At 37.9% G+C, this 144,179-nt stretch overlaps 2 protein-coding genes, 1 non-coding gene and 2 pseudogenes across 4 annotated transcripts; 3 read left to right on the top strand and 2 right to left on the bottom strand.

Annotated features, from left to right (window-relative positions):
- Positions 1-42,974: 42,974 nt before the first annotated feature.
- Positions 42,975-49,867, bottom strand: LOC107778473 (uncharacterized). The gene is made up of 11 exons (XM_016598732.2): positions 49,545-49,867; positions 49,120-49,195; positions 48,951-49,036; positions 47,992-48,085; positions 47,816-47,892; positions 46,906-47,033; positions 45,818-45,889; positions 44,908-44,978; positions 44,125-44,200; positions 43,388-43,531; positions 42,975-43,297 (listed from the first exon to the last, which is right to left on the bottom strand). The coding sequence occupies exons 1-11, from the start codon at positions 49,824-49,826 to the stop codon at positions 43,255-43,257; spliced, it is 1,149 nt and encodes a 382-aa protein (XP_016454218.2). The 5' UTR covers positions 49,827-49,867; the 3' UTR covers positions 42,975-43,254.
- An 8,209-nt stretch (positions 49,868-58,076) lies between these two features.
- On the top strand, positions 58,077-61,790 carry LOC107778471 (protein FAR1-RELATED SEQUENCE 8). 2 transcript variants are annotated; one of them, XM_016598730.2, is made up of 4 exons: positions 58,077-58,212; positions 59,095-59,232; positions 59,427-60,937; positions 61,187-61,790. In XM_016598730.2, coding segments are annotated over exons 2-4 (1,965 nt in total). In that variant the 5' UTR covers positions 58,077-58,212; positions 59,095-59,230; the 3' UTR covers positions 61,639-61,790. The 2 variants fall into 2 exon arrangements, with proteins under 2 accessions (XP_016454216.1, XP_016454215.1); XM_016598729.2 differs by having other exon boundaries at positions 59,427-61,790.
- A 14,310-nt stretch (positions 61,791-76,100) lies between these two features.
- LOC107773056 (protein FAR1-RELATED SEQUENCE 6-like) lies at positions 76,101-80,184 on the top strand (annotated as a pseudogene).
- Positions 80,185-80,822: 638 nt separating this feature from the next.
- On the top strand, positions 80,823-81,018 carry LOC142163718 (U2 spliceosomal RNA). The gene has a single exon (XR_012694655.1). It is a non-coding gene; the product is annotated as a U2 spliceosomal RNA (small nuclear RNA).
- Positions 81,019-81,954: 936 nt separating this feature from the next.
- LOC107762945 (signal recognition particle subunit SRP54 2-like) lies at positions 81,955-113,933 on the bottom strand (annotated as a pseudogene).
- Positions 113,934-144,179: the final 30,246 nt, after the last annotated feature.

Genomic DNA, 144,179 nt, shown 5'->3' with positions numbered 1-144,179 from the left:
GCCCGCTACAAGTCTTATATAATAATTAAGTTGAATTTGTGAAGTTTGGTAAGAATCGGAGTTCGTTTAGTATAAATCGAACCTTTATTTGAGAAATTGAAATTTTGGATGTTCTTGAGCGATTTTATGAATTTGAGGCTTAATTCATAGTTGTTGATGTTAATTTGATGAATTGATCGCACGAGCAAGTCTGTATGATATTTTTGGACTTGTGTACATGTTTGGTTTGGAGCCGCGAGGGCTCGGGTGAGTTTTGGATAGGCCATAGAGTGAAATTGGACTTAGGAAAACTGTTGTTGTGTTGCAGGTCTGCAGGCTTCACAATTTCGAAGCCTGGTTCGCAAATGCGAGCTCGCATTTGCGAAGAAACATCGCAATTGCGATGATGGGCTGGGGCAGGGAACCTTCGCATTTGCGAAGCTTATGTCGCGAATGCGACCTTAGCAGGCACCGCAATTGCGAACAATTGTTCGCATTTGCGTAGAAAGTAGAGGCAGGCCAAAGCTTCGCAATTGCGAGTTCGCGTTTGTGAACATGTCATCGCAAATGCAATATCTGCTCCTGTGTAAATCATAACTTAGCCCAAAATTCTTCATTTTTCAAACTCCCTCAAACCCTAAGCTCTCTTAGGCTATTTTCTAAAGAAAAGTTCTTCTCCAAATCGATTGTAAGTCATTTCTAACTCATTTTCTTTAATCTATAACATCTTTTTACATGATTTCAATTCAAAATCAAGGGTTTTCATGGGGAAAATTGGGTGTTTTGGGTAGAACTTAGGATTTCCAAATTTTGGGGATTTGGACCTCGATTTGAGGTCTGATTTAAAAACAAATTATATATTTGAGTTCGTGGGTGAATGGGTAATCAGGTTTTGGTTCGAACCTCGGGTTTTGACCATGTGGGCCCAAGGTCGATTTTTGACTTTTTGGGGAAATCTTTAGAAAATATATTTTCATGCATTATAATTAATTCATTTAGCATTTATTCATATCCTTAAGTAAATTGTGGCTAGATACAAACGAATTGGTGGTGGAAACAAGAGGTAAAGCGATAGTTGAGGCTTGAATTGTGTTCGTGGCATTGGGGTAAGTGTTTGGTCTAACCTTAGCTTGAGGGATTAAGAGTTGTGTCTTATTTTCTATATGTTAACTATTGAGTATCACGTATAGGTGTGGTGACGAGTATCTATACGTCGGTATCAAGCATGCCTGTGAGTCTTATACTATGATTGATGTGACTCCGTTTCATATTGTTTGTGCTTTATATGATGATTTCTATTATTGAACAAGGCTTGTGGGAGTATTATTGGTAATTGAACATTGTAGAGTGTTGTCTCAAGTTGAGAATTGAGTTGTGAAGTAATTGTGGAAAAGAGAAGAGGTTTATGATATTGTCTCCCTTGCTGGGATATTATTGCTTTTGATATTATCTCCCTTGTCGGGATGTTATTGTTGTTGATATTATCTCCCTTGCCGGGAAGTTATTACTCATGATATTGTTTCCCTTGCCGGCATATTGTGATTATGCTATTGTTCCCTTGCTGGAATTTTATTGTGATATTATTAATTCCCTTGCCCAAATTGCTTTGTGATTGTTGCTTGGGTGAGGAAGAGCGTAAAGCACGAAGGGTGATGTCGTGCATGATTTTAAGAGTGTTAATGCACGAAGGGTGATGCCGTGCTAATATTGTAAGGTAAAAGCACGAAGGGTGATGCTGTGTCGCACCATGTACAATGTCGTGCCATGATATGAGTGATAATGCACGAAGGATGATTTTTTACCATAATTATGTGAGGTAAAAGCACAAAGGGTGATGCCGTGCCGATTATATCGATTCTTATGGTGAGGACAAGAGTAAAAACACGAAGGGTGATGTTGTGCACTTGTCTTTGATTTCCTTATTCTTGCTTACAGTTGAATTTTCGTGCTCCTTACTGAGATTTTGTTTGTACATGATATTCCTTGCAGCATGTTTCCCCATCCCATCTTTAACTGCTAGTTTCTGTCATTATTACTTGATGTATATGATATAACTGCACAAGTTTATTTGGTAGTCTTGTTCTAGCCTCGTCACTACATCGCCGAGGTTAGGCTAGGCACTTACCAGCACATGGGGTCAGTTGTGCTGATACTACACTCTGCACTGTGTACAGATCTCTGTGCTGCAGCTTTTGGACCACAGTGAGGTTGCTGCCTTCAATCCATCAGGCGACCCGAGGTAGTCCAACAGGCGTCAGCAGGCCTTGACGTCTCCTTCTATCCTTCCATTCTATTTATTTTATGTATTTCAGAGACAACTTTATATTTATTTTTCAGACCATTGTTTGTAGTATTCGTAGATAGTCCGTGACATTGTGACACCAAATTTTGGGTAGAGTTGTATGTTGGATTCTACACTAGTATATGGTTAAACTATTAGTTTTCGTCTTCCGCATTTCTGTTTGTTATAATTATTCCGTTGTTGATCACCTATTATATTGAACTGTTAAAAAGGCTAAGTAAAAAGGTTAATGAATATATAATACCCGAATTGCCTAGCTTTCACGAGTAGCTACGTCGTGCAGTATTATATTACGATGATGTTATGCCCTGCAGTATTATATTACGATGATGTTACGCCTTTCAGTATTACATTACGATGATGTTATACTTCGCAGTATTAAGTTACAACAATGTTGCACCCTGTAGTATTACATTACGATGATGTTACGCTTCGCAATATTAAGTTACAACGATGTTGCACCCTATAGTATTGTACGTTGAATTTGTCATAAGGTAATTGGCATCAGTCCAAGTAAAATATTATTTGGAGATTATGAGGATTATGCTATTTTATAAGTTATGAGTAAATTCGTGAAGGTGAAAGAGGAAGCAAGTCAAAGAAAATGAATTTTCATCAAAGTTTGGCATTTTGGGGTAAAATATGGCCCGAGCTAAAATACTCGATATTTATGGGCTAGTGCCATATAAGGTACTACATGACAATAAAGTGTACAAGGTATATTAAAAGAGAGTAGTATTTTAAGTAAATTGAGATAATGTTTAATTATGCGGGTAATTGATTAATTACCGGGTAACGGGACATTACCTAATTAATTAATAAAAATCATAAGATAAGATTAACCCCCAACCAAAAACGTGGCAGAAAGCCTTATGTTAAGAGAATGACTCTTGGTCTTTGTCTATTAGGTGGCAACCTAAGGATAAAACACATCAATTCCAACCTTCGCAAGGCAATCAAAATAATGAAGCTTTGGAAAAGACTTAGTAACATTTCCAACCATCTTGCTGCCAATTATATTTTGTTAACAAATAGAATTATATCCTATGGAGAAGTTCATTTAAGACTTTGTTCATGATCATAAAAGCAAGAAGAAGAGACTACAACACATAAACCTTTAGAATGAACATGCCAAAGAGATTTGATCTATATGGAGTTGTCATGGATTTTCCTTTGTCAAGGTTGCTAATGAAGAGTTCATACAGCTCCATCCCAAACACTAACGTCATTGTCCCTATTAAATATATATTGACGACAAGGTATGTTAAGGCTATCCCTTCTTTCTTATGGCATGATCTATACGACACAAACGAAACGAGCAAATGCACAAATTCCATACATGACTCTATTCATAGAAGTATTAGAGATATCTATGTTCTTGAATTTTCATGTGTCATAATATTCTATCATCTTTTCATGGGTCTCAGAACAATACGAAAGTTGAAAAGAGTTTACTTTATGATATTACTCAAAGGAAAAATGGTCTTATGACATTCCGAAATATTTTATTAACGTATTTTTCATGCATTGCATTCATGTACATTGACTCATGACCAGATGGCGTTATATATGCGTATATATGTATGCATATATATGTATATGGGATATGGGAAAGGTTATGGCATTATATACGCACCACCACCTGATCAGCTGGTATACGTTGATGATTTTTCCCATAGTGGATAAGATGATATGATGGGACGCCCTTAGAGGTTGATGATGTTATGGAAACATGTACCTATACTCATATGCATGACACTACAATTATTTCATGATTTACAAAGTTATCCAGACTTATAGGTGGAGTCATTTACTCTATATTTCCTCCATGTTTGTTATGTACTTATTTATGTGCCTCACATACTCAGTACGCTATTCGTACTGATGTCTCGTTTTGCCTAGGGACGCTGCGTTTCATGCATGCAGGTCCCGATAGACAAGTCGAGAGCCCTCCAAGTAGGCTATCAGCTCAGCGAAAGATGTTGGTGCGCTCTATTTGCTTCAGAGTTACTTATTTGGTTAGTGTGAGTTAGATGTGTATTGTTTGGTATGGCGGGACTCTATCTCGTCCTTTATGAAAATTATATATTTTTAGAGGTTTGTAGATAGATGTCATATATGTAAAATATTGTATGGCCTTGTCGTCCTATGTTCAGTATACGAGTAGTTATTTTGGTCTTATAGGCCCATATGTTTTATTTATAAATTGGTATCACATGTTGTATTCTACTTATCTCACGACAGTCTTCCGGCTCAATTATCTATGATAATATGACATGAAAAGATATGTTATGTTGGTACTCGCTTGAGTAAGGTACCGGGTGCCCGTCACGGCCCATCGATTTGGGTCGTGACAAAAGTGGTATCAGAGCATTTCTGTCCTAGGGAGTCTACAAGCCGTGTCTAGTAGAGTCTTGTTTATGGGTGTGTCGTGCACCACACTTATAATCAGGAGGCTTCAAGGCATTTAGGACCGTCACTCTTTCTTCTTACTCTAGATCGTGTGGTGGAGCTCACTTATAAGAATTCAAATTCTGAACTTCTATTTTTATTCGTAATAAGACGATGCCTACATTCAAAAAGATGATCAATAAGAGATATAGCTGTGGAAGTGTTGAATTTGAGGAACTCGACTTTGTGTCATGCTTATGATAAGTAAATATGAGGTCTTTAGCGGATCATGTACATACTGAAAGGTGTAAGCATCTTGATAAGAAGTCTTGAGGCAAGAATACATATCCACCTTAATGGTGAAAAACAATGAGAGATTCAGAAGATAAATACAAGTTTCAACAAGCAAAAGAAGCAAGATGAAGAAGAGTACGAGGCGTCTAGCTTATGAAGATTAACAGTATTTACAATTCAAGCAGAGGAATATAAGCCTTTTGAGTTGCCTTCGATATTAACAGAGATGTGTACAATTGGCCACACCGATCTCAGCTATGCCCTATGGGGGCTAGCAGATATGGTTTAAGACATGACAGGATATCAGGATCCAGCTGAGGTTAGAATAACCCAAAATGATAAATGGATTGTTTATGTTAGTTTACATTTCAGAATAATATTATAAAGGTGCTTATAGATCTCTGATATCTTGGGATTATGTTGTATTTTACACTCATTCTTGCTGAAGTTTTGATTAGAAATATGTACAAAATAGTTCCAAAGGCTCACAAGTTGTGCTTGATTGCAGGTTTGGTCAACAAGTTGACAAGGTGTCACAAACCAGCTTATAAAGGAGTAAAACTTGCACAAGTACCAAGACAAGATCAAGCTTAGTCAAACAGGGCCAGTGCGACCGTACACCATTCTGTGCAGTCCGCAAAGATGAAGTTTAGAGACTATGCTTCTCAGTCAGCCAGGCAATGCGGCCGCAAAGGACTTTGTGCGGTCCACACTAATTCCACTGCGGCCGCACTCAATTTCGTACAGTCCGCATAGCCAAGGTTCAGAGAGGTGACATTTTGGAGGATGAAGCCCAATGCGGTCCGCGGTCCATTTTATGCAGACCGCAATAGAATCAACTGCGGCCGCACTCGATTTTGTGCGGTCCGCAAAGCCCAACTTTAGAGAGCAGAAAAGTCAAGCCAAGAGCCTTAGTGCGGCCGCACTGCATTTTGTGCGGTCCGCACTAGTCCCGCAGGGGTTTTTTTGTCCAGAATTTTCAGCCTAGTATAAATATATTCTTTTCCCATTTTTAGGTCATCAGATAATTTTGGACGTAGAGTTGCGCTTGTGACTTCATTTCTTTTGTCATTTTGAGTAATTTTAGCTTAATTTCAACATTGAATCTTCAATTTTTGTTTAGCAATTAATTATTATGAGCTTTTCTTCATCTATTGCTTTGTTTTATTCTCTAATTATGAGTATCTAGACCCATCAGCTAGGGTTGTGGCTCAACCCTAGTGTGGGTAATTGATGGGTCTTATGTTTTGATGCTTGATTGTCTATGGGTGTTTGATATTTGGTTTAAGTTAGGGTTTTAATGTTGAATTAGTGGTTGCAACACTAGTTTATGCCTAGTAGACTTTGGTTCTTCTTGAGAAAGAGAGCCTAAGTCCATGAAATTAGTCCAACAAGGAATTGGGGTGTATTTAAACCTAGAGATAGTAATACCTAACTTGAACCTCGATTGCTTGCACAAATTTTCATATCCAGTTGGTCTTGAGAAAGTCAATTTGGGGAAAATCACTCGAACTACCAAGAGGTATAGAGTGAGTAGAATTGTGCAATGGTTATATCATACTCCTCAAATGTGACAATCTAGCTTTAGACTCAAAAATCCGCCAATTGACCGCCTAGGAGAAAGTCACTACCCTAGTGTCTTTTATCTATTTGAACAACTTGCAACAGTTTAATCTTAGTTTTACTTGGTCTAATTTAGCATTGTAGTATTATAAAATTAGAATTAAATTCAAAACCAAAAATGTTTAGAAGTGCAATTAGGAACAAATACACAACTCCATTTTAGATAGAAACTCAACTCCAATATCTAGCTCCATGTGGAAATTGATCCCGACCTTAATCGGGTAAAATCTGCTTCGACCTATCTCGCTACTCTATAGTAGTGCAGGGTTGGCCTCGATCACTTTTTGGCACCGTTGTCGGGGACCTAATGGTTTTGGCTATCTATCTAAATAATTTTGTGTATTGTTCTTCTTTCCTTCTTTGTTACTAATATGTGTGTGTCACAACTTCAGGTACTAAATGGCAACAAACTTAAACAACGCACCTCTTGGAGATCTTCCACCGGCGGAGGAAGTGGATGACAATGTTGAAGATGAGGTCCCTATTGTGCCTCAAGGACAAAGAAGAGGCCGTCAGGCCAATAAAAATATTCCAGACCCTCCCCCGCCACCTCCAAGAGTGGCTCCTCGAGCGCTTCCAAACCAAGGCCACGCAAGTGCAATTGTCCTTCCCCGGATCTGGGCGGGCAATTTTCAAATTACCAATGTGATGCTGACATTGCTGGAGCAGCGTGGGTATTTCACGGGCGCTACCAATCAAAATGCTTACAAACATCTCAAGGGGTTCATGGATACCTGTTGGGGGAGCAAGCAAACTAATGTGTCTGAGGATGCACTTCGGTTGAGACTCTTCCCTTCTCACTTAGAGGAAAGGCATCTGAGCGACTTCCCAACTATTCCATCACTACTTGAGATGAGTTGGCGGACAAGTTCATTGCAAAATTTTTCTCACCGGGGCATATGGCAGCATTGAGAGATGAGATCTTGGCTTTCAAGCAGGAACCCATCGAACCTTTGCATGAGATTTGGGAGCGTTATAGAACAATGGTGAAAGAATTCCCCAACAATGATATGACTGAGGCGATTATCCAACAGACCTTCTACCGGAGCATTAATACAACAAACCAGTGCATAGTGAACCAACTTGCTGGGGCCAACTTTATGAAGCTGTCTTATGATGAGGCTTGTGAAATTCTTGACGAGATGGTTGACACTTCTTCTGCTTGGCAAAGTAGAGCCAATGTGCCCTAGGGTGACCCTACAGTCACTCATTTGCACAAGGAGTTACATGATCATGGGCAGGCTATAGTTGAGCTGACAACTACTATGAACCAACTAGCAAAGGCACAGTTGCAACAAGTTCAAAATCCTCGCCAAGTGAATTCCATGGAGGGTGTTAACATGCTTGTTAACAAAAGAAGACAAAGAGGTCAACAGAATCAAGGGAATTCGGAGCAATTTGACAATGATTGTGGTGGATTCCAAGATGATGGTTATGATGGACAGAATGAAGAGGTGCAATACGTGAATAATTATCAAGTCCAAAGGGGCAATTTTTCCAACCAACAACAATAGAGACCCCAAGGCAATTGGGGCAATCAACAACAAGGCAATGGTAATTGGGGTAACAACAACCAAAACTCTAACTGGGGCAATCAGAACAACAATCATAACAATCAAGGAAATTAGAATGGTAACAATAACAATTGGGGTGGTAACAATAATCAAGGTGGATGGAACAATGAAAATCAAGGAAACCAGGGGCAAGGCTTTCAAAGACCCCCAATGTACCAACAACCGAACAATCCACCCCCATTTACATCCCAAGGTCCTAGTTCTTCCAACAATGACATGGGGAGAATTGAAATGATGTTTGAACCGATGTTGAAAAAGAGTGCGGATTTCAATGCTCGGTTGTCTTCCCACAACACTTCCATTAGAAATTTGGAGGTTCAGTTAGTCCAAATCTCTCAGTCCTTGAATACTCACCCTAAGTGTGCTCTACCAAGTGATACGGTAGTAAACCTGAAGGGTGCGAACAATCATATTATGACGGTAACTACAAGGACTGGACGAGGCGGTAAAGTGAATGCCTCCAAACAAAAGCAAATTTTGAGTGATGATGTTGAGTTGCAAGAAGATGAAGTTCCTTTGGTAGTTGAAAATGTGATTGATGATAATGTGAATGAAGAAGTGAGGATTGATATTCAAGATACCGAGGTGGAAACTCAAAATGATGTGAAACCGTCTAGGGAACACATAATATACATGCAGGAGTCGGTTGTGCCTAAAGCCAAGGCTCCTTTACCAAGGCCACCTCCACCTTGTCCTCAAAGGCTCGCGAAGCAGAAAAATGAGAATCAGTTTAAAAAGTTCATTGTCATGATGAAGAGATTATCCATTAATGTGCCTTTGGTGGAAGCTCTTGAACAAATGTCGGGCTATGCTAAATTCATGAAGGACTTGGTGACAAAGAAACGATCTATGGATTGTGAAACTATAAAGATGACCCACCAAGTTAGTGCAATAGTTCATTCAATGGCCCCAAAGCTTGAAGATCCCGGTGCTTTCACCATTTCTTGCACCATTGGGAGTGCAGACTTTGCTAAGGCTCTATGTGATTTGGGGGCTAGTATCAATTTGATGCCCTACTCAGTTTCAAGACTTTGAGTATTGGGCAGCCGAGGCCGACTTCCATGAGATTACAAATGGCAGATAGAATGATGAAGAGACCATTAGGTATTATTGATGATGTGCTTGTCCGGGTGGACAAATTTATCTTGCCAGATAACTTTGTGATCTTGGATTATGAGGTGGATTGTGAAGTTCCTATCATATTGGGGAGACTTTTCCTTGCTACTGGGAAGGCCTTAGTTGATGTGGAAGCAGGGGAACTCACTTTCTAGGTGGGTGATGAAAAGGTGGTTTTTTATGTGTGCAAGTCAATGAAACAGCCCAACAGTACCGATGTGTGCTCTTTTGTGGACCTTGTCACAACAATGATAGTTGATGATACCAGTGCAATGATCAATGTGGAGGACCCTCTGGAGGCCGTATTGTTAAATCTTGATGTCAATGATGATGAGGGCCGAGTGGAGTGTGTGAATGATGTACATGGGATGCGCTCTTACTCTTATGAGCCTAGAAAACTATCTTTGGACCTTGAGAATAGGAAGACTCCACTAACAAAACCTTCAATTAAGGAGCCTCCGGTGTTGGAGTTGAAACCGTTGCCTCCACACCTCAGATATGAGTTCTTAGGCCCTAGTTCTACTTTGTCAGTTATTCTTTCCTCTTGTCTTACTATCATGCAGGTTGATGTTATTGTTAGTGCTTCAAAAGCGGAAAAAGGCAATTGGATGGACTTTAGATGTTATTTGGGGGATTATCCTCGCATTATATATGTACAAGATTATTCTGGAAGATGATGCAAAGCCCTCCTTGGAACATCAAATGAGGTTGAACGAAGCAATGCAAGAAGTTGTGAAAAAGGAGGTGATCAAGTGGTTGGATGCCGAGGTTGTGTACCCCATCTCTGATAGCTCTTGGACTTCGTCAGTACAAGGTGTACCGAAGAAGGGTGGCATGACCGTGGTTGTAAATTCACAAAATGAGTTGATTTCTACAAGAACCGTCACCGGTTGGAGGGTATGTGTTGCGACCAAAGCACTCACGCAAGTGTACGCGATCGACAAGTAATATAGTAGTAAGTAAAGTATCGTTCCCACGAGGAATTATAATCAACTTCTTGACTGATATTAACTCAAATAATTATCAATTTATGCTTTATTATTACAAAATATTTAAAGAACCAATTTACAACTTACTTAATAATTGCACAATAATTCAACACAAAATTACTACACCAATTTCACAATATGTTTATAACAATTTGGATAAATATATTCTCGGGTCATGGACGTGCTAGAAATTATGCTACTATTTTAGCTTAAAATGGATTTATTGAATTATCCGGGTTATTGATTATAGGGTTAATCATATTCATAAGAATCTTTCGAGTTCTTATGCATCTATTCAAGTTAAACTAATACCTATATGTCTATGGTATTAATATTAACAAGAATGCATTTACAACTCCTATTTTTCAACCAAACAAGGCAATTAAGTATATGTCTATCTTAATTGTGAATTCTTCACCCGATGCCCGAGATTCAAAACTTGTTCTATTTGATTCTATATGCAACCAATAATTTTCTTTGTCAAGTTTAATTCAAGATTTGTAAATAATATTTCACTGTTAGCTATGCAGTAAAATAATTAGAAGCAGAATCAAATAAACAACCCATAACAATAAATTCAATATAATCAATCTAAGCTTCAAAATAACATAATTATCTAACATCCATGACCCAAGAATACTAGAGTTTTTAGATACTCATAATCATACAAAAATCAACAATAAAAGTCTTAAACATAATATAAACAAACAAATAGAAGAAAGTTTAGAAGAACTCTTTGAATCCTTGCTCCAAGATGTTGTTCTTCTTCTCCTTTCTTAGCTCCAAGATGAAGCTCCTCCTTCTTCTATGGCTTTTTCTCCCTCAAAATCTGATCTCATATCTCAATAATGGAGCTTTACTTTATGTAAATTGAGTGGATCCTCTCAGATTTCCCATTTTACCCCCAAATAATTGATTTCCCGGACAGGACTAGCGCGGGAGCGCATGACCAGTGCACATCCCGCGCATATCGAGTTTCTTTCTATCCAAATCACTGAACTAGCGCGGGAGCGCATGAACTAGCGCGGGAGCGCATGAACAGTGCATGACCAGTGCATGACCCGCGCTAGTGGGGTTTTCTCTTGTTAAGATGTTGCTGCTCAACTTTTCGTCATTTGACTCCATTTTTCACTTGATTACCATCATAAATCCTCATTTGTTTATTGAACTCCTGTGAGACATTAAAGTCGTGATTAGAGCCAATTTTTGCATTATTTGAACATTTACAATAGTAAACCATCCTTAAGTTGAGCTAAAACATAGGCTATATTAAACAATTTAGCCTATTATCAACACCCCACACTTAGCTTATTGCTAGTCCTCGAGCAATCCACTATATTCTTTTTAGAGAATTCTTCACTCAACCATTTCCCTTCACGCATTACACCTAGAACATTGTACATACTTAACACCTAGCAGTGAATAATCCTAGCCTTAAAGTTGTTTCTCAAGTGCTATGCAATATTCAAACTTCCTCAACTTACTCTTCACAGAAGTCAAGATTTGCTTTTCTATCATAAGTGATATGCCCTCACCATCATGCCAACAAGAAATATTTGGTAATTACTCTGCACATTCAAGTCATATACTTATAATAATCAAGGAAATCACCCACTCTCACAAAAGAGGTCACATGCATGCAATTGGTACCATAAGCTTGCCCTTAATGTAAATCTCTACTAAGGTAGGTTAGCTTGATCCAAAATTAATTAGGACTTTTTCGTGGTTGTAATGTGGGCTAATGGACGGGTAGGATGTATTTAGGAATAGTGACTCAACCCCTAAGCACTTTAACACATCACACGAGCAATTTTCAGCATAAATTCTTCAACCCACTTCTCATTTATACACAATATCATCCCACAAATACGCCCTTCTTCTTTAAGCACTCTATTAATTCATTCCCACTAGCTAGAGCAAAACACAATGTAATTATCTCTTTTTTTTTCTTGTCACTCAATTTCTGCTAGTGGTGTATTCGTTTACAACATAAGTGCACCTTTCATCCTTTTATTGGTTCCACTCAAAAGCCACCACACACTTATTTCCTTCTTACTTCTTTTAGCGCTCTTCTCATAATTAAAGTGCTTTAATAGGTAAAAGGATCAAAACAATGTCAATTAAGAATAAAAGGGTATAGGCTTGTAATGCGGATGCCAAACAAAAAGTCCGAAGGCTCAAAAGGGTTAACTAGGGACAAATTTTATTTGTAATAAGCAATTAAGCTCAAAAAGGTCAAAGAAAGCCTAACATCATTTTTTAAACCGAGCATCACCTCAAATTCCACTTCAACTTACATACCGGGCAAGTTCTAGACACAAGTACAATACATGGACTACACAAATACTCACCACACATGGCATATGACTCATTCCAGATAAGCTCATCAAGACACTCCATTACGAGCAGTCAATTCAGTAACAAACATACAATTTAAGGCACTTTCCATGAGATTCAACAATTAGGACTAAGCGTTACACTCTAGGGTCTATTGTGTTCAGGTGTGTCAACGCTATGCGTTCACTTTTCTATAGCTTATAACTCTTTATTTTAGTCTACAAATAAAAAAAATATAAAAACAAAAATTAAAAACTACCTATGCCCGGTTCAAGATAAACCCTTGGAAAAGAACCGCGGCTTAAAGAAAAACCAAGGAGGAATTTCTACACTACCTAAGAAAAAATATACATATATATAAAATCTTTTTGTTGTTTTCTCTAGACTCACTTCCCTCAAAAAAATTCGTCTAAAAGATCCATCGTAGGGAAAAGTCTAATTTTTCTACCATTATTTTTTCACATAAAAAAAATTAATCTTCTAAAATACTACACAACTACGAAGAAAAGAAATAAGAAGCTAAAATACTAAAAAGCTAATTATCCAAAGGAATTCTCCCACCCCACACTTAAAAGAGTGCAATGTCCCCAATGCACAAATAAAGCAAAAATAACAAGGGTGGACAAGAAACCCCCTGAAAGGCCAAAGATCGAAGCACTGGCAGCTCACGGGGTACTCAGACTTCTCCCAAGGATGGTCCTTTGTGCGGGTACCTCACACTAGCTCCAACCAGCTGGCTCGCATTTGCACACTTTCAGTGGAATTTCTTCTATGCTCATACTCCTACAAAAAATACTACAAAGATAGAAAACTAAAATAAATAAAAATAAATAAAAATAAAAGAAAGCAGTAAAGCTGGGTTGACTCCCAACAAGCGCCTAATTTAACATCGCGGCACGACGTGAACCACTTTTTGCCTCCACCTCGAACTTATGAATTGAGCCCCTAATTTGGCTTCAAGTCTGCGGCTATGCTCAAGTGGTGGGGCTACAATGATAACCAGGCCAAGTAATAATTTTTTCATTCTGCACTTCTTGGCCTTTAAATGGGGAATGTAATTTTTGCTTTTCGACACAACAAATTCAAGAATATAGGCACTTTCATCCTCACTCTTTGACTCCCCCATAGGCTCAGATGGCTCGATTACTATCTTACTATCTAAGCACAACATGGAAAAATGATTGGAATGAGGTCTAATGCGCCCTAACTCATGAAGTTTACTACTATTTGCATCCCCATATTTACACACACTCATGTCTCCCAAAGTAATGTTATCTACTCCCTCACATGACTCTAGAGCACTCTTCTCAATATTGGCATCCTCAAGAAAAACAGGGTCTTGTGATTGGTATTCTCGTTTTAGCTCCTCAATTTGGTCTAGAAGATTTTTTTCAGCTTTACATAACTCATTATTAAATTGTTGGGCGTTACACGCATCAACCTTTGCACTCAAATCTGCATCTAAGCTATATACAGCCAAGCCAAAATTATCAATTTTATGTGCAAGTTCATCCCTCTCCTTAGACCAATCATTCACCAACGTTGTTAGAAGACAACGTCGTTCCGCATATTTGCCTAATCGAGAATATTCATCCCAATACCAACCCTTACTCCCATATTCAAATTGAGATCTCCAAGAAGTCACGCCATGACAAGACCAAAAATACGAGCCATAAAAGTCTTTTGTCAACCAAGTGTCTTCATCAATAGCCTTACCTCCGTATATTTCATCCCCAGATGTCATGATGAGAGAACTAGGAACATACTAAGAGAAAAATCAAATAGTTATAAAAATAACATATTTACAAAAAGAAAAGAAAATAAACTTGTAAAGATAATAATAAAAGTCTAACCCAGAAGAATAGTTAATATATAATTCACCGGCAACGGCGCCAAAAACTTGTTGCGACCAAAACACTCACGCAAGTGTACGCGATCGACAAGTAATATAGTAGTAAGTAAAGTATCGTTCCCACGAGGAATTATAATCAACTTCTTGACTGATATTAACTCAAATAATTATCAATTCATGCTATATTATTACAAAATATTTAAAGAACCAATTTACAACTTATTTAATAATTGCACAATAATTCAACACAAAATTACTACACCAATTTCACAATATTTTTATAACAATTTGGATAAATATATTTCCGGGTCATGGACTTGCTAGAAATTATGCTACTATTTTAGCTTAAAATGGATTTATTGAACTATCCGGGTTATTGATTATAGGGTTAATAATATTCATAAGAATCTTTCGAGTTCTTATGCATCTATTTAAGTTAAACTAATACCTATATGTCTATGGTATTAATATTAGCAAGAATGCATTTACAACTCCTATTTTTCAACCAAACAAGGCAATTAAGTATATGTCTATCTTAATTGCAAATTCTTCACCCGATGCCCGAGATTCAAAACTTGTTCTATTTGATTCTATATGCAACCAAGAATTTTCTTTGTCAAGTTTAATTCAAGATTCGTAAATAATATTTCATTGTTAGCTACGCAGTAAAATAATTAGAAGCAGAATCAAATAAACAACTCATAACAATAAATTCAATATAATCAATCTAAGCTTCAAATAACATAATTATCTAACATCCATGACCCAAGAATACTAGAGTTTTTAGCTACTCATAATCATACAAAAATCAACAATAAAAGTCTTAAACATAATATAAACAAACAAATAGAAGAAAGTTTAGAAGAACTCTTTGAATCCTTGCTCCAAGATGTTCTTCTTCTTCTCCTTTCTTAGCTCCAAGATGAAGCTCCTCCTTCTTCTATGGCTTTTTCTCCCTCAAAATCTGATCTCCTATCTTAATAATGGAGCTTTACTTTATGTAAGTTGAGTGGATCCTCTCAGATTTCCCATTTTTCCCCCAAATGATTGATTTCCCGGACAGGACTAGCGCGAGAGCGCATGACCAGCGCACATCCCGCGCATATCGAGTTTCTTTCTATCCAAATCACTGAACTAGCGCGGGAGCGCATGACCAGCGCATGACCCGCGCTAGTGGGGTTTTCTCTTGTTAAGATGTTGCTGCTCAACTTTTCGTCATTTGACTCCATTTTTCACTTGATTACCATCATAAATCCTCATTTGTTTATTGAACTCCTGTGAGACATTAAAGTCATGATTAGAGCCAATTTTTGCATTATTTGAACATTTACAATAGTAAACCATCCTTAAGTTGAGCTAAAACATAGGCTATATTAAACAATTTAGCCTATTATCAGTATGCATGGACTATCGCAAGTTGAATAAAGTGACCCGTAAGGATCACTTTCCATTGCCTTTTCTTGATGAGATGTTAGATCGACTTGCTGGGCGTGCCTTCTACTATTTCTTGGATGGGTATTCTGGGTACAACCAAATCTTGATTGCTCCAGATGATCAGGAGAAGACCACATTTACTTTCCCATATGGCACCTTTGCCTTTTCTCGAATGCCTTTTGGGTTGTGTAATGCACCGGCTACATATCAGCGGTGTATGATGGCCATTTTCACCGATATGGTGGAAGACATTTTGGAGGTGTTCATGGACGACTTTAGTGTTGTGGGTGATTCATTTGATGAGTGCTTGAAGAATCTTGATAGAGTTTTGGCCCGTTGTGAAGAAACCAATCTTGTTCTTAATTGGGAGAAATGTCACTTCATGGTGGAAGAGGGCATAGTTCTTGGGCATAAAATTTCAAAGCATGGTATTGAGGTGGACAAAGCAAAAATTGATGTGATTTCAAGGCTCCCTCCCCTACCTCTGTTAAGGGAGTTAGAAGTTTTCTTGGGCATGCGGGGTTCTACTGGAGATTTATCAAAGACTTTTCGAAGGTAGTGACCCCTTATGCAAGTTATTGGAAAAAGATCCCAAGTTCGTGTTTGATGAAAAATGTATGCAAGCATTTGAACTTCTTAAGCATAAGTTGACCACCACTCCTATCATTACCGCACCAAATTGGAGCTTGCCCTTTGAGCTCATGTGTGATGCGAGCGATGTTGCAGTTGAGGCAGTTTTGGGTCAAAGAATGAACAAAATGTTTTATCCGGTGTACTATGTGAGCAAGGCAATGAATGATGCTCAAGTGAACTACACAGTGACCTAGAAAGAACTTTTGGCTATTGTGTTAGCAATGGAGAAATTTCGGTCGTATCTCATGGGTGCCAAGGTCATAATTCATACCGACCATGCCGCACTCCGATACTTGATGACAAAGAAAGATTCCAAAGCTAGACTGTTGTGATGGGTCTTGTTACTTCAAGAGTTTGATTTGGAGATTGTGAAAACCAAGTGGCGGACCACTTGTCCCGCTTGGAGGAGGAGGGGAGGCCTTGTGATGGACTAGAGATTAATGATTCATTTAATGACGAATAACTCCTTTTGGGGACGGTGAATGGGATGCTATGATTTGCGGACATTGCTAATTTCCTTGTGACTGGTATAATCCCGTGTGAGCCATCTTCTAACCAAAGGAAGAAGCTCAAACGGGATAGTTTGGATTTCTATTGGGATGAGTTGTACTTGTTCAAGATTTTCACGGATGGTGTGATCCAAAGGTATGTCCCGGAAGAAGAGCAATTGAGTATCTTGTAGGCTTGTCATTTCTCTCCCTATGGTGGCCATCATGGCGGGGCGAGGACGGCTTCCAAAGTTCTTAGTTGTGGGTTTTATTGGCCAACTTTGTACAAGGAGCAAGTGAACTTGTGAAGAGGTGTGACGAATGTCAAAGAGCATGTGGAATTTTGAAGAAAGTTGAGATGTCTCTCAATACCATTCTTGAGGTTGATATTTTTGATGTATGAGGCATTGATTTTATGGGCCCGTTTGTTAGCTCGTGTGGGAACACATGCATTCTTGTGGCAGTTGACTATGTTTCAAAGTGGGTTGAAGTCGTGGCTTTGCCTAATAGTGAGGCCCGAAGTGTTGTTGCATTTCTCAAGAAGAGCAGTTTTACAAGGTATGGCACTCTTCGTGCAATCATAAGCAATAGGGGGGTCTCATTTTTGTAATAGAGTTTTTGACACTTTTCTTGTAAAGTATGGTGTCAACCACAAGGTTTCTACTCCCTATCATCTCCAAGCAAGTGGCCAAGTTGAAGTCTCAAACAGGGAAATCGAGAGTATATTGTCAAAGACAGTCAATGCAAATAGGACTGGAAGTTGGATGCTGCTGCATGGGCTTATAGAACTACTTACAAGACTCCGATTGATATGTCTCCATATCGGTTGGTGATAGGAAAAGATTGCCATCTACCAGTTGAGATAGATCACAAGGTCATGTGGGCTTTGAGAAAGCTAAATCTTGAATGGGATGTGGCAGCAAATCTTCGTGTGGAGCAGCTTAATGAACTTGATGAATTCCGATTTTATACCTACTCCAGTTCTTCCTTGTACAAGGACAAAATGAACTACCTTCATGATAAATATGCTCGTGGCAAGGAGTTCAAAGTGGGTGATTGGTTCTCTTGTTCAACTCTAGGTTACGTCTGTTTTTGGGAAAGCTAAAGTCAAAATGGAGTGGACCTTTTGAAGTGGTGTTTGTGACCCCGTTTGGTGCACTTGATTTGAAGAACAAAAATGGGATGTTTTCAGAGTAAATAGGCATAGGGTCAAGCACTACTTGGGAAAAATTGATGACAGCCACGTGGTGGCACTTCTTCATCTCAAATGATTTGATGGTAACCTGCATCGTGCCGCGATGTTAAATCGGGCACTTCTTGGGAGGCAACCCATATGTTTTTCTTCTTATTTTTCTTTGATTTTTATTGTAGTGTAGGATTTGTTTTTGGACTGACTAGTTGTGAGATGTTGTAGGAGTGTGTTGATGCAGTGCAGGAAAAAGTTGGAAAATGACTACTCTCTGAAGATTGTCAATGCGGACCGCACTGCCATTTTGTGCGGCCGCAAAGACCTCAGTGCAGGGGCAGGAAATCAATGCGGACCACACTGATGAATTGACAAAGTGGAGGTCTGAAGTTTACCACCGCGGCCGCATTGCATTTTGTGCAATCTGTGGTGGTCCACTGCGGCCGCATTGCATTTTGTGCATACCGCAATGGTTGTCTTGTCTGAGCCCTATGGTTTTGAGCACCGCGGACCGAGATGCCATTTTGTGCGGTCCGCGGTGAGTAGGTAAGCTGGGCCACAGGACCTTTTTCTTTAAATAGGACCTGAGGCCCTCATTTTGAACTTTTCAAACCCTTTACTCTCAGAGCTTAAAAAAATCACGGTTCATCCCTCTATTACACGCAATCAACCACTAAGGCTTAATCATCATCTCAACATCTTACTTCTGGTACTTTAATCTCTTTTCAATTGTTTAATTTTATTATTTTCATTAAATTTTTGTTTTCTTAGTTCTCCTTCATCCCTTCCCATTTTTTCCTTAGATTCTATAGCTTAGAGTAGTTAAAATACGGTGTTAATTAGGAGTAGGTAGTTAAATGATTGAACGAACATTTAGGGACTCATTAATAGGTGTAAAATTGGACTAAAATTGATCAACACTTGAACCCTAGGTTGGTGCTGCTATTTGGTACTCAATGCGGACCACGGTAGAATTTGTGTGGTCCGCGGTACCCATGTGCGGTCCACAATGGTATTTTGTGCGGACCGTAGTGTCAAAGTCCTGCAATCTAAACAATGGAGGACCGAGTCCTCATTGCATTTTGTGCGGTCCGTGGTGCCTCAATGCAGACCGCAATAGCATTTTGTACGGTCCGCGGTGCATAGTTTTAGAGAGTGGGTAGTCTGAACCCCACCTCTGTGTGGACCCCAATGGATTTCATGCGGTCCGCAATGGCCTCTTTGCGGCCGCACTACATTTTGTGCGGGCCGCACTTTGCAATAACTAAACTATCTGCAACATATTTCTTTTACTGCAACTTCGAATTTCATTGTGTATATTGAGACTAACAAAGCATGACTGAATTTGTTTGAAGACAATGGTAAAATTAAGAGGAAGGGTGCTAAACAACCAGGAAGAGGAGAGTCATCCCGGGGTGGAAAACAAAAGATGATAAAGTTGATCCCACAAGTCCGTCAAAACATAAAGAACACAAGGAAACTCATTACAGCTGCAGACAGAGCAATTAATCAGTTGGGGAGTGAGTACGAGCCCTCCCGAGAGGCATCATCAGACTCCGTACCAGAGTACATTGCTGACTAGCCGAAGAGAAACAAATTGAGAGATACACCTCCACCTTCCCCCACTGTCCAAGCTTCAGTGCATGTATCTTCTGGGTCGTCTGAGGGCTCAACTGCAACTAGTGGGGATGAATACTCCACCTTTCCTACAACTTCATTATCCAAAGAGGGTGCAGTACCAGAAGAATGGGAAGAAGTAGAAAGGGTGAGCCCCAAGTTGGTGGGGTAGAGCGGTCTAGGAACCCGGAGGCATGGGAGGACCGGTTCGTCAGTGAGATTGCCTACCACAAATTCAAAGAGTGATGGCCAGAAAAGAGGTTGATATTGGAGAGAAAAATCATTACCCTGGATCTTTTGCCTCACAATTCAAATGTGTTGAGGCAATTCAGAGACAGGGCAGGTTGGGACTACTTTATCCGGGCAGGTGGATAACGCCAATGAGCACTTGGTGAAAGAATTCTACACCAACGTGGCCCACATCAAAAAGGGTACCACGATCACCAAAGTGCGAAACTTGAAAGTGAAGTTTGATGGCAAGACCATCAATGACTATTTGGGATTCATAAAGGAGGATGAGTCTTTGTACCTAGACAAGATTTAATTGGGTGAAGAAGCCCGTCCATGGTTGGCGGAGTACTTGGCAATCCCAGGTACCACCCCCGAATGGCTGACTGCGGGGGTGAAGATATTGAGGAGGACATTGAATTTTGAGGCCAAGGGGTGGGAGACATTCGTGTACAGCAGACTAGACCCTACCACCCATGACAACTCACTCCCACTTCACCGGGCGATCTTAGTAGCATCCATCATGGCAGGGTACCCAATCAATGTCGGGAATGTGATGTCCCGGGTCATTTCACGGGTGGTGAGTGAGGGTGACAGGCCCTACCCATTCCCCAACTTTTTGACAATTTACTTTGAGGATCTCGATTTGGAAAAGTGCAGATACGATGTAAAGGTGAAGGCGAAGGCACCCTTCTTATGGTATAGCATACATGGTGATGACAACCCTAATGGCAAGCACTCCAAAGGGAAATCCACTACTTCAACTAGCCAGTCTGAAGAGCCAGTAGTAGTAGTGACTACTCCATAGCCTCCTCCCACTACAGTAGATATGGCCCCAGGTCTATCCACCTCCACAGATCATGAGATACCATCCACCACTGCCTATCCATTGACTGCCCATCGTCTGAGCCAGACCCTCACCAACATCAACAACTGGATGCAGACAACTACTTCTAAGCTATTTGTATTATCTACTACCATGGCAGCTCAATCAGCTCCTCCTCCTCCACAAGTCCCACAGTCTATTAAGGACACTCTCAAGGATCTTATGGACAACCAGAAGAAGATCCTAGAGAACCAAAAAGTGCTTACGGATGTTGTAGATTCTCATGGAAAGGCTCTCAAGGAGCTTGCTAGGGAGGCTAAGAAGATGAGGAAGACTCGGGATTCCAAAGAGTCCGTGAAAGAGTTATGGGTTGAGGTTGACAGGTTGAAGGCAGATCACCTGCCTTTGGATTTGTTACTACATGACCCCGTGCCAGCAGCCCATCTCCAGTCAGATGCTGTAGTTATCCAGTTGGCTGACCCACCGGAGACTTCCTCCAGTCAACCTCAGGATGTAGCCCAGAAGCCAATCCAGGTCCAGGCCCAGGTCCCAGCAACAGAGCCACAGATCACAGGGAGTCAGTCTTAGGTTCTCGAGTATACAAAGGACCCAGGGACCACTCAAGATCCCATGCTGACGGACGACCCATAGGGAGTTTCTGTATCCTCTTTCCTATATTTTTGGTGCTTATTTTGCTTAGTTGGCATTGAGGACAATGCCAGCTTTCATTTGAGGGGGTAGGCCCTACTTTGATTTGGATGACTATATATATATGACGGATTTTATTATTTCTTTCTTTCTTTTTCATCTTTGGTATGTATATAATTTCAGCATTTCATTACATTTTTCGCACTTTTTACCTTGGGTCTATATATAAAAGTATGTTCCATTGTATATATTCATCTCCCCTATTGTATATTTGATTAAATCCCCTCTTGTACATATTCATTTTACTTTCTGCATGTTTTCTTTCTTATCTTTTTTTATTTATGTTTGTAACTTCTTGTTTTGGATCTTTGCAATAAGCCTTTGGTTTTCTTAATGCCACGATTCTTTCTAAAGGTGATATTTGTGTGAATCGGGTGGCTCTTCACGATGATAGATGTCATGACTACCTTCTTAAGGGTTTGAGTCTGTTTTTCTTTTTAGTCGTTAGTGGTAAGGGTTCCTCAAGCAATGCTTCACTTGTGCCTAACACATTTGCCTTCGATCCTATGGTCAAAAACAAATCGTTGTGTATAGGATGGCGAAAGTTGTGACCTTGAGACTCTTGTGTTGTCCGATAATCATCAAGTGGTTTTTCGGGACCATTGTGTGCTTAAATCTTATCTAAGGTTGTTGTGGTCCCCCGACTTTATGTCTTTAGCGATCCCATAGTTTGTGTGGTATGAAATTGTATTGCAAGTCCAAGTCCCGAGCCATTGGTCTAGAACATGCCCTGAATGTTTGTCGAGGCAAAATCCTAAGTGTAATTTGACTTGACACATGATTATAGGCTCTCTTTGATCCAAATGATAGCTTGAACACTTCCATAGCCTAACAATGATAAAATCCCTAGTCAGCCCTTTTGAGCCTTAAACCTTTGCCCGTTCTAAAAGATACCCTCTCTTGGCACCCGAACATTTTTTAGCACATGGCAAAAGTATAAGTTTGGGGGGAGAGACGAGGATTGCAACAAAGTGGTAAAAAAGCACAAAATGAAGAAAAGGAAAGGCAATGAAAAAGAAAGAAAAGCAAAAAAGACAAAAAGAATGTTCAATGTAGAAATGAATAAAGGGATTCAAGAAAAGCAAAGAATGAAACGTGTGGAAAGTTGAGAAAGGAGAAAAGATTTGAAATGAACAAGAAAGAGTGACAGTGTGTCTCTCTAACCCCTTAGAAACAAGTGAAATGACTCAAAAAGTCAAGTGAATGCGTGTCAAAATGAAACAAAAGAAGTGATTAAAGGAAGATGGAACCTACTTAGACCAAACATTTCCTACCCTGACCAATAACCTTCATAATGTCTCCACAAAAGCCCTATATGATTTCTAGTTGAATGAAACTTACATTAGTGGTGACTCACATAAGGGACAAGCATATGGTACTTAGAGCCGGACTTGTGACTTTTCCTTGAGAGAGATGAGTGTATTTCCATTAACCTCATTCTGAGTGCCACTATCTTAAAGGTGAGATTTTCTTTGGAAGAGTTGAGGATGTGTGAGTTTGGATTCCACAATGACCAAAGTAATAGAAAGAGTTTCGTTGATGTGTTGAGTCAAATCTTGATGCTCTTGTGTCGCACTAAATCCATGATGTTTAAAAGAGTGAAAGTTGTTAATGATTCATTTGTATTGAGGGTAATTGTTAGTCCCAATTGATGCTAGATAAGGTCACTTTAGGATAACTAAATTTTCTTGGATTTTCTCTTAAGGGGTGGGCCTTATTTTGTTTGTTTGAGGACAAGCAAAAGCTTAAGTTTGGGGGAGTTGATATCTAGGGATTATGTTGTATTTTACACTCTTTCTTGCTGAAGTTTTGATTAGAAATATGTACAAAATAGTCCCAAAGGCTCACAAGTTGTGTTTGATTGCAGGTTGATCAACAAGGTGACAAGATGTCAAAAAGTAGCTCAAAAAGGAGTGAAACTTGCACAAGTACCAAGACAAGATAAAGCTCAGTCAAACAGGGCCAGTGCGGCCACATAACATTCTGTGCGGTCCGCACAAGTGAAGTTCAGAGAGGTTGTCATTCAGGACAAAAGGCAATGCGGCCGTAAAGGGTTTTGTATGGTCTGCATTGGGATCATTGTGGCCGTACTCGATTTAGTGCAGTCCACGGAGCCAAGGTTCAGAGAGGTGGTGTTTTAGAGGATGAAGGTTAATGCGGTCCGCGGTCCATTTTATGCGGACCGCAATAGAAGCCACCACGGCCGCGCTCGTGACTTCATTTCTTTTTCCATTTTGAATAATTTTAGCTTAATTTCATTATTGAATCTTCAAGTTTTGTTCAGCAATTAATTATTATGAGCTTTTCTTCATCTATTGCTTTGTTTTCTTCTCTAATTATGAGTAGCTATACCCATCATCTAGAGTTGTGGCTCAACCCTAGTGTGGGTAATTGATGAGTCATGTGTTTTGATGTTTGATTGTCTATGGGTGTTTGATATTTGGGCTAATTTAGGGTTTTAATATTGAATTAGTGGTTGCAAACACTAGTTTATGCCTAGTAGACTTTGGCTCTTCTTGAGAAAGAGAGCCTAAGTCCATGAAATTAGTCCAACAAGGAATTGGGGCGTATTCAAGAGATTTATAGACTCAATTAAAGGGTTAAACCTAGAGATAGTAATACCCGACATGAACCTTGATTGCTTGCTCAAATTTGCATATCCAGTTGGTCTTGAGAAAGTCAATTCGGGCAAAATCACTCGAACTACCAAGAGGTATAGAGTGAGTAGAATCGTGTAATTGTTATATCATACTCCCCAAATGTGACAATCTATCTTTAGACTCAAGAATCCGTCAACTGACCGCCTAGGAGAAAGTCACTACCCTAGTGCCTTTTATCTATTTGAACAACTTGAAATAGTTTAATCTTAGCTTTACTTGGTCTAATTTAGCATTGTAGTATTATAAAATTAGAATTAAATTCAAAACCAAAAATGTTTAGAAGTGCAATTAGGAACAAATACACAACTCCATTTTAGATAGAAACTCAACTCCAATATTTAGCTCCCTGTGAAAATCGATCCCGACCTTAATCAGGTAAAAGCTACTTCGACCTCTCTCGCTACTCTACAGTAGTGCAGGGTTGGCCTCGATCAATCTCCTTGTGAGACACCTAGATGGTACACTCTAAAATAGTACAACTAGATATGAGTGCTACAAAGATAGGCACTGGTAGCCTCGAAAGGATAAATATTATCTTAGTATGACTCCCGTTCCTAGTAGAGAGATAATGCTAGGCAACCCGAATAGCCAGTGGGTGGAGCAAAGGGGAGCTAAAAGCAAAAGAATATCTTGTTGAAGCTTTCAGAATAAAGTGATAGACAGAAATGTTAACAGGAAATAAGAAGAGAGCTAATGAAGCATTAAGAGTAAGGGGAGCTAATGATGACAGTATTACAAAATCTATAGTCAAATGAAGAAAGAGACGAGGGGTGATGAGGTGATAGGCCTTGAGACAATAAAAAGAGTATAGGCCATGAAGTCATATCCTCACCTCGAGAAATAAGTCCGTGATTCCAACACAACTACCGGAAGGAAAAGTTAGACCCCAAAATAATAGAAATCAGTATGGGCTGGTGAACAAGATAAATTAAACGTGAATTAGGGACTGAGTGATTGGATAATACTCGACATCATGAGAGTTTCATGTTTTGTTCCGGTAATAATAGAATGGAAAACAGAAAAAGATTCATGAGAAATTCAGAGAATGGTCATTCAGGAAGACGCTTCCCTAAAGCAAGAAATGTGAGCAAAGTTAAACTTAAGGGACTATGTGTGCCAGTTACACCAAGTGTCACTCTCGCGAGTAAGGAATTTCGTTATCCTTGGTATAGAAGGATTACCGCAAGGTGAGTAAGGGTCATCGATAATGTGAGAAGACGCTAATGATGAAGAGGTAATACATCTATAGGTAGATCGTTGTAGCGCTAAATATTAGTAATTCCCTAAAGGGGGCAATGCGGAGTGTGGTGGCATTAAGTCAGAATTAACTGGTTCTAGTAATTATGTAATGGTAAAGGAAGAATGCGATAAAATGAAAAAGGGATGAGATTACACTTATTCAAAGCCTACAGTTATGCTACGATACCAGAAAGATTACGTGGAATATTGATACGGGAATGGGCCAACAAATAGTTAGTAGTTGATTCAGGAAGAGCCTAACTATGGCTAGACAAGAGGATATAAACAAATCAACAGATCATGCAAGATAAACATAGGGAACCCCAATATGAGGAATTCATCCCCACAATTATGGCATCGTGATCCTTGAAAAACATCCATATATGAGTTGGGGAAGTTAAAAAGGTATCGTATGAGTGTTACGGAAGTAAAAGAAAGTGCCACCATGAAGACAATCAAAATATTAGTTCAGGAGTAACCCTACAAGCACAAGGACATGGAGATAAGTAACTACAGGTAATTATAGGCAAGGAAGAACATCGAAAATTCCGTCAAGCATACGATGTGATAAGCTCGCAGCCTTACAAGAGTCAGAGGGTCCTCCCTAAATACTATAATGAAAGACTATCTGAGAAAGTAAGGAAGAAGGCTTCAACCTAAGCTTAGTGACCTAAGGAGAAAATGGTCGTGTAACAACAGTCTCATAACAAAATTGGAAGCACTCCAAGGAAAGTGGCACCTACCGTGGCTAATGAAGGGGAAGTAAAGTTAAAAGTAATATTCTAGATCATATGAGTTGCACGGAAACTCTGGCATGTGTGGGCACTATGATAGGCTAAGTATCGACGTAGTAAGGGGCATAAAAACCAAAAAAAGTAATAGCTTACATTAAAAGAAAGCTAAGATGGAACGAAAGAAATTATTCGATCAATGATCCAGAGTTGGTTACGTTATGAACGCACTTAAGGGTTCAAAGTTTTATACATGCAGCATATATAGCCGTAGAAGATTCTGGTATACGTTAAAAGAAAAAATTGAGCCCAGGTAATAAACAAAGGATTAAATTATTAAAGGGTTGTATCATACATATTCCTCAACGCCCATGAAAGGCTAAACAGAATAACTAATACCGAGAACCACAGATCAGAAGATAGCTTAAGATGACGTAAAGGCTGATCAGAAGAAGGAGGAAATTAAAGAGTTACATCACCCATGTAAATCAGGAGTTTGATTATTGGACCCAGAAAAATAGAAACATCGTGATCGAGCACATTGCAGATCTCCCTTAAAATCAGAGGTATGAGAGAGATAGTACAACAACCATAGTCTATAACGACTCTATGATAAAGCCAGTTAAAAAAAGTAACAGCTTCATAAAAAGTCAGTATGAAGCTCTCACCGGATTGTAGTATTATAATAGAGCTTCAAGTTGCGGTGTGAATCATACCTATGTAAAAGGGAGGTTATGAAGGAGATAGAAGATGTGGTGCGAGATTTTAAGTAAGTAAGGTAAAGGTGAACAACGTACGAGATACTCAAATGCAGAAAGTTGTGAATAGTCCATACTTCGGATAGAAGGCTAGAAGCGCGGGGATTCAATATCCAGGAATGATAGTTGCATCGTTAGTGGCATATATCATAGCCTATTGTTTCTAGGTATCGAGGAGGCTAATTAAGACAGTAAAGAAGAGTTAGAGATGATGTGATGTCTCGCTTAATGTTCCAGAGTGACATAAGAAAACCTATGATACAAGCAAGTTGAAGGAAATTTTCGAGTAATATAAATAAATATGGAAAAGATCGCCAGTTTAAGTATGGCAAAGTGACAAGGTTTTAGGAAGGCAAGAGTAAGGATACGAAAGGGCGAGTGAGAAGGTGACGAGGATGGATAAGTCCTCAGGATTAAACCCATGAAAACAAGCGAGCTAATGGTATCTCTAAGTCATAGAAAGCTCAGTATAGCTTGAATGAACTCAAAGAAGTCTAAGACTAGTATGATTTGACAGAGATGAGGGTGTAATTGTGGTAGATAAAGAGTGACATTTGGACCTTCGTTTGAATAATGATTTTGAAAAAGAAAAAAAAGAGAAGGAGAAAAGATTTCATTGACGGCACGAGATTAGGATAACCCCATAAGGTGAATTACATTGAGACACTATGAAATACGATTATGGAAATCACTTCAAATATTCCTCAATGCAACGTAAGCCATAGCGGTAATGTATTGTGTAAGAAGTTTCAAATCTTCAAGTGGAGGATTGTAGATAAACATTAAGGTGAATCAACAATGGACAGATACAAGTTACAAATTATGACATGAGATTACGCCATCCTTCTTAAGACGAACAGTAATGAAGGAGCATCAAAGGACTGAAATTTATACCTAAAGGATAGGCAACAAAAGTAATTGGGAGTTTGGTAAGCATACCTTAATAACGATAAATTGAAGTAAAAAAGTTATGGTATAGTATGACCCATGTAGATGCAGTAAAGTCATACGAATGGATGACCAGATCTATGAAATAAGATATGGCTATATTCGCAAGTTCTACAAAGTATCGAGCGAAGAACTTCAGTACACCTATAGATGCCCAAAGAGGCATCCTATTAAGCCTTGTATATGTTTACAAAGTAAGGCCTAGAGATTGACTAAAAGCTAAAAGGAAAAGGGAAAATAAATCACATAAGCGCACTTACAAAGCCAGGGTCATACATGTTGCATGACAGGAGGTAGCAGCAGTTGCCAGATTAGAAAGATTTCGACCACAAGTCATGATATGAGCAAAAAGATTAAAGGGGGGAATACCCTACACTTTGGATTTATTCACAAAGCAACTACTTAAATGGCAAGGAGAGTATTAAGGTATTCATAAGAGCTATAAGTTATGAAAATGATAAGAACATCAGACAACATTCGAGGATGAATGTTCCAAAGAGAGGAATGATGTTACACCCCGCAATATTGCGATGATGTTATGCCTTGCAGTATTACATTACGATGATGTTACGCTTCGCAGCATTAAGTTACAACAATGTTGCACCATGCAGTATTACATTACGGTGATGTTACGCTTCGCAGTATTAAGTTACGACGATGTTGCACCCTGTAGTATTGTACATTGAATTTGTCGTAAGGTAATTGACATCAGTCCAAGTAAAAGATTATTTGGAGATACGAGGATTATGTTATTTTACAAGTGATGAGTAAATTCGTGAAGGAGAAAGGGGAAGCAAGTCAAAGAAAATGAATTTTCGTCAAAGTTTGGCATTTTGGGGTAAAATACGGTCCGAGCTAAAATACTCGATATTTATGGGTTAGTGTCATAAAAGGTACTACATGACCATAAGGTGTACAAGGTATGTTAAAAGAGAGAAGTATTTTAAGTAAGTTGAGATAATATTTAATTATGCGGGTAATTGATTAATTATCGGTTAACGGGACATTACCTAATTAATTAATAAAAACCATAAGATAATATTAACCCCCAACCAAAAACGTGGAAGCCAGCCTTATGTTAAGAGAATGACTCTTAGTTTTTGTCTACTAGGTGGCAACCTAAGATGCTAAGGATAAAACACATCAATTCCAACCTTCTCAAAACAATCAAAATAATGAAGCTTTGGCAAAGACTTAGTAACGTTTTCAACCATCTTGCTGCCAATTATATTTTGTTAACAAATAGAATTATATCCTAAGGAGAAGTTCATTTAAGACTTTGTTCATAATCAAAAAAGCAAGAAGAAGAAACTACAACACATAAACCTTTAGAATGAACATGCCAAAGAGATTTGATCTATATGGAGTTGTCATGGATTTTCCTTTGTCAAGGTTGCTAATGAAGAGCTCATACAATCCCATCCCAAACACTAACGTCACTGTCCCTAATAAATATATTTTGATGACAAGGTATGTTAAGGCTATCCCTTCTTTCTTATGGTATGATCTATATGACACAAACGAAATGAGCAAATGCACAAATTCCATACATGACTCTATTCATAGAAGTATTAGAGATATCTATGTTCTTGAATTTTCATGTGTCATAATATTCTATCATCTGTTCATGGGTCTCAGAAAAATACGAAAGTTGAAAAGAGTTTACTTTATGATATTACTCAAAGGCAAAATGGTCTTATGACATTCCGAAAGATTTTATTAACGTACTTTTCACGCATTGCATTCATATATATTGACCCATGACCAGATGGCATTATATACTTGTATATATGTATGTATATATATATATATATGTATATGGTATATGGGAAAAGTTATGGCATTATATACGCACCACCACCTGATCAGCTGATATACGTTGATGATTTTGCCCCTAGTGGCCGAGATGATGTGATGGGACGCCCTCAGAGTTTGATGACGTTATGAAACATGTATCTATGCACGACATAACATTCATACTCATATGCATGACACTATAATTATTTTATGATTTACAAAGTTATCTAGACTTACAGGTGGAGTCATTTACTCTATATTTCCTTCATGTCTGTTATGTACTTATTTATGTGCCTTACATACTCAGTACATTATTCGTACTGACGTCCCTTTTTGCCTGGGGACACTGCGTTTCATGTCCGTAGGTCCCGATAGACAGGTCGAGAGCCCTCCAAGTAGGCTATCAGCTTAGCGGAAGATGTTGGTGCGCTCCATTTGCTTCGGAGTTGCTTGTTTGGTTAGTATGAGTTAGATGTGTATAGTTTGGTATGGTGGGACTCTCTCCTGGCCTTTATGAAAATTATGTATTCTTAAAGGCTTGTAGACAAATGTCATGTACATAAAATAATGTATGGCCTTGTCGACCTATGTTCAGTATACGAATGGTTATTTTGGTCTTATAGGCCCGTATGTTTTATGTATAAGTTGGTATCACATATTGTACTCTACTTATCTCATGGTAGTCTTACGGCTCAGTTATCTATGATAGTATGACATAAAAAGATATGTTATGTTAGTACTCGGTTGAGTAAGGTATCGAGTTCCTGTCGCGGCCCATCGGTTTGGGTCGTGACAGTTGCATTCGATTTTATCCCTATGGCCATTCATGAAGTGGGGGATGGACATCATCAGCCCTCTTCCATCATCTCCAGGTAAGGCTTAATTTGTTTTATTCACGACTGACTATTTTTATAAGTGGGTTGAAGCACAGCCCTAGCAGAAGGTCAGGGAAAAAGAAGTCATCGACTTCATTTGGGACCATATCATATGTCGATTCGAGGTACCTTCCGAAATTGCCTGCGACAACGGAAAACAGTTTGTCTGCAGCAGGTGACCAAATTTCTCGAAGACCTCAAGATCAAAAGGATCTTATCAACATCTTATCACCCTAGTAACAATGGGCAAGCCGCATCGACCAACAAAACCATAATACAAAACCTTCAAAAAAGGTTGACGGACGCCAAAGGAAAATGGAGAGAAGTCCTGCCCGAAGTCCTTTGGGCATATCCTACAACTTCGAAGTCCAGTACCGGGGCTACCCCGTTCTCTTTGGTTTATGGCATCGAAGCTTTAATAATTGTCGAATTTGGGGAGCCAAGCATCAGATTTCGATACACGATAAAGGAATCGAATAACGAGGCCATGAATACGAGCCTAGAACTATTAGATGAACGACGTGAATCTACTTTGTTCGATTGGCCTCCCATAAACAATGAATCGAGAGGTATTACAATCGAATGGCCAAACTTTGATACTTTAATGTCGGAGACTTGGTACTAAGAAAGGTAACTCTAAACACCTAAAATCCAAATGAAGGAAAATTGGGTCCAAACTGGGAAGGTCCGTACCTGGTTCTCAAAATCACAGGAAAAGGATCCTACAAGCTCGGCACGATGAACGACGTACAATTACCAAACAGTTGGAACGTATCGCACTTAAAACGATACTGCTGTTAAGGTACGACCCCTTACATTTTCATTTATATTTTAAACTAAATCTTATAGGTGTTCTATCAGAAACAACAATGGACTCCTTGACAAAGTCATTAGGTCTGAAAGCACGCGTTGCACTCTTTTTTTCTTAGACCGATTTTGTCCTAAATGGGTTTTTCAGCGAGGTTTTTAATGAGGCAACCATTGATCGGGTTAACTTAGAACAATTCAACAATATCCGAGGCTTCTTTACAATCAACCTCGAATACTAGGAGACATTACCCTCGAATGTTTACTTTGTTGAGAGGAAATTACTTCATGGCATCAGGGTCTCGATAGGAAAATTGTAAGGGCCTAACGGTCAAATGAACTATGCCCACGTAGTTTGCTCGAGCCCTGACATAGAACATGTACGCATGTATAATCAATTATAAAGAGAAGTATTTTTCCTTGCCAATATCTCATGCCTTAGAAAAGTTCTTCTAGTTTACAATTTCATACTCTTGATCTATTATGTAAACAGGCTTAAGGGCCGATCATAACCAGAGTTCGGATAATTACCCCACGATCGAGGACTGCCGTCCGAAAAATAAACAAGATCAAATTGGTAAAACATTGAGATCATAAGACATTTTAAGCAACTCTCAATTTTTATAGGTCACAGCTACCCCACTCGGGATTGACACTTCGGGCAAGCTCGAAATGAAACGGGAAAATAAGCCCAAGGGGCAAATTCCAAACTAAAGAGGCTACGGCCAAATTAACACGGCTCAAAGATGTCCGAATTCCATAACAAAACATGCCTTCGAGTTCTTTCATAAACCAGTTAAAATGGATACCCCCGGCGAAGTCATAAAAGGCTTCGATAATATCAAACCTCGAAAACTCTAAAAAGTACAAAATTGTTCGAACTCTCGAATAGTTCCTTATTTCATGCTAAGGAATTACAACCTTTGTAAACACGAATGATAAACAAAGGGAAAACTTTAGAACCCGAAAAGGGGAGAAAAACCTTATGTACATGATTAAATGATCGTTTTACAAAGGCCAGATCGGCCAAATACAAAATTTACAAAGGCCTAAGGGCTACTTTAACATCGAGTTCAAGAGATCCTTCTCACTCGACTAGAAATCCTAAGGTCTACCTAATTCCGAGCTCGAGCGTTTCCTCACTCGATCATTAAGCTTAAAGGCTATATAAACTCAAGTTCGAGTTATCATTCGGGGTCCATTGATTAGAAAAGGTCGAAGGTGAGGTTTATTATCGGCCCTTACCTTCTCCAAACCTTGGACCCTCGAACGCAACTTCATGATCTTATGATAAGGCATTTTGATCCTTAAATGAAATAACAAAAAAAGACAATAGATTCACAAGCTATGAAAAGGAAGAAGTTTTATATTCTTTAAAAACTCTTTACAAAGGCAACACATCCCACTGGAAATTCTTTACAAAGGTCGGAATGACCTCAAAAAAAATTCAAAAAATTATCTAAAAGCTTAAGTAGCACAATCCTTATCGGTAGGAGTATCTCCGCCCTCAGAATCTCTCCACTGCTAGATTCACTCGAGTTTTTGGAGTCTTTCTCGGGAAAAGCCAGCTTCCAAGCCTTTGTCTCCTCTGCCTTGGCAACTTCGATTTCAGTAGATATATCGAGGCTTTGATCACGGGCCCACTCAAGGGCCTCCCTTCGAGCTTTCCACTTCGCATGATCCACCATGCTCTTGTCTTGCGCTAGGGTGGCTTCGGCACCAGCCCTATATTGGTTCGCACTAGCTTGAGCCTTAATATTGGCCACGGCCGCCTCAGATCTGGCTACTATGAGCTCTTTGGCCAAAATTGGCTAAGTTGGACTCAAGCTCCTCGATTTTCTTTGCTTGAGCCAAGGCATCCTCTCTTGAAGACCGAAGCTGAGACTTGGCCGAATTCAGCTCTGCTTGCGACCTCCTTTTGTGCAGCCATAATATCCATACACCCCTTGAACTCTTCAGCCTCTGCTCATACTTTATCTATTTGCCTTTGGAGGCCCTTAATCCATTCGAGCCTTTGTCGAACTTATAGAATTGGATCGTTAATTGTTATATACGACTAGTCCTCACTATCATGAAGGACTCAGAATGCCTGCTCGGTCATCTCAGCATGCTCATCTCGAGCCTCTACCAAGTCTACTTGAAGCTTCTTACTACGAAGCTTGTATGTGTTGCATTTCCCAGTGAGGCCCTGGACCTCGGCCTTGTGTTCCTCTCGGATTCGAAGAAAGGCCTCATGATGCAACACCGAAGCCTACGAGAAAGGAATAAAATTTCAGAAATATCTACAATTCAAAATAATAAAGAGATAGTGCAATGGCTCTTGAACTTACCCGATTAAGAGCATGCTGGGCCTCATTGAACAAGCAAGCAACTTCCACTTCATCCATCTTGGCTTGGTCCTCTTCAGTGACCAAGTATCGGAGATAGCTAGCCACCCCTACGGGGGCAAAATAACTTAAGTATCCTTCAGGACCAAGATGATAAGTGGCCGTTTACGCCCGGGATCGACGTTGGAGGCCGGGAATTGGTTAGTCAGTTTAAAGCTCGAGGAAGCCTCATTAGAGCTCTTCCTCGGTACATCCAAGTCACCCAGACCGGTGACATCTTCTACCTTAGCAAAATAACCATGGAAAAAATCTTCCTCTCGATGGGATCCTTCCTGTGACGAGCCTCCACAGCCTGAGCGTCATGTATCATCGAATAAGAAACTGGAAGGAATGAGGGAGAATCCCCAATCTCTATTTCCCCAAGAGGGTTTTTCGAGGCATCTCCGTTCTGGGGAACCTCGAGCCCGGTTTCTGCACTGGCTTCGACCGTCTCCTCAGTAGCCTCCCTACCTCGAGGTAAAACATCTTTAGCTTTTTCTGGCTCGAGCTCATCAGGTCGTGGTAAAGCAGTTTCGGCTCCCGCCGGCCCAGTGGTTCCTTGAATCTCGGTGCCAGTTCGCACAGGGGTCACCAGCCTGGAGTCTTCTTCTTCGTCGTCCTCTTCAGCCTCATCCCTCAACTGTTCGACTGACTCAATAGTTAGGCGGATGACCCCTTTGGGTTTACAAGGTCTCCTTTTTAGTTTCTTCTTTTTCGGGCTCAGAGAGCTCGGAGCCCCTTTTCTTTTCTTCTCCTTGGTCTACTTCGGAGCAGGTGGAGGGGAAAGCGCCTCTTCTTCAGTAGAGGGGGGTCTCATTGGTACATCCTTCCTTAGGCCTACAAAGGGGGAAAAGATGAGTAAATACAGTGCAAAGTCCAAATGGAAACCGTTCTAAGAAGAGAAGATTACCATGGTTACGGGCCTCCCATTGGCCCTTCGATATTTCCATCCAAGCACGCTCGGAGTATGACCTCTGCGGTACCAGGACCCTAACCCATTGCTCAAGATCAGGGATCACCTCCGGAATGACGGCCACAACTACAACATAAAGGCTTAGATGAGGAAGGAAGATAAGAAGCAAAACGACAAAGTTAGATATTCAAGGCAAAGCAATACTTACGATTCATGTTCCATTTTTCAGGGAACGGCATGTCTTCGGCATGGATTAGGTCCGAAGTCTTTATTTGGACAAATCTGCCCATCCAATCTTTGTTTTGGGTCTCGTCTATGCTCGAGAATAGGGGTTTTGTAGCTCGGCGGTAAAGCTTGATCATGCCTCCACGATAAAGTCGGGGGCTATAGAGACGCATAAGGTGATCGAGAGTAAAAGGATGCCCCTCGATCTTGCTTGCAAAGAATCAGAGGAGGATCACGATCCTCCAGAACGATGGATGGATTTGGCCATTAGTGATATCGTACATCTTGCAAATGGAGATGATGATTGGGTCTATGGGACCTATCGTGAAGGGGTTAGTATAGACACTTAGATACCCCTTCACATGAGTTGTGTCAGATTCCTAGGGGGTAGGAACTACTACATCTTTGCCTACCCAATTGCACTCCTCTTTCACCTTCTTGAGGAGATCTTCTGTAATCATACATATGTACCTCGACATCGGTTCACATTGACCCGGTATTGAGGGTGTATTCTCCACCTTAAAATCAGTAGCAGTGGCGCAATTTGTCGGAATGAAGTCCTCAAGGGGATGTTCTGCCGCAGCTACGGTGCCGGCGGGCTTTGATGAGGAAGCGTTTCCCTTATGTGGGATAGTTTTTGAGGTCTTAGCGATTTTGTAGATGGGGAAGAATAAAACGGAGAAGTAACGCTTCGATGTTTTGCAAAGAAACAAGTAAAGAAACCCAGGAAATTGAAAACTCAAAGATCTGGAGAAGGCAAAAAACTATGGAGATTAGGGTGAAGGAAATTATATTGAAAGTAAAGTTTGAAAGAATAAATAGGGTGGCTATTTATTGGTTTTGAACGAAGGTTCAATATTGGTAATGGCCGACTGCCGACTAACGCACATTAAATGCCTAGAAAACTGAATCGACGGGACGTTTCGGTCACTTTGGCCGCTTGCGTCACGATGCTTGTGTCATGGTGAATCGAGGGGAAGTTCGAAGACTCAATTCGTTTCTTGTCATTATACTCCAAAAAGTGAGGGGACTATCTGCATACGGTCAAAATCGGGTCTCTCTAACTTTATATGACTAATCGAAACCGGGGTGCAGACTAAGTCCCGGCATCGCATTGCATCGGACCATGGCACGAACATGGATCGCTAAGCTCGTGAGTCGATGATCCATCAAGATCGAGACCGTTCGTGATCGAGACCGAAGCGAGATAGGGACCGAGCATGATCGAAGAAAGCCTGCTAAACCGAATAACAGAAAGTTGAGATATCCGTGACCGGGCAAGGATTGTGGCGGAAATCTCGGCACGTATCAAGTCAAGATCGGACATTTAGCCAATCATGAGATTTTCTTCTGTATTTAGAATTGTACCATAAGTAGAATTCTTCTACTATATAAAGAGGGCTCCAATCATTTAGTAAATACCATATTCAGGCATAATCAAGCAATACACTATATTTTTCTCTCCTAAGCTCTCTTAAGCTATGTTGTTCAGTTCATACCTTTTTAGCATACTCTGTTGTTCGAGGGCGATCTAACTCGAAGGCCATAATCGCTCATCATATTGGTTTGCTTTATTTTTCAGTTAATTTCTAGCATTAATTCTCATATTTTTCAGTTGTGCCAAGTGAAATCACGTATCCTTAAAACCACTTATAAATTTAATTATTATCCAATTTTAAGGGTATATATATAGTTATTCGGTTTTATTCGGCTTCTTCTTGAAAAATAAACACCTATCATATTTAGACGGTTTGGTGAAAGATTTATTTACATAACATGACTGCAATGGAGTGTTTCACTTTAGATGTAGGCATATCATCGCGCAATTGCAAATTCAGTTAAGCATTGATATTTTAATTTTTAACGTGATTAAGAAGGGCGGTTAAAATTGATTAGATATTGTTATCCTTTAACAGGATAATGTATTTGATTAGCAGAAACACACTATCTGAGGCTAGTGGTGTTCAAATCGAACCGGAAAACCGCACCAAACCGAAAAATCAAACCAAATCGATTAAAAACCCCGATTAGGTTTGGTTTGACTTAGTTTGGTATTGAGTAAAAAAATCCGAACCAAACCAACATATAAATATATAAATTTTATTTATATTTTTAAGACTTTATAGTGAATTTTCTTTAGAAAATATAGAAATATTTGGGATCCTCTCATGTATTAACCTTGAAAACGTAAATTAATGAAAAATTATTGTTAGACGACCACGAAAATAATTATCATGTGTTACTAAAAAAATTCTCCCATTAAAATATTTTAATAGATTATATGTTTGCCAATTTTTTCCATATTTACTAAACATATATTCACTTATCAAAATTTTATCTATAATTTTAACAAAGTAAGATTGAAATAATATTCATGTAACAAAAAAACCTGAAAACCCGAAAAATCCGACAAAACCGAACCAATCCAAACCGATATAGTTGGTTTGATTTGGTTTTGATAAAAACCAAACCAACCCGGTCCATGCACACCCCTAGAGGTTGTCACAAAAATTATACATTGCACTTAATTAAGAGGCGACAATTATTTATTTTTTAAAAAAAAAAAAGTTTTTCTCTCTCTTTAAATAAATCATACAACGGTGTTGAGCAGATTAATTAATTGTATAGCTAGCTATGAATTTTAAAACATTTAGGAAGCCAATAAATTTTTCTCTTCAAATGGTCCCTTAAACGTGCATATGGAAGTGGGCAGATATGATTTGCCATTTGAATTAAGTTTTAAGTGCTGTCGTACCTTATTACGAGCTAGTTATTACTCAGGGACAGCGCCCCTCTCCTCTCGAATTATTTTGTGAATAATAAGTACTAGTAGTAGTAAATATCTCAAGAGTTGGCATTGGATTTATACCTCCAGCCTACAAGTAACACAATGAAGTAAGAATATTCAGTGATTTTGTTTGGCTATCTACTGAACATGTACATTTTTTGTTACGCCTAATAGATTATGTATAAGTTTAAAAAAAGGTTCTGTGAAATGAAAAAGTTTGATTTTTTTCTATAACAAGTATAGAGAAGAAGGATTTGTAACTGCTATGATTTCTGCCAAGAAAATTGCACTTAAAATAAATATCGAACCCGAATTTCGTAAAAAATGTGTGTTATATAGGAAGTAACAATTTGATGAGAATGTTGATAATAAAATCTCAAAATCTTTCAAAGAGTCCTTTGGAGTTGATTACTTTATACATAGTAGACAAAGCTATTTTTTTCACTTCAAAATAGATTTGAACAATTCGAAGCATATGAATATATTTTTGGTTTTCTATTTAGCGGTAAAAATTAAGATCACTACATAATTGTAATTTGAAAAAATATTGCGTTAATCTTGAATGTTCCTTAAAGCATAATAATCAATTCGATATTTGATGGTTTAGATTTATTTTCGAAACTAAAAGTATTAAGAAAAATTGTGCAATTAGAAGATAGCAGTTTAATTGATACATTCGGTCAAATAAAAAGATTTGTGTCTTTTTCCAATGTCTATATTGCTTATGAAAAAATGTTAATAACTCTTGTTACCGTCACTTCAGCGGAAAGAAGCTTTCAAAATTAAAAGTGATAAAATCTTACCTAAGATCATCAATGTCTCAAGAAAAGTTAAATAAATTAGCTATATACAATTAAGAAAGACTTATTACGAGTTATTGATAATAAGAAGATTATTAAAAACTTCGTATCTAAGAAACGCTAGAAAAATAGACTTCAAATAAATAAATAAATAATTTAAAAAAAATTAAGGCCCCTCATAAAGTTTGGTTTTAGGCTACAAAACTTATTGGGCTGCCCTATATTTACATGCATAAAAACCTTTATTCTTGAATAAACACAATTATTTGATGAAATTATATACAGAGGCGGAGCCAGTATTTTATGCTTATGGGTTCAGGATTCTAATCGTTTTAAATTACTGGGTTCTAAAATAATAATAATTTATATATATATTCAATGAATATTTTAAGATAGATACAAGGTTTGACTCAAAACTACTGTGTTGACCTAACCCGCTCCCAACACTCTAGCTCCGCCCTGATTATATACTATATATGCTTCCTCCATTGAAAGATCTAAAAAACTGTTCGATTTTTCATATAATAATATGTTGGTTACTTGTTGAACGGAAATAGAGATGGCAATGGGGCAGTGTGGGTGCGGGGCGGTGCGAGTTTTAACATATGCGGGGCGGGGCGGGTTTAGACATATGCGGGTGCGGGACGGAGCGGGACGGGTCAAAATAATTTTTTCAAAATTCTTTGTGGGTGCGGTGCAGGTGCGGGTTTTAACTTTTTGCAAAATTATAATGTTTCAGCTATTGTTAATATTATTACAACCTAAAAATATTTATTTTTCCAGTTTTGAACTTGTGGTTCCTTTCACCTATGCATTGATTGTTTTAGTCTCAAACTAATTTGATTTTTTACGAGGAATATATTTCATATTGAATATTTATTTAGTTAACTGCAAATACATATTTTTCTGTTATTTGCATCTTTCGGAAGAAAATATTATGTTATATATTTTTAGTGTTTTAAAGTCCCACTTTAATTATATAGTTATTTTATTTGAGTCAAGTAATAATTAGTTGACTCAAATTTTATGTATCTGATCTCATTATCGTATACAATATATGTGAATCACTAAAAATGACATACTAATGTATCAAACCAAATTCCAATATTGATGCATGTAAAATAAAAAATAAGTATATTAAAAAACTTTAAAACCAAACACTGTCAATACTTAAAACTGAAAGCATTTGGTAGGATTTATAGTTATGGGCTTATGGCTATTCAAAATTGGACTTCTTTGGCGCAACTTGGATTCCAACCAGAACTTTCAGATCGGTTGTGCATATATGAATATAATTGAAAATAAAATTAAATAAGATAAAAATATTTCAAATTGAAAGAAATAATAAAGGGAAATTTTTGAAGAGCGGGGCGGGCGGACGCTGTTATTATTGATGTTAGAAAATGATTAGTGAAGGGCTCGTCATGGCCCTCTAGCATTAAATTATGACAGATACTACGAAGAAAACAAAACAAAATGCGCAAAAAAATGGATGTGCAAGAAAAATCTTTTAAGCATGACGATAAAAATTGTTCTTTGGTGCTATAATAGCGACAAATACATATTTTTATCGGTAACTAATTTCTATTTGTATGCTAGCTAGTCATCCATTACATAGTAATTGGAGTTATACCCTCTCAACAACATCGAATGCATGCGCCTTTATTGCAAATGCAACATTTGGTTTTGCGTTGTGATGCAAAAGTGCAACCTGAAATTCACGAAACAAACATATTTCATAATTCTCCAACCATTTTATGCCATTTCGTTTCTTGGTTTATGCAAATGCATGCTGAAGTAAATTGTACTTGTGTCTACCATTTAAACAAATAAGAGTTTAACTTCTATTTATGAAAACATTTGTTAACTTTTGTTCACTAATAAAGTTTAAAAAAAATACTACACTATAAGTTCCTCAGATTAAAAAATAACTATAGATAACCGTTCATAAAAACTAAGTTGATACTTAGAAAATAAAATATGTTACTTGCTATAATTTAAGATATAGTGTAAAAGTTCTTTATATGGTGAATGTAAGTTAAATCCTTAAACAAAGGTCATATCTTATTACTTTTATTTTATTCTTAAGGAAGAACTCTTTGCATTTAGACAAAGGAGTAATTGTATTACTTTATTTTCTTACATTTTCTTCCTCTTATTTTTTTCTTTTTGGTGGTTGGGGGCTTATTAGTGGTGGTTAGAGTCAACCATCAAATGCGTACAAGGATCAAAGTCGCAATTTAGAGAATATTCACCTACCGTAAAGCCTAGAAGAGATCTTAACTTTTGTATCTTTTGTTCACGTACAAAACGGAATTTGGCATGAAATTGACTTTTAGACACTGACGGTAAGAAAAATTACACTACTAAGTCACATTAAATATAAGCAAAAAGGGCAAGTTACACGTCTGGTCAGTCAGCTAAAAATGATCACGTTCGCTAGCTAAATATATAAAAATATGTATAGTATACATATATATATATATATACTGGCGGATGTAGAGTATACATACCGGGTTCCCGGGAACCCAGTAACTTTTGCGTAGATTCTGTATTTTTATTAAAAAATCCATCAAATATTAATAAAAATATAATTGTGAACCCAGTTATTATTGTATATTAATTTGATATTACAATAGGAACCCATAAACTTCAAATCCTGAATATATATATTACCGATTATTATTTTTGGAAGCGGTTATAATATGTAGTTTTTTCTAAAAGTAATTATCTATGATAAGTGGAAGAAAAATAAGGCTAATAACATTTTACATCAGGTTAAATTGCACTGATTGTGTCTTCAAACTCCAAAAACAAACTATAGAAAATGACTGATGATGATGACGGTGATGGTAATGAGTTGCAGGGATCACAGTACAAGGCATCCAAAGGAGAAATTTTTACAAGGCATCCAAAGGAGAGACACGGTTTGTGTTTAGCTAATCACTTTGAAAATCATTTTTATGCAATAATTGTGTTTGACCAAGCTATTCAGAAAATCAAATTACGGATAAGGACATGAATAGATTTACTTAATAGTTAATATTATAAGTATTTAAATAATCTCAAAATTTTGTTATTATAGGCAATAATTAAATCTTTTCATTTTATTTAAATAAAATATGAAAATAAAATTAAAAAGTACTTAATTCTTTTAATAAAAGTTAAATATATTAAAAATCATTCAACTAATATAAAAGCATTCACCCCTAAAGTCACTATATATTATAAAGCTATCCTAAAAATAAGAAGAAATACTTATACATTAATTTACTAAGTAATAGGTTTAACGGTAATTTTGGTATATACTATATTTTGTTAAGAATATTTTGATAAGAAGAAAGTCAAAATGCTTCTACTTTTGGGAAAAAGCTACTACTTTTTTCTCTTCTCATTTCTACTTCTTCCCAAAGATTTTTTTTTTCTCCAAAAAAGCTTGACCAAACACCTCAAGTTAGGTAAAAAAAAAATGCTTTTGAAAAAAAAAATAAAAAAATTGGCCTCTTAAGAAGCTTGGCCACAGGCTAAAAGACCCCCACTGGAACCGAAGCAAAGTAGGAACTAGGAAAAACAAATAAAGTGAAATACATAATTTTACCAAAAAACAAAAATGGAGAAACTTGCACTTGTCAATTGTCAATTTTGTCACTTCTTAGGAGTGGCAGGCAGTTATTTTGAGCTTCCTTTGTGAGGGTATAAGTTAACAACCCTTCGTAAATAGCTACAAAAGTTGAAGGTGAATTCAAGATTTAGATTTACTGGGTCTAGAAAATATATGATCTTATTATATGCATATATTTTAAAGTTTTATTGCATATTGTTGGAGCCTAATGCAACTGATTCTAGTTTAACCAACAGAATTCACTTAAAATCTGCCTTTTTCAAACCTTCTTATGAATGAATTGGTAATTTCAGCAGAACTGTGCAGTGCAGTACCCCTCACGTTTGGCTCGTGATTTTTTGCTTGTAATAATCGGTAATGTGCTGGGGCTCGCCAATTGGTGTGTCAGATTTTTGCAAAATTTGCGACAATAATGGATGAAAATCATGTTCGGCTCCTCTACGCCCTACAGTAATTAGTTGTCTTCCTTCAAAGTTGTCTTATTGGTCCTTTCTAACCCCCCCCCCCCCCCCACCCACACACACACACACAACCCACCATAAAATCTGTGTGTATGTAAATGTATATGCATTTAATTTTTATACCCAAAAAAAGAATTTTAAATTTTATACTTGATGGGAAAAAAATCTTTGGCACTATAAGGTTATTTTAAATCAACCACAGATAACTATCTTTTGTAAGCTTTAGCAAGCATCATGTATATATAGTCTAGAAAAGATGGTACGGCATTGTTAGAGTACAAATTAAAGATTTAAAAACATTTGCAGTATTACGTTACCTAAAAATCAACTACTAGTATTATTTTAAGCATGAGTAAAGTAACTCACTGTGAAGATTAATTTACACTAAGTCACTAATACAGACACTCTTTGGACATAACTTCACATCCATATACGTATGTACATCTGTATAGGTCATTGGCAATGTAAACGCGCGCAATCTAATACGAGTTCAACCATTACCTTTTGATGTTATACACGATTGCCTTTAAATTTCAATTTAAAAGGGCTAATTTTCACAATTTTTGAGTTGTCATAATCATAATAATTCCACTATGCTTTTCAAATTAGAAAAGAGGGCACCGTAAACACTGCTGCAAGTTGAATAACATACGGAGTAGCTGAAAATCCATGGTTGAAGGTCATGCATCAACGGAAAAACATTCTAAGAGCATCAACTACTTTCTCCGGCCTGTCAAAAGAATGCAGCTCTGACTCGTGAAAATTCTCTTCAGTTACATGAGCTAATATCCATATAAGTAAAAAGGTTGAAATCTATTACCAGTCCTCTTGTGGCATATGGCCAGCACCTTCAATCAGCTTAAGCTTGACAGAATCGGGATTTGCCTTCTGAAATTCCTCCGCAACTGATTGAGGGAGATACTTATCTGATATTCCCCAAACAACTAAAATTGGTTTATCCCAGCTGAAAGTAACATACCGAGTTCCCATATTCCCCAGAAGGAAGAAAAATCAGCGTCAGAAGCAGTTAGAAGTTAGAACTTTGTTATATTTGGGATAGTGAAGAGCTTTAGCCATAGTCATATGCTGGCATGTGTCAAATATAGGAAATCACTGGTGCCCCTAGAGGAATAAACAAGGTAGAACTAGACGTACAATTGAAACTAATAGGTTAACTACATCTAATATGTGTAATAGCATTTGCAACAAGCAAACATGCAACATTCATTAACTCTGAAGTAAGGCTGAGCTTCTGCACTTCTTCACGTGAAGAAATGTGGTGACACTGAAGGTGAAGTCACGTAGCCAACGTAGTGTATGACGTTTGGTCAACAATATGCCTACATGTAGGGAAACCAACACCAGAGCTAGGAATACAATTTGGATTCTGAGAATCAAACTGTATCACTGGACAACTTGGACCAATACAAGGATTGAGCTTTGTTGCTTGCTCTGAGAAATAAACCTAATATGCACGGTGAAGACATACCGAACTGCTATGTACACGAAGTTTATGCAAACAGGCATAACTAAGGAAGACAAAAGTAGATTAAATACCTTCCAGATGCAAAACCACATGATATTTGACTTGCGATCTCATTGAAGTTAGCTTTCCTTGCTGTTTCCAACAAAGCTGAGAATTCAAAGTACCCAGTACTCAGACTCGGGATTAGTCGATAGAACATGATTATCAGTTTTAGAGATTGTCATGTTTCTTCAAATACGTATTTTATAACCCCAAGTACTTAAACAATAAATTTTGCTGCAATAATCAAAAGACTTCTAAGAAAACTAAGACTTGGTGTTCTCTAAGTAGTACTTTGTTTCATTCTTCATTATCATGAGTTCTCTAGTTCATGACTTCATGCCTCATTCAATATTATAAGGCTTAATAAACCTTGAAAGCACAGGACTCACCTGGTCATGAATGGCCACTAGCTTCTACTGAAATTCAACACTTTCTTGTATGAATTATTTTTTTCTTGTATATCTTTGCTCAAACGCATTAGGTTAACGGATGGACAAAGTTGCTAGTCTTTTTGATAGCCGAAGGAGAACGGTGTTAATTAGCGCATGAATGTAACTGCATATAATCAAATTTTACTGGAAAGGTTACAGTCCCTAGGGAGATCCGAAAGGTGAGGCGGACTGCATGGCCCCCAAAAGCATGTTCGAGAATCCTCCTTCACGAATGACGATAGACCACGTGTATTAAAGCAAAGTTTTGCTAGATGATTAAGCATGTTAAGCTAAATGATACAATTTGAAGGACAGAGAATTAGAACATATACAACTATATCTGTTTCTGCAAAGTTGTGGAATAAGATGCAGGTAACAAACCAAATCCAGGTCCACTGCTTGCCAAATATGGTAGCCGGTACACATCAGCCTTCTCCAGCTTTAAGACGTAGCTGTCATGGTAGCATTTTGTTACATAAGAAAGTTGTAGGCAAATGCTAAGATTAAGTGGAGGAAAATAAATTTCTAGTACATTAAGTCTATAGCAACTTTTCATGCCATAGTTTACATATTTATTTTGTATTTGCATGGGGATTGGTATAGTCAATGTTAACAAATTCAAACTTCTTCATAATTCCCTTACTAGGTTATAAATTGGTGTTAATATTCAGGGTATAACAGTGCATTAGCTCCAACTTCTAAGATAATCAACTCGTGCATTCTCAAAAAGCCATAATTCATGGATATAAGTGATTAGAAATGCAAGAGAATAATGTAGGTATCTATGCTCAGTTCTGCGAAGAGGTTAGCTGTTTGAGGATAAATGTCATTAACATGATATGAGCATGATAAAGGATTTTCGTCTGCATACATTGACCAAAAGTACAAAAGAGCAACATGGAAGACGGGGGAGATGAGAGAATTGAGAACAGCCACAACATAATAAGGTACTAGGTTTTTGTTTTCTTATGCTAAAGGCAAATCGCAGGAAATAGTTTTGTAAAATGTAGTCACTCATAGGAACTGGGGAGTGCATCCCCGATTTTTCTATTTAGCAGGGACGTTACCATGGTATCAATAAACATCAGATGGCAATATTATTGCAAGTTCAGAAAGAGAATTTTGAGGATTTAGTGTTTTGTTTTTAAGATGACTTTTACTTTATCTTAATAATATCTGTTGTAAAACACAGGTGAGTAGAGCAACTAATTTAACATCAATCGAAGTGGTAAAATCATACAGTTCTAATTCAAACAATTCTCAACTTGTAATATGCATCTTGGATACCTACGCGCTACCTGCTTCAATGAAGCGCTCTGCCATTACTGCATTCTGGCAAGTAAATTCACCAAAGAACGGAATTCTAAAACAAACAAAGAAGAGAAGTTCAATTAGAAAATAGTTAACTGACAGTTCAGTTTCAAAAACAAGTAATTAAATGAATACGGAACATCTCTCAAGCAATGAAGCAAACTTTTCTTCATGAGATGAATAGATAACAAAAAAGAAGAATTTTGCTCTATATGTTGATTAGCAGTATCCACTGAGGTGTTATGAATCACAACCTCTTGTGGTGTCTTGAGAAAACTACTCATGTCCTCCTGACTAGAGAAAGAAGATAAGCACAGTAAGTTAGAGATGCAATATAAGGAACAAAACAGATTCCACCTAGTTCCCATGATATTATATAGATAAATACACATTTATGCATATGTAAGTTTGTGAAGGCAAGCACATTGAAATGCTGCAACCAAGATGTTTTGAGAGTTTAAAGTTCTCTGTTGTTAACCAATAAAGGACCACCTCAAACAGAAAGCTCAATATAATAGAATCACAGTCTGTGCTAACATTACGCATGGAAGACAAAAAAACAGGGGTTTTGCTGGGTTTTTATGGGCCATTTCCTTGACAACAGTGAGATCCTAGCAACACCAGATCTCTGAGAAATATCATGCTTTCATGTCATCTTGATGAAATTTCAGACTAACCAGATATATAGAAGCTATTTCAATAACCTAAATTCATTCTTTACTAATATGGAGTTAAAGGGTAGAGAGCATTTCTCACATCTACACATAATAAATGCCCATTAAGCAAAGTGAATAATCTAAGTTGAAATCATTCAGTCTGATGCCCAATAGTTTTCGGTTTTCTACATAAAGGGAAGACTAAAAGTAAGTACAATTAGGAGGCTAACTTCCCAGAAATTTGAAAGATAAAAAAAATACTAAAGACCCAAAAAGGGCACAGAAGGCTTCCAATTAGGATTTGAATACCATAATATGTGAAAAGAGCAGTTAATATTCTTCTTGCAACAATCAAGAGCAGTAAATATACCATGAGATGCAAGCAATTGATTAGCTACACAGAAAATGAAACCTGAGCTGCTGAAAAAGTCCAGGAATAGGTGAAGAAACTGTCAGTGGAGTGTTCAGAATCGCAAGCTTCGATATTTTACTGGGATTTTTCAAAGTCCAAGTCAAGCCGTATGAACCCACAAGGAATCCCTACAAATATATTATCAGATGAAGTTAAGCACCTAAGCAGAAGTTCAAAATATTTAGCTTCTACTTTAAGAAATTGATAACTTATAAAACCATCTACAAATGCAAGAAGCCTAAAATTAACAAGCAAGAAATGCAGTAAAATAGCTTTTAAAGTGCAAGAAAGATTATTATATTTAAGATAAATATTTGGTGCCTCATTGGGACAGCGATCGACTGTTTACATAGAAGAGTAGTTATTTTAGATTGTCATGCGCACACCAAAAACTTCTCGAACACAACACTTCCAACAAAATTTTCCTATCTGTCTCATGTTCCTTTATTTTGAATATGGTCATTTCCCCGTCTGATGATGTATACTTCAGTATTGGCACTTGTTTAGTATCACTTCAATTCGTTGATAGCAAAAATAACAGATAAGAAGCATCAATTAATTAGTTCACCCTTCTTCTATTCATTTCTATATATCCTTCTGTTAAAAAAAAATTATTCACACACTGAAGTTCAGTATTAACAAAAAGAGAGAGTTTCTTGGTTAATCAAGCTCTAATATGTAGGAGAATTGATAATATATAACCTCCCATAATAGAGGCCAATAGCTAATCATGTAGCTACGTAGAGTAAAAATATACAAACAGAAATATCTATTAGAAAAAGAAAAATTTCTTCCTAGTTCAACCAAAATCTACACCATCCATTATCATCCAATACTGACCAGTACCAATAATATTCTTCGATATGTAATATAAAATTTTCAGTCCCCGCGTGGTTAATGTCACTCAGACCTGAACTACGAGGAAAAATGGAGACGTCACTCCCAGGACTTCAAGTAACTTCTCGAACTCTTCATGGAACTCTTTCTCTGCCAGTAAAATTGTTCAGAACTTCATAATGTTGCCTAGTTAAGAAAACAACATTCAGATGAAGTAAACTGAAGTTTACAGTGAGAAGGTCTCGATACCAGTGTAGTCGAAACCGTAACCAGGTTGTGGCTTGTCACTAAATCCAAATCCGATCCAGTCAGGTGCAAAGCAGTGGAATCCAGTATCCGCCATCTAGACAGACGGAAAAGAACAATAAAGACCAACATTATCAAGAAGATAAAAAGATCGAGAGATATTCTGAACAGATAAAACTGAAGAACAAGTTATATGGTGACTAGACGAATTCCTCCTGCTTCTGACCAAGATCACGCATTCATATCTTTTAAATCTAAGATGATAACAGCAAAAAGACAGTGACAAAATCAATAGAATCCCCAAATCATCTTATGTAAGTTCTTCTAGGTATTCTTCAAAATATCATACCACCTGCCTTTTGAATATAGTCAGTTTGTCAAGTATCTATTTTAAAAGCATCCCTATAAATTTTCTGAATAATCGAAAACTACTCTAATACATTTGTCCCATTTTAAAAGACTAATTGGAGATGGATTGTAAATAGTTCATATTGACTTATACATCATAGTATAAATTATGGAAGAAGAAAATACTATAGTAAAAGTTGGTTTGACAATAGAAATTTAAAACTGAATAGGTCGATGAACGCAGAAAGATTGTTTAAAAATAGAATGACTGCATAGTTAGTGTGATTAAGAAAACATCACGTCAAAGTTTACAATTTGCTCAATGAATTTAAATATTCTTGAGAGTTGTGAAAATTTTACAAAAATTAAAATGTATGAAATAATTCGGAACATCCCAAAGTAGAAAGAATGCCATATAAATTGAGTTGCATGAAGTGCTAAGTAAATGTGAAACATAATACTACCAAGTTAATACATTGACAAATATGTCAAGTAAATAGAAATAGGCACCATGAAAAGAGCCAAGGTCCTGATCAGTCCTGACTATCCTAAACTGTTAGCAAAATTTTCTAACTCCAAAGGTAGTAAAATCTAATATCAGAAAGAATTAGAACCTGAGACATAACAACTCGATAGCTGTATGATTGTGTTGGAGCTCCATGGAGAAATATAACTGTCCCACGTCTGCTTTCAGGTGATCCTGCAATGGGCAAACTTGAACATTTTGAAGTCCTTAAACTACAAACAAAATGAATTCAACCAGAATGCAAATAAAAATCTCACCTGTTTCTCTCACAAACCACCTAAATTTTCCTGATTTGACATATGATCCGTACTCCTTTCCTTTGTCTTCAATTCTCTACACGAAATAATCACTAAGTTACTTCAATGATTTTAGATTCTGTGAAGAATTTCAGGCTGGAACTAGTAATCTAACACAAATGCAGGGTTAATTTTATGCATCGTCACTAAACTTTACACATTGCATCAAAGCATCAGCAAATTCACAAGACTACTTTTTGTATCATTAAAGTCACTAAACTTTAGCATGTTGTATAAGTAAAGTCACAAATTTATTTTCTGTATAATTAAAGTCATCTAATTTTTTTGTATTAGCAAAGTAACGAAACTATTTTTCGTATCATTAAAATCACTGAATTTCGAGTATACAGGAAATAATGCAAGTATAAGACAAGAAATTGAGTTACGTAAAGCATTTGGCCGACGTTTCCGTCCTCAGCAGGACTCTCAGGCATCTGAATTGCGCTTCGGCTAGACGGATTGTCAGTGACAAAACCGAACGGGTTGAATGCCGGTTTATCATCATCTTTCTCTGAAGAAGCTCTCGTGAGAACCGGAAGTGCCGGTCCGGTTCTGCTTCTGCTTGTCCATAGCCTTCTGAAATGGCCGGAGAATTCAGCCGATAACGAGGAAGTGGAACCGAGAAAGCATAGAGCAGACGGAGAAGGAGAGAGGAGAGAGAGAGTCATCGCGATGAGTGGAGGGAGTTTGAATCCAACGAACACCACTAGCTTTTTATTGATTCTGAATATTCTTTATAGTGTGGAAAATAAATGGATAAATCTTAAATGAAACTGTTACATGGGCTTTTGGACATGCATATTATTTGCAAATTATTGAAATAAGTACTATTCATACTTTAATATAATTACTTTTAAAAGTTTGTCAATTATTTCAATTTCTACTTACACTCGAGATTTCAAAGTTGAACAATTGCTTTGAGGAGTATTTTAATCACTCACAAAATTTCAAAATTTTAAGGAAAATATATATCTAACAAAATTATTCTCTTTAATTCAAATAACTAACTTTTTCACTTCAGGCAAATATTTTAAGTAGACCCTAAATTTCATCGATAATCCTCGATTTATACACTCTTCTGCTTGAGCCTGCGGGAAAGTTCAATAATGAATTATGGAATAGCGTAAACACCACTAAAGATTTGTGGTGGAATAATATATACTCCTACTTTTTAGGAGTCGTTTGGTAGGAGGTATTAGAATTCTAAACTAGATCACTTGTGTTCGAGCTTTGAGAATTCAATTGTCTTTGGGGTCTTTACACAAAATCAGAGCAATCAAGCCTCAAAAGAACATATAGAATATCGGGTAAAAAATTAAAATAAAATAAGCGAAAAATGAGACAGGAAGTTTCGACAATGAAATGCATCGACACTCACTTTAACTATACATGTAATTAAGAAAGAAAAATTATGGATACTAAATTACTAATTGTAAAGATACCATAACTTTTAGTGTTTGGAGTGAAATTACTATATTTAATTCATACTTCAACGAATCTTGAACAACATGTAATATTTTTTCCCGTTGATATGTAACATACTTTCATCTTACAACAATTAGGCTTCGCATTAATTTTAAGGAGGAGAAAAAGGAAGAGCAAGATGTTCCTCTAAAATTAGTTCATGACTTTATACCGTGCAATAAAATCACATTTCTTTGATCATCTTCTCAACAAGAGCATTGTTTTGGCTAAGTTAAAGATCTTTGTTTACAGAATCATTTGATTACTATGTGTCGTACTTCAAAAATATGTACCAAAGAAAATAAGAATTGCTTATAAAAATAATCTCACCATTGATTATTGGACAAGTTTAAAAGTACTTAGTGCATCAAAAGATACATTGCAATATACATTAAAAAAAATCCGTACATGATCACATGCCATATAAATATTTTCGTAAAACTAAGATTAGTCTAAAGCTTATACATACGTTAACCATTTACTCGAGGACAAATACAAGCGGGGCAACTATGTGAGAAATAAAAACAATGTGTCAAGTGTTATAAAATAAAAACTTTAAAGTAAATAAACCGAAGACAAGTATAGAAAGAGAGATTGATATTATTCAACTTCAAATTGATGTACATAATGAACTGAAATCTCCTCTATTTATAGAAGAAAGGAAGATGTTGTGTAAGCTTCTTGTAAGCTGTTGTGCAAGCTGCTTGTAAGTTGCTACTGCAAGCTGCTGTGTAAGTTGCTTGTAAGGTGCTACTGTATCAGATATAGATAATCTTCTGCCGGGGGTAATATTTATCCATAACGGAGTACCGAAATGAAAGCTTATTTCCAATAGAGTACTAAATAGATAACCATATTTACGGCGTGGTCCCATATGGATAAGCTTCTTCAGGAAGCTTATTTACAACAGAATACTAAATGAACATCCATAATATAATATATATTTATAACAATAATATAATATAATATAATATATTTATAACACTCTCCCTTGGATGTTCATTAAAAGATAATGTGTCTCATTAAAACCTTACTAGGAAAAACCCCGTGGGAAAAAATTCTAGTGAAGGAAAAAGAGTACACATATTTAGTAATACGCTAGGTGCCTCGTTAAAAACCTTATAAGGAAAATCCCATGGGAAAAAACCTTAGTAAGGAAAAAGAGTGCATCGCGTATTTTACTCCCCCTGATGAAAACCTTGTTTCAAATATTTGAGTCTCCGCATTCCAATCTTGTATACCATCTTCTCAAAAGTTGAATTTGTAGAGAATATTGTCCACCACTATTTCAGATCGATTTAAATTAATCTTATCAAACCAAGAAGTTGCTACAAGTTATTTCATTGAGTTCCTTGCAACTTGTCTGCATCAGCTGCTTGTAGAAAACTTCAATGGAGTACTAAATGGATAATTTTCTTCAGGAAGATTATCTACAACGGAGTAATAAATGGACATTCACAATAATATTTTCATTACACTCCCCTTTGGATGTTTATTATTATGTGTCTCGTTAAAATCTTACTAGAAAAAACCTCGTGGAAAAAAATCCTAGTCAAGGAAAAAGAGTACACTAATAATATACATTGCAAGCTGCCTCATTAAAAACCTTACCAGGAAAAACCCAGTGGGAAAAAACTCGAGCAAGGGAAAAAGAGTACAGTGTAGAGACTTGGGTATATCTGGACCAATGAGTTCATCATTCTCTTTTAGAGGTAAGAACGGATCCTTAATCCGTGTAGGAGATCTTGCTAGTAAATTAACAAAAAATGTTATGTCATGCCTTGTAGCATTAGCAAGATACATTAGGGCACCAATTGCACTAAGATAGGGTACTTCAGGGCCAAGGAGTTCCTCATCCTCTTCTGGAGGCCGGAACAAATCCTTATCCACTTCAAGTGATTGAACAACCATTGGTGTACTCAATGGGTGCGCTTTGTCCATGTAAAAGCGTTTTAAGACCCTTGCTGTATATGCAGATTGATGGATAAAGATCTCGTCTGCTAAATGTTCAATTTGCAGACCAAGACAAAGTTTTGTCTTCCCAAGATTTTTCATCTCAAATTCTTTCTTAAGATATTCAATTGCCTTTTGGAGCTCTTCTAGAGTTCCAACAAGATTTATGTCATCAACATAAACAGCAAGTATAACAAATTCTGAAGCCATTTTCTTTATAAAAATACATGGACAAATAACATCATTTATGTAGCTCTCTTTCAGCAAATATTCACTGAGGCGATTATACCACATGCGTCCATATTGCTTTAAATCGTACAAAGATCTTTGTAATCTGATTGAGTACATTTTCTGAGATTTTGAATATGCTTCAGGCATTTTAAATCATTCAGAGATCTTTATAGAGATTTGATCAAATGAGTCATATAGGTTATGACTCGCATTTAAATGTCATGACATCTTCAGGTGTCTAGACTACTGGTGCGATCCTCATAATATTTTACAGTATTGTGCACTATATTGTATCAAATATATCGTCGACGATCATTTTATATCGGTTCGCGAGCGACAAAACTTGTTGAGATCTCATCACTTTCTTTATATTCAGGTACCTGAACTTCTTCTGGAGTCTCATGAAATATTATGTCGTGGGCTCTTCTAGAGCTCATTTCCTCCTCATTATGATCATTTTGATCATTAGCTCCTTATCATTTTTCAAGGATTGTTACCTTTGGAACTGATTGGTCTACCACGCTTCATGTGTACAGTAAACTCTATCCTTCAGGGACTTTAAATTTTAATATGAGCATTTATAGCTGAAATATGATATTTAATTTTGGATCAGCAAATGCTTCTGGCATTTTACTTGAATTATCTTCTAAGTGAGGATCATATTAATGATAATTCGATTCATATAACATATTTTTCATCTGTTTATCCCCCAAATGTTAGAAAAACTAACATACATCCCCAATCTTCTTTGGGAAACATATCTTTGTGCATTGTAGTAGAGAAATTAATCATATGCCACAAAGTTATTAGATAGTAAAAATATTTGGTTTCTAATCCTAAACCAATTGTGAGGGGATGACTTATCATATATTGTTGGTCTGATGCATACAAGTGCTGCTATATGCAATTTAGAAAATCTTAGACCAGCACATGAAGCTTTATTCTCATAAGCAATGATTTAGCCATTAATAAGAGGTATTCAATGCTAAACCAGCTTGGATATAAACCAGCATTATCAAGATGAACTGTCTTGATTTCATAATCTGAAAGTTCTGCTCTTAGTTGAGAAAAGCAATGTCAAATGTCAAACTGCAGGTTGACAATGAACACACATGTAACCATCTTATATATACATCTATAAGTGGTTCACATGATAGGTGAATGGGCCCATATTCATCTTTTATATATTTCAGAATCAGGGGTCTTAGCCCCAACTTTAGCTGGTATAATCAATTTATTATGAGAACAAGCAACACAAGAGAATTCTTGAAGAATCTTCTAGTTCTTCAGTATATGCTTATCTGAATTCTACGAGAATGCTTTTTTCTTAGAATGATATTTAATAAAATTATTCAAGATATTTTACATACAACGGATACGTGCGGCAATGATCTTTATGCCACAAAAACAAAATTTATATCCTTTGTTATTCTACCTCTTCAGGAGGTGAGTTGTGGTATTTCTTCATTCACTCTAGAAAATGAAAATGTGCTTCAAAAATAACTTTGAATAACTTATTAGTTTATTTAAGCACAGAAAGACAAAGTTTCATAATATTTTCCTTCTTCAGGAGAAAATTTTAATTGTGTTACTTCTTCAGGAGCAAATTTAAAATACGAGAAAAAATGAGTATATATTCTCTCAATCATATTACCTCTTCTAAAGGTGAATTGCAATATATTTACATCAAAAACGCGTTCATATTTACGAGCTTTATTAATATTGTCACATTCACTTCGGGGAATGGATTAATATTTATCAAAAGTTCTTATCCTTCAGGGAATGGAACATAATTATCTGAACGTGCATTAATCATACCAAATCGTTTATCTGCATAACAAATGCTTGTGTTACTAACACTGTCACGACCCAAACCGAAGGGCCGCGACAGGCACCCGGTGCCTTACTCAACCGAGTACCAACGTAACATATCTTTCTTATCATGTTATCATGAGTAAATGAGCTAGAAAACTCGTCCTGAGATAACAAGAATAAAACATAAGGGAATAGTCAACATATGAAGACCCAACATGATATACAAACTAATATATGTAACATACGGGCCTATAAGGCCGACATGACCATTAGTAAACTCGAAACATAGGCCGACAAGGCCATACAATTATCCATACACCTGACATATGTCTACAAGCCTCTAAGAGTACATAAAATCATAAAGGTCGGGACAGGGCCCCGCCATATCAATCAATACATATCCAAAGCATACTGACCAAATAGGCAACTCCGGAGCAAGTGGAGTGCACCAACACCTTCGCTGAGCTGATAGCCTACTAGGAGGACTGTCAACCTATCAATCGGGACCTGCAGGCATGAAATGCAGCGTCCCCAGGCAAAAGGGACGTCAGTACGAATAAAGTACCGAGTATGTTAGGCAGGAAAGCATAAACAAGAACAGTAATGTAAAGAGAGAGATAGAGGAGATACAACCTGTAACATCAGAGTGCCTCTGGGGGTTACTGATATGAAATGCATAATACATATATATACATAAACTTTTTAAAACATTCGCCTCTGTGGGCATCATCATCATCATATCGTACCTGGCCTCAAAGAGGACTCGGTAAAAGCGTACCCGACCATCATAAGGTTCGGTAGAATCGTACCCGGCCACGTGGAGCTCGGTAAACCCAACTGATCAGTGGTTGCACAATAGGTGCCGTACCCGGCCGACTATAGCGCGGCTCGGTAGAGTAAAATAGATACTATATATAATGCATGCTAGACTCATGGAATCATCTTCTAAACCTTTTGGAGTGACTTAAGAACATTATGGACATCCCTACCATCAATATGAACCTTAGTAGGATTTAAGGATCATACACACTTGTTTAGAATAATTTTATAAGGAAAGAACAACATGGACAACCTTAGTTGCTAGGAGTAGAGTCATTATGAAATAGCGTATCGTTTATGTTCATTTCATTTTAGACCATGCCAAAAGAAAGAAGAAAGTGTCTTAACATACCTTAAACCCGTTGAGTCCTTAATCCCTTCCAAGCAACTCTTCAAACAAGTCAACTCAATCTATCATAGTATAAGGAGATTCAAAATCAGTGCTGAGCAAAGGCTAAGTCTATAACTTAAGCTAGTATCTCGTTTACGTAAATTTGGGCAGCATCTCCATTGTAACAAGGGCCTCCTCCAATACCATATACCAACAACAATGACCAGAGCAATCCATCAATACATAATTATCAATATCAAGACACCATATAACCACAACAAGTCACAACTACATTACGACGAGCGGCAAACTCCGATTGGAATCCGTATACCCCTTATCAATCCTTATAGACTTCTTACTTCAACATAAAAGTATCATTAACTTGATAATGAAGTCATTAATCAATGATTCCAGCCTTATACCATATATTTATAACAACGAAAATAATCCACAACTTCAACTATCCCCAACTAGCAACTTTATTCACTAGTTCAGGTCTAGCCCATCCATTTAACTTAATCAATATCAAGATAACCTTAGGCACAAGCAAGAACACAATATACATACCTCCTACAGTAACTTCAAGTCAAAATCCAAGTTATATTCATTTTACAACAACCCTTAATAGCAATACAACACCATAGAAGTGACTTAAGCTAGTCCAAGTATTATCTTATAGTTTATCATCCTAACAACTTAACCAACATACAAGCAAGCTTAAGCACAATTAGTAGGTTGTTATACTCACCTTAGACAGCAGCAACAACTTGGAATTTCATCCAAATACAGCCCACAACAATCCTCAATGACAACACAACCTCAAAGAGGTGTTGTTCTTCACTAGAACTAAGTTTTGATGTTGAAATATGGTGTAATCACTTTGGAATCACTTCAAACCCTTGTGATATATGTTTAGGAGGGTTAGGAGAAGTTTGGAGACGAACTTTAGTTGAAAAATGAGCAAAAATAGGCGTCCAAATCGTTTATAAATTGAAGTAGGTCAACCACCGCCTAAGTGGGTCCCATTGGGAGCTGCTTGCGCGGTCTCGCGAAAATGCGAATATCTCTCTACTCCGATGTCGTATTGACAAACGGTTTAATGCGTTAGAAACTAGACTCATAGACCTTCAAGTTGGTAGGTAGAACACCCCATTATTCCAAGTATATTTGGAGAAATTCTCAGATACATTTGACCTAAATTTCAGCAAATTTATGAATGTAACTTGTGATGACCTTTGCCAACTCTTGTTCCACAACTTGCTTGCCTTCAAAATGTAGAAAATGAATATCATACGACTAAAATAACTCATAGAATAACCTCCTTATCATGTTAATAACCCTAGTCTCACCCCAAAGTACATGTTATAACATTCGAAACTTGTCAACTTTCGACGAAACTTATTTTCTTCAATTGGTTTAGCTTCTAAGATTTCCAACCCTCTTGGTAATCGTTATTCATGATCTTAAATATTTGTAACCTCCAAGGTAACATTATTAACTTACTTTATTTGCTTCCAAATAGAATCTCATTTCCGAGCTTACATCAATGACTTACGATGTACTCTCACGTATGAAAACTTGGGGTGTAACAAACACATATATTACCAATTCATACATTGTTAATACACCTTATTCCGCACTATTCTTATACACCCTACCAAACGACCCCTTACATACTTCACTTAGACTTGTTTTCTATAGGTTTCTTTTAAGTTTGCCCTTGTTTTTAAATCCATTTTTGAAATTAGTTATTGCTATAATGCTATTTAATTATCTTTTATTTGGTCAATCCTTAACCTATTTATTTTATATTCTCCACTTTGCTCAAACTTAACTATGATCAAAATCACAACTTTGCCCCTATTGTAAAATAGATAGGAGCGAAGCAATTGTTACACAATTTGTCAAACACATTCAATGTTTATTTTTTCTAACCGCTATATATATATATATATATATATATATATATTCACCCGCTATTTTTAGTTTAATAAATTAGGTGAACAGCTATTTGGGTTAATTGTTCTTTAAATTTCGCCCAAAAAATGCTCCCTCTATTTCAATTTAGATATGTTAGTTTGACTCGGCATTAAGTTAAAAAAAAAAAAAAGAAATTTGAAATTTATAGTCTTAAAAGTTTGACGGGTAAAATTTTTATTGGGCCATGATATTTATATGATTATAAAAATTTTTCAATAAGGATAAAATATATAAAACAAAAAAGTTTAATATTAAATTATTTTCATAGGTAGAAATGTGACATTCTTTTTTCAATTAAATTAAAACACAAGTAAGTATATTAATAAAATAACTCTGGCTTTAATCATTGCAGGCGTTTGGTCGAAGCCTCTATCAGTTCCTCGCCGCTGCTGCCGCTGCCAATTGGGTTCTCCGCCGGCGTTGTTGTTCTTTTTCCGGGAAGTTCTTTGTTGAGGGCAAAGGTGAGTCCAAACTAGTGGAATTTCTCGTTCCACAGTCTCCATTCTCCAATTTCGCATCCCAATTCTCTGTACGTCGATATCAATCAGTTCATTATATTTCTTTCTCTCCCCCCCCCAAACCACCCTTTCCCCTTCAATTTTACCTATAAAGCTTTAATTTATTTTTCTTTCCTGGTTATTGTCGTTATGGAATAAGAAAATTTGGTAGTCTCTACGATTGTGGTTGACTGTATTTCCGAGTTGAAACCTATTAATGTTAAAAAAGAAGAAGAAGCATTTTTTTAAGACTAAACAATACTCGTTGAATCTTCTGGGTAAAGTATCGACCATTAAATGAAAAAATGAAAGGATTTTTTCTTAGTTTAGCATTACTGATTGGGATACTGAAGCATTTAGGGAGGAGGGTGAATGCTTAATCTGGTTCTACAAATGAATGTGCCCTAAAGGTCTAATTTGTGTTCAGTGATGAAGTTAACAGCATTTAAAACTAAAAGAGCCAGTAAATTGATCACTGCTGCTTATACAGTACCTATCAAGCCACAGTGAATAGTTATTTGTTGAATAAAATCCTGGGTTTCAAGGTTTACCATGTACTTCTAAAATAACAACACTATAATCTGCATTTTGTTGATTGTTATATAAAAAACTTTTTTTGTTGGTTCGGTGTTCAAAATATGGATTCTTGCTTGCTTAAACTAAATGGTGAAATTTACTTGACACTTGAACATTTTATCTTCTTCTTATTACTTTTTTACTCTTGACCGATTTCTTTCTACATGTATCTTGAGTTGGATCGGCACCTTCGTTTTGTGAGCTGGATTTGTTGAAGTGATATGGTCAGGAGAGTTGTTTCAATTTTTTTATTTTTCATTTTCCTGACAGGTGATTCCTGCTGCTTAGGGATAGAACAAAGGACGCTAATTATGAGTTGTAAGATGGTGGTTTAGGGAAGCAAGAGACACAACAGTCACCTTCCTAACTATATTATGCTTCACTGGAAAGAAGGATTCAATGAGAAATGTAAGATCTTAGCTTCTCCTATGACATCTTAGATGTTATGAAGATAGAATCTAGGCTCATTGAAATGCAAAAGTTCTATCTTTCAAGTCATTAATGAAGGAATAGATCTGTTCCACGTGAAAGTTGGCTAGAGTTCATGATACATGTATCTAATCGCTACTGACCTTTTCCCATTCATCTTGCTCTACTGGAAGGCTTCAGATGGAGGAAGGTTTGGGAACCAGTGAACAGCTTCCCGAGGATGAGGGAAGTGATAATGAGGTTGACAGTGAGGAAGCCTTTGATATTACGTGCAATGGTGACCAAGTGCTAAATGTGGAGGCCGATGAGCTTGAAGCTACTACTGGGCAAATTCTTGAATTTGAAAGCCATGAAACTGAGAAAAGCTGTGAGCGTGTGCTTGATTTTGAAAGCAGTGACCCAAAGGACAATAGTCACCAGTTGCTTGAGTTTCACAGCAATGGCCTTGGAGGTGGCGATACAACAATTATTGATGATCACACTGGTTCATCCCCGGGGAAGTTTTATCCTCCACCGGTTGTCGGCATGGAATTTGAATCTTATGAAGATGCTTATAATTATTACAACTGCTATGCTAAGGAGCTTGGTTTTGCCATCAGGGTGAAGTCTTCATGGACAAAACGTAACAGCAAAGAGAAGCGTGGTGCTGTTCTCTGTTGCAATTGTGAGGGTTTCAAGACAATGAAAGAAGCAAATAGCCGAAGAAAAGAAACAAGGACAGGTTGCTTAGCAATAATAAGGTTGAGATTGGTGGAGTCCAGTAGATGGAGGGTGGATGAAGTTAAGCTTGAACATAACCATCTCTTTGATCCTGAAAGGGTGCAAAACTCCAAGTCACACAAAAAGATGGATGCAGGGGTTAAAAGGAAGTTAGAGCCAGCAGTTGATGTGGAAGTGCAAACAATTAAGTTGTATAGAACTCCTGCTGTTGAGACTCTAGGGTATGGAAGCTCAGATGAAAGAGCATTCAGCGGGCAGGTTGATGGCTCCACACATTTAAAACTCAAAGAAGGTGATATCCAAGTCATATACAACTTCTTTTGTCGGGTGCAGCTTACGAAGCCCAATTTTTTCTACATTATGGATTTGAATGATGAAGGGTATCTAAAGAATGTGTTTTGGATTGATCCCAGGTCCAGAGCGGCATATGCTTATTTTGGTGATGTGGTTGTGGTTGACACAACATGCGTGTCAAAAAAATATGACATCCCACTTCTAGCATTCTTTGGACTAAACCACCATAAGCAGACTCTTTTGTTGGGCTGTGGTTTGCTTGCTGATGAAAGTTTTGAGACATATGTTTGGTTACTGAGAGCATGGCTATCGTGTATGTCAGGACGCCCTCCGCAAACTATCATCACAGATCGGTGCATGGCCTTGCAAAATGCAATATCTGAGGTTTTTCCTCGGGCTCAACATCGGCTTAATCTGTCTATTATTTTGGGCAGCATTTTCAATACCGTAGGACAAGTGGGGGAATCTGAAGTATTCCGTGAGGTACTGTATAATACAGTGTATAACTCTCTTAAAGTTGATGAATTTGAAGTTGCGTGGGAGGAGATGGTCCATCAATTCGGATTTAGGGGCTATGGATGGCTTCAAAGTTTGTATGAGGATCGAGAACGATGGGCTCCTATTTATATGAAAGATACATTTTTTGCTGGAATATCTATTGATCAGCCTGGTGAGTTCATGAGCCCCTTTTTTGATGGATATGTACATAAACATACAAATTTGAAAGATTTTTTTGATATATATGATTTTGTACTGCAAAAAATGCGTCAGAAGGAAGTTCATTGTGATTTTGAGTCGAGAGAATTTAGCCCCGTCTTGAGAACAAGGTGCAATTACGAGTTACAGCTATCTAAATTGTATACTAAAGAAATATTCTTGAAGTTCCAAGATGAGATGGCGTTGATGTCTAACTGTTCAGGTATAGCACAAGTTCACGCCAATGGACCGATCATCACATATATTGTTACAGAACGAGGGGCTCAGGGAGACACAGGGGATGCAAGAAATTTTGAAGTTACTTATGATAAAATGGGGGTGGAAGTCCGATGCATCTGCAGTTGTTTCAACTTCAAAGGTTATCTATGCCGACATGCTTTATCTGTGCTCAATTACAATGGTATAGAGGAGATCCCAAATCATTATATCTTGAGCCGATGGAGAAAGGATTTTAAACGCTTGTATGCACCAGAGCTTGGCTCGAGTAACATAGATGTTAGTAATCCTGTTCAACGGTTTGACCATTTGCACAAACGGGCCATGCAAGTAGCTGACGAAGGGATGACTTCTCAAGATCATTATATGGTTGCTTGGCAGGCATTTAAGGAGTCCTTGAATAAGGTTCGTCTTGCAGCGGACAAACATGTATCATAAAACCAAATTCAGGTTTAACATTTTGTGTAGCTTCTGAACTTTTTTTGTATTTATAAATTATAAACCGGCTTCCACATATCATTATGTACAGTGAAATACCTGCATTTCAGGGCAACATTTCCCCCCCTAGATAGCACTCTGTTTGCCATTCACTATCTTGTACATTCTCTTCTGATTCCCTTCTGCTTGTTTTCTATCAGCTTTTCGTGCAGGGGCCCTTTGATGTCAAATTTTTCAAATTGCGTCATAAAGCATTAGAATTAACATTTAGGCTTGTTCAGCTATTTAATTACCTTATATATAAAAGGAAAAAAGGGCTATCTTCAGTTCTTTATGCTCATTTCTTGCTTTACATTTTGGGGAAAGGGTAAAATGTACCCCTCTACTTTCAAAAATTGTCTACATTTAACCTCCGTTATACTTTGTTTACAAATATACCTCTGCCGTTAATAAACTTATCACAAATACCCCTAACCCTAACGGAACCTCCATCACCACCAACTGCCGCCACTCGAACCTTCTTCCCTACTGCGTCCTCCGTTCACCACCCATATCTCCACCTTTTGACCACTTAAAATGATGAACCACCATTTTATTTACATCCATGGCTCCATCATTTTAGATAGTTAAGCTCACGTCTAGCACTAACTTAATCTTCAAAAAAGGGGGAAAAACCACTGCTTCCTTTCCATCATAACCACCACTGCTATTTCGCCCTTTACCGCCTAATGTAAACACAGTTAGACCAAAATCCTTCATTCCCATTCATCTTCAACCCACATGAGAGGAACTTGACCACCCTCTTCATTAATCCCCAAATCCATAGTCGAGAAAACTGTCAACAACCTTCATTTGGAGGGTATTCTAAAATTTAAAATATCCTTTGATCTTGTATGCTTTTGAATAATAAGGGATTTTTACCTAGCTATACTATAATAAAAACCTATTTACCTCCTTTATTTAGGTTCCTTATTAGTTACTTTGTATATTTATATTTACAAGTTATATACAAAACCATAAAAAAGAAGAAAATTCAAGATCCCTTAAATTTAGCCTGTCAGTTACATGACACTCACCCCATTTCCAATAACCCCTACATTTAAGATTCTGTTCCTTTTTCAAAGAATTTCAAAAATATTTTCTCTCTCTTGATAATCACCCAAAATTTCTCTTAATTTTTTATAACCATTGTTAACCCCCCAAAATTATCGATTCTTTTCTTTTTCCAAAGCTTTTCAAACCCAATTTTCCTCTTTCTTACTAATCACCCAAAATCTCTCTTTCTTATTGATATAATGCAGACGAAATTCGGAATATTGCTTTAGAATCAAGTTGTGAATAAGTTTTGAATCTTGTTTTCTTTCTTTCTAAATTTTTTAATGTATGTGACTTGCATTGGATACATCATATACCCAAAACAATACTTGATACAATGCTAATACGATTATATTAGTTTTTTAGTATAGAGTTGTGATTGAAACTTGAAGAAGATGGAGATCATAATTATATCACAATTTTTCAGAAATATATCGCGATTGTATTATAATTGTATATGTATCATAATTGTATTACAAATGTATGATAATTGTATATTCATTGTATACTGTTACAATCGAGCAGTTGTGAGTTCGTGACGAATTTCACAGTTTGTATAACAAATATATGATTATTATATATTAATTTATTAGTATTGTATTAGGTATTATTTTGGGTATTAATGTACCATATAGATACCATTGTGATACAAGTATGATACAATTATGTTTTAGGCATTGATATATCTGATAAAATTCAAATACAATTATGATACAATTACAATATAGTTTCTGAATATTTCTTCATTTTCATTGTTGTCTAATCTCCCAGCAAAAAAGCGATCAATTGATGATTTTTTAATAATATAAAGCTATCGGGAATGGTGGGAAGAGATAAGATGGATATTCTGGCATAGATTAAGGGATTTTGATGTAAAAAAAAAGAGGAGAGAGAAGAGAAGAGGAAAAAAAAAGAGGAAAGTATGTAATTGAATCTCTTAATTGAAGGCACTAATAATGGGATGTGAGCCTTTTAAGGAGCAATCTACATAATTTGTAAAAAAACCTAGATATTTATTAAAAACTGCAAAACATAGAGAATACAGGTAACTAAGTTTCTAATATAGTATAACTAGGTAAAAATCCGTTTGAATAAACTCTGAATTTGAATCCAACGCAAATCAAATTTTCGCAAAATTTGATGCTTTGAAGCAATTAAATTGTACAAAATTTTATAGCACTAGCAATATTGAAAGAATTAGAAACAAACGGTGAACGATACCATATTCACTATAATTTCCTGCAATCTCATTTCTCTCTTGAATATGAGAAAAAAATTAGTAACATTCTTCAATGTTCATTAATATTCTATTTTGTTTATCTTGCATAAATTTTTGATGGGTGTTTTGCGAATTTGGTGGTGTGCATTGATCTTTTATAATTTGGATTAAAAAGGTTTTGCATACTTTATAACTTTTTGAGAGTTTAGCTTCTTATTTGGACTGAATTCATAGTAATTAGTATTTTTTTAGCTAAATATATGGGTTGAAATATAAAGTTGAGGTGAAGAAGGAAGTTATTGGCTTATGGAGAAGAAGATTAGAGGCGACAGTTGGTGCTGATGGAGGTTCCGTTAGGGTTAGGGGTATTTGTGATAAGTTTAATAACGTTAGGGTGAAGAGAATGTGAATTCCAAAACAATGTTTCTTCTATATCTCGTGTATATACAATAAGCTTCCTTTTATGCAGAGAAAGCCAACTTAAGCAATTATCTTAAGGCTATTGTTTAATTGAAAAGTATACTTTTTCTTTACCCAATACACATAAACGTGTATTTGGCACTTGCAGACAACAATATCAAAAACATAAAAGCTAGCTACTTTTGTTTGTCTCTAGCTACTTTATTGTCCATTATCTTGGGACCAACACCCCCTCAAGTTGGAAGGGGAAGAAATCACCCCCAACTTGCCCAAGAGATTATGATGACGAGGTCCTGGGAGCGATTTTGTGAAGAGATCCGCCAGTTGAGCCGAAGATCGAACAAAAGAAAGGAAAATCAAACTAGACAAGAACTGTTGCCGGACAAAATGGCAATCCAACTCAACATGTTTCGTCCGTTCATGAAATACATGGTTTTTAGCTATATGTATTGCTGCTTGGCTATCTGAGTGTAAAGGAACTAGAAGGGTTACGGGAATAGATAGATTTTCAAAGAGACGGACCAGCCAAGTAAGTTCTGCAACCACTCGTCGCATTGAGCGATATTCAGCCTCGGCAGAACTTAGAGAACTTGAGGTTTGTTTCTTAGATTTCCATGAAATTAGCGAAGCTCCAAGTGAGATATAAAAGCCGCTTACTAATTTACGCGAATCCGGGCAAGTTGCCCAATCCAAATCACAAAATGCCAAGAGCTGAAAAGAGGATGAAGATGACATAAAAAGACCAAATCCAGGACCCTTCATCAAATATCGAAGCACGCGATAGGCAACATCTAGATGGGGTTTCTTGGGGTCCTGCATGTATTGGCTCAAGTGCTGGACCGTGAAAGATAAATCAGGTCTGGTATGTGTTAGGTAATTCAGTTTACCAAGTAAATGACGATATAAAGTAGGGTCCTTTACAAGATCCTCTGTCTTAGCAAGAAGCCTAGATGTTGGATCAAGTGGAGAAGAAACAGGAACCAGTTGCATTGCATCAAATTCCTTGAGAAGATCAAAGGTAAACTTCCTTTGTGAAAGGATCAACCCCTGAGGTTCGCGGATCACCTCCATGCCTAGAAAAAAATGCAGGTCCCCAAGATCCTTGATTTTAAATTCTTGATGAAGAAAATCTTTTAGTTCTTGTAATTCTGTTGTATCATTTCCTGATAGTAATATATCATCGACATAGACAACTACAATAGAGATAGAGGAATTTGACTTTTTAAAGAACAAGGAGTAGTCATTTAATGAGTGAGTGAAACTCTTAAAATTTAGGGCATTGGTGAGCTTAGAATACCACTGTCGTGAAGCTTGACGAAGTCCATAAATTGACTTTTTCAATTTGTAGACATGTGTAGAAGATGGTGGGATAACTCATGCTGGGAATTTCATATAGACTTCCTCTTGCAAATCTCCATGTAGAAATGGATTATCCACATCTAACTGATACAAACCCCAACCTCTTTTTACTGCCGTAGCAAGCATACACCTAATGGTGGTCATTTTGACCACCGGTGAAAAAGTTTCAGTAAAGTCCACTCCTTCCTTTTGTATGTCTCCTCTAATGACTAGCCTTGCTTTCAATCGTTCTATACTTCCATCCGAACGTTGTTTAACTTTGTATACCCATTTGCATGGCAAAGCTTTCCTACCAAGGGGTAGTTCAATTACCTCCCAAGTTTTGTTTAGCTCAAGAGCCTCAATTTCCCTTGCCATAGCCTCCTGTCTGGTTGGTGTGCAGCCTCACTATAACTAATTGGTTCTTGAACATTAGATAAAGAATTGAGCATATATTGATTAGCAGAGGAAAGTCCATTAAAAGATAGTGAATCTGGTGTTACAGAAGTGAGGAAACAAGAATTACTTACATTTGTGAGCTTGAGTGCATTGCAGATATAATCTTTAAGATATGAAGGTGGATTATGAGACCTTGAAGATTTTCTAATGAGTGTTTCTATCATAGGTTCAGAATCCAGAGGTAGAAAAATATGAGTATTGGTCCCTGAAATAGGGGATGATCTAGAAGATGAAGGAATAGGGGATGATCTAGGAGCAGACAGAGGAGTAGAAATGGATTGAGGTGTAGGACTTGAAGGAGTAGGAATGAAATGTGAACTGATAGGTGAAGTTTCAGGTAAAAAAATCAGGAATTGAACTAGGTGAATGACTTGGTTTAGCAAGGGGCAGAACAGGATGACTTGTGGTAGGTAAGTTTATAGAAGCAAAGGGAAAGAATTCCTTATGGAACACAACATCTCTAGAAATGGTAGTCTTAAGAGTTTTAAGGTTAAGCACTTTATAACCTTTCTTGCCATGTGGATACCCAAGGAAAACACAAGGTACTGCCCTAGGATCAAGTTTCATTCTATGATTTACAATAGTGGAAGCAAAGCATAAACAACCAAAACACCTAAGGTTAGAGTAATTGGGCTTCACCTTAAACAATATCTCATAAGGAGTCTTGAAATGTAAGACTCTAGAAGGGAACCTATTGATTGGGTAGGTTGCTGTGAGTAAACAATCTCCCCAATAAGAAACAGGTAAATGTGACTAGTACAATAATGCCCTAGATGTTTCTAATAAATGCTTGTGCTTCCTCTCCACTACACCATTATGTTGTGGGATGTACACACAAGTGGTTTGATGAATAATTCCTTGTGAAGAAAGGAAAGCTGACTGAACGTTCCCAGTTCCCAATTCAAAAGCATTGTCTGATCTAATGATTTTAACCTTAGAATGAAATTATCTATCCACCATTGCTAGATAAGACTTTAAAACTGTGAAAGTATTTAATTTGGTACTTAGGAGATAAGTCCAAGTGGCTCTGCTAAAGTCATCAACAATTGTGAGAAAATATTTGTAACCATCATATGTCGCACTACTATATGGTCCCCAAGTATCCACATGAATTAATTCAAATGTTTCTTTAGTAGAGATAGAGCTTGAGGAAAAAGGGAGTCTAGTCTGCCTTGCCATTGGGCAAACATAACAGGGGGTTAAGAAATTAGAACATGAAGAAGCAGGAAGAGACAAAATATTCTTCATATTACTTAATGGAATATGACATAGCCTATAATGCCACAACTTTTCCCTTACATTAGAATCAGAAAAAGTGAAACAAGAACTTAAAACTGGAATGGAAGTAGACTTCTTTTTTGAAACAAAACCATTCCTAGACTTAGACAAACTATCTGAGACTGATACGGAAGGTCTTGATCTGAGGATGTAGAGTCCTCCCCCCTCTTTACCAATTTCCATAGGGTTCTTCAGTGAAGGGCCATGCAGTAGAAAACAAGAAGAAGGAGTGAAAAAGACATATTACTTGAGTTGCCTGTACAACTTGTGCACAGATAACAGATTATACCTAAAAGAAGGAATATATAAAACATTATCTAAGATTAGATTAGGCAAGAGTGAAATAGAGCCAGAATGAGTAACTTTTACTTTAAAGGAATTAGGTAGGTTAACCATGACAGGTTTTGGTAAAGCCTTTAAATCTAAGAAGAAAGCTTTGTTAAAAGTCATGTGCTCAGTGGCTCCACTATCTAATATCCATGAATCACTTTGAATTTGAATGAGACATGCATAAGTGTTGAAGAACTTTGTTATACCTGCACAACTTAGGTTTGCAGAAGCTTCAGAGGTACTTGCTCCATTTTGTGCCATTTTCACTTGTTGAAGAAGCTGTAATAATTCTGTCATATTTTTTTGAGTAAGTGTGTGAGTATTTGTCAACTTAGTACCTCCCTGCTCACTTTCTCCAACTGTGTTAAAAGCACTGTTAACCTGAACTCCTTCTTGATATCTCCTCTGCTTTGTCAACTTAAAATCTACAGGAAATCCATGGAGCCTGTAGCACTTTTCAATGTTGTGACCAACCTTTTTACAATAAGCACATCTAAGTCCTGTTTTCTTAGCATCAAAATCTGTTTTTTGTCCTCTATTATTATTCATCTTCTTAGCATTTCCTGCATAGTTGGCTGCAATGAAAGAGGAAGAATCTACTGGATGAGCATGATTAGCATGAATTTTCCTTTGTTTTTCATCTTAAATCATGAGGGAGTAGGCTTTCCCAATAGTGGGTAAAGGAGAAGACAATAGAATATTGCTTCTCACTCCTATGTAGGTGTCATTGAGCCCCATTAGAAACTGCAACAACCTTTGGTCTTGGTGAGTCTTCAAATTCTTTCCTTTAGCTCCGCACACACACTCACACTCACATGAATATGTGGAAAAATTAATTAGAGTATCTAACTCATCCCACAAACTTTTCATTTTCATAAAGTATCTAGATACACTAGAGTTTTCTTGAACTACAACACTTAGTTCTTTTTAAAGTTGAAACAATTTAGCACCATTGTTTGACCAAATCTGTCTTCCAAATCATTCCATAGGTCCTTTGCACTGTGAGAGTAAAACACACTCTCTGCAATCTCCTTTGATACAGAGTTAAACAACCAAGACAGGACCATGTCATTTCCTCTTGACCAAGCACTTTGAAGCCCAGAACTTTCATCTGGAATGGAGATGGTTCCATCAATAAAACCCAATTTGTTCTTTGCAGAAAGAGCTATCACACAGCTCTACGCCAAGCACCATAACTTTTGCCATCAAAAACTGAAGAAACCAGGTTCATTCATGGATAGTCTGAGGGGTGAAGAAAAAATGGGTGTGATGAGTCAATCGTGACTTTCTTGGATGAATCAGCCACAATAGCCACAAAGGTATTAACATCAGATGTTTCTACCATTTTGAAAAGAAGAAGGCAAAATGAAAAAGTAAAAGAAAATTTTCAAAATATGCTTGAATGACATGCTCTTGATACCATGAAGAGAATGTGAATTCCAAAACAATGTTTCTTCTATATCTCGTGTATATACAATAAGCCTCCTTTTATGCAGAGAAAGCCAACTCAAGCAATTATCTTAAGGCTATTGTTTAATTGAAAAATATACTTTTTCTTTACCCAATACACATAAACGTGTATTTGGCACTTGCATACAATAATATCAAAAACATAAAGGCTAGCTACTTTTGCTTGTCCCTAGCTACTTTATTGTCTATTATCTTGGGACCAACATAGGGGTATATTTGCACATAAAGTATAACGAAAGTTAAATGCAGACAATAATCAAAAGTAAAAGGGTTATATTTGACCCTTTTCCCTTACATTTTTTACTGTATCTCAAAGGACATCACATCAATTTCTTGTGTCGGCAGTCGACACACATAATGTATATTGAAGAATATATGCAGTTCAGGCTTCAATCGAAGCAAAGGTTTCCCTTTTTCTTTTGATTTACACTTAACTACACTGCTCTTCTTATGCTAAGTACGTATCTCAGAAGCTTTTCAAGTGGAAATTTTTTGGGTAGAACTCGTGGAATAATCAAAGCCAAATCGTTTCGCTTGTTAAAAAAAAGTCCAATTTTTTAAAACGAACTAAACTTTTTTCGCAAAAACTAACAGCCTGTTTAGACATAAGAAACTTTTCCCTTTTTTCCAAAAAAAAAATTCACTTTTTCTCGAAATCAATGTTTGTTCATAAAATTTCCATTTTTCATTTGAAGATGCATTTTAGAAATTTTCGAAAATTTAAAGTCTGGAGAAGGTACGGTATACGAAGGTCTTGTCTCTATCTCAGAAAGATAAAGAGACTGTTTCGATAAACCCTCTACTCAAGAAACCACTCAACAAATGTAGTAACATTATTGAATTTGTAAGTTAAAATTAAAATAATACTTAAATGAGTTAAAACATCATCAACTTGTTAACGAACCACTATTAGCATGACGGACCTCAACCATTCCTACTCAATATAAACCTTTTCACAAAATCATGTTTGTGTTATGAAATAAAAGCAATTTAGTAAAACATGAACAAGAAATAAAAGCAATTTAGTAAAACATGAACAAGAAATAGAGATAGAGAGAAGGAAGAGATTTTCTTCTTCAATTGTGTGTATTTTCCTATCTATTACAAGGCCTTTATATAGGCATGAAAAGTGAAGAAAATATGTCATGGAATATGTCATTGAACATAGAAAATATGTCATTGAATATGTCATTAACCATTTGAGAGAAAGATCATGGAGGAAGAGTAGACATCCACCATATTTTGATTTTTATCATAACACTCCCCCTTGGATGTCCATAAATAATGTGCCTCGTTAAAACCTTATTAGAAAAAAAAACCTATGGGAAAAAAAATCCTAATGAAGGAAAAAAAGTACACATATTTAGAAATACGCCTTTTGGTTGCCTCGTTAAAAACCTTGCAAGGAAAACCCAATGGGACAAAACCTTGTAAGGAAAAAAGAGTACAACGCGTATTAACTCCCCTGATGAGATCATCAGTTCACATCGTTGAGCCTTCGTATCCCAATCTTGTACACTAGTTTCTTGAAGGTTGACGCCGGTAGATATTTGGTGAACAAATCAGCCATATTATCACTTGAACGGATCCGTTGCACATTAATATCACCATTCTTTTGAAGATCATGTGTGAACAATAATTTAGGTGAAATGTGCTTTGTCCTAACTCCTTTATGAATCCTCCCTTTAATTGGGCTATGCATGTTGTATTTTCTTCATACAAAACTTTGGGTAGTTTATCACACTTCAAACCACATTTGTCTCGAATAAGATGTATAGTAGACCTCAACCATACACATTCTCGACTTGCTTCATGAATAGCAATTATCTCAGCATGATTAAAAGAAGTAGCCACGATTGATTGCTTAGTCGATCGCCAAGATATGACAGTGCCACACATGTAAACACATAACATGTTTGAGATCAAGCCTTGTGTGTGTCAGATAAATACCCCACATCGACATAACCAATAAGATCGGTATTGCAATCATTGCCATAAAATAAGCCCACACCGGTAATCCCCCTTAGATAACGCAATATGTGCTTGATTTCATTCCAATTTCTCCTTGAGCGGAGCTATATCTTGCTAAGACATTAACTGAAAAAGTTATGTCATGCCTTGTAGTGTTAGCAAGATATATTAGCGCACCAATTGCATTAAGATATGGTACTTTAGGACCAAGAAGCTCTTCATTATTTTCATGAGGTCAGAGTGGATCTTTATTTATATCGAGTAATCTCACAACCATCGGGGTACTTAATGGATGTGTTTTATCCACATAGAAGCTCTTTAAAATCTTTTTAGTGTATGCTGATTGAAGGACAAAAATTTCATCTTTCATATATTCAATTTGTAGACCAAGACAAAATTTTGTCTTTCCAAGATCTTTCATTTCAAATTATTTAAACAGTCTACTGCTTTAGGAAGCTCTCCGGGAGTTCTAATGATATTTGAATCATCAACATACATGGAGATTATAACAAATTCAAATCCATATCCTTTTATAAAGACACAAGGACAAATTGAATTATTCTTATACCCTTCTTTCAACAAGTATTCTCTCGGGCGATTATACCACATGGGCCATGTTTGTTTCAATCCGTATAAGGATTTTTGAAGCTTTATTTAATAAATTTCTTGGAAACCTTAATATGCTCCAAGACAATTTAAATCTTTCAATGATATCCACTATACGCATATCAAGTTTTTCATATATTGCCAGATTAAAACCTGAAGTGACTATATCCACTATAAGAGAACATGTCTCCATATAATCAATGTGAGGATATTTACTAATTTTCTTGTGCCACAAGTCGTCTTTATGTCTATCGACTTGAACCTTTCATACAAGAACACATTTATACCTTAATTGACTTTATACTTTCAGGTGTTGGACTATCCGTCCAACTTCACATTTTTCAAGTGAAGTCAATTTCATTGTGTATTTTCTTATTTGTCCAATCTTTTATCCGTCCAAATTTCATGACAGATTTGATCTCAAGATCCTCGTCAATATTAATCATATTGAGTGCTACATTATATTAACAATATCGTCGACAATCATTTTATGTCGGTTCCATTATTACCCGATAAAGACATAACTTATTGAGATCTCTTTATTTCATTATTTTCAGGTACCTGAGCCTCTCCCATGAGGTCTTATGAAGTGTTATGTCGTGGTGCTCTTCTAGGGCACTTGCCTCCTTATTATGATCATTTTGAATATTTGCCCCTCTCCTTCTTCAAGGAGTTTTATCTTTGGAACCGATTGGTCTGTTACACTTCATGCGTGCCATAGACTCTGTCCCTCATGGACTTTATTCTATTTGGAGCATTAGCAGCTGAAATATGACATTTAGCTTTGGGTCAACAAATGCGTCTGGCAATAATTTGTAAATGAATTATCAGTTGAACTTCAAGTTTATATTTTCTTGTACGAGGATCTATATGTATTCATAATAATTCATTTCACGTATTACTTTCTCAGCTGCCCATTTTCTCCCCCTAATATTGGGATCACCAACACATTTCCCACCTATCTTTGGGAACTCATCTTTGTACATTTTGGTGGCATAATTAAATCATATAGCACATCCATATTTCTATATAGAAATTATTTGGTTCCTGACCCTGAACCGATTGTGATAGGGAGAAATTTTTATAACTTGGCTAGATGCGTACAAGTGCTGTTGTATATTAAATAATAAATCTCATACCCAATTTTGTTTTTGGAAGTTTTGTTTTCATAACCAATGATTTAGCTATAATTGGAGGCATACAATTTCTGCTAAACCAACTTGGATTTAAACCAGTATTATTAAGATAAATCATCATAATTTATATTCTGGAATTGTGCTCTAATAATTTGAGCAAGCAATCTTGCAAAAACCAAACTGCAAGTTGATAACAAATGCACATGTGACCATAAAATAGATGCATCTATTAAAATCATATAATAGTAAACGGTCCACATGGCAGGTGACTGGGCCCATATATATATATATATATATCACCTTTTATTCCTTCCATATATATCACCTTTTATTCCTTCCAGAAATCAAAGGATTCAATCTCAACCTTTAACTGGTATATCATGAGAATAAGCAGCACAAGAGAATTCTTGAAGAATCTTCTATTCTTCAATATGTGTCAATGTAATTCTTAATTAATTTTTCGCATCATAATTGAACCGATATGGTCAATCGGTCATGCCAATTAATATTTATTTTAGTAAATCTCTAGTTTACTTGTGGCATATGATTCCAGCATCATGATTATATTTGTGTAGTACAAATAGAAAGAAGATCGGGTAACCTTTCATATTTACCCGGTATGATTATAGAAATATGAAGATATTCAATCTTTCTTTCATTTATAGTCTCAATATGCCAATCACTTTGACTTATATATTTGAAACTCAAAAAGTTTCTTTTGAGACTTTACAATATCAATGTCATGAATAAGTTTATTCATCCGGATAGTAACAAATTAGTTTTTCCGGAGTTCTTAACAACTTTTGTACTACAAGATCTTTTATCATACCATTCATATGGTAAATGTCTCCTTCACTGAGAAAATTATATCATAATAAATTGTCATGGTCAAAATCATCATAAGCAAAATCATTTCTTGCTTTAATTTTGCCTTTAATAACTTTTATAAGGCATGACAAAATAATATTTGGCATATCACATGTACGCGACCAATGACATATTCATGTAACCACACAATAATATTTATTCTCTTTATTTTACTCAAACCTCCCTTAGAGGTGAGTTGTGTGGTATTCATATAATCATGAATTGCATGTCTTTATTCATTGCTTTTATCACATATTGCCACATTCAACTTTAGGAATGAGTTTGCATTCTCAATGCTTATCATAAGTCACATTCTCTTCAAGGAATGGATCATAATCAGCGACGTGCTTTATTATTTTCATACCAATTTGATAGTAAGCATTGCCTTCACATTTTGAAGGACTATTTTGAGAACCCTTATTGTTCTCCTTTTATAATCATAGTGATGATTATTATTATTTTGATATTTGGAACGCCCACGTTCATTGTTCAACCAATTGTCTTCATTGAAACTTATTATGCATTGTTATCACATTCACTTCAAGAATGGAACAAATCAAGTGGGACAATTTTCATGCCTTTTCATGAAAAATATATTATTTTTCTTTAGTCATCATTATATCATCAATATGGTACATTGGGACTCAACCCCAATGTCTTACCAATATAAAGGGATGTTAGGCCATAATAAATTGGGACTCAAACCCAACTCTTATCATTATGGAGCATCAGGACTTGATCCTCATGTCTTACCCTCAATCAATGACATAATAGGCTAAACAATATTGAGATTGATTCTCAAGCCTTAATTTCAATCACATGCCAAGAAAGTTATACACAACTAATTTGTAACTTAGCAAATCAAATTTGCTTTCTTAAATAAGTGTACAAATCTCAAATTAGTGTAAATTTTTATTAATTATTTGTAGCATCTATATGAAATACAACCGTTTGTAGTCAGAATATTTCTTCTAAATTCTATTAGAGTTTAAATGGATCATAAAATTATTGTCATTATATTTATTGAGTTTCTCTCAAAAATATTGTTGTTTTCGGGGTATACCCTACCTATTGGATTTGATTTAACGCCATGACTTTCCTTCACTCAATTCAACCAAGCAATTAGTGAATAAATTTATCAAAAGTACACCTAACACATATATAGTACTAATACATAAATTCAGCATTTATATTACCTGAAAAGTGACATTATAGGTAACAACTTACCAGTTGTAGCTTGTGCATCATTCATATAAAATACTTAAAAATGGTAAGTCAGTAGCAAGCATTAAGTAGGTCATGGATACTCAAAAATACCTCTTTTAGTAATCATACTAATCATTGTTTGCTTTCAAATGATACGACCATAAATTATGAAGTATACTTTCAAATAGCTGGTTTGTTTTCCAAATATCATAGAAGTACTAATTAATCAACCTAGATAAAGATGTGAAGTATTTTTTGTTTTCTTCAAGATGATTTATGCTTTTAATCAGTATGACCAATTTTTTTTTTTGGTACTATATGCAAGTGTAAAAATCCAAAAGGAAAAAAATATTCATCCAAGTAAAAGAAAATGTTTAAAGCGGCAGGACAGATTGAAGATAGTCAACACATAAATATGCATAGGACAATTTATATAAAATATCCTTGGTTACCATGACATGCATCATATCAACAATTAACTGCTACTATGATTTTCACATATAGAACTTCAAAATTTTTATTCCATTCATGTGATATAAAAGATGTAATACTAATATGTGCTTATGCAATACAGGTGTAGTACGAAGTTGTGTGCATATGAGATTTTAAAGGAATGACAAGTATAAGATAATCATACCTTCTTACCTTTCATTACTTACCATATGTAGTTTCTCTTTACATTTAACCATGTGATGATATGTATGGCTTCTAATTGTAATCTTTCCGGATGTAGAATTTTTTTTGTAGATATATATATACAATTAGTTAGAGACTCGTGCTGATAACATGTTATGAAATAAAAGCAATTTAGTAAAACATGAACAAGAAATAAAAGCAATTTAGTAAAACATGAACAAGAAATAGAGATAGAGAGAAGGAAGAGATTTTCTTCTTCAATTGTGTGTATTTTCCTATCTATTACAACACCTTTATATAGGCATGAAAAGTGAAGAAAATATGTCATGGAATATGTCATTGAACATAGAAAATATGTCATTGAATATATCATTAACCATTTGAGAGAAAGATCATAAAGTGAGAGTACACATACACCTTATTTTGATTTTTATCATAACGGTTTGAAATTTTTTCTACAAACGTACCCAATAGTTATGCTGGACATTTTGTCTACTATTAGTGGGCAGCTAAGAGAGCTTAAACGCCGATCACCGTTTTTTGCTGAAAGACAAGAGGAAGCTCAGCCGATCACCGGAGGCAACGTCCGACAGTGGCTCCGGTGAGAACCTTTGTTTCTCCAAGTAGCAATTCTTTAGTTTCTGCTTCTCCTTTTGTCTAATCCCTCAGCTCACAGTGTTCAATGCTCAACCCTTCTTTAATTTCAACAATTGATCTTTATTTTAGGCTGTACATGCTCAATTGACCTAAGCCCATACTAATTTAGTGATTTTGATTGTATTTTATCATCTTTATCAAAACAGAACACAGGAAATGAAATTCCCGATGTTTGCCCAGATTGTATAGCTCCCTTATGGTGTATAGCTCCCTTATGGCGCTCTTAGTTAAAACATCAATTCCCGTTATTTTTCATCTGTAGAAATGGCTGCTTTCAATTTGCCATTGAGAAATGTAATTCTCCTTCCGTTTCAATTTATTTGAACCTATTTGACTGAGTATAAGGTTTAAGAAAAAAGACAGTCTTTTGAAACTTGTGGTCTAAAACAATTCCTAGATATTTGTGTGGTGTTAAATCATCTCATTAAATGTAATTTTAAAGTTAAATTATTTTCAAATATAGAAAAAGTTCATTCTTTTTTAAACTAACTAAAAGGGAAATAGGTTCATCTTTTTGAAACGGAGGGAGTATATGTTTCGAGCACTTACTTGGAATCTTCTCATGAGTAACACTAGCGTGCTTGTGGTTTTTTGTGCCTGTATAGTTTTAGCTTATATTCATAGCATCTTTCTTTTTGATTTCATGTTGTTCCTATTTTTTTTTATGATTTCTGTGGTGATACTAATATTGTCTTCTTTGGTCTTTTTGTTTTCTTTAGCCGGGGTCTTTCGGAAACAGTCTCTCTACTCCTTCGGGTAGGGGTAAGATCTGCGTATACACTACCCTCCCCAGACCCCACTAGTAGGATTTTACTGGGTTGTTGTTATTGTTGTTGTTGTCATAGTTAATCTTGAGAAGATTCTGCTTTTTGCTGTTATTACCAGAATGTTCATTCTTCAAATTTGGGTTTTTTTTCTTCATTCAAGGGTATTGATATTCTCGCCTATTTTTTTAAAGTGTAAATCAAATTTATTTTTATTTTTTTACATTTTTTGTTGTTCAATCTTTTATAGACTTTTGAAGAAATTTTGCTTCAGATGTTTGTCTATGTACCAAAAAGTAGATACAAGGGAAAGTTTCCTACTGATATGCTAAGAAGTAAATATATTGTTGAAATGGATCATTGTGAGCTGTATACTCTTCTTTACAACCTTATGGCTTTCTCAGGCCAATACGTTGAAACCTAGACCAGTGTAAGTAGAACTTTTTATATTGTAAAATAAGCAAACTCTAGTTAGAAGAATTCCCATAGAGAAACATTGTCCCAATAGCCTCGGCTTCTCATTTGTTCTGCAGTTGGGGAGAAATACGTCTAGAATATTTTTATTTTTTTTTGATTTGCACCGGGTGTCCGAGTCTCTTCGAGCCCCGACTAATCCCGGGGGTGCACAGGCCCTCGGCAAGGAGTTTCCTGCAAGTGCACCACGGTTAATTCAGGTTTTACCCAGTCCGATGGCCCTCAGAAATTGTTTGCACCCAGTGGGTTTCGAACTTGAGACCTTGAAAGGGTCTAGCATATTTCTTTATTGACATCATTATATAAAAAAGTTATTTTGGCTTTATCTTTCACTTTCTTCCTCCTCCACCCTCCTCTCCCAGGGTTGTCCCTGACCACCTTTGACGAATCCTCTTCTCATTGATATATTACAGAAATTGATGTTGATGCTTCTACAACATTCCAAATGGATGGTCTTTCACTCAATGCCGAACCCATCTTCGATGATGAAACTGAGGAATTCGAGATTGATGGGGAGTGTGCGATGACGGAATATGTTGGTCAATCTGGTATTATTGAAGGCGAAAATCCTGTTCCTCCGGCTGTTGGAATGGAGTTCGAGACATATGAGGATGTATATTACTTTTACAATTGTTATGCTAAAGTGCATGGATTTGGGGTCAGAGTGAGTAATACATGGTATAGGAAGAGTAGGGAAAGGTATAGAGGAAAACTAAGCTGCAGCAGTGCAGGATTTAAAAAGAAAAGCGAACCGGCCCAGACCTGAGACAAGAACTGGCTGTCCAGCAATGATAAAGTTCAGATTGATGGAGAACAAAAGATGGAGAATAATTGAAGTTGAACTTGAACACAACCACCTCGTTAGTCCATCAACTGAAAAGTTCTATAAATCTCATAGAAACATCAGTTCGGGGAGTAAAAGGTCCTTGCAGATGGATGCTAATCAAGACATTCAGAAAATTAGATTATTCCGAACTGTCATTATTGATCCAGATGATGATCGAAAATTAAACATTGATGAAGGTGAATTCAGGAACACGATTGACCAGACCAACAACCATTTGATTCTTAAACCTGGAGATGCTCAAGCTCTTCACAGTTTCTTCACTGATCTACAGTTGGTAAACCCTGATTTCTTTTATGTAATGGACCTAAATGAGAAAGGATGCCTGCGGAATGTGTTTTGGGCGGAAGCAAGATTTAAGGCTGCATATAGTTATTTTGGTGATGTGGTCAGAATTGACACTGCTTGTTTGACCACCAAATACGAGGTTCCACTAGTGGTAATTGCCGGAGTTAACCACCACGGACAGTCTGTCCCACTAGGCTGTGGTTTGATTGCAGGAGAGACTGTAGAGTCATTTATATGGTTGTTAAGGGCATGGCTAACGTACATGGTTGGCCGCCCTCCTCAGACCATCATAATTGCCCAATCTAGAGCTATGCAAACTGCTATTGCTGATGTTCTCCCGCGGTCAGCTCATTGTATTTCCTTGTCACATATCATGAAGAAAGTTCCAGAGGAATTGGGCGGGTTGCATGAATATGAAGTAATCAAGAAAGCATTTACTAAAGCAATTTACCAATCATCAAGAATAGAAGAGTTCGAAGCAGCTTGGGAGGACATGATACTACACCATAGAATTAGGGACCATAAATGGCTCCAGACACTCCACGACGATCGTAAACACTGGGCCCCTGTCTATTTAAAGGATACATTTCTGGCAGGGATGGTTTCTGTGACACTCAGTGAGAGAGAGGCTTCTCCTTTTGATGAGTATTTGGCTAACCATACTTCCCTAAAAGTGTTCCTTAACAGCTATAACCAATGTCTGAAGGAAATCTATCTAAGAGAAGCATTGGCTGATACAGAATCAAGGAATTCCAGTTTTATGTTGAAGTCAAGATTTTATTTTGAAATGCAGCTATCTAAAGTTTATACGAATCACATATTTGAAAAATTCCAAATCGAAGTCGAGGGAATGTTTTCGTGTTTAAGCACAAGACAAGTAAGTATTGATGGGTCAGTTGTAACTTACATTGTTAAGGAACATGAAGTTGAGAATGTGAATGAGGCACGAGATTATGAGGTTACGTTGAATACAGCTGTTGCGGAAGTTCTTTGTGCTTGTGGTTTATTCAACCTGGAGGGTTTCCTGTGCAGGCACGCATTGTGTGTTCTAAGTCAGAACAGTTTCGAGGAGATCCCACCTCAGTACATTCTTTCACGCTGGAGAAAGGATATCCACCGTAGTTATATTCTTGACTATGGTTGCAATTTGATTGACACCAAGAATCCAGTCCACAGGTATGATAATTTGTACAAGTGTGCTGTGAAGTTGGTTGAAGAGGGGAGAAAATCGCGTGAACGATACAAGTTCACTTTAGAAGCTTTGGGTGAGATATTGAACAAAGTTAGTTTGCAAGATCATAACACTCTTTAGCTTTTTAAGAAGAGGTGAAATATGTAAAATAGAACAATGTGCATCATTCTTCAGGATTATGCATGCTTTGTAATGTGCTAATGTAGGCATGCTCATGTTTATGGATGTATGCACAGAAAATCTACACTATAATGTAAAATAGATCTGTGTTGATGATCTATCCTTATTTTTGGTCACTATTTGCACAGTATGCTTAGAAAATGAAAATATATAGCAAGGAATTATGCATTATATATGTTGATCAAGTTATTTTTTGAAAAAAGAGTAGTAAAACTGAATAAAAAGCACAGTCGCCAGTTGTATCTTGCTTCTCTTCAACTTCTGCAGCATTGTTATCCTTTGAACATGAGGTCATTCTTATGAGAAGTTAAGACTTCTAAAATAAGCAAATACTTATTTACCTATATTAATTTATTTTCTTTAGTGTTATCAGCTTTGACGATTTTCTTCATGAATCATACTTGCTGGTGAAATAGAAGGATTCGTAGTACTCGCACTGAAGTCTTTATATACATGATTGATGGTGAATGTTAGACGCAAACTATGTGTAATTTAATAAATTTGTCGCTGAGGAAGATGTATTAATGTAATTTAATTGAATAAACCGTACAGGTTTTTAACCAAAAATATAAAATTTACTATGCATTCCAGATATTCAATTGGTCAGAAAACCTGATTTTCAGTTGTTTTTACACTTCAAAAAAGCAAGAAGGATATATTTTTTGGAGTGTCCAATTGTCCCACATCGGTGGAAGCTAAAATGTAGACAGCGAAGAGTTGCTATAAAAACGAAGGCCCGACTCCTTAGAAAAGCATACCTTTCTCGGCCTTTTGGCTAAGATCAAGTGTAGTATCTGTTCTTATCAGTTTAATATCTGATATGTGGGCCATCGGTTCACACGATATTAACTCAATTTTTTAAGGGGGAAGGCCCATCAGGATAGCTTGCTATCCGGGTCTTCACGCGTCGCTTTGGCGTTGCACTACAGCCATAGCCTGGCGCACCCCACCAAATCAAGCCAATATTTGAGTTAGCCCAAGCGTATATGGCCCAGTTCTATCCAAATTGATAAGTAAGGAAAACAAATGTTTTTGAGTAAGCCCATTGTCTTTGGTCCAGTTTTTCTTAGTGACTTGTAGTGTACTGCCACGTATTTCCAAATTATTAAAGGCCAAGAGCGAACTACAGTTCTTTATTTTCTAACATTAGTTGAAAGAATTAACTTTAAACATCAAGCAGTGCCTAAGTTACTTGTATTAACCTCCCATTTGATTTAATCCCTTCATTAAAAATTTGTTCTTGCTCGTAAGTCTTGTATCTAGTCACCCGAACTCAGCCCAAGGTTCACCTCCGGCAGAAAGGTTGGGCTTGACTTCAGCCTTTCCAACACTTAGTCTGACTTTCCAACACTTAGTTTTATTTTTAGGCAGCAAAAAATAGTAGATAAAGGCACACACGATAACACAATAGCCAACCCTATGGCCTAGGCAAGTATTTATAAGGCTACAATCAGTTGACAAGCCCCAACTGACGGGCAACAAGTTAAGACAAAGTACAAAAACGTGGGCACACTTTTAGGCCATGACTAGCATGTCTTGGAAGAGGTTGCAACTGCCAACTGCTTCCTATGTGCTTGGCACTTGTTTTCCAACTGCTGCTTGTGCACAGTATGTGTCTGATTTTCGCCCAGCTGCTTTGCGCCAAGGCTGGCATTGCGCCCAACCTTGTCTTTGACACTGCTCCGCGCCATTGCCACAGCTCACCGCCCACTGACTTAGCCGCACACGTTCATTGTCAAAGCTGTCTGCCCATGTCAAGTCTCCCCCGACTTGATCAAATCTGTCCGTATCATTTGCCTTTGCTTGTCCCGCCTTGCCTTGCCATGTCTTTGCCCCTGATTGACATGGCTTTGCCTTGCCATTGTTTTGCCAACCCGCACATCTAAGTAAAATGCGCTTTGCTTCCGTTCAAGGTGCGTTTGTCGAACCCCGCATTGTCCGTCATGCCGAGCAGCCCTTCATGATGTTGCCCCATTTTTCAGGTTGTGTGCCAAGGCCATCATGAAAATCCTTGTCACAACCCACACCTGCCGAGGACCTTTGTCAAGGGGCTAACACCTAGCTATTCGCATGATCCGGGATTGATTCATAAGCTTTGGATTGGAACTATCCAATTCTGCAATTATACCACAATTTTTTTTTTAACAAAAACAACAACAAACCTAGTATAGTCCCTCAAAGTGGTGTCTGGGGAGAGTAATGTGTACGCAGATCTTACCCTTACCTTGAAGGTAGAGAGGCTATTTTCGATAAGATACATAGCTAGGAGAGGGTGGTATAGTGTGTATGTAAACTTTACCCTTACCTTAAAGGTAGAGAGATTATTTTCGATAAGATCCCTTGGCTTAAGGAATATATATACTTTTTAAACAAGAGATCGTACTGAATTCTGAAACTAAATAAGGTTACATAAATTAGCTTAAAGAAAACCTCATTAGCTCACTTGCCTTCGTTGGTCATTGAGTCCATCAATGTCAGATATCCATTAAATTTCGCCCGGATTTCCTTTTCATTACCTTTTGGCACAAAATCTGCACCAAATAGCATTGAGAGGCCCTATACTAAAGATAGAAATATAAACAATGGATAAAACAAATGATACCATGTCAATTCAAAAGGGAAAAAAGCATGCAGGAACAAATGTGGGTAAAACTTCCAATTAAACTAAGACTCCATTTGGAATCAAGTGCAGTTAAGAACTTTATCCATGAAAAGGTTATTTTACACGCATTATTTATCATGAACGGCACCCGCTCTCTCTTCCATTTGATACGACGATATTACTATCTTAAATAGAAGGAGAGCCTTGAAGCAACAATAAAATTATCTCTGTATGGGGAAGCAACCACCAATGCTTGCATTAGGATAGGTTATCTTCATCACGCCCCTTGGGATGCAACCCTTTCCTGGTCCCACGTAAATACGGGACGCCATGTGCATCGAGCTGCCTTTTTTTTTTTTAAATCACAATTCTTTACTACTTTTAATTCTATAGAAATTCTGACCTAGAGTACATTAATTGCCTAGTTGAAGTTTACAACTGCTTGAAGAAGTTGAAATCAACCAATTCAAAGAGAGCCTAAAACAATCAGCAAATGTTTTGCTCAAGTACTTAGACATTTAATTATATAAATAAGTTTTGAGAACACGGAAAGAAAAAAAGAAAAGAAAAAATGCAAACAAGCATAAGAGATTCACACTGCAAGAAGTATGAACATAAAATCATTTGGGACTTTTTGAACACTCTATTTTAAGTTGGCTCCATTTAAATGAATCGCTGAAATAATGACTAAAAATGACAGCTCGGTGCACTAAGCTTCTGCTATGTGCATGTCCGGGGAAGGGCCAGACCACAAGGGTCTATTCTAAGCAGCCTTACCCGGCTCCCCTTCGATCCACGGCTAAAATAATGACTAATTTTTAGAAAGCAGAATGATTAAGAAATCTGAAAACCGATGACCTGTTACAGAAAATATGAAGAAAGAGAAAAGATTTGCGAAACTTCCAGGAAGGGGGATCAGAGATTAAATAAGCTAGCATACCTGGCCGATAGGACCCATTTTAAGTATGCATTGAAATAGCTCATACAATATTCTCAAGGTAGGCTTTCCTTGGGACAGCTTCTGAAGAAGCTCAGGCTGTTGATCCGTCAAGACCACTTCATTTAGCTTGTCCATGAAGCCAGACCAGTCGCCAATGCCTGATAGAAATTGATGTACAAGGACAAAGGGGGTTAGCGACGTCAAGTGCCTCAGAGATTTTACGTCAAGTGCCTCAGAGATTTTACGTGGAAAACACCTGGCTCAAAAGGTGAAAAAACCACGACCTACTACTCAGTAGGATTTTTCCAAACTTCCACTAAAATCACTGAGCCAAAACAGCATTTACAAAATTCTTTGTAAACCTAAGGATTAACTCTAATCCCGTTGTAGCACACAACCTCAACTGTTGTGACAACTTCAAGTTAGCCTATAACTTGAACTCTCAAAGTACCTAATACAATTGCTTCTATGAAAGCTGGAAAGGTACAACTTTGAACCGCCTACTACAATTGAACTAGAATAAGAAAAAAAACACAATGGAACTGGTTCTTCTATCTCGTTCAAGTAGCTTCAAGAGTGCACACTTGAATCACACACGAACTGCTTGCAAAAATCCTTGCTATTTTGCTCCCAATTCACGTTTAACTTTTGCGTTTTTGTGCAACACTTGTAATGTGAGAACATCCTGCAATTTATAGAGTTAGTAGATGAAGAAATAACTAGAGTTCTGATGCAACTCTTCCTTAGTGGAAGAGTTCTAGTTGATTTCAACTTCTAACTCCTTCCCTATCTTGGATAGTGTTCTCTTTGATTAAGGAGTCCTTCTCCTTATCAATTATGCAACTTTTTCGATCAGGAGATATTAAATACACCAAGTTAAGCTTATCTCCTTCACGTGCAACTCACATGCTCGAATTTGCCCGTTTTTGTGCACCTAAGGGATGGACCTGGTTCATCCTGAGTTCCTTTGTCAATCTTCAAAACTAACCTTTACTTGGGCCAACACACCAGTTCCAATAAATGTAACGGGACTTTTTGTTGGAGCAACTCTGCACATTAGAAGAGAAACAGAAAAAATACATCTTATTTATTCCCAGAAAGAGAGACCACAATATTTCTTCAAGAGTCCTGTTCTTTCTTTCAACTACTCCATTTTGTTGAGGAGTCCTAGGGGCAGAGAAGTTATGATCTATACCATTTTTATCACATAATTCAGCAAACTTAGCATTTTCAAATTCAGTTCCATGATCAGACCTAATGGATGCAAGTTGATTTCCTAATTGTTTCTGAGTTTTTCTAACAAAAGTAGTAAACATGTCAATTGCTTCATCTTTAGATGTTAGAAATAGTACCCAGGTAAATCTAGAATAATCATCAACAAGTACCATTACATATTTCTTTCCACCTCTGCTCATGGTTCTCATTGGACCACAGAGATCCATATGGACCAGTTCCAACAACTTGGTTGTGCTTACCATTTTCTTGCTTTTGAAAGAGGATCTTACCTGCTTTCCCCTTGCACAAGCCTCACAAACTTTGTCTTCCTTGAACTTGATGTTAGGCAACACTTTCACCAGATCCTTGGAGATTAAGTTGTTGAGTTGACTCAGACTTGCATGTCCAAGTCTCTTGTACCAAAGGAGAGGATCATTGTCCAACACACTTAAGCAAGTGAGTTTATTTTCTGAAAGTGTGGACAAATCTACAATGTATGTATTGTTTACTCTTTTTCCCTGTAAAACAATCTTGTTAGTGGTAAGATTAATCACAAAACATTTGGTAAAGGTGAATGCTACCAAGTTACCTCTATCACACAATAGTGATTGTCTTATTAGGATGTATTTTAGGCCATCTATCAAGTAGACATTCTCAATAGAGTGAGAATCAATCTTACCTATCTTTCCAACCCCAATGATCTCACCTTTCTTCCTATTTTCAAAGGAGACATTACCTCCTTTGAGGTCCTCAAGTGAAAAGAACTGGTTCTTGCTTCCTGTCATATGCTTTGAGCAGCCACTATTCATTTACCATATTTGGCTGCTCCCCTTCACTTGGACCCGCAAAAGAAAATCAGGGGTTAGTCTTAGGAACCCAAACTAGTTTGGGTCCCTTTCTATAGGCAAAAGAATGAATCAGATTCTTTTTAGCCCAACCTGGCAGTCTATTTTTCCTTTGAATAAATTTTTTGTTCTTTTGACTAATCTTTTCTTTTGCAATACATTCAGATTTATAGTGACCAGTTTTACCACAATGTGTGCAAATTATGTTCTCAGGAAGTGTGAGGTACTTACTTTTGGGATCCCACTTAGGTGCAGGGGTCCCGTAGCCAAGTTCTCTCTTATTGCTACTATGGTGTTCATGTATCCATGAAAGTGCATCGGAGGACCTATTCCATTTACAGGTTCTGTCTAGCTCGTGCTTAACCTTGTTTAAATCCTCCTTAAGGACTCTTATCTGCTCATCTTTTTTGTACAACTCATCTTTCATTTTTCCAATATTTTCTTCTAAAGTGAGTTGTGTGTGATCAACTTTCTTTTTGCCAGTTACTAATTTCAATTTTAGATTTTCAAATCTAAGCTCTAGGATAATGATGTCAAGTTCATGAACCTGGTTCTTTAACTCACCATTTTTACTTTCACTTTCACTAGCCCTAAGTCCCAGATTTTTGCACTTAGCTTTAAAATCACACACTCCTTAGACAGTTGTTCCTTTTCATTGTTTAGATCCTCAAATTCATCAATGAATTCCATGAGTAACTCAGATAGCCTTTCTTTAGACAAAAACTTAATCTTGTCTTTGAGATGAATTATACTTACCTCAGATTCCTCATCGGATTCCCCAATTGCCATAAGTGCTTGTTCATCTCCATTTTCACCCTCTGAGTCCTCATCTGAGCTTTCTCCCCAGGCAGCAACCATAGCCTTTGTTGATCCTTTGTTCTTCTTGGGTTGAACCTGTTCCTTCTTCATGTTCCTTCGTTCAGCTCTTTCCTTCTTCCATTTAATTTCCCTTTGAGAGCAGTTTTTGATGTGGTGATCAGTATTCCCACACTTGTAACACCCCTCATTAGTTTGTTTTTCAGGAACACTTGGTTTGTTGTAGCTTCCACTTCTTGAAGGACCCTTTCCTCCCATTAGGTACTTCTTGAAGTCCTTTGTGATCATGGTCATTTCATCCTTCTTTAGATCCGCATCTTCAGTGATTCTGAATGTCAGGCTCCTTTCCTTCTTGGGTGCATCCATCTTCATGGTTTGCCTTCTAAGTTCATAGGCAGTGAGATTTCCAATTAGCTCATCCAACTTAAGAGTGACAATGTTCTTTGATTCCTGAATGACAATGATTTTGCTTTCCCAAGTGGCTGGCAGAACCCTTGTCAAAATTTTCTCAACTTTGTCTTCTTCAATAATAACCCTTCCAAGAAACTTAAGTTCATTTGTTAGTGTGATGAACCTTGTATACATCTCCTGGATGGTTTCCCCTTCCTTCATGATGAAATTCTCATATTGATAATACAACAGTGTTCCTCGGGACCTCTTCACTTGAGGTGTTCCTTCATGAGCCACTTGCAATGTGTCCTAAATTTTCTTAGCAGTGGTACAACTTTGAATTCTACTATACTCGTCTGGACCAAGTCCACACACAAGCCATTTCTTCGCTTTAGCATTCTTTTCCCATTTCCTCAAGTCCTCAGCATTGTAGTCAGCTCTTGTTTTTGGCACATCTACTCCTTCAGCATTCTTCTTCATGGTAGCTAGGGGACCATCAACGACAATGTCCCATATCTGATAGTCTTCTCCGATGGTGTGATCTCTCATCCTATTTTTCCATCAAGAGTAGTAGTGGCCATTAAAGAGTGGAGGCTGTGAGCACGTGATTTTTGCACTATATGAGAATTACTCCCAAAAATTCAAAATAAAATAATTTTCCTTTGTGTGCAATTTTTGTGTTTTTCGTGGCATTTTTGTATAATTATTTGTATTTTTTGTCTATGCATGCTTATTGGTTAAATTAATAAAAAATACAAAAATATGTTGCATTTTCATTTAGTATTTATTTAAGTTTGTTTTACAAAATGAGAAAATCATAAAAAAAAGTTGTACGTTGCATTTTTAGCATTTAACGTCTAAATTGTGCGATTTTATCGTTAATTGCTATTTAAATGTGCGATAATTGCTATTTGAAGTTAATTAGTATTTTTGATAAGTTAATTTACTTTATAACTTAATTTAGAATTTTAGTTTTATTAATTAGGAAGTAAAAGAAAAGAGAGCAAAAAAAAAAATACAAAGAAAATTGGAATTAGGCCTCTTCTTCAATTTTGAACCCCAGACCCAAATATACCCAACCTTCCTCTACGACCCGGTCCATTTCAAACCGGGTCGACCCAGTCCATAACCCCAAAGACCCAACACCCCCCATCTTACATTTCACAAAACAAAACAAAACAAAAAAAAACCTAAACAAAAACCTAAAAAACCACCCGCCACCCTCCCTTCTTCTTCTCCAAGACCACACCCCTCCAAGCCCCAGCAGCCATGGCTGCCCCCCTCACGCATCCACCACCTTCAACACAACCACCACCACCCAGTCCAACGACGCCTCACCCTCAACACACACACACACACACACACACACACGTCGTTTTTCCATCGTCCCATCGATCCCAACACGAGCAGCCATGGCTGCTTTCCCCCTCATTCTCACGTCGAAACCATCCAAACAACCAACGACATCCATGGCTGCTGCCCGCTGCTTCTTCTTCTCCTTCGCGTCACTGCTGCCCACTGCTTCTTCTTCGTCGTTGCTGCTGCCATGGCTGCGTCTTCCAGCTGTGGACTGCTGCTGCTGCGTTCTTGTTTAATCATCGTCGCTGCGTCGTCTTCAAACGACGCCAAACGACCATCTTCTTTGATCGTCGTTTCGATCCGGTTAGTGGGTTTAAGTTTTGTTTCTGTCCGTATTTTGTTTTGATATTCTCGGATCTAAAATCGGTAAATGTTTAATTCTTGTTTTGTTCGTGTTTATCATTTTTTTTATTTATTGGTTTTTAGTTTGTTTCATTTGTCCTTGTTTGTTTTTTTAAGAAATTGTTAGTTTAATTATAATGTTGTTAGATTCACGTTGAAATTCAATTAATTATTTCTTCAGTTTATTTTATTAATTTAAAAGGATTTAGTTTTAATATAGAAGAGTGTTAGTTTAAATCGTTTGAATCCGTCATGTTTGTTGTTTAATATAGATTTAATTCGTGTTCATTTTTTTTTGTTTGTTTGAAGTTCGTTTTAATCCAGTGATTCAATGCGAGTTTATGTTTTGGTTTTTTATTTTTTGATTTAGTTTGAATCATGCATCTTTGTTGTAATGTTGTTGGATTTAATTTGAAGATCAATTGATTATTTAAGTTTAGTGATTTGAATCTGTTTATTTGTTTTGTTTAAGTTTAATTTGAATTTGAGCTTAATGATTTGAATATACTTGTTTGTTATTGTTGTTGAAATCTGAAAGTAGATTTGTTGTTTAAAAATACTGTTCAGTCAAAATAATTTCAGTTGTTTCTTTGTTGTTCATCATTTAGTTTGAGTTTGTTCATAAAATTTGATTAGGAATTGGTTATAGCTGCTATATTTTGGTTAGAATTGATTAGGTGAATTGGTTGTAGCTAATGGGGGTAGAATGGTCAATTGCAGTATTTTCAGGGGTGAAGTGGTTATTTCAGTAATTGTAGAGGGGTATTTTTGGAATCGAAAATCTGAACAATTTTTATTTTTGAGTACTCTGTCCATTAAGATTAAATAATATTTAAATAATATTAAAATAGTACATGGTGGGGGACAAGACATAATGGGGTGAGAATAATATAATTATTTAATATAGTGGGGGACAAGACATAATTTACTAGTGAATAATGTAGTTGTTTAATATAGTGGGGAAAAAAAGCATGCAAGTGTGGGAGTGGAAGAATATTTTCGGGTTAGTGGTTCAAGACAAGGGTCTTGCTATAAATAAGAGTTATTTTTTGACACAAAAAAGAGAGGAGCTGAATATTGAAGAGAGAAAAATTTCGAAAATATTAAGACTTCCAAAAAAAATACAAATAAAAACATTCTGGAAATTAAAAGAGAGAGTAGTATACACCTGATATACAATCTAAATATTCTGATATACAGATTCAGAAATTAAGGGTTAAACATTAATTAGTCTTTCAAATCTGAAAAGATTCCCTTGGCTTCTGTCCGTTGATTGTTGTCGGTGTTTCTGGATTTTTTTATCTTGATTTTAAAATCTGTCACTGGTTTGACAATCTGTGAACATGCCTAGTATAATGTAACTAGGTAGTAACATGTGAATAAGATGGCCCAGGTCCAGTTTTATGCCATACACGTTGGGCCTGGGCCCGCATTGGCAACGGACTACCCTGATTGCATCATTTTCAGATTTTATGAATCATATTCGAAACCCAACTATAACAACTCAAGCATGTAAATAAATTAAGACCTTTTCTCTTTCATTATGTAGAGACAAATTTAATAGAGAAAAATGTAGGCATTTTAAGATTGTCCTTTTAAAATAAATGAGATGAGTCTCGCCCAATAAAACGCACAAATTGCGGGGCCTCAATAAATGTTTAATTGAATACTTAGATTTCGAGAGGCGCCATTTAGCAAATTTCACGGCCTTCTCCAAAGTAATAAAGCGTTAGATTCTTTAGGCACGATTTTAATAATACTACATCCCTAAACTCGGGTGCGCATTTATGCGACCCAAATCCAAATCTCAACGGAGTCAAAACGTGTCAATAACCATGGGTGCATTGATTGCGATGTGGTTCGAAACGCATTTTCACGACGTTGCAATTCTAAAAAAAAATAATAATAAAAGCGGTTTAAAGTTGATAAAAGCACATAAATTATAATATGTATTAAAATCAGATATCTAGCCATTACAACAGTTTAAGCGACCGTGCTAGAACCACGGGATTTGGGGGTGCCTAACACCTTCCCTCGGGTCAGCAGAATTCCTTACTTAGAATTTCTAGTTCGTAGACTTCATTTGGAAAGTCGAATATTTTCCTCGATTCGGGATTCAATCGGTGACTTGGGACACCATAAATCTCCCAAGTGGCGACTCTGAAATAAATAAATAAATCCCGATTCGATTGTCCTTTAAATTGAAAAAAAACTCCCTTTTGTGCCCCTTCACGGGCGACGCGGGCGAAAAAGGAGGTGTGACAGCTCTGGCGACTCTGCTGGGGAGAAAAAAGAATCTCTGGTTCAGGATTCAAGAATTCGAGCTTAGAATAATTGTTATTAGTTGGCTTTATTTATTATTTGATTTTATTACATGTTTTGGCCTAAATGTGCAAAATGTTGCTTTTACCGCTTTGATATTATCTGAACTGTATATAAACTGTGCCGAAACCCTTCTCTTCTCATCTTCGGGGATGTGCTCGCTGGCCGAGACTCTCTATTCTGTTAGTGTCATACCCTAAAATAAGAAAGAGGCCGGACAAGTTACAAAGCCGGACGATCTCGCGGGTCCCCGGTACGTAGCCCCCTCCTCGACTCGAGTTGTCCACTCGGGTACACAGTCTAGAACAAATACCCAAGTTATGAACCTAGAATAACTCAGCTTCATGCCGGATCCCTAGTAGTAATGCTTATCTGTATCATGTTGCATTTGACTTAAGGGACTCAACACAGGGGTTGGGTCCGTCTAGGACTAGCAACCTGAAATGAAAAGACCATCCTCCTACATCCTGTTTGCTTTATGCATTTATTTGCTTCAGACTTGCATGCTGACCGGCTTCGAAAAATCAGGAATATTGAAAAATTGATGGAAAAAAAGAGCGAAGTAACAGTGTAGAGAATTAATTGCCTATTTTAGAAAGAGAAAAAAAAACAATACCCAAATACTGTCGAAATTCTGCCGAAAATCATGAAAAAATGAAGAAAAGAAAAATGTTTTATTTTATTTCACTCAAAAAAAAAGTGTCTTTTATTTTAAGTTTGGAAGAATAGGTTGGTCATTTTTGGTGAAACGAAAAAGAAAAAAAAAATCTTCACTTTGTCTTGTTTTCAAAATAAAGAAAAAAAAAGAAAAAAATAGTTTGTCTTGCCATGAAAAATGAAAATGAAAAAGAGTCTTGTTTTTAAAATGATTTATTTATTTATTTATTTGTTTATGAAAATGCCAAAAATGAAAATAAAAAGAGTCGTGCGTTGAACGTGGTTTTATTATTTGTTGCAAATATATATATATTTTCTTTTAATTTCTTCCAAAAAATCCAAAAATATTTTCATTCTTCTTTCAAAATTGAAAAGAAAATTCAAAATTCAAAATATTTTTTAGAAGCATTTCTTTCATAAATTGAAAGTAAAATTCCAAAAATATTTTCTTTCTTCTTTAGAAGTTTTTCTTTCGAAATTCAATTTTTTTTTCTTTAGAAATCCTTTTTTGTAAAAATGCTCCCTTTCTTCTTTATAAGTCTTTCCTTCAAAAATAAAAAAAAAAAAAAGTTAGTTTATTTACTTTATTCATGATCTCTCGAACTACGTCGGTTTGATTCTCACTGGATGTGAGATACGTAGGCAACCCTTATCGGGTCCAACTTCCCATTTTGCAAAAATAACCAGAAAAATGACAAAAATGTTGTTACTTTCATAAAAGAGTCAGGCGATCCCATTTGTCAAAAAAAAAATAGCCGAATGTTTCCGAAAGGGACGCCGGAAGGTTGATTTTGCATAAATGGCCACCTTTGGTCATTCCTTTTACTTTTGGCTGGTTAATCGCTACAGCCTTAAAATCTTCATCCCTGAAGTGCTGAAAGGCCGTGTTTGGAAAATCAGTCTTTTCTTTTCTCAAAAATTAAGGAAAAATGGAAAAATTAGTTTTGAGTCAAATAAAGATTTTGCTTTTTATTTAAATCACCTTAATAAATGTGCAGAATGAGCACGACTAGGAATTCATCTGGAGCCATTATAAACAAGGTCCCTTTGGGCTTACGCATGTGGTGGAACGACTTAGAAGAATCAGGGAAGGATACAGTCAAGATATACTTGCGAAACTTGGTTGGGTTATTGGACATTGATCCGAGAGGGGACATTATAAGGGCGTTAATTTCATTCTGGGACCCAACACACAATGTATTTCATTTCTCAGACTTTGAGCTCACACCGACACTGGAAGAACTGGCAGGGTACATCGGGGGTCCCAAAGTCCCTATGAGAGAGCAGTATCTTATTGCACCATGGACCGTGACCATACATAGGTTTTTAGACACCGTGAAGATCCGCAGAGTTATACACACCTAGAGTTATCAGAAGGTTTTTGTAGTTTGGCATTCCTGTACGGCAGATACGGTCATTTTGGAGGGTTCAACAATCCCGAGGGAAAGATCTGCAGCGGGGAAAACCAGCTGAAATGGGTAAGACATAAGTGTATTGCTTTCATGGTAGCCTTTCTAGGCCTTCTGGTATTCCCGAGAAAAGACGCGAAAATTAACATACAAGTCGCTGGGGTCGTCAGCACTTTGCTCAAGCAAGACAACAGCACTCTGGCACCAATGATAATAGCAGACATATTCCGTGCTCTTACTGTGTGCAAAACCAGAGGAGGTTTCTTCGAGGGTTGCAATGTACTACTGCAAATGTGGATGATAGAACACTTATGTCATCGCCCTCAGTCTTTGAAATATGGGTCATCACAAAAGACTTCTATAGAGGAGTTTTCCACAAGGGTCGATGGGTTCAGCTTGCCAGAGGGGGTCACTGAATTGGTAGCTCTGCTGCGTTCCGTTTCAGCAAACCAGATAGAATAGGCATTTGGGTGGCTGCCCATAGATGAAATCATACACATGTCAGCCGCCGAATCACATTTGTTATTGATGGGTCTCCAAAGTATCCAGCCCTATGCACCATACAGAGTATTGAGACAATTGGGGCGGTGCCAAATAGTCCCGGAGGAAGAAGATCTCAGCAACCAGGTGATCAAAATCGGGCCTAGTGGGCAGTTCCCTGAAGCAGTCGTTCGGAAAATCTGGAATTAATGTCAAACCCTGAAAGTAGATACTCGCGTACAAGACCGGGCTAAAGGCGAGGTATCGCCAAAATACCTCACATGGTACAGAAGAGAGCTTGAGCACCAGAGACCAACTAAGAGAGCTCACGTCTGAGACTTCGCAGAATCATCACAAGCACAGTGGGGTTGGCTAGAGAAAGAGAAAGAATATCGGGTTGAGATTGGCAAGCTAAAACAACAAATTGAGGGGTTGAAATATCAAAGCAGCTTGCAAATTGATGCTGATACAGGAGAGAAAAACAAGTTGACTCAAGAAAACAAGGCCTTGAGAGCCCGAATCCGCAAAGACAGAAGGAACGCTGGTGACCGATAGAAAATTCGGTCCGACGAGAGGTTGATAGCAGAGTTGAGGAGTCAGGTCATTGAAAGCCGAAAAAACTTGGAAAAATCCGAGGCTAGCATAGCAAGAGTGCATGCCAGATGGGCAAAAGGTGCAACAACGCGAAAAAAGCACCTATGGCAAATGAGAAGGGATTATGAAATAAGCATTGGGCTATTAAGGGAAACCAATTCCACTCTCCAGGAGCGGGTCTTTAAACAAGCCCGAGATGCCAGGACAGACAAAAGACGCTGTTATGATTCAATAGCCCGAATGGAAGAACAAATGGAGAGGTTCCAAGATCAGCTCGTTGACAACACTCGAGTGTTGGGGGTTAAAGAATCAACGAATAGAACAGCTGTGTATTGAAAGGGACAGAATCAGGGGTAGGATTGATGAGATTGGGCGCTACATCACCACGAAGTGCCTAACATGTGAAGAAATGCCTCGTGATATACTTTTTGCCTCAGTCATGGGTTATGTCCACCGGATCATGGAGGAATTAAAAAGCTTGCAAAGGGGCCTAGCACCAAAGCCCGCGGAAAGGACGAACGATGCCTCGCGGGCACCAAATTTCAAGGCTTTAATGTATCCCCAGTTCAAGCCTGCACTTGTTTGTTTTTCAGAGTCTGTTGTCTACCCTTATGTTCTCTTCAAATATTGTTAATAGTGTGGAGTCTGTATTTCATTTGTTTTTCTTTCAAATAATAGCTTGTAATAGCATTTTTGGGTAATAGAATGTAAAATTGGGTCTTTATTTTACTTATGGCAGAACTACGCCCGGTCTGATTCATGCGGGGACATGATACGTAGGCAATCTACATAAGATTCGACCATCACTAAGAGATAAAAAGAAAGGGCAAAGTAATTAAATAAAGAACCTAAGTCGGAATGACGCATGTAGTCGGAGCAAAAGCATGTTAGAAATGGTTAACTGCCTAAGAACATTGCATCCCCCAACGTGCAATTACAATATCTGTTAATACTCTAACACTGACAAGTTTGTTGTTTTTCCAATCTATATCAGTTAGTTTGTTAAAGCGTACTGTCACCGTACCATTATCAAACGAGATCTAAAGGGCCCATACCAGAAAGCATGACTGGCTCAGACAACAGTGTTGAGTCGTAAAAGACGGCAAATCAGATGCTGAAGGAGGCCATGGAAAAAATGGAAAAGATGAGGCTGGAAATGAATGAAATGCAGATAGCCTTAGCTAGAGCCCAAAAGGGGCATGAACTACGTGTTACTCCTACTCTCCAACCAGGACACATGCCATAATACCCCTCTCCCGGCCCTTCAAGGAGTTTCCCAAGCCATCACTACTATCAGGGAAGAGAGGCCTATGATCCCCAAGATCCACCACTCAATCCGAATCCTCCTCTACCAAATGTTCCCATCTTTGTGGCGCCTGCACCAACCCTGTTGCACAGATCGTCTAGTGAGCCATTGTTTCAGGCTCACGATACACAATATTACCCCCTGAACTCACATTCAAAGCACCCGAGCCACACACCTATAATCCCCACTTTGAGGTCCCGACGGAGATTGAAAAGCCGGCTAAGAGCCCAGAGCAGGATGAGGTGATGCAGAAATTTAAAAGCCTGGAGCAGTCTTTTAGGAACATGCACGGGTTAGGCAACCAGGTCAGCTTGGCTTACAAGGATCTATGCCCTTTCCCTGACGTCCAATTACCTGCAGGGTTCAAGATGCCCAAATTCGATTTATACGAAGGGCATGACGATCCTATGACACATCTACGGGGCTTTTGTAGCAAGATGAGGGGAGAGGGGGAAAAAGATGAGATACTAATAGCTTACTTTGGCCATAGTTTGAGCGGGTCGGCACTAGAGTGGTATACAAGACAAGATCCGAGCAAGTGGTACACCTGGGATGATCTGGCACAGGCTTTCGCAGGACACTTCCAATACAACCTTGAGATAGTCCCAGACCGTCTCACATTACTAAAGCTTGAGAAGAAACCTGGAGAGAGCTTCCGAGAATTTGGGTTCCGATGGAGAGAACATGCAGCTAGAGTTGATCCTCCAATGAGAGAGGGAGAAATGGTAGATTACTTTCTACAAACTCTAGAGCCAACTTATTTCGGTCACTTGGTGACGTCAGTTAGCAAATCCTTCAACGAAGTTGTAAAAATGGGAGGTATGATAGAAGAGGGACTTAAGTCCAATAAGATCCTGAGTTACTCGGCAATTAAGGCAACAACTCAGGCCATTCAGAGCGGCACGGGAGGTGCGCTCGGAAAGAAAAGGAGAGAAGAGGTCACAACAATAGAGGCATGCAATTGGTCCAGATCTAGAGGTCCTTACCCTCATTACCAACCCATACCCCATCATCTAAACTACCCACACATTCCAAATTACCCTCCACAACCCTACTACCCACCACAAGAACAACATTTCTCCGTCCATCAAGTCCAGGCATATACTCAACCTCTGGCTCACCTGCAATGGCACACGCCAGCTCCCCACAATACATACCCACCTCCACATAATACCTACCCACCACCACAAAACACCTATCCACCGCCAAGAGCCTACAGGAACCCTCCAGGGATGGGTTTCAGGGGAAATCTGCCTTCCAGAAATGAAAGACTGCAGAGGCAAAGAACCTTTACTGAGTTGGGAGAAACTTATACTGCCTTGTTCCACAAATTAAGGCAGTTGAGTTTATTAAATCCTGTTGAGCCTAGGTTGCAAAATCCCTTACCCCAAAATATGGATCACTCGGTAAGATGTGAATATTGTTCGGGAGCTCCCGAACATGATACCGAGAAATGTTGGAGGCTGAAACATGCGATACAAGATCTTATTGATACCAACAAGATAGAGGTACAGGCACCAGAGGCACCCAACATTAACCAGAACCCATTGCCAACACACCACGAAGCCCACATGATCGAGTTTGTGCACGAAGGAGGGGAGCCAAAGAAACCCTTACAAATAGTGATGATGATCCGTGCCACTCCGAAAGAAAAATCGACCGGTGGGGAAGCAGGGGTACAGTTGAAGGGGGAATATGTCAAGCCAGTGGTGATATTAGGGAAGAATCCATCCACCGCTACAAAGAAACCAGAGCCAACCAAGTTGGTAGTATCGGGAGCATCATCTGCACCCGTAGTTGTTGTGAAAGGGGTCTACAGGGAACCGATCATCATAAAGTCGGTAGTCCAATTGTTAGTGATTGATAGCAAGGCTGTGCCTTGGAAGTATGAAAAGGCAGTGGTAATGTACAAGGGAAAGCAAGTGGAGGAGGATAGTTGTGAGGCGCAGGGTTTACTCCCGTGGAGTTGAGAAGGACCAACCCAGCAGTAACAAAGAAACCCGTGTCAGAAGAAGAGGCGGAGGAATTCCTGAAAAAGATGAAAATGCAGGATTACTCCGTTGTCGAACAATTGAAGAAAACACCGGCCCAGATCTCGTTGTTATCACTATTGATCCATTCAGACGAGCATCACCGGGCCCTGATGAAGATACTAAATGAAGCTCATGTGCCCAATGAAATTTCAGTGAACCACCTTGAAACGATTGCCAACAAATTTTTTGAGGTAAACAGGGTAAGGTTCTCTGATGACAATTTGCCAGTGGAGGACACAGAACATAATAAAGCTCTCTACTTGACTGTCAAATGTGAAGATTCAGCAGTTACTCGGGCGTTGGTGGATAACGGTTCAAATGCCAATATTTGTCCATTATCCACACTGAACCAGTTGAAGATTGACCATGATAGAATCCACAAGAACAACGTTTGCGTCCGAGGATTTGACGGAAGTGGAACAGACACCGTGGGGGATATTATACTCGAGTTGACCATCGGCCCGGTCGAGTTTACTATGGAGTTCCAGGTATTGGATGCCGCGGTATCTTATAACTTTTTGTTGGGACGACCGTGGATCCACGCGGCCAAAGCACTGCCATCCACATTGCATCAAATGGTCAAGTTTAAATGGGACAAACAAGATATCGTGCTGCATGGGGAAGACACTGCGTGCATCATGGGAGGTGCCATTGTGCCATTCATAGAAACCAACGATGACAAAGGTCCCTGTGTTTATCAGATTTTTGATGCTGTCAGCAAACAAGATTCTCGAGGGTAAAAGCATTCTACACCCCAGGATAGCTTCCGCAACCGTCATGATAGTTTCGGAGATGCTAAGTAACAGGTTCGTGCCAGGAAAAGGTTTGGGGGCTGAGCTCTAGGGAATTGTTCAACCTGTCTCTTTGCCCAAGAATTTAGAGACTTTTGGATTGGGCTTCAAACCAACTGCAACAGATATAAAGCGAGCTCGGAAAATAAAGAAGAAAGTTTGGGTTCTTCCTAAGCCAGTTTCGCGTCTTGCTAGATTTTTTGTTAGAGCAGGTGTCACAAGCTCGTCAGTCCCGAAAATTCGTGGACCGTTGATTGGGCCAGATGGAGATTTGGATGAAGGCTTAGAAAGAATGTTCGCAGATGTCAACACAATAGAAGCTGGAGAGGGTTCCAGTAAGGCAGACATACAGTTTGTGGGGCCTTGGCCAATGTCAACAATTGGACAACTACTCCTCTTCCTACTCGGAGGGAGTCCTGGTAGTTGGCTCTGATTTTCCTTTTTTTTTTTCTGGATTATTCCAGGGTTGTAATCCAGATTCCTTTTTATTTCTATTACTGCTCAACAAAGTGTGAAACCTTGTTATCCCATAATTCAATAAAACGAAAAAGTTTCTTCTTTATGCCTTATTTTATATGTTGTTTTTTTTAATTTAATTTTGTTTCCTTCGTTTCTTTTTCTGAACAGTTCTTTTCATACTGGTTCTAACGACATGGCATGCACAACGGATCTTCAACCTAGTCTAGAAGATCAATCTGATTCCGAACTAACTATGAGGTCGATTATGATAATGAATCGGAATACGATGAGGATGAAGCCTTCGAGGAGATAAATAGGGAGTTAAGCCAGTTTGAAGAAAAATCCAAGCCCAACTTAAATGACACAGAAGCCATCAATTTAGGGGATGCCGACAATATCAGAGAAACTAAAATAAGCATCCATATTGCACCAAATATCAGGGAAGAATTGATCAAAACACTTATTGAGTTCAAAGATGTTTTTGCATGGTCATATGATGACATGCCGGGGTTAAACACAGATTTAGTGGTTCATAAATTGCCCACTGACCCGGCATGCCCTCCCGTCAAGCAGAAATTGAGGAAGTTCAAAACAGATATGAGTGTGAAGATTAAAGAGGAAGTAACCAAGCAACTGCAAGCAAAGGTTATTCGTGTCACTCGATATCCTGATTGGTTGGCTAATGTGGTGCCGGTGCCAAAGAAAGATGGGAAGATCAGGGTGTATGTCGATTACCGCAATCTGAACAGGGCAATCCCAAAGGACAACTTTCCTTTACCCAACATCCATATCTTGATTGACAATTGCGCCGGACGTGAGCTCAGATCTTTTGTAGATTGCTATGCTGGGTATCATCAGATTCTGACGGATGAAGAAGATGCAGAAAAGACGGCATTCATTACGCCGTGGGGAACTTATTGCTATCGGGTGATGCCATTTGGTTTGAAGAATGCTGGGGCAACATACATGAGAGCAATGACTACTGTGTTTCATGACATGATCCATAAAGAAATCGAGGTGTACGTGGACGATGTGATCCTAAAGTCTAAGCATCAGGAAGACCATGTAGCAGACTTAAGGAAGTTTTTTCAAAGACTTAGAAGGTATGATATTAAGCTTAACCCGGCTAAATGTGCCTTTGGTGTTCCATCTGGAAAGATGATGGGATTCATCGTCAGTCGGCGAGGTATTGAACTGGACCGTCAAAGATCAAATCTATCCAAGATTTGCCACCGTCGAAGAACAAGACAGAAGTAATGAGTCTGTTGGGAAGGTTGAACTACATCAACAGATTCATCGCTCAGCTCACAACAACTTGTGAACCCATCTTTCGATTACTGAGGAAAGATGCCGCGATAGAATGGACGGCAGAATGTCAGGAGGCATTTGACCAGATCAAAGGATATTTATCCAATCCACATGTGTTGGTTCCACCTGAGCCGGGGAGTCCATTAATCCTTTATCTAACGGTCCTGGAGAATTCGTTTGGTTGCGTGTTGGGGCAACACGACATCACAGGAAGGAAAGAGCAAGCCATCTATTATCTCAGCAAGAAGTTTACAGTCTATGAGAATAAGTACACTCAACTTGAGAAGACATGTTGTGCTCTAACTTGGGTAGCACAGAAGTTTAAGCATTATCTGTCGTCACATACTACTTACCTTATTTCACGCCTGGATCCATTGAAGTATATTTTCCAGAAGCCTATGCCCACAGGAAGATTGGCAAAATGGCAGATATTACTCACAGAGTTCGACATTGTCTATGTGACAAGGACGACCATGAAAGCCCAAGCATTGGCCGATCACTTGGCTGAGAATCCTATTGATGAAGAATACGAGCCTTTGAGGACATATTTTCCAGATGAAGAAGTGATGCATATAGAGGAGTTAGAACTGATTGAGGAACCAGGGTGGAAGCTATTCTTCGATGGGGCTGCAAATGCAAAAGGAGTTGGAATAGGAGCGGTACTTATTTCTGAAACAGGACATCACTATCCTGTTACAGCTCATCTATGTTTCTATTGTACCAACAACATGGCTGAGTATGAGGCATGCATTCTGGGCTTACGTTTAGCTGCAGACATGGATGTCCAGGACGTCTTGGTCTTGGGAGACTCGGACCTTCTGGTACATCAGATCCAGGGTGAATGGGAAACACGGGATTTAAAATTTATACCATATCGGAAATGTTTGCACGATCTGAGCAAACGATTTTGATCAGTGGAGTTCAGACACATCCCGAGAGTTCATAATAAGGTTGCCGATGCTTTGGCCACTTTAGCATCGATGTTGCACCATCCAGACAAGATCTATGTTGACCCGTTGCATATCCAGGTTCGTGATCAAGATGCTTATAGCAACATGATAGAGGAAGAAGTGGATGTCGAGCCATGGTTTTATGACGTCAAGGAGTACCTCAGGATGGGGATATACCCGGAGCAGGCCACCGGAGATCAAAAAAGAGCCATTTGGCGATTGTCAAATGGATTTTTCCTCAATGGAGGAGTGTTGTACAAAAGAACCCAAGATCTGGGATTGTTGAGATGTATAGATGCGGGTCAAGCCACGATAGTGATGACAGAGGTACATACTGGAGTCTGTGGGCCCCATATGAGCGGATATGTATTGGCGAAGAAGATTCTTCGAGTAGGGTATTATTGGCTCACTATGGAGTGGGATTGTATCAGTTTCGTGCGGAAATGCCATCAATGTCAGATGCACGGAGATTTGATTCATTCTCCGCCGACAGAATTGCATACAATGTCAGCGCTATGGCCATTTGTTGCGTGGGGCATGAATGTCATTGGACCCATTGAGCCGGCGGCTTCAAACGGTCACAGGTTCATTCTGGTAACCATCGATTATTTCACTAAATGGGTGGAGGCCAAGACTTTCAAGTCAGTGACCAAAAAGGCGGTGGTGGATTTTGTCCATTCCCATATCATCTGTAGATTTGGGATCTCAAAAGTGATCATCACGGACAACAGTGCTAATCTTAACAGCAGTTTGATGAAAGAAGTATGTCAACAGTTCAAGATTACACATCGTAATTCCACCCCGTATCATCCCAAGGCGAATGGTGCAGTTGAGGCAGCCAACAAGAACATAAAAAAGATTTTGTGGAAGATGGTAGAAGGGTCTAGACAGTGGCATGAAAAGCTACTGTTTGCTTTGTTGGGTTATCGCACTACTGTTCGTACATCAGTAGGTGCCACTCCTTATTCGTTGGTATACGAAACTGAAGCAGTGATACCAGCAGAAGTTGAAATTCCATCCCTTCGGATTGTCGCTGAGGCCGGGATTGATGATGATGAATGGGTCAAATCCCTACTGGAGCAGTTGAGCTTAATTGATGAAAAACTATTGGCAGCAGTATGCCATGACCAGTTATATCAGAAGAGAATGGCAAGAGCATACAATAAGAAGGTGCGCCCTAGGAAATTTGAAGTAGGGCAACAAGTATTGAAACGGATCCTCCCACATCAGATTGAGGCAAAAGGCAAGTTCGCCCCGAATTGGCAAGAGCCGTATATTGTGACCAGAGTATTATCCAACGACGCTTTGCGTCTGACAGATGTCGAAGGAAGATGCATCGATATGGCTATCAATTCTGATGCAGTCAAGAGATATTATGTGTAATTTCTTTTGTTGTTTATTTGTTTGTTTGTACTTAGTGCTTATCGGATAATGAAATGATGAAGGCAATTCTCTCTTCTATCCAAACACTTTTAACCTTTGCTTTACCCCTTTGAGCCTTACTTATTCTTTTATACCCCTCTCTTGGAGTCATTAATGAAAAAGAAAAATGAAAAAAAAGGGAAGGTCACAAGAAAAACAAAGGAATCAAGTGAACTACGTTCGACCTGATTCCTCAAAGATGATACGTATGCACCTCACGGATCGGTCATAATGTAACAAAAATAAAAAATTCCCCAAGCAAGAAAACTGGGGCAGAAGTTATGTTTTTAAATTTTGAAAAAAAGAGTTTGATTCCAAGAGTTGTAATGTTTTACCCATCAAAGTTATTTTGAATTTTATATCCTTTTCTTCTAAGCCCCACATAAAACCCATATTGATTTCCAAAAAAAAGACCTCCCGATCAGTATCCGAGAGGTGCCAAGACAGGCAAATGAAAGCCGAGAATAACATGCCGGTCCCCGACTGAATAAGGATCATGAGCTGAAAGAATTGATAGCCATAAGAATTCCCAGCAGAGAGGATCTTACCAGCAACACTCCAATCCCCAGCTGAGAGAAGCAAAATGAGAAAGTCTTATCGGTGAAAACCTTCACAGGCACCATAAGGCGACGTAAACTGAGAGAGGCAAAATGAGATATTCTTATCGGTGAAAACCTTCACAGGCGCTATAAGACGACGCAAGCTGAGAGAAGTAAAATGAGAGAGTCTTATCGGTGAAAACTTTCACCGGCACCATAAGGCGACGGGAACTGAGAGAAATGAGAGAGTCCAGTTAGTGAAAACCCCGCAAAGGGCACTATGAGGCGACAAGATAGATTGGCAAAAAGGATCTGCATTTTGCGAAGAGGTGAGCACCTATTTATCCCCAGCAAGTGAAGACATCAGAAAGATTGATCGACACAAATAGACTGGGTTGATTAATTCGGAATGCACGACATGATCGTTGGAATCAGTTATACCACCCAGATAAGTTCATTTCTTTTCTTTTCCCCAGCATTTGTTCAGAAAGATTTTCTCTTTTTCTATCTTTTCATTTCTTTGTTTAAAAGATTTTTTCCAGAAATTTATTTTTAGAAAGGTCTTTCAAAGCTTACTACCAGTTGCCAAAATGGTACAAGGCAAATGTGAAGAGGACAGGCCATAGACAAGGCAATAAGACAAAAGACGTTGGTTTCAAGGCCGAATAATATTGGTCTAAAATGGCAAGGAAAGTACTGGGAAGAACCGAAAAAACAACATGTTGAAGAAATTGTTGGCTAAGTTCGAAGAGAATCCCCAGCAGAACTCCGACCGATTATCGACCAAAGTTCCGAGGTAGTCGGACAGCACAGAGTGGGAAGGGAGGAAAGGAAAATTCATCTTCAACAAAATAACCTCCAGCAGGTTTGAGATACAGAACGGAGAAGGGATAAATGGAAAAACCATCCCTAGCAGAATGTTATCCCCAGCAAATAACGTCATCCCCAACAAGTTTTGGGAATGCCAAACAGGAATAAGGGGAAGGGAACAATCATCCCCCATAAAGAGTGACATGACCACTCGCTATATTTAAAAAAAAAATAACTAAATTTTCTTTGATTTGAATAGGAAAATAAAGTGTTGATGATGGCCGAAAGACACGCCATAAGAAAGATCGCCAGAATTGGGGCAGAAAAGTTTCTGCCACAGGTGAAAATTTTCTCGGAGAATCGAGGAAACAAATTCAAGTTATTATCTAGCAATTAGGCGCCCACCTGTATAACAAGGGAATACATTTCATGTCTTTACCATTAGGCGCCCACCTGTATAACAAGAGAATACATTTCATGTCTTTACCATTAGGCGCCCACATGTATAACAAGGGAATACATTTCATGTCTTTACCATTAGGAGAATCGAGGAAACAAATTCAAGTTATTCTTTACCAATTAGGCACCCACCTGTATAACAAGGGAATACATTTCATGTCTTTACCATTAGGCGCCCACCTGTATAACAAGGGAATACATTTCATGTCTTTACCATTAGGCGCCCACCTGTATAACAAGGGAATACATTTCATGTCTTTACCATTAGGCGCCCACCTGTATAACAAGGGAATACTTTTCTGCTTTTCATTTCTGTTCTAGGTCGCCCACCAGTATAATGCGGGAATACATTTCTGTCTTTTCATTTCATGTTCTAGGTCGCCCACCAGTATAAGGCAGAAGGTTACAACAAAAGATCCACAGCATAATGCAGGAAGCCGCATCCTCATGCGAACATAACAAAAAGATGCAAACTGGTGTTCAGGAAAGCAAGAGGCCGGTGTCATCCCCATCAGTTCTCGGAAGAAAGAAGCACCGGAATAGACGCAAGCTGACAAGAAAGCAAGGCATCAAGAACAAAGGGAAGATAGATGGGATCTTGTAATCCGTAGTCTAGCCTAGCTTCTTGATTTTTCTTTTAAGCACGGTGTAATAAGGAGATCGGTAAGTAGTAGTAACAGCATGCAACAACAGTAATATTGCAGTCCCATGGTAGTCCCAGCTACCAAAACATCCCGAACTACATTAACCTGATTCCCTTTTAGCCAGGGATATGTAGGAAACCTCAGAAGCAAAGGTTCGGTTAAACCTTTTCAAAAAATGCTTCACACGGAGTACTCAGACGGGCAAAAATCGCTCGTATCCGCTCACTTTATCTTTACACGAAAACCCTTCGTGTTTTCGGACAAAGAGGGGAAGCTGTGAGCACGTGATTTTTGCACTATATGAGAAATACTCCCAAAAATTCAAAATAAAATAATTTTCCTTTGTGTGCAATTTTTGTGTTTTTCGTGGCATTTTTGTATAATTATTTGTATTTTTTGTCTATGCATGCTTACTGGTTAAATTAATAAAAATACAAAAATATGTTGCATTTTCATTTAGTATTTATTTAAGTTTGTTTTACAAAATGATAAAATCATAAAAAAATAATGTACGTTGCATTTTTAGCATTTAACGTCTAAATTGTGCGATTTTATCGTTATTGCTATTTAAATGTGCGATAATTGCTATTTGAAGTTAATTAGTATTTTTGATAAGTTAATTTACTTTATAACTTAATTTAGAATTTTAGTTTTATTAATTAGGAAGTAAAAGAAAAGAGAGCAAAACAAATACAAAGAAAATCGGAATTGGGTCTCTTCTTCAATTTTGAACCCTAGGCCCAAATATACCCAACCTTCCTCTACGACCCGGTCCATTTCAAACCGGGTCGACCCAGTCCATAACCCCAAAGACCCAACACCCCCCATCTTACATTTCACAAAACAAAACAAAACAAAAAAAAACCTAAACAAAAACCTAAAAAACCACCCGCCACCCTCCCTTCTTCTTCTCCAAGACCACACCCCTCCAAGCCCCAGCAGCCATGGCTGCCCCCCTCATGCCTCCACCACCTTCAACACAACCACCACCACCCAGTCCAACGATGCCTCACCCTCAACACACACACACACGCACGTCATTCTCCATCGTCCCATCGACCCCAACACGAGCAGCCATGGCTGCTTTCCCCCTCATCCTCATGTCGAAACCATCCAAACAACCAACGACATCCATGGTTGCTGCCCGCTGCTTCTTCTTCTCCTTCGCGTCATTGCTGCCCACTGCTTCTTCTTCGTCGTCGATGCTGCCATGGCTGCGTCTTCCAGCTGTGGACTGCTGCTGCTGCGTTCTTGTTTAATCATCGTCGCTGCGTCGTCTTCAAACGACGCCAAACGACCATCTTCTTTGATCGTCGTTTCGATCCGGTTAGTGGGTTTAAGTTTTGTTTCTGTCCGTATTTTGTTTTGATATTCTCGGATCTAAAATCGGTAAATGTTTAATTCTTGTTTTGTTCGTGTTTATCATTTTTTTTATTTATTGGTTTTTAGTTTGTTTCATTTGTCCTTGTTTGTTTTTTTAAGAAATTGTTAGTTTAATTATAATGTTGTTAGATTCACGTTGAAATTCAATTAATTATTTCTTCAGTTTATTTTATTAATTTAAAAGGATTTAGTTTTAATATAGAAGAGTGTTAGTTTAAATCGTTTGAATCCGTCATGTTTGTTGTTTAATATAGATTTAATTCGTGTTCATTTTTTTTTGTTTGTTTGAAGTTCGTTTTAATCCACTGATTCAATGCGAGTTTATGTTTTGGTTTTTTATTTTTTGATTTAGTTTGAATCATGCATCTTTGTTGTAATGTTGTTGGATTTAATTTGAAGATCAATTGATTATTTGAGTTTAGTGATTTGAATTTGTTTATTTGTTTTGTTTAAGTTTAATTTGAATTTGAGCTCAATGATTTGAATATACTTGTTTGTTATTGTTGTTGAAATCTAAAAGTAGATTTGTTGTTTAAAAATATTGTTCAGACAAAATAATTCCAGTTGTTTCTTTGTTGTTCATCATTTAGTTTGAGTTTGTTCATAAAATTTGATTAGGAATTGGTTATAGCTGCTATATTTTGGTTAGAATTGATTAGGTGAATTGGTTATAGCTGATGGGGGTAGAATGGTCAATTGCAGTATTTTCAGGGGTGAAATGGTTATTTCAGTAATTGCAGAGGGGTATTTTTGGAATCGAAAATCTGAACAATTTTTTAATTGTGAGAGCTCTGCCCATTAAGATTAAAAAATATTTAAATAATATTAAAATAGTACATGGTGGGGGATAAGACATAATGGGGTGAGAATAATATAATTATTTAATATAGTGGGGGACAAGATATAATTTAGTGGGGAATAATGTAGTTGTTTAATATAGTGTGGAAAAAAAGCATGCAAGTGTGGGGGTGGAAGAATATTTTCGGGTTAGTGGTTCAAGACAAGGGTCTTGCTATGAATAAGAGTCATTTTTTGACACAAAAAAGAGAAGAGCTGAATATTGAAGAGAGAGAAAAATTCCGAAAATATTAAGACTTCCAAAAAAAATACAAATAAAAACATTCTGGAAATTAAAAGAGAGAGTAGTATACACCTGATATACAATCTAAATATTCTGATATACGGATTCAGAAATTAAGGGTTAAACATTAATTAGTCTTTCAAATCTGAAAAGATCCCCTTGGCTTCTGTCCGTTGATTGTTGTCGGTGTTTCTGGATTTTTATCTTGATTTTAAAATCTGTCACTGGTTTCTCGTTGCTGGTTGCTACTGGTTGCTGGGTGCTGTTGTTGTTGTATGCTACTGAATTTCTGCTGATCTCCCTTTTCTTTTGCTTCCAATATCAGGTACACAACTGACACGCTGGTTACTGTAAACTGAAACATGAAGCATGAATACGAAATGAAGAGTTGAAGTTCTGAATTTATTTTAATTATATTCTGAATTTTATTTGTATATATAAATTGTTTAGCTTACTCTAATCAGAATCATGTAGCTGTTTAATATATATAGTGGAACACCTGACGATAGCTTAACGGACGAACTATCTATGTATTGCCTAATAAATAAATAAATGGTGTAGTAACTCTGTCTAGTTAATTCGTTATTGTTGGATGATTATCATGTCTCAAAAAGCATGTTAGCTGATTTAGACTATTCTTAAACAGTCAACAGTTAGTTCATTAAACGAATAGACCATTTCGGAACTTGTAGGAATATTGTTTAGTTAAATACTATTGGTCAATTTCAGCATGTAAATGGTCTAGGATTAAAATTAGATTGCCAAGTTTTTTTTTTTAATTTGACAAACTGTGAACATGCCTAGTATAATGTAACTAGGTAGTAACATGTGAATAAGATGACCCAGGTCCAGTTTTATGCCATACACGTTGGGCCTGGGCCCGCATTGGCAACGGACTGCCCTGATGCATCATTTTCAGATTTTATGAATCATATTCGAAACCCAACTATAACAACTCATGCATGTAAATAAATTAAGACATTTTCTCTTTCATTTTGTAGAGACAAATTTAATAAAGAAAAATGTAGGCATTTTAGGATTGTCCTTTTAAAATAAATGAGATGAGCCTCGCCCAATAAAACGCACAAATTGTGGGGCCCTCAATAAATGTTTAATTGAATACTTAGATTTCGAGAGAGGTCGTTTAGCAAATTTCACGGCCTTCTCCAAAGTAAGAAAGCGTTAGATTCTTTAGGCACGATTTTAATAATACTACATCCCTAAACTCGGGTGCGCATTTATGCGACCCAAATCCAAATCTCAACGGAGTCAAAACGTGTCAATAACCATGTATGCATTGATTACGATGTGGTTCGAAACGCATTTTCACGAAGTTGCAATTCTAAAAAATAATAATAATAAAAGCGGTTTAAAGTTGATAGAAGCACATAAATTATAATATGTATTAAAATCAGATATCTAGCCATTACAATAGTTTAAGCAACCGTGCTAGAACCACGGGATTCGGGGGTGCCTAACACCTTCCCTTGGGTCAACAGAATTCCTTACTTAGAATTTCTGGTTCGCAGATTTCATTTGGAAAGTCGAATATTTTCCTCGATTCGGGATTCAATCGGGGATTTGGGACACCATAAATCTCTCAAGTGGCGACTCTGAAATAAATAAATAAATCCCGATTCAATTGTCCTTTAAATTGAAAAAAACTCCATTCTGTGCCCCTTCGCGGGCGGCGCGGGCGAAAAAGAAGGTGTGACAGAGGCCTATCAGTGGATTGCCCTTCCCAGTTTCTAAGTGGTGCGCTCATCTTGATCTGTTCCTAAGGTGTTAGCCTCTTCAAGGAAAACCTGCTCTGATACTAATTGATGTTTTAAGCGTCAATACCACACAAGAGGGGGGTGATTTGTGTGGTACCCAATTTTCGATCTAGAAGAACCAGGTTCTTCTAGGTGTTCTAACTACTACTGTTTGCGGAATTAAATGTACATAAAATAAAGAACACAGAGATTTTACGTGGAAAACACCTGGCTCAAAAGGTGAAAAACCACGACCTACTACTCAGTAGGATTTTCCCAAACTTCCACTAAAATCACCGAGCCAAAACAACATTTACAAAACTCTTTGTAAACCTAAGGATTAACTCTAATCTCGTTGTAGCACACAGCCTCAACTGTTGCGACAACTTTAAGTTAACCTATAACTTGAACTTTCAAAGTACCGATTACAATTGCTTCTATGAAAGTTGGAAAGGTACAACTTTGAACCACCTACTACAATTGAACTGGAATAAGAAAAAAACACAATGGAACTGGTTCTTCTATCTTGTTCAAGTAGCTTCAGGAGTGCACACTTGAATCACACACGAACTGCTTGCAAAAAGGCTTGCTATTTTGCTCCCAGTTCACGTTTAACTTCTGCGTTTTTGTGCAACACTTGTAATGTGAGAACATCTTGCAATTTATAGAGTTAGTAGATGAAGAAATTACTAGAGTTATGATGCAACACTTCCTTGATGGAAGAGCTCTAGTTGATTTCAACTTCTAACTCCTTCCCTATCTTGGATAGTGTTCTCTTTGATGAAGGAGTCCTTCTCCTTATCAATTATGCAACCTTTTCGATCAGGAGACATTAAATACACCAAGTTAAGCTTATCTCCTTCACGTGCAACCCACATGCTCGAATCTGCCCGTTTTTGTGCACCTAAAGGATAGACCTGGTTCATCCCGAGTTCCTTTGTCAGTCTTCAAAACTAACCTTTACTTGGACCAACACACCAGTTCCAATAAATGTAACGGGACTTTTTGTTGCAGCAACTCTGCACATCAGAAGAGAAACAGAAAAAATACATCTTGTTTATTCCCAGAAAGAGAGACCACAATATTTCATTCCATAGAAAAGTATTCGAGTCGTGACTATATTACTGTAAAAGAAAAGGATCAATTTTAAATCTCACAACTTACACAGCGTCTTAATTATTCTTCATGCTAATTGCATTACTTATTCAAGGCAAGCAGTTTAACTTTTTTTTTCGCATACAAATTGCGTTACTAGTTACCCGGGAATTTCTTAGTGTTAGATAAATGATAATCATTTTCCGTGGGAAATCTTTAAGGATCTAGGATATCCCTCCGATCCAATTCGGATGCATTCTATTAACTCAAAAAAAACTAAATTAACAACCTGCCCCATTTGAATAGACATGGCCTGAAATTGTAAGGTATAAAATAGCAATACATGTTTGGTAATATTTACTATCAGAAGGAAAACTTAGGTCTAAAACCAGAGCACGGGGAACTTACGCACTAAGTGCACCACCTCCTTTTGCATGGCCATTCATCTTAGTAACTATCACAGCTCCAACTGCAACACTTTGCTTAAATGCTAGAGCTTGATCAAAGGCGGCTTGACCAATACTACTATCCATAACAAATATCACAAGATCTGGTTTCTGGCAAATAAAATTGTAAGATGAGCATTTCATTCAAGGTAACAATATACTGGAGGATAAAATTATAAGGTAGATAAGAAAATTAGCAATTCACATGCAAAAGAGACAATTTACTAAAGTATTGTAGAACATACTATTACTTCCGATACTTGTCGCATCTCTTCAAAAAGAGCTGCTTCTTGTCTGTGGCGACCATTAGTGTCAACTATAATTAGATCACACTTTCCCTTTTAAATGTTTCTACTCCGTCGACTGCTACTTTCACAGGGTCTGACTCAGCATAGCTGTTGCAAAAAGCTTCATTCAATTAAAAAGATGGTTTCTTCTGTTGATTAAAACAATAAACGGAAGTGCAAATTACGTAAATTTAACAAGTAGAAGTTTGGACCTGGTCAACATGCAACAACAACTGATTACTTTTTTGTTTCTTTTGAACAAGTGCCAGTATAGCTAATTGCTTAACCCATTCAAGAAAATAAATTAGGATTTACTTCTTCTCTTTTCCCATGATGTCGTAGTGGGGGAATGGGTTAAATACAGCGGGTGAAAAAGTTCAAAAAACTGAGAGAAATCATTGATTTCTCATTAGGAGAGAAGGAAGAGCTCTTGAGCAAAGTAATTCAAGGACATTCTATTAAAGCAGGCAACCTATGTATATACAGACTTATCAGCAAAATGACTTCTGCTGCTACAAATTAAGGAAGAAAAAGAGCAAAGGTTTTCTTTAATCTTAATATAGGCAATGCTCTACCAAATTAAAAGAAGCAATTTGATAAGCAGATCATCAACAGTGAATTGTGCCTTTTTATTATTTCTATTTTACTATTTATGATTACATACAATGCATGACTAGCATTAGCAAAGTCCATATACTTTTCTCTATAAGTTATAAAATGCTGCTCAGACTTCATCCTCTAATTTCCTTATCAAAATGTACTTTATATTTGTGATTCTTATACACACTTATGACATCGTTTAGACGTTTGGAGATTAAATTAATTAAATAAAAATGGAGAATCTCAGCTTCTTCTCAATGAAAAAAGGACAGGGAACCATCATCAGGATCAACATCATCAGATTTTAGCTGCATCAAATATCTAAAAAAAAATTGAAAGAAGATGACACTTAATATATTGGGAAGAGGATATGCCTTCCATAAAAAAGGTATTTTAGCTTTTGTAGCATTCTGCTTCAATTGATCGAATGCTCCGGCTGTGAATGTGTCTGCACACACTAAAGCTGGGTTCCAACCCTTTTGCTTGTGGTAGTAAGCATATTTTTTACAAGTTGTTGTTTTTCCAGATCCTGTGGTAAAACAAAAGAATATAAATATTACTGCAACTGTCTTTATTCGGTGGAAAAGAAAAAGGAATGGGGTTTGCATTATGTATAATTGCAACAAAATTTCCTATTGCAACTCACCTTGCAATCCAACAAACATGACAACACTGGTTTCCCTCCTTTTTGGTGTAAAAGAAGGCCTCCCGGGATCCAATATCTTGCAGAGTTCATTAAATACAGCCTACATTGATGAACAAACCGCTTTAAGTTAAAGAGGAATATGGTGAGGGCAAAAAGAATTGAAATGATTTACTTTTGATAACTATTTCGCATGACAAATCAGGAAAATGCCAACTAGAGACTTGGGTACAACAACAGCAGACCAACAGACCCGACCGAGTATATTTCCACAGCGTGGGGTCTGGGGAAGATGGGGTATGAAGAAGGTAGTGTGTACGCAGACCTTAAAAGGAAAGACTGTTTCAACTAGAGACTTGGGTATTACCAACAAAAAAAAGGAAAGAAAGTATGAAAAGAGATCATGTGACAAGACTCCCAAATAAGTTGCTCTACACTAAAAGAAAGAACAACAGCCGTCTAGGTACTCAATCTGTATAAAAATTGACATAAGTCTACAAGTTTTTCCATCAAAATCAAACAAGAATGTAATGTCACACGAAAGTTAATCCTAATTTTCAATCTACAGACATTCCTATATACATCACCAGAGGAAAGTCCATGATAAGATCACCACTCAAAAACTTACCAACTCAAGACATTATTTTCAATCACATGAAAGCGGCAATATAGACTTCAAAAATAGGTTATTTTACACTAAAGAAAGAACCACAGCTGTATAGGTCCTCAACCTGGATAAAACTTAACATAAGTCTACAAGGTTTTCCTTCAAAATTAAACAAGAATGTAATGTCACAAGAAATTTCATTCTAATTTTCATTTTAGAGGACTGTCTTCCTATAACAAGTGCACTCTCTGTCTATATCCACTCATACATCACCAGAGCAAAATCCATGATAAAGTCACACTAAAAAACTTACCAATATTAGACATGTTCATCAGTTCATCTCTATACAGAGGCAAATCCAGAATTTAAACTTTATGGATTTAGATTCGCAATTCTACCACATCTCATATAATATAATGGGTTCAAAATTTATTATTTGTATATATTTAATATTTTTTTTGGTCAAAAATACAGGGAATGAGTGAAAGCTATGGGTTATGTTGAACCCATAGCTTTTACACTGGATACGCCTCTGTCTCTATGCTTTAGTACCTCAATATTAATAGGCTTAAATGGATATCTACCAAAGTCCAAAGTAAACGAAGAGTAATATAATTAGTGCTAACACGCATATATGCAAAGTTCAGTTTTCTTCTATTGAATAGTGCAAACCATTTTTTTGGTATAACCATCTAGCATCCGTAACCCACTTGCTCGACTAATTCAGATTCGCATAGGGCCCATTAAAAGGGGAAACACTTCCTATCAAGGATTTTCCCTTTCTAGGCTTCAACCCCATACCTCTAGTCAAAGGTGAAGGAACCCATCCATCCCACCACATTCTTTCGCGGTGCAAACCATTATTTCTATGAGAAGGACATTATATTTGTTTATTTTGGTATAATTAAATTGTATTAATCATCGAAAATGTTAATGCTGTAATTTATTTTATGTTTGCAACACACTGTAATTATTCTTAATAGTACTTGAAACCAAAATCTTCTACAATTTGCATGCTCAAATATCCACATTAGAAATATGTGATATGCAAATCAAAAAGAAATATGCAAACCTGTTGGATGATCTTGCGTTTGTTCATTGAGGCAATCGTTGAGGACCTTCTCATCAACGATTGTAGCATTGCGCATCTGTTGTAGAGCACGCGATATGCTCCCACCTAACTTAGCCAACACCATCTTGAACTTGATGAAGAAGAAAAAGATTGATAAATTGATTAGAACAGAGGATTTATAATGAAGTTTCGTCGTGATCGCGAATTGATTTGGGCTACAGTAATGGTTTACGAAAATTTGACACATGCAAGGTCTTTATAAATTGACGTGAGGAGTCCAACTGAAAATGGAATAAGCGGGATGATGAATCCGTTTGGCCATAAATCTTTTCATTTTTTTCATTTTTTTCCGGAACCATGAAATTTTAAAAAATTATTTTTCACAATTTTCACTCCAAAACACTCTTAAAAGTTCAAAAGCAACTCCAAATGATATTTATGTCCAAACACAACTCCAATTTTTAAATACTATTTTCAATTTAAAAAAAAAATCAAAATTTTCCGAAATTTCCAAATTCTTACTATGTTTTATACACCCACCTAGTACCTTCCCGGCGACAATGTTTTTCTTATGAGTTTAGTTAGATGCACAATGGTACAAAGATTCATTAGTATAAAATAATTATGGTATTGTTGAAAAAAATTACCTTAGAAAAAAGTCACATCATGTTGTAGACAATAAATTGCGTCGAGAAAAATAAAATCAAGATCAAAAAAATATTGCAACAATCGTAGTATTTTATTTCGAATATTTGAATGTTACAATCTCTATGAATCCTCTGATTCTTCCTATATTGTTCTTGAGCTTGAGCTTGATTGCTTGAACTTGACCTTGATTTGTTCTTCGTTCTTGAACTTGCACTTGATTTCTTGAACTTGAACTCGAAGCTTGAAACTTGTGGAGGAATTTGCAGCGTTTGATCCACGAGCTCTTTCTTGCTTCTTGTTATAACTTCTGGTGTCTTTTCTGAGTTATGAAGACCCCTATTTATTGTTGTGTGGAAGGGAAGAGTTGTGATAAGAACAAACTCTTCCAACCAATCAAATTGAAGTGTGACATGACTGCATTTGATTGGCCAGAACATGTCACTTGCACACGTGGCACGATTTCATTGGCCTTTTAGTGTGACTTGGCATGCCTTGTCATTTTGACACGTGGCATGATCCTATTGGCTCTTCCGTTTGACTTGGCGTGCCACGTCATTTAACACGTGGCACCAAACTGGGCCTTTAGGAAGATGCCATCTTGGGTTTTATGAGGTGGGCCCATCACTTTAGCCCAATGGATTAAGATTTATTTATTTAATCCATATATATTGGACTTATATAATTAATTCAATTTTATTAGCCCATAATATTTATTTGATCCAATATATCTTGAATTTAAAATATAATTCAAATTATTTTATGGATTTAAATCCAATAAAATTTAAATGTCTACAAATGCCCCCTACTTCAAGACTTGTGAGAATGTCAATATAATGACTAGGCTTGAAGTATTAACAAAGGCCATTAGCGCCTTTTTTCCTTGTAAATGATTTCATGGATTTACTTATCCATGCCTCCTTCAAACGTAACTTGATGTAAGTCATTTTGTCCAATTAGGTAAAGAACTTATGAATGAACCATAACTCTTATTTAAGAAATAACATCTTAAATTTTGTACCAAAGTAATTTTATTGTCATAATTCCTTTTGCTAATGGAATCTAATAACCACACGTGACCACTGTCCAATTTAGAATAGTTTTTGTAGATTTTGATAGTCGGAAAAGCCACTGTCCAATTTCAATTCGAAATCAAATAGCTTTAGCCCTTTAATTGACGTCTATTTGGATACGGAAGTCTGGCCACCAAATTCATGTTGGAAATTAATTTGCCGCCTTTAATCCGATCCCACATCGGCAATATGTTATAGCAAGCCATCTATGAAGATCTATATAAAGCCATATGCTCGTAATTGTTGAGCATCAATTCGCAGCTTTTACAAGCTAATTGAGTCTACTTTTGTGGACTCAAAACCGTTGATGCAAAGGTAATTTCTTCTTCTTCTCTTTTTGTGTTTTTCTTGTTTTGTCGCCTTTTTTTTCTTTTTTTTTGTAGGTCAAACGAGAAGGATTTGTTCTTGTTCAACAAGATGATCCACGCATGAAGGAGACAATCTTGGGGTGTGAGGGGATGAGTATTCATCCTTGCCCAAATATCAGAGGGATTACTTTCATGGCCCGACTACCGGAGAGATTACTCTCAATGTGGCCCGACTACCAGAGAGATTACTCTCAATATGGCCCAACTACCGGAGAGATTACTCTCAAAATGGCTCGACTACCGGAGACATTACTCTCAATGTGGCCCGACTACCGGAGAGATTACTCTCAAAATGGCCCGACTACTAGAGAGATTACTCTTAATGTGGCCCGATTACCGGAGAGATTACTCTCAAAATGGCCTGACTACCGGAGAGATTACTCTCAATGTGGCCCGACTACCGGAGAGATTACTCTCAAAATGGCTCGACTACTGGAGAGATTACTCTCAATGTGGCCCGACTATCGGCGAGACCAACTTAAGGTGCAAAAGGGATCATATGCCCACCTTAAGATTGGAAAGCTATAGTTCCTTTTAAGGACAAACCCGCGAAGAGGCCAACTTAAGGTGCAAAGGGACTCATATGTCCACCTTAATATTGGGAAGTTATAGTTCCTTTTAAGGACAAACCCGCAAAGAGGTCAACTTAAGGTGCAAAGGGACTCATATGTCCACCTTAAGATTGGGAAGTTATAGTTCCTTTAAAGGACAAACCCACGAAGAGGTCAACTTAAGGTACAAAGGGACTTATATGTCCACCTTAAGATTGGAAAGTTATAAAGCTTCAACTCAAATTTGACATCGACTTGAACACTTGGAAAATTTTGAAGATTTGGCGGACTTCGCAGACTTCAACTCGAAGATTCGGGGGGCTTAAACAATTCAACTTTAAGACCGACGAATTTGAAGACTGAATCTTGAAGACCGACGAACTTGAAGACTTCAACTTTGAGACTTGGAGGGCCTAAATATTTCAACTTGAAGATTGGCGAATTTGAAGACCGACGGACTTGAAGACTTCAACTTTGAGACTTGGAGGGCCTAAATATTTCAACTTGAAGATCAGCGGATTTGAAGACTTCAACTTGAAGACCGATGGGGTTGAAGATTTCAACTTGGGGACTTCATCTTGAATACACTTGAAAACTTCAACTTGGAGACTTCGAGGGCTTAAATATTTCAGCTTCTCTTTTGCTTTTCATTGTTCGACTTTTATCTTAGTCGCATAATTTTCAGCTTTACGTGCATGTAACAAATGATTCATATCTTGTCGTGGGAGAGTCCAAATAATGAATCGTTTGATGACTTCAATACCTAAAATATATCCAATACTCAGAATCAAAAACCTTCAGAATCGCACCGGATAATATTTTGAAACCAACTTTAGATTTCACCATGTTAAAAATTTTAGATTTGCGCAGTCTCACCAAAAAATTCATATGTCGGTGTAGAAATGTTGAAATTTCAAACCATTTGATTTCAAGAAAACTAGACTTCAAGATTTCGAACATATCCAAAATTCTCAATCAAACAATTTCAGAATCGTCCCAGATAATATTTTGAAATCAACTTTATATTGTACCACGCTATCAATTCCAGATTTGTGCAGTCTAACCAAAAAATTCATATCTCGGTGTAGAAATATCAAAATTGCAAACCGTTTGATTTAAGAAAACTAAACTTCAAGAATTAGAACATATCCAAAATTCTCAATCAAACAACTTCAGAATTGTCCGAGATAATATTTTGAAATCAACTTTATATTGCACCATGCTATCAATTCCAGATTTGCGCAGTCTCACCAAAATATTCATATCTCGGTGTAGAAATATCAAAATTGCAAATCGTTTGATTTCAAGAAAACTAGACTTCAAGATCTAGAACATATCCAAAAGTCTCAATTAAACAACTTCTGAATCGTCCCAAGTAATATTTCGAAATAAAATTTACATTGCACCATGCTATCAATTCCAGATTTGTCCAGTCTCACCAAAACAATTCATATCTTGGTGTAGGAACGTAGAAATTAGGAACCGTTTGATTTATTGAAAACTAGACTTCAAGATATAGAATATATCCAAAATTCTCAATCAAACAACTTCGGAATCGTCCCAGATAATATTTTGAATTCAACTTTACATTACACCACGCCATTAATTCCAGATTTACGCAGTCTCACAGAAATTCATATCTTGGTATGGAAGCCTCGAGATCGGAAGATATCTTACTTGCCATAAATCGAAATTTAAGAGTCATATTCTCACAAATATCTTGAGTTCAAGTCTCACTGAATTTGAAACATTGTGCCAAGCAATCCTTTCCTTATACTTGTGCTTCCTTTTAATGTCTCTCTTCTCTTCCCCTTTTTTTTATAAGGCAGAGGGCGGACTTGGAGACCAACAAACTTGAAGGTTTGGCGAACTTGAGGACATAGAGAATCCCTGGACTTCAATGCAAATACTTGATGTGAGCACGTGATTTTTGCCCTTTGAGAATTACTCACAAAAAATTCAAAATAAAATGGTTTGGTGTTGTTTGTGATTTATTTGTATTTTTGTCTGTGCATGTTTATTTCTACTTTAATTAAGAAAAATACAAAAATATGTATTGCATGCACATTTAACATTTAATTGTGCACTTAAGAATTAATTGAACCATGTTTTGTTTTTAAGAGAAAGAAAATCACAAAATAATGTATTTTCTGCATTTTTAGCATTTCATGTCCAAGTTATGTGATTTTTATTTGATTGTGTGTGTTAATTGGTATTAAAAAAGTTAGTAGTACTTTTGTAAATTAATCTAGTCCGATAAGCTAATTTAGGATTTTTGGAGTTTTTAGTTTTATTAGTTTAAGAAAAGAAAGACAAAATAAAGGAGTGTTAAGTCATATTTGGGCCAAATCAATTTAAAGTCCAAACAATTTTTTCCCTTGAAACCCGGATACCCAACCCAAAGAACCAAACCCCCACCGAGTCGACCCGACCCGGTCCGCCCCATAACCCAAACACCCCCCCTTCTTCCATTTTTCATTTCTCATTTTTTCAACCCCTAAACCATAAACACTCGCCCCCTTCCTCTTCTCCTTCTCCAAACAACCCCTCAAGCTCCCCCCATGGCTTCCCTTCTCCTCTCCATCTACCCCGAACGACCCCTCCAGCTCCATCTCCAAACGACCACCCCCTATGGCTGCCCTTCTCCTCTCCACCATAACCCAACGTCCAGCTCCACCATGACCATGTCTCTCTCCAAACCACCACGCTTGAGCTTCGTCTTCAACACCCTCACGACCAGCAGCTCCGTCACACGCACACACACAGTCCGTTGACGAACCACCAAGTCGGCGACGAAACCAACCAGCCTCACCATCGTTACCACCCCAGCTCCCTCACGACCTGAAACAGTCATCTCCCAGGCCGTCTCCAAACACCAGCCATCCGAGGTCATGCTCAGTCATACGTCGAGGCAGTACGTCGAGGTTCCATTCGAGTCTATGTCTGTTAGTCAAGCGTCGAAACAGTGTTGCGAACGAAGTTGTGTTTCATCGGAAGTTCAACATTGTTCGACGTTGGATCATTAGCATAAAGGTCAGCTATAGTTCGTTCACGGATTTTTGTTGCTTTTTCTTTGGTTTCGTTTTAATATGTGGTTTCATTTTTGATAAAATTTTCGCATGATATTCCTACTGCATATTCGTTGAAATTGTTTGTGTGTGTGCATTTTGACGACTTTCCTACTGTTTTGAGTTCAATTGATGCTCGAGTTTAGTGATTGAAATCTACTCGCTTGTTCCGTTAAGTTTGTTCTGATATGAATCTGACTCTGTTGTTAATTCATGAACATTGTCGATTAGGAGTTTGTTTGGCGAGTTTGGTTTATTCAGAGTTTGATTATTAATTGGATAATTGATTAGATGAATTGGTTATAGCTGATATGGTTTGTAATACAGATCAAAGGGGATGGGGGTAGAATGGTAATTTTAGTAGTTTTAGGGGTAATATGGGAAATGAGTCTTAAAAAATAATTAATTTGAGTGCTCTGTCCACTAGGCATTAATAATATTAAAATAATACCTAGTGGGGGACAAGACATATGGTAGTGGGCAATAATGCATTGTTTAATATAGCAGGGGACAAGACATATGATGGTGGGAATTAATACATTTGTTTAATATAGTGGGGACAAGACATGTGGTAGTGGGAACTAATACATTTGTTTAATATAGTGGGGGACAAGACATGTGGTAGTGGGAACTAATACATTTGTTTAATATAGTGGGGAACAAGGCATGCAAGTGTGGGGAACAAAACATAATGGTATGAAAAGCTTAAAAAGGGATTGATTAAAATATGTTGCCCATACCTCTTTTGGGTTATAAATAGGGTCATTTCAAGACAGAAAAAGGGGCTGGTTTTTGAAGGAAGAAAATCGTTTCTCTTCCAGTTTTTTTTAGAGTCTAGGCAGGATTTTTAACATTTAAAAGTTCAGTAATTTGAGAGTAAAAAACAGGCTGGTTTTTAATCCAAAAGGTGCAGTGTTTGGAGAGCTAAGAAACTGAAAATTGGGTCTCTTCTTTTACTGCTGAATATCAGAACTAGTACTGTTGCTATTTCATAGGTGTGATGTCTGGTATTTCTGGGGTTTCAATTGGTTCTTCCTGAGTTTGCTATTGGTTATTGGCTACTGTTTTCATTGGGTGTTGCTGGAACTCTGCTGATTCCTTCTTCTTTTTTTTTAATCTGCCACTTGGTTGTTCTGTCACGGCGTTGATGTGTTATTACTGTTGCTGACTCCTCCTTCTCTTCTTTTTGTATTGCCATTTCCAGGTACACAGCTGTAACCTTGGTCATTTGTAAGCCGAAAACATAAGCATGAATATACATGAAGATTTGAAGCTTTAAGTTTGATCTAGCTTTTCTACTGATTTGTATATTAGGATATCTCATTCATTAATATCATGTAAATGCCTGCGGGATGTATAACTGGACAGTTCTTGTAATGATCTAATTTGTGAACTTTCAAACGAACTTTATATCATGTGTCTGTTTTTGTCCATTTCGAATGTATGGCTGTAGTCTATAATATTTGGTTTGCTTTAGCTTGATTATGAGGTAGTGTATTTCGAATGCATGTCCGTTAGAATCCGGCCTAATAGACTATTTAATTAATACAACACTCTAATTGTAATGTCAATGGATTGAGTTTAGTATTAGGAATTGACATCTATATTACTTTTTTTTAACTATTGTTCTTCTAAAACCTGTAGTAATATACTTAATTAGATAAAATCACTTCACCTTTCTGCATGGCAAATTATTGAATGTGTAGAATAACTTAAGTAAGTTTCATTAAGTGTTTAGTTCATTTAAAATCAGAAGAGTGATGTATTTTCGTCGAAAGAGATCGACTGCCCGTGTTTAGGCGGATTGGGCCTCCGCACTTGAATAAGATGGCCCAGGTTGGTAAATAGTCATGCCCGTCTGCGTACATAGGTTTTGATTTCGAACGGGTGGTGTTCATGACCCAATTATAAAAGCTTATAAACATGTAACTAATTAGAACCTCTTCTCTTTTATTTTAGAGACGAACTTAATAGAAAAATGTAGTCACTTTAGGATTGTCCTTTTAAAATAAATGAGACGAGCCTCGACAAACAAAAATACACAAGCTGCGGGGCCCTCTATACGTGTTGGTAAAATTACTTAGACTTCGGGATTGGCCGTTTAGCAAAATTTCAAAGCCTCGCCCAAAATAATGATATGCTAGTCGCTTTAGGCGCGCCTTTAATAATTTACTTTCTTAAACTCGGGTGCACATTTATGTGACCCAAATCCAAATCTCAACGGAGTCGAAATGTGTCGCTAATCACGGGTACATTGATTGTGACGTGGTTCGACATGCATGTCCATGACGTTGCAAATTCCTTTAAAAAAAATAATGAATGAGACGAGCCTCGACAAACAAGAATACACAAATTGTGGGGCCCTTAACGGACAGTAATTTCGAAGGCTTAGATTTCGAGACAGGCCGCATAGCAAACTTTACGGCTTTTCTCAAAACAACAACGCGTTAGTCTTTAGGCGCGTATTCAATAATGTTATTTTCCTACACTCGGGTGCACATTTATGTGACCCAAATCCAAATCTCAATGAAGTTGGAACGTATCAAAAATTGCGGGTACATTTATGTGGCACAATTCGAGATGCATTCTCACGACGTTGCAATTCTTTGAACAAATAATAACAAAGCGGTAAACAGTTAAAATTTGCACGTAGGTTCATAATTGTATAAAATCAGATAATCAAGCCAAATATGACAGTTGAGCGACCGTGCTAGAACCACAGAACTCGGGAATGCCTAACACCTTTTCCCGGGTTAACAGAATTCCTTATCCGGATTTCTGGTGCGCAGACTGTTAAACAGAGTCATTATTTTCCTCGATTCGGGATTTAACCGGTGACTTGGGACACCATAAATCTCCCAAGTGGCGACTCTGAAATAAATAAATAAATCCCGTTTCGATTGTCCTTTGTTTGGAAAAACTCCCTTCTACGCCCCTTCGCGGGTGTAGGTAAAAAAGGAGGTGTGACAGCTCTGGCGACTCTGCTTGGGAACGAACCCAGAATCTCTGGTTCAGGATTCAGAATTCAAGCTTAGATAAATTGTTATATTTGGCTTTGTTTATTATCTGATTTTTTTTACATGCTTGGGCCTAATGTGCTAAATGCTACTTTTACCGCTTTGATATTATCTGAACTGTATATAAACTGTGCCAAAACGCTTCTCTTCTTACCTCCGGGGATGAGCTTGTTGGTCGAGACTCCCTATTCTGTTAGTGTCAATACCTGAAATAAGAAAGAGGCCGGACAAGTTACAAAGCCGGACGATCCTGCGGGTCCCCGGTACGTAGCCCCCTCCTCGACTCGAGTTGTCTGCTCGGGTACACAGTCTAGAACAAATACCCAGGTTATGAACCTAGAATAACTCAGTTTCATTCTAGATCCCTAGTAGGAACGTTTGTTTGCATCACGCGCATTTTACTTTGGAGGCTCAACACAGGGGTTGGGTCTGTCTAGGACAGGTGTACCAAAAATGAAAAAAGACCATCCTGATGCATTTTACTTGCTACTTGTGCATTTGTTTGCTTCAGACTTGTATGCTGACCGATTTTTGAATACTTCTAGGAAAGAGAGATAGAGGTACGAGGGTTAAAAGAGTTAAATCGCCTGTTTTGAAAACTAGTGTCCAAATAGTGTCGAAACTCTGCCGAATTTTTGAGAAAATGAAAAAAAAAGAAAAAAAAGAAAAGGGGGTTTTGTTATGAAAAATAGTCTTATTTGCCAATGAAAAAAGAGATTGGTTTTCAAAGAGGTTTGTTTTATCGGCCCGAACTACGCCGGTTTGATTCTCACCGGATGTGAGATATGTAGGCAAACCTCATCGGGTCCAACCTCCCCTTTTGCAAAAATAGCCAAAAGAACAGAATTTACTGTTATTTTAAAAATAGTTAGAGTAATGCCATTCTTGTCAGAAATAGCCGAATGTCCTTAAAAGGGTGCCGAAAGGCCGTTTTTGCAAGAACGGCCACCTGTGGTCATTTTTCGCAAGGCTTGCATCAGTGAGCCAACACAGCCTTAAAATCTTCATTCTCGAAGTGCTGAAAGGCCGTATTTGCGAAATCGGGTTTTTATTTTATTTTTGAAAAATGTGTGTTAATTTTATTTTGAGTCAAATAAATCTTAAATTTTAAACACCCTAATAAATGTGCAGAATGAGCACAAATCAAAATTTACACGTAACAATAGTGAACAAAATCCCTTTGGAGTTGCACATATGGTGGGATGACTTGGGCGAATCAGGGCGCGACATGGTCAAGCTATACCTGGGAGACCTCACTGGGTTGCTGAAGATTAATCCTAGGGGAATATCATAAAAGCTTTGGTTACATTTTGGGACACAGCCCACAATGTAGTCCACTTCTCAGATTTTGAACTCACCCCGAAAGAGGTAGCAGGTTATAGGGACATTACTGAGGGGCTAAGGCACAAATATCTGATTGCTCCAAGAGCCGTCGATATGCACCAGGGCATGGATCTACTAAAGATAAGCAAGGGAGTCCCGAGTCGGATAAAATTTCCCTACTCTGCAGTTCATGGACATATAGGAGGGTTCGACGATCCAAAAGCGGGGTTTGCAGCAAAGGGAATCGGACAAAATGAGATAAACATAGGCGGTTCACCTTCATGGTAGCATTCTGGGGCATTGTGGTGCTTCCAAAGAAAGACAGAAATATTGATTTAAAAGTGGCGGGAGTCGTCAAAACTCTGATTGCCAACAATAAAAGCACACTGGCCCCTATGATGACATCCGAGATGTACCGAGCTCTCACAACTTGTAAAGCCGAGGCCGATTTCTTCGAGGGGTACATTAAGCGCGAGCAAGGCATACGCGGCGAATAAAGAGGGACTACGAAGGGAGCATCACTATATTGAGCAAAACAATATCCACTCTTAAAGAGCGGATCTTTAGACAAGCCCAAGAGGCCAGAACAGATAGGAAGCGCTGCTATGATCCGATGGCCCGGATGGAGAAACAGATGAATGGGTTTCAGGATCAACTCTTTTACAACGCTCAAAGTGCTGGGGATACGGAATCAACAAATAGAGTGATTGCTTATGGAAAGGGACAGAGTCAAGGGAAGAATCGACGATATCAGGCACTACATCACCATAAAGTGCCTAGCTTGTGAGGATATGTCCCGTACCACCTTCTTTGCTTCAAAAATGATTCATGTCCACCAGGTTATGGAAGATTTAAAAGATCTGCAAAGGGATCTCGCACCTAAGCCCGCGGCAAGGCCGAACGATGCCTCGCGGGCACCAACTTTTGGAGCTTTAATGTATTCATAGTTCGAGTCAGTGTTTTGTTTTTAGAGTCTGTTGTCTGTCTGTATATTCTCTTTTGCATCAAAATGTGTCAGTAGTTTTTTTTAGTCCATAATTGGTTTTACTTCGGGTTTGTTCTCCTTTCCAAAAAATGTCTATTTTGTATTATAATGTTTCAGTAAAGAAAATGGAAAATTCCCAAAAATTTACTTTCGCATTTATGTGGCAGAATTACGCCCCGTCTGATTCATGCAGGGACACGATACGTAGGCAATCCACATAAGATTCGACCACCATCAAAAAAGAAAAATATATAGAAAAGAGAAAAATTGAGAAAACAAAAAAAGAAAAGAAAAAGGGAAGGCGTTCAAAAAGAGCACAATTATAAGAAGCCGGAATGACGCACGTAACTGAAGCAAATGCATGATAGAAAGGGTTAACTGCCTCGTTGCATTGCATCCTAAATGTGTGTTTTTCCTATCTGTTAAAAACCCTAACGCTAACCGGTTGCTCTCATTTTTGTTCCTTTTCAATTTTCAGAAAGGTGGTTGGTTGTGGTCCTGAAAGTAACGCTTCCCTGCAACACAAAGGCAAAAGACAATGGCAGAGAACAACAGAACTGAGTGGGTTGGTACCGATGCCCGAAAGCGGTTGGTTGAACAGGACTATGGGTTGGTAGAAGAGGTAAAAATATTGAGACAGCATGTGGCAGACATGTATCAGGCATGGATGACTGGGAAAGTACCACCCCCGCCTCCGCCTAGCTTCTTGAACTCTGTCCTTACCCAAGCACCTAACACAATAACGGATGATCCGCCATACTCTCCATATCTACCCACTTATAACAGCTTTCCCAGCCACCCGAGTAGCTCCATCACTCGTCGTCCAACTATATTCTCCCAACACTACTCCCCTCCCCAACGCTACTTCTCTCCACGGGACTCCCAAAAACATGCTTCACTTTCCCAGTACCCAGCTCCACAAAATGCCTATCGACCCTCACAAGCCTACCGAAAGCCCTTTGGATCAGGTTTCCGACCCAATCAAGCATTTAAGAATGAGAGGTTGCTGAAGAAAGAAAAGGCTTTCACCTCTGTTGGAGGATCATATGCCAGTTTGTTCCAAAAGTTGAAGCAATTGGACATGCTGAAGCCGATTCATATAAAAATGTCAAACCCTCTGTCAAAGAAGTTTGATTTTTCTTGAAGGCGCACATATTGCTCAGATGCCCCGGGGCATGACACAGAGAAGTGTTGGAAGCTGAAGAAAGCAATTCAGAAGCTTATTGATGCAGGTGACATTGTCATGCAAAATCCAGATGCAACAGACACTAGCCCAAGTCCGTCGCCTATTCGTAATGAGATGCATATGTCAAATATGACTTGTTTTGAAAAGGAATATGAGAAGTCTTCTGAGATCTTCGGAGGTCCGCGCGTTGCAGAGTTTTCAGTGCTATCAGAGGTTGCTCTTAAGAACCAGCCCGCAAAGGGAACCCAAAAGCAATTTGTTAAGAACAATGAGATGGAAGTTGGTGGAGGTCCCAGTAATGTTGATGCCGAATTCAGTGGCTAAGATGCCGAGCTTGGCAATTGGAAAGACGCTCCTTTCTTGGTTGGTCAGGGAGGAGTTTTGGTGGTTCATTTTGTTATCATTGCTGTTGTCCAGGTTATTTGAAGGGTTGCAATCCAGGCATTGTCTTGTGTCAAACCCTCTTATCCTTCCATTTTGTCATAGTGGTTTGTTTAGTGTTATCTAGGATTGTTTTAGGTTTGTTCCAAGGTTGTACCCCAGTTGTTTTGCTTGTTTCGTTATACGAACCGTTTCACCGCTTGTCTAATGCAAATTTCGGTCTTTTGTTACCTCCAGTCAACTTCTTTGTTTAGTTCTTTTTATCCTTTTGTTTTGTCCTTGTTCAAATGCCAATTCTAGTGACATGACATGCACGCACAGTTTGGGCCTAATCTTAAGAGTTAATTATAAAGTCATTGGGGGATGATCGGGACACTTAAGGGAAATAAGAACAGCTTGAGATACTTTGAAGCCCGAGCCACGTGAAACTGGGGCAAGTAAAACATAAAAAAAACCATAAAAGCAAGTTAGCCATATTGACAAGGGGGCCGTTCACGGTAACGAAAGTGAGAGTATTGTCCAACGGTGCTTTAAAAATGACAAATGAAAAGCTGAATGTGTGGATATGGTTATCAAGTCCGGCACAATCAGAAGATGTGGCGAATATTTAATTGTGTTGTTTGTGCTTGGCATGTTTTGAATATTGGAATGACGAAGGCATTTTATTCTGCTATCTAAACACTTTATCCTTCGTTAACCCTTTTGAGCCATATTGGTTTTCTTTCGTACCCCTCGTTCGGAATCAATAGCAAAGACTAGAAAACACAAGCATGGAAGATAAAGAAAAAGAAAAAAAAAGAGGAAAAGAAAACAACAGAAACAACAGAAACAACAAAACGCCAAAACGACAAAGGAGAAATGAGAAAGAGAAAGAAAAGAAAAGAAAATAATAAATAAGTGAAAAGGAAAACAAAAAAAAAAGGAATTGGGAACTACGTTTGACCTGATTCCTCAAAGAGGATACGTAGGCGCTTCACGGCTCGGTCATAGTGTAAAAAACAAAATCAAAAATCCCCAAGCAAGAAACCGGGGCAGAAGTTTTGTTTGATGTAAAGAAATCTGGTTCCGAAGGTTGTAAATTTTGAACCCAAATTGATTCGTTTTGAGCCGCTAATACCCTTTCTTTCTAGCCCTATCCAAAACCCCACGTTACGGTCCAAAGAAAGACCTTATAACCAGTCTTCGAAAGATGCCAAGTCATGCAAATGGAAGTCAAGAATAACACTCTGATCCCCGGCAGAAAAGTAATAAAATGAGAGAGTCTTATCGGCGAAAACCTTCACAGGCACCTTGAGGCGGCTATAAGTTGAGAGAAAAATCAAAATGAGAGAGGCTTGATAGTGAAAACCCTTTGGGCACTGCAAGTTGAATAAAGATTGAGAATCATACATGAAAGCACCACACAAAGATTGTGAAAGGCAGAGGATAGGCCACGTGTGCATGTCATGGCCAATAAAGTTGGTATTCACGTCTGATAGGTTTTACTTTGTAGTTTTCTTGTTAGGAGTCATCTCTTTCTTTTGCCTTTTACTCTGTTCCCTTTACCTTTGTCATTTCCTCTTCTTGAGTCTCTTTGGTCAGAACAAGCGAGAAATGATTTCAAAATTTGCCATCAGCTTTCCAATTATGCAAGACGAGATCTGACTAGTACGTCAAAGTGGTATAAGTCAGGAAAGAACAAGCGCAATGAGCTGGTAATAGTCAACGTGTTTTGAGGTTCGCGCAAAATACCCAATATTGGTCCATATCAATTCAGGGACAGTGCAACAAAAAGAGGGCCAGGGGGATTGAACCGAGGGTATATTCGATGATGAGATTGACAAAAGGATGGACCAGTGTCAAGAAGGATATCCCCAGTAGAAATCGAGGGTTATAAGGCCAAGGCCAGCAGAAAATCAAGAAAGAACAACGCGGAAAGCAATGGACATAATTGGGAAATTCATAGGAGACACAAAGGTTGGGGAAATGCCAAGTTCACGGATAGTACCGCAAAAGAAGATATTGGGTCTGCACCGGAAAAAAGTATTTCAGTAACACAGACGATGAAGGGAGTGGTTAATCAATGAACATGCAAGATCTTCAAGTGAAATCAGCTGTCATGAAAATACATGAGGTCAGATAAGGAGACTGGGAAAATGGTTAAGAGATTTGTCAGATAAGGAGACTCGGAAGGTATCAGCCAAGCTTCAAGATGGTCAGACAACGCATAGATGGGAAAATGGTTGATAGCATCCCCAGCAGGAGCATCGCAACCAACCACCACGTTTTAAACTGACCAAATTTTCTTTGATTTGAAGCAGAGACAGGAAATGTTACTGATGACGGAAAGATGCGCCACAAGAAAGATTGTCAAACTGGGGCAGAAAATTTTCGTTCATTTTGAGAATTTTTGAGAAGTCTAACACAAGTTTGGTGAAAAGCGGTATCCCCAGCAGTTTCTTCGGGAGAAGGCAAAACAAGTTTTAAGGAAAGCAATGTCAGGAGGAAGATAACACGAGTTTTAAGGGAGGTAGTCTTCGAAAAAAAAAAAGAGGAAGACTAGTTTTGCAAAAGGAAACGGTTTGCAGAGGAATGAAACATCAGTCTTGAGGGAAGTAGTCTTTGAAGGAGTAAGATAACATATTTTTGAAAAGTGTTATCCCCAACAGTTCGCAGAGAAATGAGACACAAGTTTTGAGGGAAGTAGTTTTGAAGAAAGATAATTCAAGTTAGAAGGAAAAATAGGTCAGGAGTCCCGCCTGAAGAACGGAATGGCGATTTATTTTTTGAAGTTGTTGTTGAGGTCAGGAGCCCGCCTGAAGAACGGAATAATGATTTTTTTTCGAAGTTGTTGTTGAGGTCAAGAGCCCCGCCTGAAGAACAGAATGACGATTTATTTTTCGAAGTTGTTGTTGAGGTCAGGAGCCCCGCCTGAAGAAGGGAATGGTGATTTATTTTTCGAAATTGTTGTTGAGGTCAGGAGCCTCGCCTGAAGAACGGAATGGCGTTCTATTTTTTCGAAGTTGTTGTTGAGGTCAGGAGCCCCCCCTGAAGAACGGAATGGCGATTTATTTTTTGAAGTTGTTGTTGAATTCTCGCCAGCCTGAAGAAAGGAATGGCGCTTTATTTTCGAAGTTGTTGTTGAGGTCAGGAGCCCCGCCTGAAGAACGGAATAGAGATTTATTTTTCGAAGTTATTATTGAAGTCTCGCCCGCCTGAAGAAAGGAATGATGCTTTATTTTCGAAGTTGTTGTTGTGGTCAGGAGCCCCGCCTGAAGAACGGAATGGCGATTTATTTTTCGAAGTTGTTGTTGAGGTCAGGAACCCCGCCTGAAGAACGGAATGACGATTTATTTTTCGAAGTTGTTGTTGAGATTAGGAGCCCCGCCTGAAGAACGGAATGACGATTTATTTTTCGAAGTTGTTGTTGAAGTCTCGCCCGCCTGAAGAAAGGAATGGCGCTTTATTTTCGAAGTTGTTGTTGAGGTCAGGAGCCCCGCCTGAAGAACGGAATGGTGATTTATTTTTCGAAGTTGTTATTGAGGTCAGGAGCCCCACCTGAAGAACGGAATGACGATTTATTTTTTGAAGTTGTTGTTGAAGTCTCGCCCGCCTGAAGAAAGGAATGGCACTTTATTTTCGAAGTTGTTGTCGAGGTCAGGAGCCCCGCCTGAAGAACGGAATGGCACTTTATTTTCGAAGTTGTTGTTGAGGTCAGGAGCCCCGCCTGAAGAACGGAATGACGATTTATTTTTCGAAGTTGTTGTTGAGGTCAGGAGCCCCGCCTGAAGAACGGAATGGCGATTTATTTTTCGAAGTTGTTGTTGAGGTCAGGTGCCCCGCCTGAAGAACGGAATGGCGATTTATTTTTCAAAGTTGTTGTTGAGGTCAGGAGCCTCGCCTGAAGAACGGAATGGCGTTCTATTTTTTCGAAGTTGTTGTTGAGGTCAGGAGCCCCGCCTGAAGAACGGAATGGCAATTTATTTTTCGAAGTTGTTGTTAAGGTCAGGAGCCCCGCCTGAAGAACGGAATGACGATTTATTTTTCGAAGTTATTGTTGAGGTCAGGAGCCCCGCCTGAAGAACGGAATGACGATTTATTTTTCGAAGTTGTTGTTGAGGTCAGGAACCCCGCCTGAAGAACGGAATGGCGATTTATTTTTCGAAATTGATTTTGAGGTCAGGAGCCCCGCCTGAAGAACGGAATGACGATTTATTTTTTGAAGTTGTTGTTGAAGTCTCGCCCGCCTGAAGAAAGGAATGACACTTTATTTTCGAAGTTGTTGCCGAGGTCAGGAGCCCGCCTATAGAATGGAGGTTGTTAAATTTCAAGTTTTGAAGTTGGGAGCCCGTCCATATAACAGAGGAATACATTTCAGTCGTTACATTTCAAGTCTGGAAGTTGGGAGCCCGCCCATATAATAGAGGAATACATTTAAGTCGTTACATCTCAAGTTTTGAAGTTGGGAGCCCGCCCATATAACAGAGGAATACATGGAAGTTTGAAGTCAGTAAAGCGGAGGGTTACAACAAAAAACCCCAACAAAAATCAGAAGGAAGAACACAAGTCGAGCAGAAGTAAAGAAACGGCAGAGGTGTTATTTTTAAAAAGTTATATCGAAGTCAGGAGCCCGCCTGGAGAATAAAGGTGTTATATTTTAAGAAGTAATTGGTGTTGAAGTCAGTAAAGCAGAGGAATACAACCGAAATACCCAGCGGGAAACAACAAAAATCCCCAGCAGAGGAAAGAAGTTCAAGATTCGATGGAAAAATAATGCGAAGCTCACGAGAAGGAGATAAGAAGTTCGAGATCGGCAGTCAAGGGAGAATACAAGACAAATCAGAAGTAAAGAAATACCAGAGGAGTCACCGAGACATCAAAGCAATAAGAGATACAAGAGCACGGCTGAAGATCTAGATAAGATTTTGTAATTCATAGACTATAGTATAGTCTAGCTTCTTGTTTTCTTTAAGCAATGGTGTAATAAGAAGATCGGCAAGCAGTAACAACAGCATGCAACAGCAGTAACATTGCAGTCCCATGGTAGGCCCAACTACCAAAACTTCCCGAACTACATTAACCTGATTCCCTTTTAGCCAGGGATATGTAGGAAACCTTTGAAGCAAAGGTTCGGTTAAATCTTTTCAAAAATGCTTTACACGGAGTATTCCAACGGGCAAAAATCACTCATATCCGCTCACTTTAACTTTGCACGAAAACTTTTTGTGTTTTCGGACAAAGAGGGGCAGCTGTGAGCACATGATTTTTGACCTATGAGAATTACTCCCAAAAAATTCAAAATAAAATTGTTTGGTGTTGTTTGTGATTTATTTGTATTTTTGTCTGTGCATGTTTATTTCTACTTTAATTAAAAAAAATACAAAAATATGTATTGCATGCACATTTAAGATTTAATTGTGCACTTAGGAATTAATTGAACCATGTTTTGTTTTTAAGAGAAAGAAAATCACAAAATAATGTATTTTCTGCATTTTTAGCATTTCATGTCCAAGTTATGTGATTTTTATTTGATTGTGTGTGTTAATTGTTATTAAAAAAGTTAGTAGTACTTTTGTAAATTAATCTAGTCCTATAAGCTAATTTAGGATTTTTGGAGTTTTTAGTTTTATTAGTTTAAAAAAAGAAAGACAAAATAAAGGAGTGTTAAGTCATATTTGGGCCAAATCAATTTAAAGTCCAAACAATTTTTTCCCTTTGAAATCCGGATACCCAGCCCAAAGAACCAAACCCCCACCGGGTCGACCCGACCCGGTCCGCCCCATAACCCAAACACCCCCCCTTCTTCCATTTTTCATTTCTCATTTTTTCAACCCCTAAACCATAAACACTCGCCCCCTTCCTCTTCTCCTTCTCCAAACAACCCCTCAAGCTCCCCCCATGGCTTCCCTTCTCCTCTCCATCTACCCCGAACGACCCCTCCAGCTCCATCTCCAAACGACCACCCCCTATGGCTGCCCTTCTCCTCTCCACCATAACCCAACGTCCAGCTCCACCATGACCATGTCCCTCTCCAATCCACCACGCCTGAGCTTCGTCTTCAACACCCTCACGACCAGCAGCTCCGTCACACGCACATACACAGTCCGTCGACGAACCACCAAGCCGATGACGAAACCAACCAGTCTCACCATCGTTACCACCCCAGCTCCCCCACGACCTGAAACAGTCGTCTCCCAGGCCGTCTCCAAACACCAGCCATCCGAGGTCATGCTCAGTCATACGTCGAGGTTTCGTTCGAGTCTGTGTCTGTTAGTCAAGCGTCGAAACAGCATTGCGAACGAAGTTGTGTTTCATCGGAAGTTCAACATTGTTCGACGTCGGATCGTTAGCATAAAGGTCAGCCATAGTTCGTTCACGGATTTTTGTTGCTTTTTCTTTGGTTTCGTTTTAATACGTGGTTTCATTTTTGATAAAATTTTCGCATGATATTCCTACTGCATATTCGTTGAAATTGTGTGTGTGTGCGTTTTGACGACTTTCCTACTATTTTGAGTTCGATTGATGCTCGAGTTTAGTGATTGAAATCTACTCGCTTGTTCCGTTAAGTTTGTTCTGATATGAATCTGACTCTGTTGTTAATTCATGAACGTTGTCGATTAGGAGTTTGTTTGGCGAGTTTGGTTTATTCAGAGTTTGATTATTAATTGGATAATTGATTAGATGAATTGGTTATAGCTGATATGGTTTGTAATACAGATCAAAGGGGATGTGGTAGAATGGTAATTTTAGTAGTTTCAGGGGTAATCTGGGAAATGAGTCTTAAAAAATGATTAATTTGAGTGCTCCGTCCACTAGGCATTAATAATATTAAAATAATACCTAGTGGGGGACAAGACATATGGTAGTAGAGAAATAATACATTTGTTTAATATAATGGGGGACAAGACATGTGGTAGTGGGAATTAATACATTTGTTTAATATAGTGGGGGACAAGACATGTGGTAGTGGGAACTAATACATTTATTTAATATAGTGGGGGACAAGACATGTGGTAGTGGGAACTAATACATTTGTTTAATATAGTGGGGAACAAGGCATGCAAGTGTGGGGAACAAAACATAATGGTATGAAAAGCTTAAAAAGGGATTGATTAAAATATGTTGCCCATACCTCTTTTGGGTTATAAATAGGGTCATTTCAAGACAGAAAAAGGGGCTGGTTTTTGAAGGAAGAAAATCGTTTCTCTTCCAGTTTTTCTTAGAGTCTAGGCAGGATTTTTAACATTTAAAAGTTCAGTAATTTGAGAGTAAAAAACAGGCTGGTTTTTAATCCAAAAGGTGCAGTGTTTGGAGAGCTAAGAAACTGAAAAGTGGGTCTCTTCTTTTACTGCTGAATATCAGAACTAGTACTGTTGCTATTTCATTGGTGTGTTGTTTGGTATTTCTGGGGTTTCAATTGGTTCTTCCTGAGTTTGCTATTGGTTATTGGCTATTGTTTTCATTGGGTGTTGCTGGAACTCTGCTGGTTCCTTCTTTTTTTTTTAATCTGCCACTGGGTTGTTCTGTCACGGCGTTGCTATGTTATTACTGTTGCTGACTCCTCCTTCTCTTCTTCTTGTATTGCCATTTTCAGGTACACAGTTGTAACCTTGGTCATTTGTAAGCCGAAAACATAAGCATGAATATACATGAAGATTTGAAGCTTTAAGTTTGATCTAGCTTTTCTACTGATTTGTATATTAGGATATCTCATTCATTAATATCATGTAAATGCCTGCGGGATGTATAACTGGACAGTTCTTGTAATGATCTAATTTGTGAACTTTCAAACGAACTTTATATCATGTGTCTGTTCTTGTCCATTTCGAATGTATGGCTGTAGTCTATAATATTTGGTTTGCTTTAGCTTGATTATTAGGTAGTGTATTTTGAATGCATGTCCGTTAGAATCCGGCCTAATAGACTATTTAATTAATACAGCACTCTAATTGTAATGTCAATGGCTTGAGTTTAGGATTAGGAATAGACATCTATATTACCTTCTTTTTTTTAACTATTGTTCTTCTAAAACCTGTAGTAATATAGTTAATTAGATAAAATCACTTCACCTTTCTGCATGGCAAATTATTGAATGTGTAGAATAACTTAAGTAAGTTTCATTAAGTGTTTAGTTCATTTAAAATCGGAAGAGTGATGTGTTTTCGTCGAAGGAGATCGACTGCCCATGTTTAGGCGGATTGGGCCTCCGCACTTGAATAAGATGGCCCAGGTTGGTAAATAGTCATGCCCGTCTGCATACATAGGTTTTGATTTCGAACTGGTGGTGTTCATGACCCAATTATAAAAGCTTATAAACATGTAACTAATTAGATCCTCTTCTCTTTTATTTTAGAGACGAACTTAATAGAAAAATGTAGTCACTTTAGGATTGTCCTTTTAAAATAAATGAGACGAGCCTCGACAAACAAAAATAAACAAGCTGCGGGGCCCTCTATACGTGTTGGTAAAATTACTTAGACTTCGGGATGGGCCGTTTAGCAAAATTTCACGGCCTCACCCAAAATAATGATACGCTAGTCGCTTTAGGCGCGCCTTTAATAATTTACTTTCTTAAACTCGGGTGCACATTTGACCCAAATCCAAATATCAACGGAGTCGAAATGTGTCGCTAATCACGGGTACATTGATTGTGACGTGGTTCGAGATGCATGTCCATGACGTTGCAAATTCCTTTAATAAAATAATGAATGAGGCAAGCCTCGACAAACAAGAATACACAAATTGTGGGGCCCTCAACGAACAGTTATTTCGAATGCTTAGATTTCGAGACAGGCCGCATAGCGAACTTTACGGCTTTTCTCAAAACAACAACGCGTTAGTCTTTAGGCGCGTATTCAATAATGTTATTTTCCTACACTCGGGTGCACATTTATGTGACCCAAATCCAAATCTCAACGAAGTTGGAACGTATCAAAAATTGCGGGTACATTTATGTGGCGCAATTCGAGATGCATTCTCACGACGTTGCAATTCTTTGAACAAATAATAACAAAGCGGTAAACAGTTAAAATTTGCATGTAGGTTCATAATTGTATAAAATCAGATAATCAAGCCGAATATGACAGTTGAGCGACCGTGCTAGAACCACGGAACTCGGGAATGCCTAACACCTTCTCCCGGGTTAACAGAATTCTTTATCCGGATTTCTGGTGCACAGACTGTTAAACATAGTCATTCTTTTCCTCGATTCGGGATTCAACCGGTGACTTGGGACACCATAAATCTCCCAAGTGGCGATTCTGAAATAAATAAATAAATCCCGTTTCGATTGTCCTTTGATTGGAAAAACTCCCTTCTACGCCCTTTTCGGGGGTGTAGGTGAAAAAGGAGGTGTAACACTTGACATCCTCCTAAAATCGGCCCATCAAAGATATCAATTTACCATAGAGGGTTGCCCCCTTTAAATCAAATGAGGTCAAAGTTCAGTAGGAGGATGGCATTTCAGCTTGATCTTACATTCCTTCATACTTCATTCGAACAACAATTGGGGCAATGTGTATCTTTTGAACTTATGTGACTGAACTTAGAATGAAACTCTAAGCTACCTACATACCTCGGTGAAGAGGATCAAGTCATACTGTAGTTCAGACAGGGTAGATTGTTTTTCTTTTTTTTTTACATCCTAACTTTTGCCTAGGCTGCCTCTTTCGAGATTTTCAACCTAGCGAACTTTTTTTTTGGGGCTGTACATTGTTTATACTCTTGCGGGCCAGGAGTGTAGCAACATACAGTTTAGGCTCGTGCGTCAAGGAGTGTTGCAACTTCAAGGATAATAATTCTTCAAAAACTTGTCATTGATAGGGCCGATCCTTATACCATATGCATCAACCAGCTTGTAAGCCCCACTTGAGTAAGCTTCTTGTACGACAAATGGCCCATCCCATTTTGAAGTGAACTTCCCTACAGGTTTATAGGAAGTAATTATGGGTCTTCGTACGGCAAGGACTTGATGTCCTACTTGAAAGGATCTCGGGCGAACTCTTTTATTGAAGGCGCGAGATAATCGAGCTTGATAACATTCAAGACTCTGTTGAGATTCCAATCTCTTTTCATCAAGAGCTTCAAACTCTGCTAACCGAAGTCGAGCATTTTCTTTATCAGTGATCCCTTTTTGAATAGCCAGTCGTAATGAAGGTATTTGACGCTCAAGTGGCAAGACGACTTCGACCCTATAAACGAGTGAATAAGGAGTCGCATGTGTTGGCGTGCAGTGAGTCATCCTATATGCCCATAGAGCTTCTTCCATACGGTCATTCCAATCTCGTTTGTATTTAGCGACGACTTTCTTTAACAAGTTGCATAGAGTCTTGTTGAATGCCTCGGCTAGACCATTGGCAGCAGCATTGTACATCGAAGAGTTATGTTGCTTGAAGCCAAAGAGATCGCAAATCTTGTTTGTCAACCTATTATCGAATGGCTTTCCATTATCCGTTATTACGTAATGGGGAATGCCAAAGCGATAGATTTTGTTTACTCGAATGAAACTTGCAACATTTTCCTTCTTTACCTCCTTAAGAGCAATAGCTTCAACCTATTTTGAGAAGTAGTTAGTTGCAGCCAAGATGTATAGGTGGCCACCAGAGGACTTTGGCAGTGGTCAAACAACATCCAATCCCCAAGCGTCAAATGGCCAGGATGCAACAGTCGGGTGCTACACTTCAGGAGGTTGATGAATAAAATTTGCATGGAATTGACAAGCCTTGCATCTTCAGGCATAGTCTAAGCAATCTTTTACCATCGTTGGCCAATAATATCCCATCCTTTTTATATGGAAGTGGAGCTTTGGTCCAGACTGGTGTGACCCACATACCCCAGAATGTGCCTCTTGCAAAGCTTGGAGCGCTTCTTCCTCTCCTAGGCATCACAAGAGTACTCCCTCGAACGACCTTCTATATAGAGTATCCTTGTAGTAAAGGAAGTGAGGTGCGCGACGATGGATTTCAGTCCTTCTCCTCGGATTTTCTGGAAGTATCCCATAGCATAAGTAGTCGATAATGGGTTGTCGCCATTCTTCTTTCTCAACTTTAGAAACAATGACAAGATGCTTGAGTTCATTTTCTTCACCTTCAGCCTATTTAGCGGCGGTACTACCTATTTTTGGCAGATGGTAACTTGCGCTTGGTCAGACAGGGCTAATGATGAAGCTAGAGCAGCTAAAGCAACTAAAGCATTAGCTTTCTTATTTTCTTTCCTTGGCACATGCTAAATAGTCACATCCCCGAGCCACCCCATCAACTTTTTAGCATAATCATGATATGGGCGTAGTTCAGGCTTTTTGACCTCGTAACTACCCAAAAGTTGATTGACCACTAACTGGGAGTCACCAAAAACTTGAAATTGCAATTGGTTCATATCAACGGCCATTTCAAGCCCAAGTATTAATGCTTGATACTCAGCAACATTGTTGGAACAGAGTTGTGTCAAGGTGAATGAGTAGGGTAAGACTTCACCTTGGGGAGTGACAAATACTACGCCAGCCCCGGCTCCCCAACGATGTGCAGCACCATCAAAGTACATCTTCCATGGAGGTTGAACTTCAACGACCATTGCGTCCTCATCAGGTAACTCATCAGTTAGCTCCCAGTCATCAGGTATCGGATGATCTGCCAAGAAGTCTGTCAATGCTTGTCCTTTTACAACCTTTTGAGGGATGTACAAAATCTCGAATTGTTGAAATTGGAGGTACCATCTCGCTAGTCGATCACTAAGAACAGGTTTTGACGTCACGAACTTGATGGGATTTGATTTAGAAACAAGACGGACAATATGAGCTTGAAAGTAGTGCTTCAACTTTTGAATTGAGAAGACTAGCGCCAAACACAACTTTTCAATTGGCGAATAATTCAACTCGTTAGGTGTCATCATCCTGCTCAAGTAGTAAATAGAGTTTTCTTTCCCCTTACTATTTTCTTGGGCCAACAGTGCTCCAACAGACCTTTCATATACCGCAATGTATAATATCAATGGCTTTCCAGGTATAGGAGCTGCTAAAACTGGAGGCTTCATCAAGTAGGTTTTGATACTTTCGAAGGCATTGCTACAAGCCTGATCCCACTTGAAAGGAACGCTTTTCTTCATGAGGCGACTAAATTGTTGGCACCTCCTATCCAGGTTTGATATGAATCTTCTAAGGTATGCTAGCTTTCCTTGCAGACTTTTCAATTCATGGATATCTCGAGGCTCAGGCATTTTCAAAATGGCATCCACTTTGGCTTGATCAATTTCGATCCCTCGATGTCGGACAATGAAACCAAGGAACTTTCTAGAAGTAACTCCAAAAGCACATTTCAATGGGTTCATCCTAAGTTGGTTTCTCCGGAGCAATTCAAATACCATCCTCAAGTCTTTCATGTGGTCGCCCTTCTCTCTTGATTTCACCACCAAGTTGTCAACATAACATTCGACATTCTTATGGAGAAGATCGTCAAAAATATTCTACATAGCCCTTTGGTAAGTAGCACTAGCGTTCTTCAAGACAAAAGGTATTACCTTGTAGCAATAAATGCCCTTTGTGGTACGGAATGCAGTAAGCTCTTCATCTTTTGGTGCCATGCGTATTTGGTTATATCCCGATGAATCGTCCATGAAAAATATTGCCTCGTAAACAGTAGCAGCATCGATCATCAGGTCTGGAATAGGAAGCGGAAATTCATCTTTCGGACATGCATTGTTGAGATCTCTAAAGTCAACGCACACTCGAATCTGGCCATTCTTTTTCCTTACAGAGACTATACTTGAAACCCATGTTGGGTATTTAACTTCGCGAATAAAGCCAGCTTCAATGAGTTTGTTAACTTTGATTTCAATCAAGGGAACCAAGTCTGGCATAAAACGCCTTTGACCTTATCTAACAGGACGAGTACCATTTTTGACTGCAAGGTGATGGACTGCTACTTTCGGGTCCAAGCCAGGCATCTCTTTGTAACTCCAAGCAAAGACATCCCTGAACTCTTTGAGTAACTCAATATAAGTGCTCTCTTCATCAGTTTCTAGTAAAGCACTTAGGTAGGTGGGTCTTGGTTCTTCATAAGGCTAAAGTTAACTTCTTTTAAGGCATCAACTGTCGTCTTCACTCCTTCTTCAAGTTCAGGTGGAGCGTCTTTCACATCTTCATCTTCTTGAGGGTCCCCATCATTGAAGGATATGTGATAACACGGTGAAACATCCTCCAATTCCACATTATCTTCCATTGAAGATGGAATGCCATTCTCGACTTGTACAGTAACATGATACGAAGAACCCACACTTTCTTCGTATTCATCATGTTCCTTAGTATAGACCACAGTATATGGATTTAACTTCAGTACTTCTTTACATGAAACCACAAGTTCTGTTTGTTGCCTCATTCTAGAAGGAACCAAACTTTGGAAATCCTTAGAGATCTCATGGATTTGGGTGAATCGGTTGTCCTTATGCTTTGAGAATTTCTCCGGAACTTGTTCCCCTTCTTTAATGAACCCAATCTTTCAAACACGGAGGTCATCACAGGTGATTTTTCAAGTCGATCAAAGACAGAAGGCTTGTTAGAAGCGGCTGATTCATCTTCTACAATGATAAAATTGCTGCTCGCCCTTCTTATTGAGATGCGCACTAGTGACGGTTGCTTATATCCCAAACCTTCACGTGGTTGCCTCGTTGCAGCTTCTGATGGGAACTTCCCTAACTTTGACGGCTCATTGGGATTGTATCCAGCTTTTGCAAATAGCTTGTAAGCGTTATGGTCAAAACCTTCATTTGTTCGCTTTGTAGGGAGTGCCACATTCTGCAAACGATTTTAGGTTACAAAACCTGCAAGCGGCATTGAGGACGACTTTACTGCCTCAATTCGTTAAACCGGAAGATTTAACTCCTTTAGCATGTTAGCTTGGCGATTAGATGGTTCACCTTCGTCTTTATTCCTTTTAGGGACATATTGGAGCGCTGAACTTACTTTCTTGCCATAAGACGTAATATTCCCTCTATAAGATTTACTCGCATTGGGTTGTACCTCCTTACTAACAGCTTTGGCTTCACTAGTAGTCACCTCTTCTCTTTTAGTTGAGGGCTCTTTATTCTTGCTTTTCATGCCATCATCATCTTTCAGCTCCTTCACAACGCGATTTTTCAAGTAGAACTTTGCATCGGCAAAGTGTGACTCGGCCTTAGTGAATGGCTCATCATCAGCAACTACCGTCTTCTCGACTTCACCCTCGAGTATTCTAAACATTGATGGTAGGTAGATGGAACTACTCTATTCTCATGTATCCAAGGCCTCCCAAGCAAAACATTGTATGAAGTCTTCGCGTCGATCACATGCAACCATGCACTTGATTGCATATCTTCAATAGTGATTCCCATCCTGATCGCGCCTATGGATCTTTGCCCCCCTTGGTTGAATCCTTGGATCATCACATGACTTTCTGAGAGTTTGTTCATGGGAATACCAAGTTCTTTCACAGATGTATTGGCAAAATGTTCACTGAGGATCCTCCATCAACCAAAATTTGATTTACCCTTTCGTCGCACATATAGCCAACCAGGTAGAATGGGCGGTTATGAGGAGTGTCACCAAGCAAAAGATCGTCATTTGTGAACGTGACCTTTTCCTCACAAGCATTAACTTCTTGAGGAGTGGACTCAATGGGTTTTTTCGAAGATGGCGCTAACGGTAGGTCATCACTCTTTTTTTCCCTTTTGTCAGCATGGCAACAAGAGGCATCAATGCCTTCATGGAAAATCTTCGTGCAAAACCAACTTGGTAAGAACTCCTCCAAGGTCACTGGATGTCGTGGCTTTTGAGGGTGGTGCATCTCCACTTTTGCTTTCTTCAAATGCCTAACTGGATTCTTTTTCATTGGTCTTTTTACCATCATCTTCCTTGTTAGTTGTTCTATTGATTCTGTTCGTGGGATCCTTTTGTGGCGCCTACGCCGAGTCACCAACGTCCAACCTTCATCATCATCAGGTTGTTCGTCTTCAACTTTGTTGTTCTCCAGTAATTCTTCATTTTTGATTCCTGCTAAACTCCATAACTCCTATAGATTGAATGAGCCAAAGGTGATAGAGACTTGATTCGCGCTTACTTTCTCATCTTCAAGAACGATCTTCTTTTCGCGAGTCAAATCCATGACTTTATTCTTGAAGACAAAGCACTTCTCCAGAGGGTAGCTTACAAGTTAGTGATATTTGCAGTAGTTTGGGTCATTTGTTTTCCCAACTTCATTTGGTCGCTTCATCTCTGGAAGCTCAATGAGATTTAACTCAAGGAGTTTTTCAAAGATAGCTGGTACATCGAAATCTAGAAATGGGTAGTCTTTCTCTTTCATTTCTTTTAGAGTCAACTTTCCACTTGGTTTATCGTGAAAAGAAGTGGATTTCATACTCTGCTTCTTGCTCACCTTCGTCGTGAACTTCATAGGTGACGTGTTGACATTCATAGCTTCTTTGCTTTCAGACTTGGGTAGGAACTTGCCCCACTTCCTGACTTCTTGCTTGTCATTCCCTTTGCGAGGTTCGTAGATGGGAAGCCTTTCATTTCCAGCAGAGGCCATGTTCAATTCCATGTCATGGGCACGAGTTGCAAGTTCTTCGAATGTGTCAGGCTTGATACCTTGCAAGATGTAGCGCAATCCCCAATGCATGCCTTGGATGCACATCTCTATGCCTGAAGCTTCACTAAGCCTGTCTTTGCAGTTGAGGCTTGCATTCCTCCAACGATTGATAAAGTCGATAACTGGTTCCCTCTTTCGTTGACGGGTATTTATAAGCTCTATCATACTTACCGTGCATCTTGTGCTATAAAAGTGATTGAGGAATTCTTGCTCTAGTTGATCCCAGCTGTCGATAGATAAGGCTATATTGTGGTCCGGGCCCGGCCTGGGACCGGCCCAGGACCGCAGGCCAAACGGGCCGGTTCAATCAGGCCCGGTCTCTAGTGGTGCATAAGCCCGTAGCGGGCTGGTCCAACCCAAATAGCCCGTGAGCCCGGGACCATTAAGCCCGGAACCGGCAGGCAGGCCTGGGTCGGTTCAACTGGGCCCAACGGGGCAAACGGGCCCTAACTTTTTTTAAAAAAATGACCAACGGTCAGATTTTTAAAATCTAGCCGTTGGCCATCAAAATTCAACCGTTTGGCACTTTAAAAAATAGCCATTTGGCCCCCAAACTTTGTTTTAACCCCAAACTTTTTATAATTACACTTTTTCCCAATTCTCAACTATAAGTACCCCCCCCCCCTCATTCTTTCATTTTTACTCACAAATTCATCAATCTCTCTCTAATTTTCTTCTATAATTGCTTACTTTATTATTGCAATTTCGTGAAAAATTGTGAAGTTGGTGAATTGAAGTATTCAAGTCTTCAACGATATTCAATTTTCAAGAAGTTGTTCGTCAATTCAGTAAACTCGTTCTAACTCTTAAGTTTTAATATTATAGTTTTGTTTGTTTTATTTAGTATAATTATAATTAATATGGACTTTTCTTTGAAAAAAAATATTTGGTGGTAAGGGTAAGGGAAAATCTAAAATTGGTGAATCTAGTAGCCAAGCTACTCCTCTTCCCCCAGCTCCCCGACCCAGACCTGTTATCCGTCCTCCTCCACCTGTTATTCTTAATAGTGATAACCCTTTTTTTTAATTTTTCGATAGTCAATTTTGCCATGATGTTGCACCAGGTCAACAATTAAATGAAGAAGTTATGAATGTTCTTTATCCTAATCAAAACTATCTTTGAAAATGATGAGGAAAATGATGATTTAGATGAAACGCAACCGGATTTAGATGATACACCTACTAGTCCTGTTAATAACCCAACTGATGTCCCGCTTGACCCTCCTGTAGTAACCCCTACTTTTAATAGAAAACCTTCTAAACGGCCCGAAACATCTCTTGTTTGGCATTTTTTTTACTCAATTAAGAGAACAAAATAAGGCTAAGTGTAAAACTTGTGGGTCTTTGTTGGTTCATAAATTTACTGGAGACCGTAGCGGTATGGGTAGTTTGACTAGACACATATTGAAACACCCTAGAGATAAAGCTAGATATTTACAAATGAAAGTTGCGCAAGAGGGGACAAGTGTAGATACTACGATTAACCCTAGTACAGGTTCAAATCTAGTTCAACCGGGAATTAACACTGTTACCGGTGGAATTTTATATTATGATCCAAATAAAGATCGTGAAGAATTGGCAAAAATGGTTACTGTCATGTGCTTACCCTATAGTTTTCCTTCTAACCCTCATTTTGTGCATTATATTAGAAGAGTTTTTAATCCTACTTATAAAAGATGGCCTCGCGTAACCGTAAAGAGCGATATTTATAAATATAAACATGAATATGAATAATTTTTGCGCTATTTATTTACTCATATAGATTGTCGTATTGCTATTACTACTGATATTGGTAGAAGTGGTAATGACTGTGATTATCTAACTGTTACAAGTCATTGGATAGATGAGGAGTGGATAATGCAAAAGCGCATTATTGCTTATAGAATAATTAATTCACACCACACAGGTAAGTTTATTGCTAACACAGTTGCAGATATTTGTAGATATTTTTGCATTAGAGATAAAATTATGTCGGTTTTAATGGATAATGCTTCTAGTAACACTAACGCTATAGGCTTGCTTACAACTACACTAAATCCTGCATTTAGTAATATTTTTCATGTTAGATGTATTTGTCATATTTACCATTTAATCGTCGGTGCTGGTATGAAAGTTTTAAATGTAGAAATTGAAAAGGTTAAAATGGTTCTTAATTGATTTTTTTATTCAAATCGTAGAAGTGACTTAGAGACTATTTTAAAAAATATGATGAATTTGGCCGTAGAACTAGACCAAATGTTCCAACTCCTACTTCGTCTAGTTCTC

This window comes from Nicotiana tabacum, chromosome 8 (genome assembly GCF_000715075.1).
Source record: "Nicotiana tabacum cultivar K326 chromosome 8, ASM71507v2, whole genome shotgun sequence".
In the NCBI taxonomy this organism is placed as follows: domain Eukaryota; kingdom Viridiplantae; phylum Streptophyta; class Magnoliopsida; order Solanales; family Solanaceae; genus Nicotiana; species Nicotiana tabacum.
Note: the sequence above shows the minus strand (reverse complement) of the source record. Positions and strands in the feature narration are given on the sequence as shown.

What these genes read in the sequence shown, in the direction of transcription:
- LOC107778473 (XM_016598732.2), bottom strand. Translation starts at nt 49,826, where the DNA reads ATGACTCTCTCTCTCCTCTCTCCTTCTCCGTCTGCTCTATGCTTTCTC. An exon ending in ATCGAGTTGTTATGTCTCAG is followed by an intron (nt 48,086 to 48,950) that starts GTTCTAATTCTT and finishes CCGTCTGTCTAG; the next exon opens with ATGGCGGATACTGGATTCCA. An exon ending in CATTTTTCCTCGTAGTTCAG is followed by an intron (nt 47,034 to 47,815) that starts GTCTGAGTGACA and finishes ATATATTTGTAG; the next exon opens with GGATTCCTTGTGGGTTCATA.